Source organism: Vicugna pacos, chromosome 1 (genome assembly GCF_048564905.1).
Source record: "Vicugna pacos chromosome 1, VicPac4, whole genome shotgun sequence".
NCBI lineage: Eukaryota > Metazoa > Chordata > Mammalia > Artiodactyla > Camelidae > Vicugna > Vicugna pacos.
The window spans coordinates 112,787,911-112,932,089 of NC_132987.1; the positions used below are offsets into that span (position 1 = coordinate 112,787,911).

At 40.3% G+C, this 144,179-nt stretch overlaps 2 protein-coding genes and 1 long non-coding RNA gene across 4 annotated transcripts; 1 reads left to right on the forward strand and 2 right to left on the reverse strand.

Annotated features, from left to right (window-relative positions):
• Nucleotides 1-14,343: 14,343 nt before the first annotated feature.
• Nucleotides 14,344-54,986, reverse strand: LOC140698332 (uncharacterized). The gene is made up of 3 exons (XR_012076079.1): nt 54,642-54,986; nt 32,679-32,744; nt 14,344-14,442 (listed from the first exon to the last, which is right to left on the reverse strand). It is a non-coding gene; the product is annotated as an uncharacterized lncRNA (long non-coding RNA).
• Nucleotides 54,959-62,415, forward strand: SOD1 (superoxide dismutase 1). The gene is made up of 5 exons (XM_072968411.1): nt 54,959-55,116; nt 58,202-58,295; nt 59,732-59,801; nt 60,624-60,741; nt 61,984-62,415. Exons 1-5 carry the CDS (start codon nt 55,045-55,047, stop codon nt 62,089-62,091), a joined length of 462 nt encoding a protein of 153 aa, XP_072824512.1. The 5' UTR covers nt 54,959-55,044; the 3' UTR covers nt 62,092-62,415.
• A 2,276-nt stretch (nt 62,416-64,691) lies between these two features.
• SCAF4 (SR-related CTD associated factor 4) lies at nt 64,692-117,639 on the reverse strand. 2 transcript variants are annotated; one of them, XM_072968462.1, is made up of 20 exons: nt 117,179-117,639; nt 99,604-99,687; nt 98,676-98,720; nt 96,483-96,644; nt 95,195-95,330; nt 94,744-94,883; nt 93,951-94,127; nt 89,520-89,764; nt 89,040-89,148; nt 87,048-87,212; nt 86,434-86,519; nt 85,524-85,714; nt 84,510-84,610; nt 83,960-84,073; nt 82,957-83,113; nt 81,538-81,695; nt 80,118-80,283; nt 79,939-80,025; nt 79,590-79,715; nt 64,692-65,988 (listed from the first exon to the last, which is right to left on the reverse strand). In XM_072968462.1, exons 1-20 carry the CDS (start codon nt 117,206-117,208, stop codon nt 65,045-65,047), a joined length of 3,423 nt encoding a protein of 1,140 aa, XP_072824563.1. In that variant the 5' UTR covers nt 117,209-117,639; the 3' UTR covers nt 64,692-65,044. The 2 variants fall into 2 exon arrangements, with proteins under 2 accessions (XP_072824563.1, XP_072824556.1); XM_072968455.1 differs by having other exon boundaries at nt 79,590-79,781.
• Between the last annotated feature and the right edge of the window lie 26,540 nt (nt 117,640-144,179).

The window sequence follows — 144,179 nt, forward strand, 5'->3', positions numbered from 1 at the left end:
AATCGTAAGCGCATGGTTTTGAGAGATTGACCCAGCTGAGTGACTTCGGCTGTGACAGAAAACATTGTCCATCCATATGCAAACAGGTGACTCATGGGGCCAGAGTCCTGGCATCACTAACTCTGCTCTCAGGACTTCATCCCACTAACGAAAGCTTTGAGAAGGAGTCACAAGCCTCTCAGCGGGCGCATGGCCAACAGGCCATCACGTTGGCCAAAGCATTGTCCCCCTGCGGCCCTGCTGCCACTTCGCACGCTGTGGCCAACTGTTCCTTTCCACTTCTCAGTTCAGCCTGGTGGAAACTGAACGCAGCAGTCAGCTCCAGGAGCCTCACTGTTGCCATGGGTTACATGAATTCAAAACTAAGGATGGAACCAAGACAGGCCCTTAAATCTCAGCCCCCGAGTGGGATGCTAAAAGAAGTGCTCCAGCACCTTAGAGGAAGTCAGCTGATGTCATGGCAAGGGACGGGGCTGCGGCAGCAGCGAGCTGGACGGTCACTGCCTAGAGCCTCGATTTGTCAGCAGCAGCTAAAAATATCCTCTCTGCGTGGCGCTTGCAAGTCACTCAGACAAATACTCAGGGACATGAGAATAAAGGTCTGAAATATGAGACCTGTGCCATCCAGTTCGGTTGCTGGCCACACGTGGTCACAAGTACTTGGAAAGGGGTTCTGAATGGGGATGTGCTGCAAGGAAAACGGCTAGACCGGGTGGGGAGGGGTGTAAACGTTGATACCTCACCTCATGTATCAAAATTAATTCCTGAAAGATGGAGAAGTTCAAAGCAAAAGCAGACAGAGGAAACCTAGGTGACCTCTGGATGACTCCCGAGGGTCTAAGAATATGAACAACAGAAGGAATTGTAAGGAAAATGAGAGATTTGACGACACAAAAAGTTTTTTAAGCTTTAGCTTTTTTTTTTAAACAAATATTAATTTTAAAAAGGAAAAGAAATTATCTTCACACTTGGTACTCTGCTAGGTACTTTTACAAACATTCTTTTTTGGGGGAAAATCTTTTTTCTCTCTTTTTAAACTTTTTAATTCTTTTTTTTTTTTTTTTTTAACCAGAGGTACTGGGGATTGAACCCAGGCAGGACCTCGTGCATGCTAAGCATGCACTCTACCATTGAGCTACACCCTCCCCTAGAAAAATGAATTTTTATTTAGATATAATTGACATAATATTGTGCAGATTTAAGGCGTACAAAGTGTTGATCTGATACATTCATATACTGCAATATTGTTACCACCCTAGTGTTAGCTAACACTTCTATCACGTCACATAATTATTTCTTTTTCACAGGGAGAACAATTAAGATCTACTCTCTTAGCAACTTGGAAGCTTACATGTAATACAGTATTGTTGGCGCTGATCCCTATGCTGTGGGTTAGATCTCGAGGGCTGATTTATCTACTAGTTGCAGGTTTGTAAACAGCTTTAGCTTTTAAAAAATCATAGACACAAATAAAATTGAGAACCACATAAAATGGGAAAGTACACAAAAAAAACCATGATAATCTTCTAATACCCTAATAATAGAAGGAGCAATTCCCAGAAGAAATACAATGGCTAATAAACACTAAAGTGTTCATTTTCACTAGTAATCAAAGGGAAGCAAATTAAAACCACAATGAAAAGTTTTAAAAATTGAATTACATTAAGGCAAATCACAAAACTTGCTTATTACAATTCAAGTCAACAAAGTTCTATCTTTTGATGATAATCATTTGTGGCTGATGCAGATGTAAACAGGGAAAAACTTTCCGGAAAGCAGCTTGCAAAATACACTGAGTCTAAAAGATTCTAAAAATGTTCTACTCTTTGACCTGGGAATTCAACTTCTGTGGAAATTTGCAGGCCAATTTATGTGCAAGGATGTCCATATGTTCACTATCCATAAGGGCAAAATTACTGAAGCAGCCTAAAATTTGCAAATACGCTATGGTACAATCATAAAAAAAGAAAAAAAAATGTACCGTAAGCATAAAATGCACACTGGATTTCAAAGACTGTGTATGAATAAAGAATATAAACTATCCCAGTGGTATTTTTAGATTGATTTCATACAGCAGTCAATATATTGGGTTAAATATTGGATTGCATAAAGTATATTATCATATATTGGGTTAAATAAATGGGGTTTAATAAAATATACTAAAATTAATTTCACCAGTCTCTTTTTACTTTTTTAATGCAGCTACCAGAGAAGTTAAAATTACACGAGTGGCTTCATTTGCAGTCACATGTGTGGATTGCAGTGTATTTCTATTGGATAGCACTGCTTTAGGACAGTGAGTAAATCCTTCGGGAGACCTGTCCTAACCCCTCCTCCATCCCAATTTTCCCCTCCTCCTCCAATATTTCCCTTTCTCTTTCTTTTTCTGCATTTTACACTCTTTCAACAAGGGACTACATTTTACACTTTTTCAACAAGCTTACTTCTACTATTAGATGAGAAGAATAGTAGCCAACAGTTTTTAAAAGGCTCACTAAGTGCCAAGCACTTTACCGTCTTATGTCATATAATGACCCTAGTATCCTATAGTATAGGTAGGAATCATTATTGGCACAGAAAGGTTAAGCTACATGTCCAAGGTCACACAGCCAGTCAACAGAGAAAGTAGGATTCAAAACCCAGGATGCCTATCTTCCAAGCCCCTCTGCTCTACGCTGCGTAAGAGAAACAGGAAACTGGAAATCTGAATGGAAAGCTCTTTGAAACAGTGAGTGGCGTTTTCCCATCTGCACTGCCAGCTAGCCCTGGGGAGGATGTCATTGACGCTTAAAATCTTCTAAACTGCATTAATCAGTGCTACGGACTGCATTATGTCTACCCAGAATTTACATTTGAAGCCCTAACCCCCAGTGTGGCAGTATTTGGAGGTAGGGCCTTTGGGGATTGATTAGATTTAGATGAAAGGGTGGGGCCCCATGAGGGGATTCGTGTCCTTCTAAGAAGAAATAGCGGAGAGTGTGCCTCTCTGCCCCTGTGTGAGCACACAGCTGGACGGCAGCTGTCTGCAGGCCAGGAAGAGGGCCTCACCAAGAATTCGAACAGGCTCCCAGCCTCCAGAACTGTGGGAAAATCAGTTTCCGTTCCTTAAGCCTCTCCGAGTACGGTACTTTGCTATGGTGGCCCTAGAAGACTGAGACAACTGGACTCCCGAGTTGAGTCACCGCACCTGAGGCAGCACATCTTGAGCACTCTTCCCACGTTAGGCACCTACCGAAGAGGCTTTAGCCTTGGAGGATGTGAACGAGCTGGGAGGAATCAATAAACGAGGATGTAGAGATTTCAGGTGGAAGGGGACAAGGGAGTGGCCCAGCGGGGAGTACAGGAATGCTGGGCTGAAAACCGGTAACCAGAAGGAGGTTGGAGATCCTCAGGTTTTAAAGAGGAACATATGCAAAATGAATGAACAATAAAACAACCAATATAGGGATGGTTGCAAGTTGGATTTATGGAAAGAAGATTTACCTGTTGTCATGGTGGGTCCACCACGTCCAAGTGTCTGAAGCTGTGGACTCAAACCATAGTACCTCCACCAGGGGCAAAGCTGGCTGCTTGTTGATCATTAGGAAAAGCATTGGCGGGGGAGGGTATAGCTCAGTAGTAGAGCACTTGCCTACCATGCATGAGGTCCTGGGTTCAATCCCTCGTACTTCCATTTAAAAAATAAATAAAACCTAATTACCTCCCCCTCCAAGTAAACAAATAAAAAGAAAAAATATTTAAGTACCCCATGTGGCAAAGGACTCACTTTTTACACGTTTTATGGTGGATTGCAAAGCTATCCCAATGATGCGTCCCCTCTCCCCACTGGCATTCTCACATGCTTTAGAGAGTGAAGGACAAAGTGTGGGATTCACATTAGCTCCGGTGGTACTTCCCTGGAGCTCCCTCATCTGGGCCACAGCCTGTGATCTGGGGCTCCAAAGGGAGCGTGCTGTGCATGGAACACATCTGCCCTCTGTTTCTTGGCAGAAATAAAATTTGAGAATAAATGGTTTAAAGGAAAATAAAAGCAGATGGAAGAGTATCAAGGCTTCATGTCAGATGATGGTTAGCTGGCAGCTAGAGGAGAGAGGAAGACGGAGTGTAAAGGGAACCCAAGAGCTTTAGGGGTTTTGTTATCATGGTGCCATAATGTGGGGAGAGGGCCCTGAGCCCAGGGAGATTGGGTTCAGATCTCAGAGCTGAAACTTAGGAGCTTAGGGTCCAGGGGAGTCTGTGTGCAGCTTTTTCCACATCAACAACCAATTCATTGGCATCAGCTGGGTGTCCAGCAATTCAATTCAGTGCTGAGATTGTCTCCTTGGAGCTCAAGGGCTGACAGTATTCACCTGCAAGTTAAAATGCTCAGTCCCTAAAACTGCCCCTGCTTCAGATCCAGCTGCTAATGGGGAGCCCAGGCTACCCCTCTTTTGTCTGGATGACACCCCTCAAGTTTGGTAATTTGCTAGATTGACTCAGAGAACTCAAGAAAACACTTCACTTACGTTTACTGGTTTATTCTAAAGGAGACAAGTGAACAGCCAGATGAAGAGGAACACAGGGAGAATCCAGAAGGGCCCAAGTGCAGGAGCCTCTGTCCCCGTGGAGCTGGAGTGTGCCCCCCGCCTGGCCCAGGGGTGCATTCGGCAACCTGGAAACTGAATCTTTAATAGAGCTCTTCTCTCTCTGGACTGGGGCAGCTAAAGGTTTCACCCCTCTAACATCGCAACTGGTCTTTCTGGTGACCAGCCCCTATTCCAAAGCTACCTAGGGGCCACCGGAAGTCACCCAATTAGCATAACAATGACACTCCTGTCACTCAGGAAATTCCAAGGGTTTCTGAAGCTCTGTGCCAGGAATGGGGACAAAGACTATACAGAGTTCTTATTATAGGACAGCTGGGAAGACTCAAAGTACCAGGAAGATTCGATGGCAGGGGCCAGAATCATCTGGAGACTCATCACTCTCGTGCCCAGTGATTGATGCTGTCAAGGGACCTCGGCTGGGTTGTCAGCAGGACACCCCTGTGAGACCTCCTCACGCAGCCTGGGCTTCCCTACAGCATGGCGAGTTCCACCAGTGAGCATCCCAAGAGAGGGAGCTAGGTGGAAACTGTATTGCCTTTTTTCTCTTTTTCTTTTTAATTTTTAAGAGGCACTGCTGGGGATTAAACCTAGGACCTCGTGCATGCTAAGCTTGCGCTCTACCACCTGAGCAATACCCTCCCCCCTTCACTGCCTTTTATAGACCCGGAAGTCACATCGTGTCCCTTCTGCCCTTGCCAAGATTCAAGTTCACCTCGTGATGAGAAGAGGGTTAAATTCTCATTGTAAGAAGAGCTTGTGGACTGCGAGAAATTATTGAGGTCATCTTTGGAAAATTCTTCTGCCACAACACTTATTCAAATAGAAGGTGACCCAGACTCAGAGGTTCAAGAACTCTGTGGTGTACTTAGACATGCATTTGGTCTTTGTCCCCAGCTCTTGGCCCAGAGTTCCTAAATCCCTAGAGTGGCTGGTCACCAGAAAGACTGAGTGTTTAGAGGGTTGGAACTTTCAGGCCCACCCACCATCCTCCAGGGAGTGAGGGGGCTGGAGACTGAGCTCAGTTGCAGGGCCCATGACGTCATCAACCACGCCTACATAAGGAAACCCGGATCAAACTCTGGACATTGAGGCTGGGGAAAGCATCCGGGCTGGTGAACACATCCATCTAATGGGAGGGTGGTGCGCCCCAACTCCATGTGGACAGACGTTCCTTGTGCTCAGGGCCCTCCCGGACCTTGCCCTGGGTACCTCTTCTTTTGGCTATTTATCTGTATCTTTTATAATAAAGTGGTCATTGTAAATACAGCGCTTTCCTGAGTCCCATGAATCATTCTCATTAATTATCAAATTTGTGGGGTTTGTGGGAAGCATCAAATTTGTAGCTGGCTGAACAGACATGCAGGTGGCTTAGGGACGACTAAAACTTGGCGTTGGTGCCTGATGAAGTGGGGACAGTCTGGTAAAGGACTTGGCTCTTAACTTGTGGTGTCTGTGCTCACCCTAGGTAGGTAGTGCCAGAACTGAATTGTAGTTTAGGACATCAGTGAGTATCAGAGAGTCGGTGTTGGAACACATCGGCCGAGGCCCCAGACATCACAGAGCAGAGACAAGCAGTCCCTGGGGTGCTTTTTCCAAATCCTGACCCAGAGAATCTGCAAGCATAATAAAGTAGCTGTGGCTTTACGTCACTTACCTTGGGTTGGTTTATTTCACAGTCATAGATAAAGGACCTGTGTTGTCCACCTTGAGAGTCGAGAGGACCAGAGATAACATGAAAATCACCTAATTTGAAGCCTGACATACAACAAATGTCAGAGGTGGTAACTCTTATCATCATTATTTAAAAAGTGAGAGGACTGTAGCCAACCAGCTGTATTTTGCCCCATCAATCTTTACCCCTCTCTGCCTTGCCCCCCATACTACCAGGATATCTCAGCATCACCCCGTGAAGCAGAGATCTTCCTCCACAAGCTCCAACCACTTTCCTCCATCTGAAGTTGATGAAAACAGCACCCTTTTGCAAGGTAAGCCCTTTTGCCTGCCTCTTTTAACTTTTGCCTTTGGGAAGCCAAGCTCCACCTTGATCTAGGGTTGACCCTAAAATTCCTCTGCGAGCTCTCTGTCTACCCAGGCCCACCAGAGTCCTGCAAAGTGAGGAGGAAGGGGCGGGGCAGATGAGGAATCCGCTGGGCCTTTGTTGGGGCTGTAAATGGCTTACTCGTCATTAACTTCCTCTCCCCCTAGCTGGCTGCAGCCAGTGGAATCCTGCCACCAAAACACATCATTCCTCTGTGTTCCAACTTGCCAGGGATGCAGAACAAAGGTTCTCCACCCTCTCTTTGGGGCTGTTAGGTAAACCAGGCCCCACCCACTCTCTCCTGTGGGTCTCCTGCCAAGTGGCTCTCCCTCCCTCTGCTGTTTTTTCTCTTTAAACTGAATTGTGAAACGGATGCAGTAACAAAGACCTGGAGTCCCAGATCAAACAAACCAAAGCAAAGTTGGTAACCATGGGAATGAATTATTGCATCAGATGATCATTGCCTGCAGATGACCAAAAGCCAGCTTCCTCTGATGTTGCTGCTGACGGCCTTGGTCGTGGGAAAGTCATCCAGTGACCATTCTGGCTAGACAGGGATGTTAGGGCTGGACTCGGCAAAGGAAAAGCCAGACACTGCCCCACGTGCCGTGGTCCACACTGGGATGCTGAGAGGTGAACGCATTTCTAGACCTGGGTCTCATGTTGCCACACAGTTCAAGTCAACACACTTTCATGTGTGCCCCCCCAGAGGGTAGCCCCTATTCGGTACTTGCCACGAGCCAGGCCCAGTGCTGAACGTTCTATCTGCACTAAGGATTTTTTTCCTCAAAACAGCAATATAGGGTGAATATCCTTAGGGTTCCCATTCTACAGATGGGCAAATAGAGGCTTAGGGAATTAATACAGGGCCACAGAGCCAAAACAAGACCAAGCTGGGATCTGAAGCCAGTCTGCCCAACATGAAAGTCTAACCTCCTAGCTGCCAGCCTGCAGCACAGCCTCTCCTATAAACGGCAGGCACTGGCCCTGCTGCTGGGGGCACACAGGAAATAAAGCCCCTAAACTCCCTGGGCCTTTACTGAGACCCTATTCTATAGGATGTGCCGTGTCAGGCGCTATGGGGAACAAGCAATAACTAAGATACAAGAAGAAGAAATACCAGCCCTGCCATCACAGGGCCCTCAGGCAGGTGCCAACTACAGCCACCCAGGACGTCCCCGGAGCGGGAAAGAACACGCCAGGAGGCCGCCGAGGGCTGAGGCGTGCCCCACAAGAGGCTGTACCGAATCCTGACACGCAAGGACGGAAGATGATGTGGAGAGACAGATGGAGAAGACGGCCACCTACAAGCCAAGGAAGGGGCACAGGATGTCTCCCTCATAGCCCTCATGGGAACCAACCCTGCCAGCGTCTCAACCTTGGACTTCTAGCCTCCAGAGCTGTGAGACAATCAATTTCTGCCGTTGAAGCCACACAATAGATGGTGCTCTGTTAGGGAGACGCTAGCAAATCAGCATAGATTTTGGCACGGATGCTGAATGTGAACCTTTTGGAAGTACAGTCATTGCATATATAATTACTATGTAACCTAAGATGAGGTCACACTAGAGTAGGGCTGATCTTTAAAACAATATGACTAACGTCTTTGTGAGAAGAACAGAGAGAGAAAGAGAAAGAAACACACAGAAGGAAGACAGCATGTGACGGCGGAGAGAGATTGGAATTATGCAGCTAAACGCAAAGAAATGCTAAGGCTTTCTGGAAACCACCATAAGTGACGAGAGAGACATGGGACAGATTCTCCCTTGAGCCCCCAGAAGGAACCAACTCTGCCAACCGACACCTTGACTCTGGACTTCTGGCCTCCAGAACTGGGAGAAAATCAGTGCTGGTTGTTTTAATCCTCCCAGTTTGTGGTACTTTGCTATGGCAGCCCACGTCACCATGGCTCCTGGTTTTGTGAGAAGAAAGTAAACTTTCCTTAACCTTGTGATCCGCATCCTTCCTGTGTCCCTTTGAGCTCCTCCTAACCTCTCACCCAAGCTTTGGTCCTTCCCGCTCTGCTTTGAAAAGCTCCTCACTCTTGTCTCCTAAGGGCGTCTAGGGCTGCCTCTCCTCCAGGTCATCCCCATGTACCTCTGCCTCCCCAAGCCCCTGAAATACACATTCAGCCCCTGCTGTCTTGTTGGTTCTCCCTGTATCCCTGTGGATTAATTGTACGCAGCAAAAGGATTGACTCTGCCCAAGGGAGGGATGTAGAGTGAGTGGAACCCAGAGACGTGGGGCAAGACCAGACATTAAACAGGGAGAAAGTCTTATATGATCTGCTAAGGAGTTTCAGTCTCATAACAGAGGGGATGGGGAGTTACTGAAGGCTTTGAAGCAGGAGCGGTATTTTGTTTCCACATGTTTATCGAGTGCCTGCTGTATGCGAGGTACTGTGTTAGATGCAGGAGAAATGTATCACGTAGGAATACTTTCATTCAAGTGGCAGGTCACCTGACTGACAGTGACTTAAACCACAAGTATGTAATAGGGGAGCACAAGTCTGACTCCATGTTAGACCTGTTCCTTTAGCTCTAACCCTGTGCTCTGTCTCCTGTGCTCAGTCATGCTGCTTCTGCACCTTTTGCAAAAGAATGTTGCCTGTAGCCTGAAATATACAGGACAGCCCATTCTCAAGGCTCCGATCTTAAAGGATACAATACTTTCCCATTCACAAAGAGATAAAAAGTTGCAGAATAGAAAATAACATTTGTCTTGTTGGAGGTTTACAGGGACACCGTGACCTGATCTATGTGGAAATCTGCAAGAACAAAGGATTCCAACCCCAAGAAGTTTGCAACAACCACACTCCCTCCCCTTTTTAGTATAAACGGAGTCTGAATTCTGACCTGGGGAAGATGGCTCTCCAGGACATTAGTCTGCCATCTTCTCGGTCTGCCGGCTTTCCAGATAAAGTCATTATTCTTTGACCCAACACCTCGTCTTCCGATTTACTGGCCTGTCATGGGGCGAGCAGAACGAGTTTGGACTCGGTAACAGGTACAGGTATTGTTCATTTCACAAGGAGTCTGGAGGGAGATGGGACACTGGTGTCTTCAAGGATCCAGGTTTTTTCAACTTTTCTCATGTTTGTTGTTTCATGGTCTTGAATGGTGACACCACTGACCAAGATGAGTGTTACAGGCTGAATTGTGTCCCCTCAACACTCATATGTTGAAGTCCTAAACTCTAGGGCCTCAGAATGTGACTGTTTTGGGAGATAGGGTCTTTAAAGAGGCCATTAAAGTAAAATGAGTCATATGAGTGGCCCTAATCCAATCTGACTAGTGTCCTTATGAGAAGAGGAGGTTGGGCTGCAGGTGCACACAGAGACACACCGGGGACGCAGGCACACAGGAAAAAGACCAAGCGAGGACGCAGTGAGAAGGCTGCCGTATACAGGCAAGCCAAGGAGAGGCGTCTCAGAAGAAACCAAACCTGCCAACACCTTGATCTTGGACTTCCAGCCTCCAGAACAGTGAGAAAATAAATGCCTGTGTTGAAGTCATCCAGCCTGTGGCATTTTGTTATGCCAGCCCCCAGCAGATGAACATAAGGTGGAATACGGGGGAAGAAGAGGTGGGGGTGGGTGAGAGGGAGTGGGAGCCAGGCCTCTGCACGTTGACTCAAGCTGTTTGTTCACTCCCCAGCAGGGGTAGAGGGGGGAGCTCTTCCGTCCCCGACCCGCCAGGCTCAGCCAGGTACCCCCCAGTCCCCACCAAGCACACTGTACTCTCTAAGAGACCTCAGTCTCCCTGGGACTCCCATTTTCGGGCAGAAGGATTCCCCCACCCCCACTAGATCGTGAGCTGCTTGTTCGCCGCTGAACGTTTCACACGGTTGTTTGAAGGGAGCTTTGCTGCTCCTCCTCCTGCTACAGGATGAATTATCTTCCTGTGAACTTTAACAGAATTAAAGGAAGTGACCATGGGTGGGGGAAGACGCTGTAGGGTCTCCAACTGCTTTGCAATTAAGTAGAAGCTTGGTCTGGGAGGGAATCGGGCAGCCAGGGTGGCCCACGTCCTCACCCCGCGGTGCAGCGCATCTACCAGGAGAATGGGTGGGTGGGGGTGTGTGTGCGTGTGTATGTTTGTGCACGCCCTTGTGAGTCTAACAAGGCTGTGAGCGAAGAGGCGGGTGGACAGATGGCTGGCCTGGGGTGGGAAGCTAATTTCTCCCTCCCTCCTTCAGGGCGCTTATAGGTTTCCAGGTACGAGACTGGCTAAAATAGGCTGACAAACCCTAGGATTTTTTTTAAAAAGACACTGAATTTAATAAGCAGTGGGTCTTAAGGAGCCTAAAGAAGAAAACCTGGCATTTCAATGCTTGGCAGCATGAAAAGAAGGGAAGTAGAGCTCAGCCCACACCAGGTATGGTACCTGGATTTCAGAGCCTGAAAAAATTATTCTGATACTCGTTAAAACAGCAAGGAAGGCTTTATTCAAGACTATCGCCATAGGAACCATATTCAATTTCTTGTAGTAACCCATGGTGAGAAAGAATATGAAAATGAATATATGCATATTCCTGTATGACTGAAGTACTGTGCTTTACATCAGAAATTGACATGACATTGTCAACTGGCTATACTTCAATTAAAAAAAAAAGACTATTGCCATGGGGAGAGAGAGGGCTCAACTCTAAGTACAACAAAAACCAGCGGGGATTGACAGCCACGGAGCAGGGTGACCAGGCCCGTGCGTGGAAAATTACTAAGAGGAAACAGCGTTAAGGGGATTCTTGCTAAATTGACCCGACGGAATCCTAGCTACAGGCAAACCAAGGGCTTGTACATCAAGCTTTGGGGATGAGGGTTTGGGATTCTCCTTAATGTGACTTAGTAGGATTCTTGCTGAAACTGAGAGGCTGGGGTGCCCGAGGCTGACGCCTAGTTGAGAAGGGGGCTCAGAGGAACCCGATGAAAGTTTGGTCAAGGAGAGCATTTTATCAACACAGCTCCACCGATTAGCACTTTAAAACACAGGGCAGGAACTGGAGGGCTAAATATGGGCTGAATGCAAATATAAACAGTGTTGTGTAATATCTGTAACCCTGTATAATATTTTACACATTATTTATAAGGTTTTATATGTTCTAATATTTGTAACTACTATTTTTCTTTTCTCTAAGTAGATTTTATAGATGAATAAGAAACCCAAGATCCAGCTCAGCAGAAACCATATTTAAATTTTCAGTCTCTCATTTCCTGAGGAGTAAACATGTTGATGAATACTGATGAAATCTCATGACAGCACATCACTGACTTAGACGATTTGGACCTAAAATTTTCTCAAAGGTTTTACAATTATGATTGTGAAATCAGTCTCGTTAATCTTTGATAAATTGTGGAGAAAGATATAAACAAACAAACAAAAAACTAATTACCTCCTGCCTCCAAAACCAAAAAAAGAGAAACCCCTAAAGGTTAGAGTTGGGCAAAGTTTGTCCCAATTTTCTTTTTTTTAAAGATTATTTTATTTTATTTTTATTTCTTAAAGGGATTTTCTGACATTTTATTTTATTGTATTTATTTTTTAATGGAGGTACTGGGGATTGAACCCAGGGCCTCGTGAGTGCTAAGCATGTGCTCTACCACTGGGCTACTACCATCTCCACCCCCCAATTTTCCATACACTCTGGTTCCATTCATAGAATGCTCAATAGCTCAACTATGTGACTTAGAAATACAACAGAAAATTACTAGAACTATGAAGAATGCAGGGGGGTGAATTCCACTAAAGCCAGGACTGTGGTTCCCCACAGGGGACGGAGGGGATTCCTCTTGGGAGAGACACACGGTGGGTTTCTGGGATTCTCCCAACACTCAGCTTACTGATGGCGGGTAATTTCAGGAATGTTTGAAATCTAAATGGTCAAGAAGCCCAATCAGGATGATGACATTCATCAAGAGATAAATGAGAAGCCCTGTATTTAGAATTATTTTTTTAAATGCACAAGGTCAGCTGGACATCTGGAAGGAGCTCTGCTGTAGGGTCAGGGGATCGGGGCTTTGCCGCGGCTACTACTGTGTGTCTTCAGTAAATCACCACTTCTTCGGATCACAGTATCTTCATCTGCGTGGTAAGGGGTTTCGCTGGGCAATACTGGATTAATCTCATGATTGGGCTTGGTAATCTTTTGCCATATGGTGATTTTTGGTAATAACATTTCATCTGTACACAAATCCTTAAAGCCTAAAGTCGGCATGGCACCAGGTGAGCTGGGGAGGACTCGTACCACTGGCCTTGCCCACAGTGTACACCACACACGCACACAAGTATACATTTATATAGTAAACATAAATATTATACGTGTGTGTAATGATTATAAATGAAAATATCATATATAATATTTATGAATCATTTGCTTTTCATCCCATTTTACTGTAGTCACCCAGAATAGACCATATTATCCAATAAAAGTTTGTAAATAATCAACTTCCAAATATATTTGATATCTTGTAGTAGCTTATGGTGAAAAAGAATATGAAAATGAATATATGTATATTCATGTATGACTGAAACATTGTGCTGTACACCAGAAATTGACACAACATTGTAAACTGACTATACCTCAATTAAAAAAAAAAACTTCTAATGAGAAAAATTGATGTTGGAACATTTTATCAACATTACACAAAACACGTTGGTTAGTTATTAAAGAGTAAAACAATAAAACAGGATCCAGGTGCCCCAGGTCTGAACCACTGTTATCAAAATAGAACTGGCCTCCTTGTCGTACTGAAAGGATTAAATGAAGTGATCCAAGCCAAGTGCGAGTGAGTTCTTACAGTAGTGTATTTCTTCTTCATCCACTCATAGCCAAAACTACAAGCTAAAATCCTCTTTGCTATCAAAGAAGCAAAATTCAAGGAAACAAATCAGAGCCGGATACTGAGGCTGCCCATCTTTGAGGGGAAAACACTCATATGAAGACGACAGAGTGAGAGAGAAGGAAAGAGCCGCACACTTTGTTTCCATTTCAACTTAATCTTTAGCTGAGGAGGAAATGGAATTTCCCCCAAATCAATGAGTCAGCAATGACTAGGTCACCGAGACAACTGTGAGGTGGTGGTGCCACCTGCTGGTCACAAAGCAGCAATTCTGCGACAAGTGATGCTGGATTTCTGGGGTGGGGCTGTGGTAAGGAAAAAATTAATGATTAATGTTTTTCTTTGCATTTCCCTACAACAAGTCTTCTCCAGCACTTGTGTGCCCAGTGGAGTGTTAACAGTGTTCGCATAAGGCAATTTCTGACGCCCACCAATGTGATCTTTTGCACTTGCTCTTATGAAAATGTGGGGAAACACAAGGACCTTGTTTACACAGGACAGTGTGGTTGAAAGAAAATGGAGTTAATCACTAGAGTTTTAATTCCAGTTCATCAGCTGGCTGGGTGGTGCTGGGCGAATGACTTAAGTGCTCTTAGCTTCCTTTCCTCTGATATAAAAATGGAGCTATTAATAGGGTCTTTGACACACATTACTATATATAAAATAGATAAACAACAAGGACCTACTGTATAGCACAGGGAACTCTATTCAATTTCTTGTAATGGGCTGTAATGGAGAAGAATCTGAAAAATATATACACATGTATATGTATAACTGATTCACTTTGCTGTACACCTGAAACTAACATTGTAAATCGAATACAGTTCAGTAGAAATTAAAAACAACAATAAAAAGGCTCTTCGAATAGGGTCTGGCTTCACCTGGGGGTGATGGCATGTCTTGATAACTTTCAAAGGGAGAAACAGTTTCCAGATCCTCAGCTTCCATTTACTCTCCTTCTCAGGTTGCTCTGTCGACAGCTAGTGTGGATAAAGCGCTGGATAAAGCGTCAAGTCGGTTTTCAGCCTCCCTCCCTCTTTGTAATTGCTCTCCTCCCACTTTACAGAGGAAGGCATCCCTGTTACCTACCCTCGGTCTCACTAAAGTGCCCTGACCTGGGAGCAGGGGACCCTCCAGGCACCAAACAAAGGGGAAAGAGCAGTATCTGTGCGGCCCCAGAGAAATGACTGATGACGGAGTCCTGATAAGTGAGGGCATTTCCCACGCATTGTCTTAAACAGAATTAGAGGAGGACCTAACTGAATTGCCCATTAATAGAGCATTAAAATTAATTTTGATGAAAGACCATTCAATGATTCCTGGCATATTATGCTGAAGGAATTTAAAGAATTGAATGGCATGGCTGTCACAAAATTCCTTCTAGACCATCTTCTGATTTATATGAAGCCAGTTTCTCAGAGCATCCATCTTTTTTAAAAAAATTATTAACTAATTTTAGATTCACAGGAAGTTACAAAGATAATACAGAGAGGTCTGATGTACCCTTCGCCAGCTTCCCCCGATGGTTAACCTGCTGCTGCTGTAGTGCAACACCAAAACCAGGAAACTGACACCGGTGCGATGTGTGTGGGTAGCTCTGTGCCGTTTATCACGTGTGCAGATTCACATCACCACCACCACAGTCACGGCACAGAACCACGCCATCGCCATGAAGATCTTCCTTGTGCTGCTCCTTCATTGCCACGTACACCTCCCCGCCCGCCACCATTGCTAACCCCCACCAACCACTCATTTGTTCTCCATCTCTGCACAATGTCACTTCCAGAGAGACGGAATTATACAGTATCTGACTTTTTGAGATTGATTTATTTTAGTCATCATAATGCCCTTGAAATTCATCCAAGTTGTGGCATGAATCAATTTTTTTTTACTGCTGAGTAGTTTTCCATAGTACTTTTCTACATGAAAAGTGAGGATAGAATTGGTGCCAAAGTATGATTCATTCTAGCAGTAAGTAATTTTAATTACCAACTAGATAAACTCATTGTCATCAAAAAATCATCCATCTTTTTAAGATATGTATTTCTAATACAATTACTTTTTGCTTTCTAATTGTCAATATTTTTGTTGTTTTAATAGATTGTGCAGTACTAATTATTGTCATTATAAATTGATCCAAATTAAAGAAAGTGTAAATCTTATGACCTTGTGATTATAGGAGGTGGAAAATATTTAAATTTATACAAGTTCACTGCAGAGAAATAATGGGTGATCAACAAAAGATCTTCCAGCATGTATTCTATTAGGATAGAATTCTGTGGGGGATGTAGAACAGAAATACAAGTTGAAGGAGGAAAGGAATGATGCAAAATTTCTAACTCTTAAAAGAGTTCGTTAACTATTCTGTAAATGGTTCAAATAATGATGATTATTAAATCAATGTGATATTAAGGTTCCACTAGGCACATTTAAAAGTGATCTGAGAGATTTTGTTTGTGTGGGTAAGAACACTTAACATGAGATCTACTCTCTTAACAAATTTTTATGTGTACAATACAGAACAGCTAACTATAAGCACAGTGTCGTGCAGCAGGCAGACCTCTAGAACTTACCCATCTTGCATAAGTGGAAATTCATACCTGAAAAAGTGGTATGAATTTTATTTGAAAATGTCAACATCTACAGTATGGGAGAAATTACATCTTTTGCAATAACTTAAACTTAACATGAAAAATGATTTTTTAAATATTAAAACTTTAAAAAGCATATGGGGGAACACAATTTTTTTTCAAAATTCTTTTAGGATATATGTGACATTCGTTGTCACCACTATCAAATGGTTTTGGCAAAGTGATTTTGGACATCTATGAGGTAATGAAATGAATGTAACATAAATTGGGTGGCCCTGTTACCTAACAGTTTTCCCATAATTGTTCACTGGTATCCTGTTAAGAAATCAGTCTGTACTAGTTGGGATAATTTCAGTGGGAGTAACCAAAATCTGACTCACTGGATTAAGCAGAAAAGAGAATTTATTGGCCTAGAAACTAAAAGGCTGGTGTGGCTCGATCCATATGCTTGGTTGGTAACTTCAGGAATCCATTTCTCTTCAGCTGCTCCAGCTCTACTTTCTTCCCTGATGGTTGCACGTAGGGGCAGGGTGGCCTTGGACTCCCATCCTCCCAGTTAGGCAACCGCGGTGGGATGACAGCTTCCCTTCCCCAAAAGGTCCAATGAAATTACAGGAATTGAGTTTTATTGGCCTGGCTTTGGATCATGTGCCCATCCCTGAGCCAACGACCATGGCCCTAGAAATGGAGTGCCCTGATTGGCTCAGTCTGGGTCATGTGCCCACCCCTGAAGCTGGGGAATGGGTCAGACCCACTCAGACCCCAGGCACTGAGAGTGAAGGAGTGGAGGAAGATCAAGAATTCTACCAGAAGAGAGAATGGACAGTGGAGGAGCCAGAGTGACAGACGGAACTTCTGTACCATCTATCAGTAGTAACTCACTGCATTTTAGGGGTCACAGACATATAAAAGTCATGGATCTGGTTCGTTATTAAAGTATGTTTTGAATGAATCAATATAAAGTGCTGAGAATAGTGCCTAGGACAAAGCAAGTACTGGTTAACGAGTGTCCCGGGTCAGGTTGCCCAGGAGCAGAGCCTGAGATTCTTGCTCTAGGATTTATTGAGCGGAGGCTCTCAGGGGGAGGGGAGGGAGGCTGATCCCGCAGGAAGCTCTGGTATGAGTGGCACCGCAGAGCTGGTTCCACTTGGAGTGGGGGGCTGGCCTTTGGTCCACCTGTGTCAGGGGGCCACCAGCTGTGGGCTGGGGGAGCCCAACGTCCCATGCCCTGTGCTCCTGTGCCTGGGGGGCAATTCCTGAAGAAAGGGTAGCTGTGAACCGTAGCCGACACTCGTGGCACAACCGACCTAGCAGGGAATCTGGGCAAGCCATCAACAGCGTCTGCTGCAGCCCCTGTCTTTACTTCTGCTGAGGGCGCAGAAGCAAAGGTAAATGAGGACGAGGCCTTGTGTTCCATGTAGGAAGTCCATTTTCACTTGAGCAAAATGAAAGGAGAAAAAGTGTCCCTCTGGAGTGCTCCTGACCACCAGTGGAGAGGGATCTCAGAGGAGGAGAGCCCAGTAGGTCAGCTAGAGGGCTCGGAGAAGGGTCTAGAAAAAATGGAACTTCAGCTGTCACTCCAAGGGCTGAGAAAGCTCTGGATGATTGGGAGAAGAGAGGAAGCAAGATGACTGATGGAATCAGTGCTTTCTAGCAGCTTATACTCAACTGGTGGACCTCTGACAGGAGATGGATGGGGGCCAGGCAGGTCCATGCATACGCAAGATTTCAGTGAGTAGAAAGGAGGGTCTCCAGGTAGGCAGAGAGGATCACGTGACACAGTCACCCTCAACTTCCTGACAGTGATCCTTGGAGCGACACATTTGTCATCACTGAGTCACAGATGAGAATACTGAGGCACAGAGAGGTTAAGCTTTTGCCCAAAGTTGCACAGCTGGTAAGTAGTGACGCCCAGGCCATCTGGTTCTAAGTTGGCACTTGGATCCTCCATGCCGAACTGCCCACCTTGATGACGGCGGGGGCACTGGGAGAGCAGCGTGGCCCAGGCTGGGTGGCCACTGAGTCTGGGGCAGACAGCATCAGAGTGGGCAGGAAGGCAGCCCCACCTGGGCAGGGGAGAGGCATTGCCCAAACCTCAGCCTAAGCCTTCTGCAGCCCTGCTCCAGCCTGAGGGATGAACCGCCAGCTGGGGAACTGGGTTGGCAGGGTGGGAACCTGAGCGGAGGAGAGGGCGGAGGGAGAGCTGGGAAGACAGGGCTTGGGAAGAAGGAAAAGCCTGGGGCCAGGAATGCAAGAGGGAAAGGGCTTCAGGGGAGTGGTGATCAAATGATTTCCCAGTGTACTCAGCCTGGGCCCCTGACCAGTCTGGACCAGACTGGACCAGTTCAGTGCCCCTGACGCTGCCGGGGACCAGAGAGGGAAGCCAGGTTCAACGGTTAGGCCCAGAGGACCCAGGTAGAGGCCCCACGTCGAAGGGAGGGCGATGGAGCAGAGACAGGACTTGGCTGCACATCTACTTTGGAAGCAGCTGGGAGGTTTCTATTTTGTTTTCATTCTTTTTTATTGTGGTAAAATATCCACTTTACAAAATTTACCATTTTAGCTATTTTTTAATGTACAACTTAATGACTTTAGGTACATTCATCTGGTTGTACAACCACCACCACCATCCATCTCTAGAACTTTTCATCATCCCAGATGGAAACTCTATACCCATTAAACAGTAACTCCCAGTCTCCTGTCCCCTCAGCTCTAGGTCATCTCTGTTTTACTTTCTGTGTCTATGAACTTGCCCGTTCTAGGCACCACATATAAGGGGAATCACACAGTATTGGTCCTTTTGTGACCGGCTCATTTCACTCAGCACAATGCCTTCAAGGTTCGTCCATGTGGTAACATGTAGTGTAAACACGTGACATTAAGCTTTTGATCGTTGAGGCATCCGTTTTAAAAGACATTGTTTTGAAAAAGCACATTGCCCACTGCAACACAGCTACCGGGAAAACCACCAGATGAGGAAGTAGGTCTCCCCTGCCGATGCAGGTCCCCTTTTAGAAAGCCCTGGACAACCTAGGTAACCGACCACTTCAGTGACCTGCCTTCATGCTCCTGGGCCCTGATTCCCCCTCTGATGCTTCAGAGTAGCCAGCAGCCAGTGACGACCCTAGCCAACAGCCAAAACCCTAGACACCTCACCCTCAAACCCCAATAAAGGCAGAGCCCCAGATCTGCACTCACGTTCTCTCAACCCATGTGCTCACCGTGTGAGCCTCAGTGCGCCATGAACCTCCAGGGCCTGGGAGTGATGAACCTTGCTCTTGGCCCCGGTGGGGAAGCTCCTGCTTGTGTTCCTAGCCCAGAGCATGACCATCAATAGGCTGGGACTGACACAGCACAGCAGGTATCAAAAGTGTATTTTTTTTTAAGCTGAATAATATTCCATTGCATGGATCTATCACCATTTGTTTATCCATTCATCTGCAGATGGACATTTGGGTTGTTTCCAGCTTCAGGTATCGCTATGAACACAGGGGTACAATTATCTGTTTGAGACTCTGCTTTCAGTTTCTTCGGGAACACCCAGGAGTGGAACTGCTGGATCATACAGTAATTCTGTGTTAAACTGTCTCCCACAGTGGCTGCACCATTTTACCCTCCTACTGGCAACGCACAAGTTTTCCAGGTTCTCCACCTCCTCAACAGCGCTCGCGCGTTTCTGTGGGGAGAGTTTTGAGCTGCACGTGCCAGCCTGCACTTCAAGGGGGGCGGAACTGTTGCAGGAAAATAGGGCTTGAGAAGATGGTCATGTCCCAAGTCTCAGGCGAGTCCCTGGGACGCACCCCACCAAGTGAGGGTCCTTGTATTCTCGCAGGAAGGAATTCAAGAGCAAACCACAGTAAAGTGAAAGCAGGTTTGTTCAGGGAGTTAAACACTCCATAGACAGAGTGTGGGCATCTCAGAAGGCAAGAGGCCCCAGGGTAAAGGGTTGTTAGTTTCTGTGTGCTGGGTAATTTCATAGGCTAACAAGTGGAAGGATTATTCCAACAATCTGGGGGATGGGGCAGGGATTTCCTGGAACTGGGCCACCAGCTACTTTGAGGCCTTTTATGGGCAGCCTCAGAACTGTCATGGCACCCGTGGGGGTGCCGTTTAGCAGCCAATGTATTACAATGAGCACACGATGAAGCTCAAGGTCTACTGGAGCTCAAATCTCCTGCCATCTTGGGCCCAGTTGGCTCTAACCAGTTTATGTCTTATCCTCAATGGCTGTGTCATTCTTTTTATGGTTGTGTCCCTGTTACCTCCTGTCTCAGAATCAGAACTGACAGTGGTGAATTCCTTGCTTAGTTACTCTCTCTCTTTCCTCACCTTGCTTCCTCCCTCCCCTTCTCCTGAGAGCCCCCCTCATAGAGCCTACAGGAGTGATTTTGGTGTGTAGGTAGAACGAAGAAGCACCACCACAGCCCCTCTTAGTGGCCCCAAGGCACAACCTTACCCCCCACAAACCTGTCTCCTCAGGACACTGCCACTGGGAGGTTAACGCCTCCTTAGGTACCAGCATTTCTAGGTTCACAAGTGCAGGTGACAACTCACTTTAACCAGACTTGTTGGGGGGAGGCAATGCTTCCTAAGACACTAGTTGAAAGGGCTCTGAGCATCTGTGAAGCACCTGAAACACATTACAATGCTGTGTGGGTTATTCTCCATTTGCCCCTCCAAGCCCAACCCATTCCCTGCCCTTCTCAGCCCTGCTCTGTGCCCCAGGGGGGCTGAGCCCCGTAGATGAATTATCGGAGTTTCCCTCTCCTTTGGCTTCCTTTTGGGCTTGAAGAGAGAGAGGTACTAAGAAGAGATCAGAGAACAGGAGGAGAGAGGGGCCAGGGTATTTCTTCCCTGTACTTCCTGCTTTGTGTGGCAAGTCTGGCTCCTCTCTGGCTCCAGCTCTCACCAGGCTCAGTAAGTTTCTTTTCCTTGTCTCTACTATTGTTACTGGTCTCTAAGGGTTTCTCCATCTTCCTTTGTATCCGTTAACCCTACACCCTATTCTGAAAGTGAATGCTTTGCTAAGTTCTTTCTAGAATTCCATCTGAGTGCAACTTCAGTTTCCGGCTGAGACTCTTGACTATACAGACACCCAGACTTATAGCCACGTGAGAAAGCTCTGTCCCAGGGCAAGGGCAGGAAAGGGTCACAGAATTGTGGTCTGATTTCTCTGCCTTTTATTAGTCATTAATCTTGTGAAATAAAATTCATATTTTTATGGCAAGACAAGAAAAATTTAAACATAAAAACTTCTTCCCTGCCCTTTGCCCTCCTCTCTCCCTCACTGTGCGCTGTGTGTCTGCATTACGCATCGACTAGACCTCCCCATCAGCAGAAATACCCGCTCAACCATAAAGAGCAGCATTCCCCTGCAGCAACAAGACCTCTCCTTAAAGATAACATACCTGCTTGATCTTAAAAGGGGTCGCATGATCCACCAAGATGACACTTAGATCTGGATTATGTAAACTATCGATAACATGTCATTTGATGTACAGCTCTCTGTCTCAAAAAACTTATATAACTGTGCCTTGATTTCTAACCAGGAGAACAGTTCTCAGAGCTTTCCGAAGTCCAGAGACTTCAGTTCTGTAAACTGAAGGAAATGTCAGCAGAGATCATATCCTTTGGTTCTAGCTGTCTAGAATTCTCCTAGGGCCTTCCAGCTCCAGTTCTGGCCCCACTTCTAAAGGTACAGCTGTTGCCCATGCAATGTCCCATGGACTATGTCTTGATGACTCTAAGGGAAAGGAGTTGGCATTTTTCCTCCAATATTTGGATGTCAGTTTTGTATGTCAAATGGGAATTATTGCTTTTGATGACAAAGACATGGAATGAAGTCAGTGAAGGAATTAATTGGGCTTTTGTTCATTCAGTGGATTCCCACTGGAGCATTGTGATGGTTAATTTCATATGTCAACTTGGCTAGGCTATGGTACCAGTTGTTTGGTCAACCACCAGTCTAGATGTTGCTGTCAAGGTATTTTTTGTAGATGTGGTTAATATTTAAATGAGTAGACCTGAGTAAAGTAGATTACCCTGCGTAAGTGGGTGAGCCTCACCCAATCAGTTGAAGACCTTAAGAGAAAAGACTGAGGTCCCTAGAAGAAAAAGGAATTCTGTCACCAGCCTGCCTTCGAACTCAAGACTGCAAAATTAACTCTTCCCTGGGTCTCCTGCCTACCAGCCTGCCCTGCATGTTTAGGACTTGTCAGCCCCCATAATCAAATGAGCCAATTCCTTGAAGTCAATCTCCCTTATGCACAACACACACACACACACACACACACACACACCCACAGAAATACATACATACATATACATACATCCTATTGATATTGTTTCTTGGGAGATCCTTGACAGAGCCATTTTGCAGGATAAAAACAGTAGTGTGCTTTCGCAGGAACTTAGTTTTAAGAACTATATAAAAGGCTGGAATTTAGTATTGCCAAAATTACTCCCATGAACCTTAAGTTCTCAACGAGGGGCTGTCTTAACAGAGTATGTTGGTGAGTGATATGTCAGCTGTCCAAAACTGTCCTTTGCCTTGACCCCAGAGATGAGCAGATTGCTGATTCTGTGTGTTTTCAACTGAGCATCAGCTGAAGTAATTGCTTGGGTATTCAGGGCCTTGTTACAGAAGAAAGCAATATATACTTAAAATAGTAGAATCACACTCACAAGGTGAGATGCTCACACCATGAGAGTTACCTAGAAACTGAGAGCTTGTGAAGGAATATTTGATTCAAATCTCCAGTCTTCCCTTTCTCCAAGCTGTAAACTTATTGATGGGAATAACAGGCAAAATCCTCCTTCATTATGTAAATTCATATTCTCTCTGACTCTCAGTCTCTGTTTGCCCCTCCTCCTAATGTGCATATATAATTGATTTCCTGCGAGTTATATGTAAATGTATGTTGGATGTGACTCTACTATATATTAAAAGTAATGGTGTATACATTAAGACTGAGAGAGTGTGGAGAAAAGGGAACCCTCCTACACTGTTGGTGGGAATATAAAGTGGTATAGCTACCATGGAAAATAGAATGGAGGTTCCTTAAAAAAATAAAAAATAAATTACCATATGATCTAGCCATCCCACTCCCTGGCATGTAACCAGAAAAGATGAAAGCTCTACTTCAAAAAGATACCTGTACCCCAGTGTTCACAGCAGCACTATTTACAATAGCCAACACATGGAAGCAACCTAAGTGTCCATCAACAGATGACTGGATAAAGAAGATGCAGTGTGTGTGTGTGTGTGTGTATAAAATATATATATTATATATATCCATTGTACATACACACACACACACACACACACACACACACACACACACACACACACGGAATATTACTCAGCCATAAAAAAGAACGAAACAATGCCATTCACAGCAACAAGGATGGACCTAGAGGTTATCACACTAAGTGAAGTAAGTCAGACAGAGAAAGACAAATATCACATGATATCACTTGTATGTTTGTTTCAAAAAAATGAGACAAATGAACTTATTTATAAAACAGAAACAGATTCACAGACATAGAAAACAAACTTATGGTTACCAAAGGTGGGGAAAAGTGGGGGTGGTGGGTATAAATCAGGAGGGTATGTGGTTATTAGATACACACTACCATATATAAAAGATATTAAAAAAAAACAAAGATTGACTGTATAGTACAGAGAACTATATTCAATATCTTGTAATAAACTAAATGGAAAAGAACTGGAAAAAATAATATATATATATGTATATATATATCTCCAAATCACTTTGCTGTACACCTGAAACTAACACAATATTGTAAATCAACTATACTTCAACTAAAAACAAAGAGTGATGGCCTGGGCTGCTGTCAGATTTACTAAATAAATTTCCTGAGACTATAGTGTGCTATTAAAGTGGCCTGATTTTGCATTAAAACACCCCTTCATAAACGTCCCCAAAGGAGCCATCAATCATTTGAGCTGGGTAGAAATGTGAAAGAGACCTCGCTGATCTTGGCACAAAAATGCCAGCATAGGTAGACGCATGGGAAGTCTGTCCTACGAATAGCAGAGTGGACTCTGTAACCATCAGTCTAAGTCCAAATGCTTCCAAAGAATAAAGAAGTGAAACCATTGATTTCCCAGTGAACAGAAAGCCCTACAACTTCATAGACTACCGTAAAATCACAAATGTAATCTACTTTTAGCATATAAATGACATTTACAGAGATGGAAAAGCAATTATGCTTACACTAAAAAATAATACCCTACTGTTTCTTTTCATAATACTGGTAAAAGGTTTAGTTACGATTCCTAATAGCCAGCTAGTTTTTATGGCACGTACATCTCGTGAGACATAAAATATACATATAATACAACACCTGTATTCACTGGAAAAAGGCAGCTTCATTCTTCTCAGTGTCTCTGAAAAATTTCAAGTGTAGTTCTGTGCATATCAAAGGAGGCTGGAAAATTCTGATAAATGTCTTGTTATTTTTCTTCTCCGACGTCTTTGTATTAAGCTAATTTATCTTTTTTTTTTTTCTTTTCTCTCTCTGTCTCTTTTTTAAGTAGCTCCAGAGGTCTAATTTACCTCTGGAATGTTTTTATAGGCTATGAAAATGTGTAGCCAGCTTCTAAGATGGCCCCTATGATCCCTGCCTCCTTGTGTTTACACTTTCCTGTTCTCTCCTCCCACCTAGTCTGGGCCAACCTACATGATCAATGGAATACTTCATACAATGTAAACACTCTGTAAAGAGTTGTAAATACAGCGTAAATGCTATGGAAATAGGTGCTGCCTCACAGTAAATTCAAGGTTTGCTTTCTGGAATTTTTTTTCTGGAATATTTTCAATCCATGGTTGTTTGAATCCACAGATGCAGAACTTGAGGACACGGAAGACCGACTGTAATCCTATTTTATCTGAGACCCTAGAATGAGACCTAAAGTACCCACCCTCCCAAACCATGAACTCATTAGGGTACTCAGCCAGAAGAGAAAGTTCCTCCCCTGGGAACAATGTGTCTCTCACCACTGGAGGTAGCTATGGCTCCAACGCCTTACTCTGAAAATTGACCATTGATGGGAAATAACTGAACATTCTTCTTACCTTCCCTTTAGAAACTATATTTCAGGGTGACCAAAATAGGCCAGAATGATGTGAAAAGCCTCTTCTTTACAGGAGAATGCCAGCTCATAAACGTAGAAAAAATCATAGCATGAAATCACCATTTTGCAAACTGTAATAAAATCACTGAAACAGGCCACAGTGATAAATAGAAGAGAAAACCTTTGGGTGAAAGACTGGTAGGGAAGCAGAATGACAAGTGTCAGGCCAGAGATTACTTGCTGGTTAAAGAGGGAAATACAATTCTACCAGAAGGTATCAGGGTCTCATCACCGGAACTCGCCAAATCTTAGCATCACTAGTAACGGGGCAATCCGATATTTCAAGCACCTTGGTGTGTTCAAACACAAAGCATGAGACATCATCTTTGAAACAGCCTTACCAAAAATGTTTAATATTTTTGTTAAGTTTGTGCAGTATTTTAGATCTAAATTCCATGTGACAGGAAGACAGGTTTAAATGATTCCATGAGAGAGCAACCCACCAAATCTAGAATGTGGGACATTTTGCAGAAAAACTGATTTGGCTTTCTCAAGAAGACAATGGAATTAAACAAAGGAAAAGCAGAGGATTGTTCAACATGAACTCAAACCAACCAGCAATAATAAAGTGGTTTTTTCAAGGACAACTGGGAAAATTCGAATATGTGCTATGTGTAAAATGGTATTAGGGAATTAATTTCCTTATGCGTGACAAAGGAATTACGGTTCTGAAAGACACTGTCTTCTTTATTTAGGGTTGAGATGCTATGATGTTTGTAATTTACTTTAAGATGCTTCAGGAAATTATATAAAACAAAACAGGAAGCAAAAAAAGGGGGAAATGATCCCTGTTAAATCTAAGTGATGGGTTCATTAATTCATTCTCTATACTTTTCTGAATATTTGAAAATCTTTGTATACAAAAGTTAAAAAGGGTCTGAGAGGCCCCCTGGGAAGAAGAAATTCAGGGGTTTTAGGAATTGATTAACATCTTAAAAGTCACATCCAAACAGAAATTGATGGGTATAATTCTCATTGATGCATTTATCTTTGCATTAAGCCTGTCTCAAAAAGACTGGTTACAAAATTTTAAAAATAAATAAATAAAACAAAATGGGCGGGGGGTGGGGGTGGGGAGACTGTTTACTCAATCCAGGAAGACAATGTAACTAACAGTAGTTTGAAATTCTGCCTCAGGAAAGCAAACTGGCCAGGCCCTTGGTGTGCTGGAGTGGATCAGGCCAGGCACTGAGAGCCTTGGGTTCTAGCCCTGAGGTTCCAATTGTTACTTCTCACCTGAACCTGAGTGTTCTTACTCCAAAGCGGGGATCTGCATCTATTCAACTCTGCAAGCATTTCTCAACCAGGTACAGTGTTCCAGCACTGGGTCAGGTGCTGACAGGATGAAGGGGGGTCCTACAGAGCTAATCATTCAGTAGGAAAAACAGACAGAAAGGCAGCAGGACAGACAGTAGTAGCCAAGCCAGCCAGGCGCTGATCTGGGCTAGAAACATAGACAATCAAAGCACAGAAAAGATTACTCAGAACTGAAAGAGACACCGCTGGTATTTTGTAATTGCAGCCCAATCAGACTAAGACAGGTGCATAAAACAGAACACACAGGATTACGAAGGGAACATTGCTGAACGCCAAAATGCATTTAAAATCTGTGATATGCAATATATCTGCTTTTTGATTAACGCATTAAATAACAAGCTCGAGCGATGCATCTGATAACTTCTATGATTTCGAGGGAGTGATGAATGTAAATAGTACTGTGCACCAGATGTAATGTGATGTAAAACACCTGGAATTCCCATCGGTAGCATAGCCATCGGTGCTGCTGTGGTTTGTTCTCTGACTCGTAGTTGAAGAGGGTGTTCGGTTTCAGCTGGAGGTTGGTGAAAATAATCACCTAGCTGCCTTCCCAGCTACGTTTAAGAGCCCCTGAATTCCATCCAAGGACACCTTGAGGACACCAGTTAGGCACTTCTGAGCATGAAGCTGTCCAGCTTATTCTGAAAACAGGTCCAGCACTGATGGATGAATTTCAGAATCTTGCCGAGTTCAGGGGAGACTCATTTTCTTTGGGAAGTCCGAGTTTATTGATTCTTTGGGGTGAATGAGTTTGGGAGCAGGAGATTCACCTAGGCTCCTAGTATCTCCCTACAGCTGCGTTATTAATGGTACAGAGGAAAAAGCACCTTTGTAGTGGAGAACTACCCCAGACATCATAATGTGAACGACCGCCTCAAGTGTCCAACGTTCAAACACATCAGTAAGTAGGAGGGCACACCGAGATCACGTCACTCCAGGCCCAAAATGTATAACCGAACCAGAATAATCTCAAGTATACAATCAGATAAGCCCAGACTGAGGGGCCCCCTACCTGTTCTCTTCAAAAATGTCCATGTCATGACAAAGAAAGGCTGAGGAACTGTTCCAGATTAGAGGAGACTAATGAGGTTGACAATTAAATATCTTGCTTAACCCAGGATTGGAGCCCAACTTGAAAACAAAGGTTTATAAATGATACTACTGGGACAACTGGCAAAATATGTTATGCAATAATATTGTATTAATATTAATTTCTTGAAGTTGACGATTTCCCTGAGATTATGTAAGAGAATGCCTTTGTTCTTAGGAGCTATATTCTAGATTATTTAGGTTTAAAGGGGACATATTAGACTTAATGATTCAGCAAAAATCAGTCTCTATACATATTAGATACACAGGTATAGATATTGTGTGCATATATCCATATATTTCTATAGACACATATACACATATATACGTATGTGGAATGGAAAGAGAGAGAGAAGGGTCTGAGCAAATGAGACAAAAATGTTAACAACTGATGAATCTAGATGAAAGGTATAAAGAGGTTCGTTGTCCCGTTGTTCCAACTTTTTTGTGGGTTGGAATGTTTTCCAAATATAAAGCTAAAGGGATGGAAAAGCCCACCACCCGGAGTCAGCTATTACAAAGGCTTCAGCCACTTTCATTCCTATCAACAACAGAGGCTTCGTTAATTAGCTGATGGACGTTAGAAGTCAGTTTTCACTGTGGAAAAACAGTGCTCAGACAGGGGGGTTGGCTAGGGTTACCAGGAAGGCCCCCCAGGCATGAGCAGGGGATAAGAATCCGGCCAGTCCTGTGGCCTGAGCCCCTCTGAGCAGCACCTGGGGTTGAAGATTCTGGACCACGCACATGTGCAGACGTTCCCGGGAGGCGTCTGTTCCTGAGACCCGAGGCCTGAGCACTGCGTCCGCCCTGAGTGAACCTTTCAGGAAACAAAGCTTGGAGGCTAAGACCCTGAGCCAGACACCCTGGAGCTGCCAGGCGAGGTGCCAAGGGTTACTGGGTCAGCCTGCTCATGAGTATGTGTGGCAGATTTCAGTTTGAGATACGGTTTTTTTCCAGACTTTCTCCTCCTCCTCAATATTGTTATTTTATAGCTTTTGGGGGGTATACTTTACATAAAAATCCACCCATTTTTAGTGGAGAGTTCAATGCATTTGGTAAATATGCAGTCCTGCAACCACTGTATTTGTTTAGAGCTCTTCCATCCCCCAGAGAAGTTCCGACCTGCATCTTTGCTCTCATCGCCGCCCTCATCTGGACCACAAGGTACTACTGATCTGCTCTCTGCCCTATGGCTTTGCCTTTTCTAGCATTTCCTCTAAATGGAGTCATGTCCAGAGGTAAACTTTTGTGTCTGACTTCTTTCAGTGCAATGTTTCTGAGATTCACCTGTGTTGTGTGTTGTGGTTTTGATTCAAGTTTCCCTAACAATTAGTGATGCTGGGTATCTTTTCATGTGCTCATTGGCCATTTCTATAACTTCTTTGGAGAAATGTCTATTCAAGACCTTTGCTCATTTTTTAATGGTCTTGTTTTTGATGTTGTTGAGTTTAGGAGTTCTTTATATGTTCTGTATATCAACCCCTTATAAGATATATAAGCAGGTGGGTATAGCTCAGTGGTAAAGCACATGCTTAGCATGCACACGGTGCTGGGTTCAATCCCCAGTACCTCCATTAAAAAATAAAAGATAGATACATTGTAAATATGTTCTCCCATTCTATAGGCTGCCTTTTCACCCACTTTATAGTATCCTTTGGTGCACAAAAGCTTTAAATTTTGATGTAGTCGTAAGTCTTTTAAAATCTGAAACAGGTTCCCTGGCCTTTCTTTACCTTTCATGACATTGACATTTTTGGAGAGGACAGGCCACTATTTTGTAGAATGCCTTCAACTTGGGTTTATATAATTGTTCCTCATGATTTAGTTCAGGTTGCGTGTTTTTGGCAGGAACACTGTATCTGTGATCTTGTGGTCTTGTCAGTGCATCCATCAGGAGGCATGTCACCACTTTGTCCTATCATTGAGATGTTGATTTTAATCTCTTGACTAAGTAAGTATGGTAAGTCTGGTAAGTATGTAACTGAGAAGTAATCTGGGGGAACAGCTTTCAGGTTGTATACATATTATAAATATCCCCTTCCCCAACAAACTTTAACTCAGTAGGTTTAGCATCCATTATGATCGAGCCTGAGTCAGTGATGATATCAATGATTTGCTATGATGTGTGAAAAGTGGTGACTTGATTTTCTACTTGTATTAGTCCCTCTACATTTATTAGTTGGCATTTTACTTTCCCTTATGATGAAAGAAGAGCTTTCTTTACTCTTCCTGTTTATGTGTTCTTTGGTATCATTCCGATTCACAGATTCTTTTTGACTCAACGTGCTATGACATCTATAATCATTTTAGTGAACTCTGTTCTTGTTTTGTGTTGCTTTCTTCATGCAGCCATATAGCTGGCTTTCCCTCTGTATCAGTTCATGGAGTTCCTCCTTGTCAGTTTTTATAGCAATGCGGTATTTCATTGTGGGGACGTGCTATAATTTAGTCAAGCAATTTCTTATATACGGACATTTAGGTTGCTTTTAATATTCTGAATTACCAATCATGCTGTAATAAATAACCATGACGATTGTTTGTGTTGTTAGAGGTAATTCAGGATAGTACTGAGAAGTGGTATTTCTAGGTCAAAGAGTAAGTGCTGTGTCATTTTCTTAGTTATTGCTCACTTCCCCTCAACAGGGGATGAAGCATTTTGTACTCCCACCGGTCATGTTATGTGAGTGCCCACTTCCTCACAGCCTCACCACAGAGTGGTTTGTCAAGATTTTGAGTTTTTGCCATTCTGATGAATGACAGGTGCGTTGTAACTTGGGTTTGTCTCCTCATGTGTGTAGAGTTTGCATTCTTCCACCCAGTAAGTGGCTGTGAAGATCTTATTTTAGAGAAATGGCTTTGACTCAGCTTCAGGTACCTATTCTTTGGTCCCAGCACCGCTTACCTCCCTGTCTAGACAGATGAGGTTAGTCAGACTGTAGGCATGGGGTCCTCACTGTCACCATCACTGTCAAACGTGTCTCATGTTTACGTGAGGATGCACTCAGTCCACTGGTGCCAAGAGGGGGCATTTGCATGGAGCTGGACAACTTACACAGCCCTGTCCCATCCCAGTCCCCACAGCAACCTCCTCCGGAGGGCACACAGATAACACCCTCCTCTCTGAGCACTGAGGCAAAGGCACCTTCATCAAAGAGATGAAGTGGTTCACTCAGCCCAACAGGAGAGTCCAGGACCAGAGACCATGTGTTCAAAGTTAAGGCACAGTCCCTAAGACTACCTTCACTTCTGACACCATCGGCCGGTCCGGGGGTCCCCACAACCACTGTCAAATTCAGTAAGTCACTAGAAGGACTCTCCGAACTTGCTGAAAGCTATTACACTCACAATTATGGTTTATTACAGCGAAAAGATACCGATGAAAATCAGCCAAGAGAAGAGACGCACAGGGTAGAGTCAGGAGAGGTCCATCCTTGATGTCCAGGTAAACAAAGTCCCTGAACAGGACCCTTCCTGGGACAGACCCCCCCCCCCACGTGCCCTGCTTTAGTTCCTCCCTGAAGTACCCAGATAACAATATCTGGTGCACATTTTCTGAGCTGTTTCATAGATGCTAAAACCCCTGCCAAACAGAAGAAGTTAACTACTGGATAGCCACGAGCATGTACTCCCCAGCCCTACTGGGTCTGAGGATTGATCATGTAACCCCTGTGGCACTGCCCTGTGCCCTCACCATCAACCAATCAGGGAACTGCGTGCAAGCTGATCACATAACTGGGGCTCCACTCCCTCACTTGGCCTTTAAAAAGGCCTCCCTGAAACCCAAGCGGTTTGGAGCACTAGCTGCCCTGAACTCCTCAGCTCGTGCCTCGCAATAAACGCTGCACTTCCCGTCACCACAGCCCAGTGTCAGTAGATTGGCTTTACTGCGCATGGGTGAGCAGACCCAAGTTTTCAGTAACACAAAGGCACTTTGATCAGGCAGGAGAGTCTAAGGGCTTAGTGATCACCTCCCGGGAGACGGGGGCAAAGACCAGAGCTCTCTCTCGGCAAGGTTAGATTCTTTATCACACAGTGCCCTCTGAAATGACATTCACACTTTATGGCAAGACGGGAAAAACTTAAACATAAAAAATTCTTCTCTGCCCTTTGGCCTCCTCTCTCCCCCACTGTGCGCCATGTATCTGCATTACGCGTGGACCAGACCTCCCCCATCAGCAGATACCTGCTCAACCATAAAGAGCAGCATTCTCCTCACAGCAAGACAACTCTGCAAAGATAACATTCCTTCTTGAGCTTATAAGGGGTCACATACCCACCAGGATGACCCACTTAGATCTGGATTGTGTAAACTGCTAGGCCAGCTGAGGTCCTTCAGCGTCCAACAACCCCCATGTCCAGGCTCTCCGATGTCTGCCTGTGATCCCTCAACAGATTAAGTACATTACTTACTGGGCGTGTTTCCCTTAACAAACTAAGAGCCCCAGGTAATGCCTAATCTCACAATAGCTCAGGCTGGCTTGTTTCAGCCCAGTTTATCAGAGCCATAAACCCCACCCTAAACCTCTTACCTCATCTACAACCAATCAGAGATTTGAGCACAAGCCGATCCGGCACCTTGTGACCCTGCCTTATAAGAGATCCCAGTAACTGGCCCTCGGTGCTCACACAGGCAACCACTCATCTGAGTGGCCTGCTGTTGTCTATGGCAGGGTCACCTAATACATTCCTTTTCTATTCTCATACTTTATCTCTGGCAAATTCTTTTACCAACCCGTGTGTCACCATGACACCGACTGGCCACCACGCTGTGCCCACAGTATAAACTGTCAATAACATGTCATTTGATGTACCTCTGTACATCAAAAAACTTACAAACCTGTGCCTTGTTTTCTAACTGGTGGGACAGTTCTCTGAATATTTAGAGATGCTCTTCCTGGGTTATAATCCTCAAATTTGGCTTGAATAGAATTTTTCCATTTCTTTCTTAGATTGACTGATTAATTTTTTGTCGACAGCCCTTTCCTTGTAATACATTCATGGCAGTGCAAGTACCTGCTCATGACCTTGGAGGAAGAGCCCAGCTTGCACACCCACGTACCTGGAATGAAGAGGAATCCCACCTGGATTAAACAGCGGGGCTGGAGCACAGAAACCGACAGCCAGTCTGCAAAAAAAAAACAGTCCAGTAGAGTCTGGTTATTAAGAATTCTCATCCAAAAGAAGTTGTGGTGTGTATATATATGTGTACACATACAAACACACACACACCCCCACACACACAATGGAATACTACTCAGCCATAAAAGGAATAAAATAATACCATTTGCAGCAACATGAATGGAGCTGGAAATCATCATTCTAAGTGAAGTCAGAAAGAGAAAGAAAAATACCATATGATATCACTTACATGTGGAATCTAAAAAAAAAAAGGCACAAATCAACTTATATACAAAATAGAAACAGACTCATAGACATAGAAAATAAACCTATGGTTACTGGGGAGGAAGGGGGTGGGAAGGGATAAACTGGGAGTCTGAGATTTGCAGATACTAACTACTATAATAGAAAATAGATAAACAAGTTTCTACTGTATAGCACAGGGAACTATATTCAGTATCTTGTAGTAACCTGTAATGAAAAAGAATATGAAAAGGAATACATACATGCATGTATATGTATGACTGAAACATAATGCTGTACACCAGAAATTGACACAACATCATACACTGGCTATGCTTCAATTAAAAAGAATTCACATCCAGTGTTTTTCTCCACCCATCAGTTATGGAAGGAAAGCCCTCTAGTCTGTTGAGTCAGGCCCTGCTGGCCTCACTATCATTCTCTGATTTGATTGCATCCAGGACCCACAGGTGGCGCCGATTTTCAGTTTGGGCAACAAATAATTTTTAAAAGCCAAAAAAAAAAAAAAGGAATCTGAAAGATTAACAAATCTCTTTCTTCTATCAAATTACATTTCCCAGTAAGGTAATGTTACAATGAAAATTGCCTTGCAATTTGTACAAAAGATGTAAGTTCGTACACCTCCTTATTCACCGTGGGACTGTTAATGACAGTTGGAAAAATATCTGCCTCCTCCAAATGGGACTAAGTTCAACGGAGATGAGGCCGAGCCTTACTATTTAGGGATGGGGGAGGGGAGAGGAAAGGAAGACAAATTCTGGCCTGGGGGGGATGGGGGATGGGGAGAAAGGGCTGTCAGCGAGAGGAGCTGGGAGTGAGAAGAAAAGCTTTGCACTGTACCCCAGTCTTTCTCCACACATCCTGGACTGCCTCGAATGAGGAGGAGAGAGTTTCTTTCCTCTCGAGGTCCTATTCAGGATTTCCATCTCCTCCGGCCTTCCTCAGATAGGCAGCCGGGCCCACAGGCAGATGTTCTATTTCTTCATGACAAAAGGTAAAAAAGACCCAAACCCAACACTTGGGTTCCCAAAGCCTTGGTGGGCTCCTGTTTTGGGCATAAGAGTGAAATTTTGCTCCTGCCCCCTCTCCCCCCACCCGTTTCATTCCCACAGAGGAACCAGAAGGCTCCTCCCAGGGACATCTTAATTACTCATTAGAACATATTTGCTGAGCACCTGTTAGTGCCAAGCGTTGGTGGGAGTGACGATGGGGAGACACAGACAATAAAAATAAACAGACAAGGAATCCAAAGAGTTTGAATTGATGCAGGAAAACAGATGTGGGGCGTGAGGGGGCCGAGTCCCATGTCTTGGCTGAGCCCCTGGGACGTGCCCTGCCAAGTGTGGGTCCTTGGATTCGCGCAGGAAAGAATTCAAGTGCGAGCCACCGTTGAATTAAGGTAGATTTATTTATAGAGATACACACTGCATAGAGCGTAAGGCAAGAGAAAGGCAAGGGAAGAGGTGTGGGAATTGGGTGCTCAGGTTAAAGTAGGTACACGCTCCATAGACAGAGCACGGGCCATCTCCAAAGGGGAAAGAGCGAAAAAGGGCCTCTAAGCGAGGTGTTGTCACTTTTTATGGGCTCGGTAGCTTCACACGCCTACAGGTGGGATCAGTCCAACTGCCCTGGGGAAGGGGCTGGGATTCCCAGGGGCTGGGCCACCGCCCATTCTTTGGCCTTTTGCGGTTAGCCCTGGGGCTGTCATGGCGCCTGCGGGCATGTTATTTGATCCCGCTGTTACAATGAACATTTAAAGAAGCTCAAGGTCTACTAGAAGTTAAACCTCTTAGTCCTTAAGGTCCACTAGGAGGTGAATCTTCCCCCATTTTGGTGTTAAATTGTTGTCGTTCCTTGAGTGGCTGTGGCCTGCCCCCTTCCCTCCTGTCTCAGAAGGACTGGGTGGGTGATTTTTGTTTGGACAGTGTGAAATAAAATTCATATTTTATGGCAAGATAAGAAAAATTTAAACATAAAAAAATTCTTCTCTGCCCTTTTGAGACAGGAGGGAAGCAGGCAGGGCACAACTATTAAAAGAATGACACAGCAGTGAGGACGGATTAACTGGTTAGAACCAAGATGGCAGAAGATCCGACTTCCAGTAGATCTCCAGCCTCTTGGCACACCCACAGGCGCCAGGACAGTTCCCAGGCTGACCATAAAAGGACAAAAAGCAGGTGGGGGTCTCATTCCTGGAAATCCCTACCCCTTCCGCAACATAGTTGGAACAACCCTCCCACTGGTTAGCATATGAAATTGCCCAGTCCACAAAAACTAATCACCCCCACATCTCATGGCCGCTCTCCCTTCTGAGATGGACCACACTCTGTCTATGGAGTATGTGTCTCTCTAAGTAAATCTACTTTCACTCAACTATGGTGCACTCTTGACTTCTTTCCTGTGTGAAGCTAAGGACTTGGTGGGGCGCGCTCCAGGGACTCGCCTGAGAGCTGGGACATGACCATCTTCTCGTGCCCCATTTTTCCTGCTACAGTTTGGCTTCCTCCCCCGCCTGACTGTGCACTGTGTATCCAGACCTCCCTCACCAGCAGAATACCTGCTCAACCATAAAAAACAACATTCTTCTAGCATCAAGACAACTTCTTAGAAAATAACATTCCTTCTTGATCTTGTAAGGGGTCACATGACCCACTGGGATGAAGCTTAGATCTGGATTAGGCAAACTTTCAATATTATGTCATTTGATGTACAACCCTCTGTACATCAAAAACCTTATGTAATTGTGCCTTGCTTCTAACTAGTGGAACACTTCTCAAGAGTTTTCTGTGATGCTCTTCCTAGGTTATAATCCTCACATTTGGCTCAAATAAAATTTTCCATTTCTTTGTTAGATCGACTGATTAATTTTTCATTGACAGTAAGAATGATCTGTTTAGGAAAGTGACACTGAAATAAAGGTTTGAAAGACAAGGAGCCGGCAATGCTAAGAGCTTCTGTGGGCAAAGAAAAGGGAAAAAGAACCTTGACTTGACTATGGAAGCCCTGATTTGCCCCCAAAATGTGGCATTAACTAAGAAGAACTGAACTGGCTGAGATGTAGCTTCTTCACCTCACAGAATGAGTGTTTGAAGCAGGAATTTAGTTCAGGTATAGGAAAATTAAGAAAGCTACAATCATCAACACATGCAGCAAAGGCTGGGAAAAGGGCCAGGCTTGGGCTGTTCCAAGAAAACCCACCAAAACGATTCCAGGGGCTTCATCCAAGACTTGCCCCTGTGGTGACCTGCAACATTTTCAGCACAGTGGAGTGGTGACAAGTGGGAACTCTGGTATAAGAGGGACAGAACTTTGAGTTCCAAGTGTATGACTTCAGGCCAATAATGTGTTGGAGCCTCGGTTGCCTCATCTGTAAAAGGGGTCCACTGAACCTTCCCATTCAGGTCAGATGTGATGACTCACTGAGAGTTTTGTCACAGAGTCAGGCACAAAGGACCCCAAAGGATGGTGCACAGCCGCCCATCAAAGGTTCTTGATGGCCCAAGGGATAGCTCAGTGGGATAAGCAAGGTTCCCTCTGGTGGTCCCAGGTCTCAGAAAGGAGGAAGGCATGCTTTCACTATGTGAAGGGCTCTTTTCCAGCAAATTCCTTTTAGCAAAAGAAAAATGTCACTTTCTCATCTGCTGTTGCATAAGTGCTTATATAACTGCTTGAAGGGGAGCATAACTCTATTGAAGCCTGAGATTTAGCAGAATTATCCGTAATTGTTTTAAAATGCACCATTTTCCCACACCAACACAGAAAGAGCCAGCCTAATGGTCACTACCATCTCTGAGGTCCTGATTTCCAGTGGCGGTCAACATAAACTGGGGGGAAAAAAAAAGGCAAGAGTAAGGCCATCTTGCTTTGGAAGGCAGGAGATCAGAATTCTAGTCCTAGTTGGGTGGCCTTAGGCAAGTCACTTAACTCTTGCTACTCAAAGTGTGATCTGCACACTAGCAGTCTGGGCATCACCTGGGAGCTTGTTGGAAATGCAGAGTCTCAGGGTACACCCCAGATTTACTGAATCAGAGCCTGCACTGTTAACCAGATTTCCAGGGGATTTTATGCACATTAATGTTGGAGAAGCACTGATTTAATATTCTGAGCCTTTCTCTCCTAAATGAGAAGCCAAAGTGGCTTTTATGTAATTTGAACACAGGTATAGCTAGCTTTTTAGAAAATAAAAAATACATAAAGGAAAAAAAAAAAACTAAAGAGAACAGAGAGTGAAAATAAAAAGCAAAGTCCTCTTCCATCCCAGAACTCCTCTTCATCCCACAGTATCCCACAACTCTTGCCCTCCACTACCCACTGCCTGACCATCCTCAAGCTCGGCCCGGCATTTAGTCTTTCTCTCTTCCTGGTAGTCCACCCACACTTCTTTTGAAGCCCTGTCACTTGCCTTCAGTTTAGGGTGTAAGAGTGGAAAATCACCCCTTCTCCCCAAGCCAACCATGCTCTTCAAAGTAATCTCACTCTCATGTGGCTGACTGATTCGTCACACAAGGGGGATGGTTCCAGGTCAAAAGATTGGTCCAGCCACCTCTTAGCAAGGTAAGAGGGCATGTCCTTACATCCCTCTGGAATCTCAGGGACTTGTCACCTGTCATTTATATTCTTGGTTTGGGGCTTCAGCTGACATTCTCAGACGGTGTGATTTCTATGTAAAATGTTTCTAGTACCAATTCCAACATGTACGTGTGGAAGAAATGAAATACTTGATGGTCAATGATCATGAGCGCGTAGCCCCCAGACCTTCTGGCGCCTAAGGATTGATCACCATCAACCAGAGAACTGTGCAAAGCTGATCACATACCCTGGGGCACTCCACCTCCACAGTGGGGAGGGGAGGGGCTCCCCATATCCTCCAACAAATCTCCAGACACCAGCCCAGTGTCCTATAATTCAACTCAATTTGGACATCATCTACTCAGAGATAGTATCAGACCCCCAGGTTAAGGGCTCAGTCTCAGAAGGCTGCCCCCCTCCCCAACTTCAGAAGCTAGTCACCAGGCCAGTTTATCACCTATGCTTCTGACTGATCAGCTATAGATTGGTGGTTCTAACGACCCCTTCCTTGGTTTCAATTAATTGACTGAAGTGGCTCGCAGCACTCAGAGAAACATTTTATTTACTAGATTACCGGTTTATTATAAAAGGACATGGCTCAGGAACAGCCAGGTGGAGGAGATGTAAGGAAAGGTACGGGGGGAGGGGGGTAGAGCTTCCACGCCCTCCCTAGGCGCTCCACTCTCCCCACATCACCATGTGTTCACCAGCTCAGAAGTTCTCCAAACCCTATCCCCTTGGGGGTTCAATACATAGACATGATTGATTCAATCACTGGCCATTGGTGACTGACAAAATCTGCAGCTCCCTTCCCTCCCAGGAGGTCAGGGAATGGGAGAGAAAACTCCAACCCTCTAATTACATGGTTGGTTCTCCAGGCAACCTGTCCCCATTCTTAGATGGATCCAAAAGTCACTTCATTAACATAACAAAAGACATCCGTCTCCTCTCATCACTTAGGAAACTGCAAGGGTTTAGGGTGCTTAGTGCCAGAAATGGACAAAGACCAAATATATATTTAATTACATTATCATACTCTGACGCGTATATCCTTTCTTTAGGAAAATGTAGAATCGAGGAACATGAACGCAGCCTGCATTTTGTTTTGATACCAATTGATTTACTCGTCAAATACTTATTAACGGTTTACTCTGTGCCTGGCGCTATGCTGGCTGGGGAGGTTTAATGATGAACAGGACAGGCAAGGTCAAAGTTGAAGAAAGGCACCACTCTGAGACGGCTTTCAGTTATTTTAACTCTAGAGAAGAAAAAACTCTCTGAGGACTGAAAACTTTAGCTCAGTCGTGTCAAAAGATAAACTGAGGTATATTAAAAGTTTTAAGAATTTTTGAGCACAAACTGATTTGAATCAGGCAGCATCCAATCTAGGAGATGGAAATGAGCTCTGAGGAGCTGCACAAAATGAAAGACTTTAAGGGCAGAAGGGAGTGGAGAGAAGGAAGTTACACTAAGCTAAAAAAGCGGGTTGGTTAAAGTGGGTTACTTTCCTTTAGGGGAAAAGGCAGGGTTCTGTCTGGCAGATGACCTCACTAGTGCTAGGAATCAGGCAATTTCTGATTGACTGGTTAAAGATTCCATTTCTGGGAAAGCCGACACTGCCATTAAGTTTACTTGGTGTGGTGACATGGGGCTTAGCATAAGTGACTCCATTTGGGGCCGATTGTCTTGTTTTTAACCATCTCAACCAGAGATGAATCTTCTATCTTGTAAAATTTGACTTAGGCGTATTTTTAATAGCTAAGCATTTGTAAAATGTAGAATAAAATATTTTTGGAAAAGGTAACACAGGACATGAGGATGGTAAAGTCAAATGGCCCAAAAGGGTATACAGGTAAGTCAGGCCCTCCCTCCCTCCCTCCCTCCCAACCCCACCTCCGGCTCCCTCCCCCACAGCTGGTAGGGGAAGTTTAGCCTTAGGGCCTAGGGAGGCCTCCTAGCCAGCCCTCCCTCCTCCTCGGGCCTATTCTAGACCCTTGGACCAGGGGCTCTGAATTGCTGGACTGACGGGCGGGGGTGGGACAAGTCCCCAGTCCCCAAGAAACACCTTGGGTTCACATATCCAACCAGCTGTTGGGAGTAGGGACGAAACTCGTTCATTCTCAAATGCTTACGGCTGCTGGACACTGATCTAGACATCTGGGACACATCAGTGGGTTAAACAGACAAAAGTCTCTGTCCTCGTGAGAGTGCACATACCAACATGCGGAGCAAGGTGAAAAATAAATATGGTAAGTAAATTATAAGAATGAGCAACTTGACTGGTATATATAAAATAAATAAACAAGTTTATACTGTATGGCACAGGGAACTATCTTCAATATCCTGTAGTAGCTTATGCTGAAAAAATATGAAAAGGAATATATGTATATTCATGCATGACTGAAGCACTGTGCTGTACACCAGAAATTGACACAACATTGTAAATTAACTATGCTTCAATTTTTAAAAAAACCAACAAAAAAAAAAGGATGAGTAACTCTTAAGGGATAAATTGGGAGTTTGAGATTTGCAGACACACACTACTATATATAAAATAGATAAACAACAAGTTTCTTCTGTATAGCACAGGGAACTATATTTAGTATCTTGTCATAACCTACAATGAAAAACAATATGAAAATGAATATATGTATGTACATGTATGACTGAGACATTATGCTGTACACCAGAAATTGACACAACATTGTAAACGGACTACACTTCAATTAAAAAAAACCACAACTTTTTTTTTCTTGGAGGTGAAGAGCTGGGAAGGGGTGGGTGGATGAGTGCCCCGTGTAAGAACCAAGGCAAAAACATACCCTACCTCCCTATTCTTAACTACAATCTAAACAGCCTCATGTTGGGGTGCGAAAATCCCTCCTTCCTTAAATGACCTACAAGGCAAGGGCTTTGTGTCCACCACTGAGGCCTCTTCCATGGGCAAAGGATTCCCAAAGGCTGTTACACTATGCCTTTCTTCAACAAAGACAGGTTTCCTGACACAGGAATCCCTATGAATTACCTAATTTTCATACTTAAGCAGTGCTCCACACTGCCAGTTCTAAACAAGGAGCCATTTCTGATTTCTAGGATGACATCTTACAGCCAGCGGGTTGGAGGTGGAGCCTGGGGATAAAGGAACGCGAGCAGAAACCAGTGACAGGGCCCACTGTCCTGGGGCTGCCCCGTGTGTTAGGAGTTACCTGCTGCGAAACGAGGCATAAGCAGCCCCTCTTCATCCTCCCTTCCTTCCTTCTTTCCTTTATTTTAATTGTGGTAAAATATATCTAACATAAATGTTACATTTTTAAATTTTTAATTGTGGTAAAGTATGCATAGAATTTACCATCTTAACCATTTTTAAGCATCCAGTTCAGTGGCATTTGGTACATTCACGTTATTGGGCAACCATCACCACCATCCACCTCCAGAACTCTTCCCACCTTGTAAAACTGACACTCTGTCCCCATTAAACAACTTCCCTCTCCCTCCTCCTTCCAGTCCCTGGCACCCACCTTTCTGCTTTCAGTGTCTATGAATCTGACTGCTCTATGTACAAATATAAGTGGAATCAAGCAGTATTTGTCCTTTTGTGTCTAACTCAAAAGTACAGCATGATGTCTTCAAGGTTCATGTGTTGAAGTCCGGGTCAGAATTTCTTTCCTTTTCAAGGCTGAATAATATGCCATTTTATGGATAGACCACAATTCTTTTATCAGTTCATCTGTCTGTGGGTTGCATCCACCTTTTGGTTGTTGTGAATAATGCTGCTATGAATACGGGTGTACAAATACTTGACCCGATCATGTCTTGCTTTCAGTCCTTTTTGGAGTTGCCCTCCTCACTTTTCTTAATTACAAACTAAATGACTGTATGTCGGGAAGAGAAAGCCAGGATGGACATGCAGTCTGTTGGATGGTTACCACCAATTTGATAACCTAACTGAAGCCCCATCATTTAAAAAAAGAGAAAAAGGGATTTTACCTTCTCACAGATTTGTATAAAGTCCCACTCACTGACATACTTTCAGTCATACCTCATTTCTGATAAAACTACTCTCTCTCTGTACAGAAATTGCACCCACTGCAGATACCAGAGGCTTATTCAGTACTTTCCAAACTCACATCACAGCTGCCTCATAGAAATTCAACACTGAGAAGCTAATACTCCTCTGCTGTAGATATGTACTTTCACACAGTCTCTGGTCTTAGGTTTACGTAAAAGATCAAGTTCCATTCAAGTGAAAGAACAAAGAAAAAATGGTGACCTAAAAAAAATAAGGACTTAGAGTGTCTTACATGGATCAAATTTAAAAATAGACCAGGAGCTCAGGAGGGGCTGGGAGACAACCAACAATTCACATACTTACAAATTCAATAAAGACACGAAAGTGTGCTCATCTGATGAGTAATCGAAGAAGTGGAAATGAAAAATGAGGTTTATTTTTCACCTCTCAGACTGGCAGATAGACAGACTGGTATTATGGGGGTTTGGTGAAGCTGTAGGGAGATAAACATTGAGGATGGGAATGGAAGTAAGTGCAGCCTTTTGAAGCACAATTTGGCAGAAACCCATGACTCAGCATGTACACTTTGAGGAATTTGTATTTCAGAGGCATTTCACAAGTCCATGGGAGTATATGTACAGGTCTGTAAGAAAACATGCAGCATCTGTTCTAATAGCAAATAACTGAAAACAGCCACATGTCCATCCATAGTGTAATGGGTTGAATTATGTCCCCCAAAAGATAAGTTCAAGTCCTAACCATTAGCACCTATGAACGTGACCCTATTTGGAAATAGGATCTTTGTGGATATTATTAGTTAAGACGAGGTCATACTGGATTTGGGTGGACCCTAAATGCAATGACTAGTGTCCTTAGAAGAAGAGGAGAGGACACACAGACATGCACACAGGAAAGAAGGCCATGCCACCATGGAGGCAGAGATTGGAGTGATGGGGCCACAAGCCAAGGAATGCCTGTAGCTACCAGAAGCTACAAGAGGCAAGGAAGAATTCTTCCTTAGAGCCTTCAGAGGGATCAACACTCTGTTGACAAGTTGATTTTGGACCTCTGCCCTCCAGAACTGTGGGAGAATACATTTCTGTTATTTTAACCTATGCAGTTAATTATCATTTGTCATGGCAGCTCTAGGAAAGTAATACAGTGGAGGCTGATTCAATAAATAATGGTACATACACATGACTAGGGATGAGTGCAAGACCCTCAATCTATTTCTTACTATGTTTTGGTTTTTGAACTATGTGGATATAATTCCTTCTATAAAAATAAAATAAAATTTAAACCACAAATGAAAATATCATTCTATTTCTTTCCCTATAATTTAGTTGTTTGGGTTTTATATATTGCACTTTAAAACCAAAATAATAGAGGGCAATTATGTTGATTCTTTATCACAAAATTTTGAATTGGAAAGATCTCAGAGACTGCCTAATATCATAGGCAGAATAATGTCTCCCAAACATGTCCACATCCTAATTCCCAGAACCTGTATCGATGTTAGGTTACATGGCAAAGAAGAATTAAGGTCACAGATGGAATTTAGGTTGTTAATCAGCTGTCCTTAAAACAAAGAGATGATTCTGGATGTGCTGGATCAATGTAATCACAAAGATCCTTAAAAGAGGGAGAGGGAGGCAGAAAAGTCAGGGTCAAAGGGATGCAATGGGAGAAAAGACTCAACTGGCCATTGCTGGCTTTGGCTTTGAAAATGGAGGAAGTAATCTTCAGCCAAGGAATGCAGGCAGCCTCTAGGTACTGGAGAAGGCAAAGAAATGGATTCATCCCAAGAGACTCCAAAAAGGAACATGGATCTGCCTATACCATGATTTTAGCTCAGTGAGACCCCCATCAGACTCCTGATCTGACCTCCAGAAATGTAAGAGAATAAATCTGTATTGTTTTAAACCACTAAGTTTGTGGTAATACATCACAGTAGTAATAGGAACTCATACATCTTGTCAACCCCTCATTTTGCAGGCTAAGGAACTGCAATCCAAGAACACCAGACAGAAGAATCAACACTCCACACAAGAGCTCCTGGTTAATAAGGGTGTTTTCACTATTCATGTGCACACGAATAATTAGAGGAGAAGCCTCCTTTCAACCTCAAACACATTTTGTCATGATCAGACTTCCCTGAATATTTTAAAAAATGGTTTGCTCTTTGAAGACTTCAGTTTATTTATATTTCTGGAACATTTCTCATCTTAAAAACAAACAACAAGAAAACCCCACATTCTATATTCACTCTCAAACCAACTTATTTAGAACCACTTTTTCAGGATGGTTCTCCAGTTTGCTTGTTGTGAATTGTAATTCCTCTACTTTTCCCAAATAAACTCATTTTCCTGGTAAAATAACTGGCTTTTAATACAACAAAACAAAAGAAAACAACTTTTTCACCCAGCCAAACTGGTTTGACTTGTCTTCCTTAGTAAAACTGGACTAAATTTCTCACTTCAAACCAATTCAGAGTTTTTAATCCCATGCAAATGAAGAGCTTCACAAGAAGAAAAACATTCCATGCCATTTCACAAACAACAAATGCATACGCAACAGGACTGCTATACATTTAAAGACCTGTTCATTGTCAAGTGGAATAAAAAGATCACTTCTAGAATCAATGTGATTCTGAATCTTGTTGTATAGGCACTAAACGGTTAACTTGAAGCACATTTGTAAGAAAATTGTCAGGGGGAAAAATTTCTAATCAAGAGACATATGAAAGAAAATTATTGTTACTTTTAGAAACAGAAAACTAAACATACTCTGGAGACCTGAGGTAAATTAGCTTGCATTTTGTTTGAATCAGACACTTGGGAGTCTTATGATGTTTAGTTATATTAATCGTGCTTAATATGCCAAATTAGAATAACAGGTCAGAAGAAGGATAAGGTGTCATTTTAGACTTTAAAACAGATTCCATGGTATGGTTCAAAGAGTGCTGGCCTGGAATCCAGAGTATCTCAGTTCAATCTGGGGTTTTGCCGTTTCTAGAGTGTGATCACCTCCCTGAGTCTTAATTCTCATTTTGTAAAATGGGGATCATGATACCTGCCTGGCCTCCCAACAGGTGCTTGTGAATACAAAAGTAGAACAGGGAGTGTGGAAGTGAGACATGAAGGAAGGGGGCAGGGCGCAGCCGTTCAAGGAATGACACAGCAATTAACACCAAAATGGTGGAAGATTCATCTCCCAGGAGGCCTTAAGAGCCAAGATAGTGGGAGATTTGACTTCCAGTAGACCTCGAGCTTCATTATACTGTAATGTATTAGCATGCTAAATGGCACTCCCACAGGCGCCATGACAGTTCCGAGGCTGATCATAAAAGGTCAAAAAGTGGGCGGTGGCCCAATTCCTGGGAATCCCAGCCCCTTCCCCAAAGTAGTTGGAATAATCCTCCCACTTGTTAGCATATGAAGTTAATGGAAGTGACGACAGCCCTGCTTTTAAGAAATACTATAAAAAGTCCTTCAGACTGAAAGGAAGTGACATCAGATCACAACTGAGTGCACAGGAAGAAATAAAAAGCACTGGAAATGGTAAACATGTGAGTTAATATAAAAGGCTCTATAAGTGTATTTTCCTGATTTCTTCTCCTGATTTCTTTAAAAGACATAAGATTGTGTAAAACGATAATCATAACACTGTACTGTTGCATTTACACCACATATAAATGTAATACATGTAACTATAATAATACAAAGGTGAGGGGAGAGAATGGAGTTACACTGGAGCAAAGTTTCTATATATATATATATATATTTTTTTTTAATTTTGGGGAGGGAGTTAATTAGGCTTGTTTGTTTGTTTTTTAATGTAGGTACTGGAGAATTGAACACAAGACGTCGTACGTGATAGGCATGCACTCCGCCACTGAGCTATACCCTACCCCCAAGTTTCTGTATTTTATCAGAATTAAATTAGTATTAATCTCAACTGGATTTTGGTAAGTTGCAATCTATAGAGCAACCACTAATAAAATAAATTTTAAAATATTAAAGAACCTTCCTACACTGTTGGTGGGAATGTAAATTGGTGCAGCCACTATGGAGAACAGTATGGAGTACTGCTCCTTAAAAAAAGTAGAAACAGACTTACCATATGATCCAGCAATCCCACTCCTGGGCATATGTCCAGAGAAAACTCTAATTCAAAAAGATTTATGCACCCAACATTCACAGCAGCACTATACACACAGCTAAGACATGGAAACAACCTAAATGTCCATCGATAGATGACTGGATAAAGAAGCTGTAGACACACACACACACACACATATATACACACAATGGAATATTACTCAGCAAAAAACAAGAATGAAATTGTGCCATTTGCAGCAATATGTATGGACCTAGAGATTATCATATTAAGTGAAGTAAGTCAAAGAAAGACAAATACTGTATGATATCACTTAACACATGGAATCTAAAAAAATGATACAAATGAATTTCTTTACAAAATAGAAACAGACTCACAAACATAGAAAACAAACTTAAGGTTATCAAAGGGAAGGGGGAAGAGAGAAATTAGGAGTTTAGGATTAACAAATATACACTGCTATATATAAAATATTTAAACAACAAGGACATGATTTAACTATATGCTGTCGGCAGGAGAACACCTGAGATTCAGAGACATCAATAGGTTGAAAGTAAAAAGATGAGAAAAGATACGCCATGACAACAGTTACCATAAGAGAGCTGGAGTAGCTATATGGCTATCAGCTAAAATAAATGTTAAGATAAGAAATATTACTGGAAACAAAGAGGTGTGTTCCAAAATGATAAAAGGTCACTATATCAGGAATGATAACAGCTATAAATGTATATGCCTCTACTACCAGAGCCTCAAAAACATGAAACAAAATAGACAGAATTAAAAAGAAATATAGACAATGCAATAATAGTAGCTGGAGATTTCAATATCCCACTCTCAATAATTGATAGACAAACTAGACAGAAAATCAGCAAAGGTACAGAGGGCTTAAAAAACACTATCCATCTATACAGCCTAATAATATATGTAGAATGCTTCACCAAAACAACTGCAGAATATCCATTCATCTCAAGAGCAGAAGGAACATTCTCCAGAACAGGTCAAATGCTACGCCATAAAGTAAGTCTTAATACATTTAAAAGGAATCAAATCAGACAAAGTACATTTGAAAGAGTAGAAAACTAAGAAGATGGCTATTGAGTCATTAAGGCCCATACTTTCAGCTTAACTGATCTTATGACCAACAGGCTCCCCTCCCTGTGCACTCTTTTCTTAGAATAACTTAATCCTTTTTACCCTAAAGGTCTTGAGAGAAGGTCATGGACGAACCTCAACAAAATGGGCAGACTTTCCTAAGTTCCTCCATAACAACAGCAAGTTTTTGTCAAGATGAAGAGAATGCAACACCCTGTAAAACACCCTGATTGTCACCTTTTCTTTTCCATCCAGTTTTTCTATAAAATCTCAAGACCCCAACCCCAGGATGGATTCACCGTCACTAAGGCATTAGCCTGCTGTGACTCCCCTTTGCCCAGCAAAGCAGTAAAGCTGCTCTTTTCTTTGTTTCCAAAACTCTGCCTCTGAGTTTGAATTCGCTTTTCTTCGGAGTAAGGAGGCTGATTTTTCGGCAACACATTCTTTTAATTCACCATAGAATTAAATTAGAAATCAACAACAGAAGGAAATTTGGGGAATCCTTAAATATTGGTAAGTTAAGCACTACACTTTTAAGGAATGCATAGGAGAAAAAAGAAATCATGAGAGAAATTAAAGAATATTTCAAACTAAATTAAAATAAAAATGTAACATATCATGTTATGGATGTAGCTAATACAATGCTTAGAAGGAAATTTATAGTTTTAAATACCCACACTAAAAAAGAAGATCTCAAATCAGTAAACAACGCTTCCACCTTAAGAAACTAGACAAAAGAACAGCAAAATAAACCCAAGACAAGCAGAAGAAAAGACATGATAAAGATAAGATTGGGAATCAGTGAAACAGAAAACAGAAGAACAATAGAGAAAATCAATAAAGCCAAAAGTTGGTTCTTTGAAGAAGTTAACAAAACTGACAAGTTAACAAAATTGACAACTGCTGAGTTAGACTGACCAACAAAATAAGAGCAGCACAGAAATTAGCAAAATCAGGAACAAAACAGGGGGATGCTATTACCAATTCTAGAGACATTTGAAGTTTATAAGAAAATACTAGGAAAAACCCTATACCAAGAAACTAGACAATTTAGATGAAGCAGGCAGATTCCTTAGCAGACATAAATTATCAAAAATAACTCAAGAAGAAACAGAATATTTGACATGACTTCTAATAAGGAATTGAATTAGTAATTAATCTTCTTCTCACAAATAAAAAGCCTGAGCTTTGCTGGTGAATTCTATAAAAATCTTTAAAGACAGATAGCACTCATTCTTCACAAACATTTTCAGAAAATAGATGAGGAGGAAATGCTTCTCAACTTGTTCAGTGACAGCAGTACTATCCTGATATCAAATAAAGACATCACAAGAAAATAAAACTATAGAACAATATCCCCTAACAAATATTAACAAATCAAATTTAGCAACATATAGAAAGGATTATATACTCTGTTCAAATGGGATTTATTACAGGAATGCATGACTGGTTAAACATCCGAAACTAACAATGTAATACACTATATTAATAGAACAAAGGACAAAAACCACATGATCATCTTAATAGATGCAGAAACACCATTTGACAAAAGCGAATGCCCTTTCATGTCAAAAACTCAGCAAACTAGGAATAGCTGGGAACTTCCTCAAGCTGAATAAAGGGCATCTATGAAAAACCTCCAGCTAACATCATACTTAATGGTAAAAGACTGACTGCTTCCCTCAACTGCTGGAAACAGCCCAAAGATCTCAGCTCTTCCCACTTTTAGTTAGCATTGCACTGGAGATTCCAGCCAGTGTTATAAGACCAAAAATGGGGGAAGACTTGCATAGACACTTCATCAAAGAAGATATATAAATAGCCAATAAGCACATGAAAAGATACTCAACATCATTAGTCACTAGGGAAATGCAAATGAAAACTACAATGAAAATCCCAACACACACTCACTGAAATGGCTGTAATAAAAAAGAAAGAATAGCAAGTGTCGGCAAGGATGTGGAGAAAGTGGAACCTTTGTGTTGCTGATGGGAATGCAAAATGATGTAGCCACTTTGAAATATTGTTTGGCAGTTCTTTAAAAAAAACCCAAAAAACCAAAGGGGAGGATATCGCTCAAGTGGTAGAGCGCATGCCTGGCATGCACAAGGTCCTCGGTTCAATTCCCAGTACCTCCTCTAAATAAATAAATAAATAAACCTAATTACCTCCCCCTCAACAACAACAGAAAAAAAAAAAAAAAAGAAAGAAAGAAAAGAAAATTATGAGGAATACTAAAAAACCCCCAGATATTATAAAAAAAAAAAAAAAAAAAAAACAACCTAGCAAACCAAAGAGAAATGAAAGGGTATGTCCACACAGACATGAACACCAATATTCTTGGCAGCATTATTTGTAACAGTCAAAACCCAGACATAATCCTGTATTTGTCTGTGAGGGCTAATCTAACAAAGTGGCTTAAATTCAGAAACTGGCTCATAGTTCTGGTGGTTAGAAATCTGAGACCAAAGTGTCAGCAGGGTTGGTCCCTTCTGAGGCTTGGAGGGAGAATTTGTCCCTCGCCCCTCCCATCTTGGGCTCTGCTGGCAGTGTGTGGTGGTCCTTGGCTTGTAGAAGCATCGCCCCGATCTCTACCTGCATCTCCACGTGGCGTTCTCCCTATCTGCCTGCCTGTGTCCAAATTTCCTCTTTTTGTAAGAACACTAGTCATATTGGATAAGGGGTCTATTCTACTCCAGTGTCTCACCTTTGGAAATAGTATTTCCAAACAAGGTCCCTTTGTGAGGGGGATGGTTAGGACTTCAACATAAGAATTTTGGAGGGGACGCAATTCAACCCATAACAAATCCAAATGTCCACCAACTTGTGATTGGAAAAACAATTTATGGTATGGTCCATGCAACGGAATGCTTTTTAGACATAAAAAGGAAAAAACTGCCATTACCTACTACAAAAAAATTAAGCTCTGAAACATCATGCTAAGTGAAAGAAACCAGATGCAAGACTACGTACTGTATGATTCTGTTTACAAGAAATGTCCATAAAAAGCCAGTTCATAGAGAAAAAAAGCAGACCAATTGTCGCCTAGGGCTTGGAGTAGGAGAGAGATCAAGCAAAAACCAGCATGAAGAAACTTGCTGGGCTGGTTTGAATGTTTTAAAACTGCATTTTGGTAATGGTTGCCAACTACATAAATTCACTAAAAATATAACTGAAGTGTACACTTACAATGCGTGAAATTTCTATCATACATAAATTATATATTATTAAAGCTGTTTTTATTTTTTAAAGAAAAAAACCTCTGGAGGTGGGGACCAGCAATTTGTGTATTAACAAGTCTTCCAGCTGATTCTAAGGTATATTAACGTTTGAGAATCACTGCTTTAAAGAGACTGTTTGAACCAGGTGAACTTGAGATAATATCATTGGTGCCTAAATCTCACCAGTTTCCTGCCCACCCAGAGTGGTAGAGAATCACGAAGAGAATGATATCCCTGAAGGAAATGAGTAACCACTTTTTTGTTACAAATCTGAATAGCATGGGTGTTGAGTCTGAGGCAGGGTCTACACTTAGGGGGTGACCCTGAGGTTCACATCTGTGTCCAAATGGCTGCTTCCAGCTCGGCACTTCGAGGTTCCTCAGACACCCAGGTGCACAACCCCCCGCTTCTGTCACTCAAGCCCCCAAACGTTTGCCTTCTCCCTGCATCAACCTGCAGGTCTAGTTAGTGCCTGAGACCGGAGGTTCTTTTTTTATTACGGCTCCCTTTTTCTTGCAATGGCCTCAGGCCAAGACCTTATCACTTCTCCCAAATGGCCTCTCTGCCTCCAGTCTCACCCCACCCCTTTCAATCTACCCACTGAAGTCCTTATTGCACATGAGCATAATCATGTCACTTCCTGCTAAAACTCCTTTGGCGGCTTCTCGTCTCTGTCAGTTAGGAATTGCTTTCGACCACATGTAACAGAAAGCTGGTTATCCTTGTTTAGCCAAATAAAGGTTTATTTATTTCCATCCCTTGTGGGATGGAAAGCACAAGGTAAGTAGCCCCTTTCCAGTGAAAATCATTGTTGTTTCTTATGTATCTTACAGTAATATAATGTGCACTTACAGTTTCAATACATACAGTTTGAAGATGTGACTATACTTGGGCCCAAGCACTGTTTTCAAAAAGCTCCCAGGTGGGTTCTAAGGTGCAGTCAGGGTTGATAACCCCTGTACCAAACCCAGGTATCTGATTTACAGCTGAGCTCTACAGAGAATTATCAAAGATGAAAGAGTGGGCCAGAGCCCAGGCTGAAACTGCTAAACAGAGATCATATGAAATAGGCTACTGCCAAGATAATTAAATATACAGCTGTCAATTACAGTTCATAAATTTCTAATTGCAGGCTGTTCAGTCCTGCTTACTAACAATCTAAATTTATTTTTATACTTTTTCTCCTCTCCAACTTTTAAAAATGCCTCAGCTACTTCATGATTCTGTGATATAATCTTCTTACAGTGCTTACTGGTAATAGCTTTCTGTGTTAGGGATTTACTAACACTAAATGTCTGCTGGTAGGACTAGCTAAAACTGCCTTTAACAGTTTCTAATTTGCTCCCTAGTTATTAGTGCATTTATTTCTTAGCATTAGAATAAGCCTCTCTTTTTGTACTTTGCTTCTTTTGGATTTCCTCTAGTACTGACACTGTCCTACGATTTGCGTAATATATACTTTTTCATCAGCAAAGGCCTTGGTGATAATGCCTTTGTGATGCTGGACATGGAGGAGATTAATAGAAAATTGCTTATTTACTGAGAATGATGAAGATGTTGAGGGGGATTGCCTGGAATTACAGAAGGAAAAATGATTTATGGAAAGAGAGAGATGAGATAAAGGAGAGAAGAGAAGAATGGGTTCTAAGAAAAAGGAAGGAAGAAGATGAAAATGATGAAAATGCAAGACTGAACTTCTGGTCTACCTTCTTGTTACCCTCCTAACCACAGAGGTCCTCAAACACTGATTTTCATCCTCAGGAGTCAGAATGACACACTGACAATTGCTTAGTCATCTGCATGAGCTGCAGTCTAATCTGAAGCCGCCAGCCCTCATCATTCCCCACAAAATCAGAGACTCCCTGGAATACCTGTGCCCAATTCTGACTATCAGATTCCAGCCTCATTCCTGGGCTCAAGACAACTCAGGCTGCTTTCAGATTCCCTTGATCTCTTGGAGATAATGACTCTCAATGGGATTTGAACTTTTCAAAATTACCTGAGTTCTCTGGTCACATACGTGAACTCCATGACTAGATTATTGGGCAGGAGCACCCCAAAGCCATTGGATCATGGAATCTCAAGGTCAAAATGAACAGGGCTGCCCTAACATTAACAGGGCATGGGCAAGGGCACAAATGGAGGCCCTCCTATCATATGCTGTATGTTTAAATATTTTAAATCAAAATAACACAGCTAAATAAAATGTAATTTATCCTCCTGCCTTCACAAATATAGCTTTACGAAGACCTGGAAGGCAGGTTCAGATTTGGAATTCTTGGACGTCTCTGTAGGAAAGTGGCAGTAGAATGAGAGCCAGATGCCCCCACCCTGGTCTTTCTTCCTTCTTTCCCCATGGAGGGCTCCAGGTTGCACTGGAGCCCTCCATGGGGAAAGGGGCCTATGGTCAAGTTTAGGTGTGTACCCATGGTGGTACAGTCCATCCGTAGACTGTCCAGGTCCTAGAAACAGACTGAAGGCTATTAGGGCCAGGGTCCTGGATACTTAATGCTTGTTCTTGAACAGTGGTTCTCAACTGAGGGCAATTTTGCCTCCCAGGGAATATTTGGCAATGTCTGGAGAAATTTTGGTTGTCACAGCTCAGCGAGGGGGGTGATTAGAGCATCTAGAAGTAAGAAGCCTGGGATGATACTAAATATACTGCAACGCACAGGACAGCCCCCCGCAAAAAAGGTGTATCTGGCCCCAAATATTAGCAGTGCCGAGGTTGAGATACTCTGCTTTAATTTAGGAGGACAAAAATACTGTTCAGGATCACATATTTAAATTCCTTAACCCTGCTCTAGAAAGAGGGTTAAGATTCTGGGTGGGACCACCTTCTTGGCTCCACACTCTTTCCCCCATGGGAGAAGTGGACTGAGGAGGGACAGAAAAGGGCCCTCTAAAGTGTGGGACCCCCATGTGCAGGTGTGAGGGCAGTACTAGGAATGAACCTCACGGGTCCTCTAATCCTGCGCAACACAAACCTGGCACCGACCCAGGCTTTGTCTACCTATCTCAAAAGAGGAAGGACTCACGATCCCAGGGCCACTTTTTGTATTCGTGGGCTGCTTTGTTGGCAAGTGAACTGAAATCTGATTCCAACTTCCAAGAACCCAAAGAAACTTCAGCCTTGGGCAAAGGCCCTTTGGCTGATATTGGCACATTTATGCAACTGCCTAGCCTATGCCAATTATCTGGAAAATGCTAGTAAGTACAATAAGCAAAATTACAAATATATACTTTCTAGAGGATGATAAAGAAAAATGTAGATTGTGTACCTCTGACAGAAGATGACTTAGAGACCAAGAGCATAATTAAATAAATAAGTACTGTAAGCCAAGATGTGGGGCTGAAGCAAGACTCTGCTTTTTTCACTCTGGCCTTGAATTATGCCTCAGTGTTTTGACATCCTCCTCACAATAAAATCCTTCCTACGGAGATTACGTGGATTGTGTTGGAGTTCTAGGGGAGATGGGAAGGATTTCAATCCCACAAAACAAAGGCAAAAGAAATCCCCAGCAGCTGGAGCTCTTCTCCCTTAGGTCCCTGACTGGCCCCTGCCTGGGTCTCCTTGACTCCCCATTTCTTTTCAGGACGCTTTCCCCATCTCCTCTTTTGAGTCAAGTGGGTCCAGCTCTTGCCCCCAACTTGTATACTTCACTGCGCATGAAAAACACCTGCAAGTCAGAGGTCCTCGAAGTGTGATCCCAGACCAGAATTATGAGCACTACCTGGGAACACAGTTGGAACGTCAATTCCACGTTCCCACTCGAGACTCAGTGAGTCAGAAACACAGCAACCTGCAGTTTAATGAGCTCTCTGGGTGAGTCCAAGACATGCTTCCAGGTTAAGTTAACCTCGCCTGCTCCGAAAACAGTTCACTCATCTTTGTTATGCAGGCAGCACCGTGGGGAGGGAAGATGGTTTTTTTCTCTCCTCAATGCCCCCTCTGGAGCCCTCAGCTTACTAAACTATTCCCCCAACACTAGTATGTGTATCTGGTGCAAGAGGATTCTCATTCTAAGCCAAACTGTTGCAGACAAATCCATGTTCCCCGCAAAAAAGAAAAAAAAAGTTTTAAGAGAACATTAGTGAAAGTTTAATTCGCACTCCCCAAGGGTACCCACCTGCAGTCTCCTATACATCTTTCTCAAGGTTTCTGAGCATACAAGCAAAGACGTTTATACTTTTAAATAAAACCCCACAAAAGTAGTTTGTACTGTTTGCTCATTTCATATGTTTTTGTAATCTGTTGTGGCAGAGTCAGACAAAACACAGAGGTATGTAGAAATCAATCAGTTGACATTGTTGGTATTTTTAGGGTTGTGGCCTTGCCAAACAGGAAATATTTGAAAAGAATACACAATTCGGGTAACCAAACAAGTCACTCTATGTGCCAAGGACTAAGAAAACTACAGGGAAGAAAAGGTGAGGCCAAGGATTGAGATGTATCGGCTTTACATGCTCACAGAAACCCAAAACACAAGACAATAACAGAACTATCCAACGCAACCAGATTGATACATCCCTAAATAACAAACGCGACAACAGTATGACCAAAGTCAGTTATAACTAATGACATTTCCAGACAAAGCTGCTTCAGATCTTCAAGGAGTGCCATGTATACCTCATGTTCCCAATTTCGTGTACTGCAATCCACGAGTTATACCCTTTGGAGGAGAAAGGCTGGTTTTTCCACTGTTGCAGGTTTCTGGGCGTTTTACAGCCGCGGGGCGGAAAAAGCCGGCGACTGGGACCACTGGGCTCCCCACGCGGCCCCCAGGGCTCCCCACGCGGCCCTGTGGCCCCGCCCCGGTCATTCCAGGCCACTAGCGTCCCGAGGCCCCCCGTGGGGAGCGGGCGGAGCACGGGGGCGGTGATTGGTTCCGGGCCAGAGTGGGCGGGGCTCGGCGGCCGGCCTATAAAAATCTCGCGCGGGGGCGGTGGCTTCTTGCGTCGGCGTCTTCTGCGGCGTCTCCCGTTGCCTGAGTTGTCCTCGCAGCCCTGAGCGGCGCGCGCCCCCGATAGTCATGGCGTTGAAGGCTGTGTGCGTGCTGAAGGGCGACGGCCAGGTTCAGGGCATCATCCACTTCGAGCAGAAGGCAAGGGCAGGGGAGGGAGGCCGGCGGCGAGCTGTGCCCGCGCACCTGCGCCTTGGAGCGGCCGGCCGGCGGGGCCTCGGGCCGCCCTCGCCACGCCCCCGGCGCGCGTGTCGGCGGGTCGGTGCGGCCGGCCTGCCCTGCAGTCGCGCGGGCCCCCGGAGCCGCCACCCGCGCGCGGCCGCGAAGTGCTGAGTCACCGGGCGGGCGAGCCTGGCGGCGGCGGCGGCGGCGGCGCGTGGCGAGGCCTGTGCGAGGGTGCAGGGAGAGAACGCCCGGCCGACCCCGTGGGTGCCAGCAAGCGCGGGCCCCAGAGAAAGGCGAGGAAGCGAGGGAGGAAGGCCGGATGCCCCTCCCGGGGCCCCTTCGGCGGCCTAGGGCGGAGGCCTCCCTGGTGTTCTCCAGGGCTGTGGCCCTTTCTTGCGGGGTCGTTTTCTGGGTCCTGAGATCCTGCAGATTCTGAGTTGCGCAGTCCGAGGCGCCGGCCGCCCTTGAGATCCGGGGGTGGCGGGTGCGGTCGGGAGGCCTGGGAATTGTAGCATCCGTTATCCCTTTGGGGCTTCCTTTCCAGCTTGAGCTAATTCAGGGGTCAGAAAACTACGGCCTGCGGGCCTGATCTGTGCCGGGGGCGGTGTTTGTACAGCCCTTGAGCTAAGAGTGGTTTTAATATGTTTTTCTATGTTTATGTTTAAACATGTGGAAAAGAGTATGCGACAGAGACCCCTTACAGAAGTTTACTGATCCCTGCTCTAGGTGATCGTCAGGCTATAAGGGTAAAGGAAACGGCCTTGATCAAAGCTCCAAAAGCCAGAGATCTAGCAGACTCCCTTGGAGGGGATTTTCCAGAGGAGTGGTTTTTAACTCCGAGTGCACAGTAGACTCATTTGGGGAGCTTTTTAGCATGCACCTACCAGGACACAGCTCTGGACCAGTTACATCAGAGTCTGTTAGGTGCATTCTGAACTTTGCTATATTTAAGATTTCCAAAGTGGTTTTTAACAGTGCATGGAGGATTGAGAATTCCTGTTGGTAGAGGATGGTGGATGGGGTTTGGGATTCCAACTTTGGGAGACCTGGAGTATTTCCATTGCATGGAATTGTTACTTAACTCTGCTCTTGGAGCATTTGTTTAGCCAAATGCTTTGTAAAGTGGCTTTGAAAATTCTCTACCGGTAGGCCTGGTAATGAGATGGTAGAGGGTAAGCGTCCCAACAAACCTTGTAAAATAAAGCGTACAGAAACTCTCGTTAGTAATGTAGCAAAACACAGGTGTTGTAAGGGAGGTGCTTGTGTTAAGGTTGTCTCCCCAAATCGTAGGTGACCAGTGGAAGATTGTTTATGTTGTGCATGGCTTGTTAATCATGAGGGACTGTTTAACGTATGTATGAGATTTAGTCTCTAAAATGGTTTATTAGAATGTGAGAGGACAGGAAAAGCCATCTAGGTAACTTTCCCAACTATAAATTTATATGAGGGAAAACTTACGTTTGAGCTTAATTTTTTCCTTTAAGTGATTTTGAAATTTTCCTGGAAAAGGCTCTTTGGCATTTGACTAAATTTTGCTGTTTTTATTTGCTAGACTTTGTTTTGTCCACCTTCCTTCCTCCCACTAGAGAATCTTAGAAGCCTCTGAGGAGTCCCTTCCCTCTAAACGCTGAGAAACAGCTCTTGGCATTACATTCAGAAGCCAGGCTGTGAATCCATTCATAACTGAGGGTTCCCTTAGTTTTTCCACCTTCCCTGAGTGGCGTGTATGGCTCCCTCGTTCATGTTCTGAACTTCATTTTGATGGTGCTGTTTGTACCAGATAAAGACCCTCCTATAATGCAGATGTATTAAAATTGGCAATAAACTATTTCTCGGCCTATTGGGTGTTTTAACATTTTGGATTAGTTTCCAATTTTTACAAATCAGAAACTTTCACCCGTACGTCCAAATTCCTAGCTTCTCTTGAAAAACTTGGTGATCTGCCTATACTGAGGCTTCAGTAGTCCAGGGCAAAACTGTGCGGGACCGGTTTCCATTCCTCCTGCTTCCCTGAACTGTTCTACTCACTTGAGATAGTGGCTTGGCCCCTGTGGGCTTGCACCAGGGCAGCTTACTGGCGGACTACTTCCGTGTGCTCTGTGCATTACCTGTTAGATGGGGGGTTGGCAGAACCTGTCATGTTTCTCTCTCTGCTTTTGATAACATGGTGTGTTTGGGGGGATAACACTCACATTTGGGTTTTTCCAAAATTAAAGGTTGTACCTAGAAGAATAATATCTATTCTCAAAAAGAAACCACAAAAGGCAGTGGTCACCATGCTGCTTTGTTTGAGCAGTGGTATCCAACCAGTGAAAAGTCAGATCTTCAAGGTTAACACCTCCTGTAACTTTTGGTCCTGGCTTTTTAAAGGCAGAGACACCATCATGTATTACTGTATGGTGGGGATGATGTGTATGTTTCATTTCAGTTCCTAGAGTGGAAAGGTTATCTAGGTTTCAATGCCTAATAAGACTGGAGAAAACAGTACTTCTGGTTAGACTAGAATCAGTCCTTCAGGGGCAGTGGGGTAGGGTATTTTCTGGCTGTGAATCAAAAATATTCTATGCTGGAAACTGGTAAACACTCCTCTTGTGGAGAGTGGAGAACAGGGATCCTTGGGTAACAAGTTGGTCACTCCCAGGGTGCTTCTTTTCTTTTCTCTTCCTCCCTTCCTTCCTCCCTTCCAGGCAGATCTGTATGTTTGCTAGTATGGAAAAGTGTCTGCATAAAGAAAGCAAGGTGTTAAAAAAAGAAGTATGATGTGCTGACATTTGGATTAAAACATTTGATATGTACACACACACTCGCACCATGCCCAAGTACAATCTGTTTGTACTATTTACAGAATAAACAAGAACATACTTAAATGAATAGTTAGGCAGCTCCCTGGAGATTCAGTGCTAGAAAGTGGTGGGCCTGGAATTTGAACACAGATTTTTCAACTCCCAAGTCCGTGTTCGTTCTTTTCCATTTTCCTGTGAATGGTAAAGATAATTCAGCTGTTTTCTTTGTTCAGAAGCCCTTGCTCTCTCAAACTTCTCGCCCTTTTCTTTGATTGAAGGAAAATGGGCCAGTCGTGGTATCGGGGTCCATTTCAGGATTGGCTGAAGGCGATCATGGATTCCATGTCCATCAGTTTGGAGATAACACACAAGGTGGGTGTCGTGCTGGTCTGCTGACTTGCGCTGATTTAATCTAGTGAGGGAAACTGGGTAGAGTTACCCCCAGGCATTAAAAACTCAGCATGAAAAAAAAAAAAGTCAAGTTATGTGACTACCTCAGGGATGTATTAGTCACAGAAGTGGTTTTTGACTCTTAACGTGTGGAATGGAAGGGAAAGGAGTTGATTTTTCTTTATCTTGATTATGGTTTGATTATCAGTGATTGCACGTTTGTGAGTTGCAGGCCGAGGGCAGGTGTGGCGAGCGCAGGGTGCGTGTATTTGCGTTCCCCTGTAAGAATAGCTCCACACCTCCGTCGCAGGATCCTCAGTGGGGGAAGTAAGATGCAAACTGATGATAGGATGATTGTAAACTGTTGGTGCTTTGGACTGAGTTTCACTTTCTCAATTTAGGATTAGAAGCAAGTTAAAAGCTTACGGGTTACACAACACTGTAAAATGATTATGAATCAATAAAAAATGTAAAAAAAAAAACTTACGGGTTAAATTGCATTTAGTGACCTTTTGCCATATTTGAGTAATCTAAACAATGTTTAGACTTTTAATGATGAGAACTTTATTCATTTTGCTGGAAAACTTGTTTTTAATGTTCCATAATTGTTCCTATAGTGATTTAATGATCAGATTTGATCCATTTTAACAATTATAAAAGTTCCTCCAGTGGTTTCTTGGTTTTACTGCTTCTGCTTTGGGGGGTGATTGCTCTGTGGCTTTGACCAAGTGTGCCACACCCTGCAACCTGCATGCCTTCTCCCTGGGGTGGGAGGGCTTGAGGGGGCAGTGGAGTATGGATAAAAGCTGTAAACAGGGGAAACTTCCCATCAGCTTTTGGATGAAGAACCATGTCATAAAAGAACCTGCATTGTTGTGGTTGTGTTCTGTGTGAATGGTGTTCCCTGGTGCACAGGAGTGCCGTTTTTACAGAATATAACCTGAGTGCCATCCCCTAGAGCTGTGTGAGGCAACAGCCCTTGGGCGTAAGGTGCCATATTATATCCTGCATGCCCCCAAGTAAAGGCCACAAATGGGAGAGCTGCTTGGTAGTATGTTGCTAGGGAGATAAGTTTTTTGTAGTTAGGGTATGCTGTCATCTTATGAAGTAGAATCATCATCATGGGATTTTAATAGTAGAACCACCATTGAAGGTCAATTCTTGGCCTTCTTATTTTACAAAGCAGTGAAGAAACCAAAGCCCAGAGAAGGTTATTAACTTTACCAGTACCACACAGTGGTTAGAAATTGCCTCTACTCCCTGCTCATTTTAAGGTGTTCCTTTCTGTTTTTATTAGCCTACAAGTCACAATGTGGGTCAGTACTTTTTCCATTTGAGGTTTTAGCAATAATCAGTTTCTTTCTAGAATTTATTTTGGAATTTTGATTCATAATTTAGCTACTTTTTTTGGTAAATAGGCTGTACCAGTGCAGGTCCTCACTTTAATCCTCTATCCAAAAAACATGGTGGGCCAAAGGATCAAGAGAGGTGAGTGACCTTAACTCTTTTTGAAATTAACAGGGATGACTTTTGGGGGTCAGTATGGGTAGACTACTTGCAGAGTGCATGCTATGATAATTGCACCTCTGCTCTTGAACTTGTTGCCCCCATGTAACATTTTGCCCCCAGGTGCTAGAATGCCTTACTCCCTAGGCTAAGGAACTGACAAATGGGGACACTTAGAAACGATTTGGTTTTGTAGCGTTTATTGAACATAGAACTAATACAAGAGCCAAAGGGAACTAACACAGGAAATGTCATGAGTCACAGTATTGCCAGCCACTAGCAAAACAAACCATCATCGTGAGAAACACTGGAAGATTTGTAGATAAAAAATCGATACTGAAAATTCATTGAGACTTCATTTGTATGTGTTTGTTTTCTGAGAGCCTTTCAGGAAAATACTACACATAAGGACAAGGATTAATTTATTTTTCTGTCAGAGGCCTGGGGGCATAGCTGTCTTAGCCATGCCAACACTGAACAGGCATCAGTAACTTAAGGTTTACCCTTTGGTACTTTACCTCTGAAATTAGAAGTGCACCCCCATCCCATGACTTCCCAGAGCTTTGCTTTATAAACTTGAAGCCTTGTTTGAAGAGCCTTGTATCTAGAACATCTAGTTACTTGTTTTTAAACTTGTATGTTTTCAAACAAAATTTTGTCAGCCTGGAAAAGTGGATCCTGTTTGGTACATCCACCTCTTAGCCCACTCTTAACGTTCCTGACTCAGTCTGTTTTTAATTTAGCTCATGAACTGAAGTTAAATGTAAATCAGTCCTAATTCCTCTAATGCTTTTTCAATGTTAGGCATGTTGGAGACCTGGGCAATGTGACTGCTGGCAAAGATGGTGTGGCCATTGTGTCTATTGAAGATCCTCTGATCTCACTCTCAGGAGACCATTCCATCATTGGCCGCACAATGGTGGTAAGTTTTTATATAGTGAGGATATGCATAAAATTTCTTCTAACACATGGTCATGTATCCTTTCATGATTTCATGATTATTAATCCTGGTTTCTAAGGATCCACATAAATTGTACCTTTAGTTCTAGGACTAGGAAAAGCAATTATTTTATTGGATGGTTATAGTAAAGATGAGCTAATGATCTAGATTGGTTAGAACACTGTTCTGCTAAATAAGGAAGATGCAGTAATAAGGCAGATTATATCTGATCATATTAATCTGTGTTATAGAAACAGAAGTGGTCTTTATCTAGTCTTATTTGTATTTTTTTTGTGTGGGGGGAGGGGAGGGAATTAGGTTTATTTATTTATTTAATGGAGGTACTGGGGATTGAACCCTGGACCTCACGCGCGCTGAGCACGCACTCTGCCACTTGAGCTGTACCCTGCCCCGTCTAGTTTTAAAATGGCTGTTTTCTCGCCATTTGGTTTTCCCCTTGCAGTTAACCGGAACATTTTTAGTCTAAAACCTGGGATGGACCTCAGCACTGTATTCACTCCTGTCTGCAGGTTATCACCACCTGTTTCACACGTGGGAAGCAGCTGCCCAAGCCACGTAGGGAGCTGCAGCTGGTTCAGACAAAGCACGCCGTCTCGGCTCCCTTTGGCTTGCTCCAGAGGGCCGTTAATATTCAGTAGACACTTTCAGTTGATCCTTTATCCTTAGAATTTTCTTCAGCTATAGTTATGAAGCAGAAAAATCATTGATCAGTGTTTGATGAGCAAAAGTTTAAATATTATTGTGTGAATATTTGAGACATTTTTAGGATTACCTCTTATTTATGGACCTGTAGTTCATTAGGCACGATTTTGGTAAGTTTCTTTTTGGTTCACTTTTTTCCCCCACAGCAATTTATACTCAAAGAATGACTACTGTAACTGAGCTTACTGAAGTTTCCCATGGGGGATTCAGCATGTGGCGGCCTTTTAACCTAATTGTGTGCTTTCAGTACTTAATTTAGAGACAGCAGTGCTCACCTAGTGTTTATGTTTAGGGGTAACACATGCCTTTGCATCATCAAGAAGACCTTTGAGTAGTAGTTTCTGCTTACTACTAGATTAAATATGAATATATTTTCCTGCTAGTAGGATTATTTTACCATGCCACTTTATAATGTTGTTTCTTAAAAGTCTTCTGGGTATTGCAAGAAGAGATGGTAATTGCTTGATAACCCTAAATTAATGTTCTTAAAAATTTTTAAAGGTCCATGAAAAACCAGATGACTTGGGCAAAGGTGGAAATGAAGAAAGTACAAAGACGGGAAATGCTGGAAGTCGTCTGGCCTGCGGCGTGATTGGGATCGCCCAATAAGCATTCCCTAGGACGTGGTCTGAGTCCTAGTAACTCATCTGTTGTCTTGCTAGTTGTAGAAATTTTAACTTGAGAAACGTTAAACACTGTAACCTTAAATGTGTAATTTGTGTGACTTTTAAAAATTGCTTTACGTTCCTGTAATGAGAACTGATTTGTGATCATTTGGAAGATTTGTATCTTTGTAAAAGTCATATTCAGTTAAAATGTGTTTCATTGATCTCTGTATTTTGCCACACTTAATCACATGTGGATATTAAACTTAATTGTCTGTCTTCAGTTCTCACTCAAGCCTGCAATAAACATACTTTCTCTGACACTGTATTTTGAGCCTGTTAAAGTATTTAAATTGAAATGCTAAATTGGCTGATACTCAGAGCTTGAATGGAAGAGATTATTCGTTGATAGGTATTAACTATTTCATGGAGCCCTGTTTTTAAAGTGTTTTAACTGAGGTCACCAAAATGTTTACAGTTTTAGCAACTGGTAAATTTAGCTAAGACTAAGTTGAACTTTAATCTTGGACAAATAGGCTATCCTTTGTTAAATTTTAGGGAAGTTACTTTTCCTGCTTAAGCCACTTCGGTATTTTGATTCAAAAAGTATGTAAGTTTTTAAAAAGTAGATCTTATGGTTTAAGAGAGCCCTTTGATAGCTTGTGGTGAAATTGTGAACAGCAGGTTAGAGCCCCAGTTAGCTGGTAAGATTAATTTACCTACCTGCCAAAATGGCACGTTCCATTTTTGTAGACCTGCGAACATTTAGTTTATAATAAAAGTGGAGGTTGGCACAATCTGCTTTTAGATAAGTCTCCTTAAATGCGTTTTACTATTGTACGGTGGAAGCAAGGAAATGTGTTCTATTTAAATATAAGAATTTATACATCCAAGTAGTGAATTCCAGTCTATTTTCTCTTAACACATTGATTGCCATGTCACCCAAACTTGGGTGACATTTGTATTTCCTCAGGGGCACCTGATCCTCAAGTCAGTGATCAACGTGTTAATGTAAATACATACCTGTAAGAGAATGGTTTTAAATGAACTCTTAATCTCAGGTTTGACTGTGAGCTAGTTTATTAATTGAAAATTGTAGAATATTATTTCTGATAAAGAAGCCAGAAATAACTTTGACTGGTCACAAATGTATAATGGGCTTTATCAAATGTATCATCATTTGGGCTTTATCAAAGCTGGGAAAGCTAATTTAGATAAAAGACTAGTGTTTTCAAAGTTTTTAAATTGGTGATAATTTGCTCACAACAAATTGTTAAATGCATCATCAGGGAATTTAAAAGCAATCACTACCGGCCTTCACTAATGTAGTTTGTGGGACAAGGCTCAAGTATAGGACTTGCTTGTGTCCTTTAAAGCCTCAAGTGTAATTACCAGCACTTGGTAGTTTGGGGTTTTGCCACGTGCAAATAGAGTGCTGTAAATACTTTATATTGGCAATACAGGGCTGCAAGTCTTGGGAATCTGGACACTAATCAAATGTCTCTTTCTAGAAGCAGTTTCAGCTAGGACTTTGAAACTTCCCGGTGGGCCAACATAAAACTAAGGAAAAATTTTGTAACTCAAGTCTGCAAATATGAAATGAAATTTTCTCTTATTTTCCAAAATCAAGGACAAAAAAAATTGCTATAGATACATTGATACATTCTCCCCATCAAAACAAAGATCTTGCTGTATAAAACTAAAACCAAAGTAATAAAGCAGCTTCACCTGGGGATGAGGGCAAAGAAAAAGTTAATTGCTCAGCACCCTGAAACTAGGACAGTTAAGAAATGTGAGAAAAAACCTTCAACAAGGACATAAATATTTGGATTGTGTAACAGCAGCCTTTTCCTTGGCACTGGGTAAGCGGTTTTATGTAACTGCTTTTCTGTACTATTTCAGGTATGGGTTTGATTTGGCTTTGGATGTCTTCATGTAATAGTTCTTGGATACCTAACTATTTTTCCTAGTTAACCCAACAATTTTACAGAAAAGAGATAAAAGTATATGTGACAAAAGGTTCAGTTTACCTTTGCCCAGCAGGGGGTTTAAAAAATGATAAGGAAAGGCAACAGGCAAGGCTGTAGGAAACAATAGGTTGCATTCAAGCCCTTGAACAGATACAAGACAAAAAGCTTTTGCAAATGTTAACCTTGATTTCTTTCATCCTTTTGAAAAATTTAACGGGATGGCAGGAAAAACACCCAGCCTTCTAAATAAGTAATACCCAATCAGATAACGTATAGTACAACAGGTAGGGAAACGTTGGGATCCAATTTTTCCCCCAGCAAAATTTTTCTTTACAGAGTAATTAGGGCAACATTTACCACAAAACCAATGGCAAAAAAAGAAAACCTTGACTGAGTTGCAAAACAAGCTTTCGGTTAACATTAAAACCACTAACCTTTACCTTATGACTGAAATGCTAAAAATCAAAAATATTACAAATGAAAAGTGTTTGAGAGTGACTACATAAAGACGTGTATTTCCATCAAATGAACAAGTCTAACTTAGACTCCGATACAGTATTAACAGCTCAGACTCTGACAGTGAACAGTCCTTTCCCACCTCACTGCAGTGCAGGAAGAATAACACACGTTAACGTTTGTTACGAAAATAGAGTTTATTAAAAACGTCCCTATTGTTTCTGAGGAGCTTTCACCGTTACCTTGTCTTAAATTAAAAAAAAAAATAGCACTTCTAATTACGATTTGTAAACTTTTTAAAGTCAAAACTTTTAAAAAGTTACAGCAAAAAGGGTAATATTTATTCATATTTTCAGTATTTTTTGTTATTTTGTGGCTATTTTTAAATAGAAGGGAAGCAATCAAATTGCTTACAATTCCCCGCCAACTACTGCGGGGCTGATAAGCAGGAGCAAATATGATACAGCATCTGTACACCTCAAGCTCTACACTCCGGAAGCGTCACCGTCACATTTTGACAAATTCCAGTCTCTAACGAGGAGCCTCTGCTGCTGAGCCGGAATCCTTGTCAGGTTCAACGGATGAGGTAGCCTCAGCAGGCAACTCTTCAGAAGGTCTTACGACTGCAGACTCGGACTCCCCCTTGCCAAGTTCTGAAACAGTGTCTACGGTTCCCACTTGGCTAAGGGGAGGTTCAGCGGCTTTGTTCCCACTGGCCCTGTCTGCCACCTCAGGCTTTTCCTTCCCTCGGTTTTCTTCCTTCTCCCTACGAGACTCTCTATCTCTAGAATCTCTCTCTCTGTCTCGGTGCCCACTAGAGCGTCTATTCCTCTCTTCCAAGTCTCGGTGCCTGTCCCGGTCAGGGCTCCTTCTTCCCCACTCTCTCCTTTCACGATTACAATTATCTCTATCATCATTACGGTTCCCATACCGTTCCCGGTCATTCTCCACCCTACTTCCGAAAGATCTTCTTCCAAACCTTTCTTGGTCTCTACCTGCATTGAACTGCTGCCTGTTATCGTTTCTAAACGGCTGTGGCTGCTGCTGAGTCGGTGGCGGCTGCTGAGTCGGTGGCGGCTGCTGAGTCGGTGGCGGCTGCTGCGGCTGCGGCTGCGGCTGCGGCTGCGGCTGTGGCTGCGGCTGCCTTCCGTCTCTGTCTTCAGGAGCGCCTGGGCCTGGTCCTGGGGCCCCGAGCCCCGGCATTCCACCAGGCCGAACAAAGGGGCCATGGGGCGGAAAGGGGCCTTTCATTCCGTGAGGCGGAGGCATTCCAAAGCCCCCTGGGCCTGGTGGCGGACCTCTGTGCATCATGTGAGGTGGCATGGGACGAGGTGGCATCAGAGGAAATCGCTGTAAATGGGGTGGAGGCATTCCTGGCGGGCGCTGGAGTGGGATTAGGCCAGGTCGGGCACCAAGAAGACCAGTGGATGGGGCTTGGAGCCCAATTACAGGACCAGGTGCAACTCCTTGAGTACCTGAGAGGCAATAAAAATTAACATGTAAATAACATAGAAGACGTCACACTACTTTCAACTATTTCCTGTGGAGCTTGAAGTAAAATGAAATTCAGTCCAAAATCTTCAAACTTCATATTGTTTGCCAGTCTACCTGGGAGAAACTCAATGCGAGGGCCCAGTAACAACCCATGGCAAGCAGTTCTAAAGATATGTTACACACTTAAATTAGATAAAGCTATCTATTAATAGCATATATAAAAACATTAGTACCTAATATAAGTGGAAGTCAAAATAAGCTGCAAAAGGAAATTATATCAACTTTTGGAAAGAGTATGTGAAAATCTCCTTTCATAGCCTTGATTAGTAGCTGTTTTACCATTCAAAATACTCAAGAAACACGTGCTATGCCCTAAAGAAATAAAGAACCGAACTGAACCAATTGAAGGCTATTTCAGGTATACTCTTAGAAAATTTTATACTCCAAGTCTTAATTTATTACTAGAAAAAAATGTGGTCAATGACCCAGAAAATCCAGTAAAGAGAGAGGGCTCTTTGTCACTAAAATGCTTCATGTAGTTATTATGCAGTAAGCATTACTTAAACACTAATGCTTATCAAATGACCCGTGCACAAACAGGCTCCTTTCCAAAGCACAGCATAACACGTATGCTGCTGGGCTGAAATGACTGCTAAACCATGCTGAGTGTTCAGCCATTCACTTTTTGCCCAAAGGTGGCAAAACTGATAAAGTTAGTGCTACTGAAAGTGACGACTTACTGGTTTTATGTCCCATTTACAGGAGGGTTTGCTCATAAGTTTCGGTTTAAGACACTTCCTCCTACTCACTTTAGCAAACATTTAACAAGTCCTGGTTGCTCCTAGATTTTTTGTATAAACAGTTAATACTAATACGACAGGTAAGAATTTCTACTTTAGTTTTTACTCCTCAAAACAGATGCTCCAATACTATTCTGCCAGACTTAGGCACTAAATAGAGCAGACTGGAAAATATACATATATCAGTCTATAATTCTCTTAACACTTGAAGACTCATCACTTGGTATTTACTTTAACAGAGTTATCTTCTTTCAAATGCTTAAAGAGAACTATGCTGAAAAAAGTCTTAACACAGAGGTGACCTTGGACACATGCCTCAGAAATGCAGACAATTTACCTGCCTCATTTTGAGATTAAATGAGATGAACACCTAAGTGAGCTTAGAGCTTGGCACACAGTTGGGTGCTTGTTATTATTCACACATGTATTCTGACAGATGATAAATGTCCTAACACTAAGTATTTCACTTTGCAAAAACAGCATTTTTCATTTCTGACTGTTAAGATCTTCTTAGCCTCTCCTGGTCCCCCCAAATCCACCACAGTTTACAGTCAAGCACTCTGGTAGTTGGGAAAGATATGAATACACTGAGCTTCCATATGCCAGGCCCAAAGTTTAGAAATACTAATTACCATGGTGAAAAGGTGAAATGATGAAACAGATGGACAAGGCAAAGACCTCATCCGTCCACAGATTCTTCAGACTGTCCTTAGGAAAATTCCAATGAACATATATAGGACCACCACCTATACCATATCAGACTGACATGAAATCCACAGCAGACAAGCATTCTTCATATCATTTAGCGAACGTCTGAGCATATACCATACAGCAGGACAACAAGGCACCCAAGATAGGTCCTTTCTCCCACTTTTTTTTAAAACCTTTTTTTGGGGGGGTGGGGAGGGGAGGTTATTAGGTTTGTTTATTCATTCATTCATTCATTCATTCATTCATTCATTTTAATGGAGGCTGGGTGACTGAACCCAGGACCTTGTGCATGGTAAGCACGGCACTCTACCACTGAACTGTACTATACCCTCCCCCACTTTCTCCCACTTTCTAAAGGAATCGTGCAGTCCCAGTATTTGTGGACTTCAACTCAAAACAGGCAGCAAAAAAATATGTACCCAGGGACAACCTCTTTTAATAGAGGTATATATGGAAATACTTTAAAAAGTCAAACTTTACTTTCCCACTAGCTTTCTAAAAAACATTTTTTTGGGGGGGGGGATTAGGTTTATTTATTTATTTTAATGGCAGTACTGGGGATTGAACCCAGGACCTCATGCACGTTAATTTAAGCACACACTGTACGCATGAGGTATAATGCCCCCTACCAGCTTTTGTTCAAGGACTAAAACAATCAATGTTTACTATTAAAAAGTTACTGCAACACGTTCCAGTACCCAACTATAGGATCAAAGGGCCAAAAGCAAGTTCTAAAATAACACTAGAAAAACGGGGAAGAGGTTCAAAGCATCTTCTTATACCAAAAGTTTTAGGTTCAGATGAGTCTTTAACAGGAAACACTTGACTTACAGAATGATGGGAAGGTCCTATTCCTAATTTCTCCATGATGACTGGCTTCCTCAACTACCCATCTGACAGCTGCCAAAAGAAGCAAGGCCAACCTCAACCTTGTACAGAAGAGATCAAATGGGCAATGATTCTTTATAAAATATAACCCTGTCTCTAGGAACACATCTCTAAGTCCTTTATCATATGCATTTGAAGGTGTATACAGACTGATTAAACAGGGTTAACTTTTATGTTTAAACTGCCTAGAAAAACTAGTGCCTAATTCATCTAGTCCATAAAAGTGGATATTTGTATTTTGGATTTGCTTAAAATACTATATACTTAAATCCCTTCCCCTTTTCATAGGTAAGTCCATTTCCTTCTAACACTTTATAGACCATCAAAGTTTATAGATTTCCCTGTTAGAATATTCCCATTGTTCCAAATGTTGGCCTTCAGACCACAGAAGTGGTGAAATTATGGACTGTTTTTGCTTATCTGTTGTTTTGCATTCAAATAAAAAAGTACAGCTTTTATAATAGAAGTTATATTTAAAAATATATCAGGCGGCACAAGCTCTTGGTAGGCATAGTAGCTGAAATTCACTTTTATTTTTATTAGGAAAGCTGACACTATGCACATGCCAACAGAATATATAGTGGGTTACCCATGTCTAAATGGCATTCAAAGCAGTTATTCATTTTATTTGGAAGTATGACATGCAGTATCACTCACGAGTTACAAACTCAAAAAAATTCACTCATACATGTGTTGAACATCTGAGGTTTACATTAACTCATTTAATGTGCTAGGGATTAAAGATTAAAAAAAATTAGTCCTTCCCTTCAAACAGGAGAGCGCCTCACAGAAACAGACAAATGTCAGTTGCTGTAGGAGATGGCACATACTATAGTATGCTGACAAGGGTGGAACTGATAAAGCTGGTGTGTGTGAGTCTGAGTGGGAATCCCAGGGGATGTCTGAATTGGGTCTCAAAGGAAGGGGAAAACATACAAGGTCAATACGAGTAAGAAAGGTTATTACTGGTCAAGAGAACAGCAGCTTCTGAAAGGCTTATCAACAGGAAGGTGAAGCAGTAAAGTGTGCTGTTTTAAGACTTGCAATAGAAAATTTGAGGAAAATCAAGGCGAGAAGATGAGGTTTATTACTGAAGCAGCTAGAAAGAAATCTGTATGAATAAAAACGGCTATCAATTAAAAGAAAAAAGTTCAGTTTTGTGAGGCTGAACAGGTAGGCTGGGGCAATTCAATCTTGTATGCCATGACAAGGAACTTGGACCCTGATTTTAGAGTGATGGGAAAACTATGGAGGAATTTTTAGCAAGGATGACCCCATGTTCATTTTGAAAGATCCCTCTAGCAAGCTGTATACAGGAAAGCAAGGGGGAGGACACTGGAGAGCAGCTAGGCTCTTAATCTAAGAATCCAGGAGAAAGACTGAACTAAAGAGGTGCTGGAGCTGAGAAGCAGATTTAAGACCGTTAGCAGGCAGAACTGAGAATTTAAGAGAAGGAACATAGCTCTCTGCTTTGAATGAACAAGTGGATGGAGACATCAACGCAATGCAGAAATTTAGGAAGAGATGCAATTTTTGAAGACATGATAAATTTTACATGGTAATACTGAGAGCTGGAGGGGCCTGGGCAACATCCAGTGGAAATGCGCTGAAACTGATTAAATGCATATAGGTAGAGCACAGAAGAGTCATGGTGTTAACTTATCCAGAATATGGGCGGAACAAAAAAGGGAAGAGTTCAGACCTGGGGAAGTATCATTCTAGATAGAAATTTCCAAATTTTCTAATACAGTAGGATTTTAGGGCAGACCAAAAAAGTGACAGTCTCAAATGTCTGCATTCAAATTACAGAAGTATAAGAAATACACAGGCATTTAACTAGTTATTTCTTACAATAAGCCAAAAAAACCCTGACAGTTTCACAATTTAAAAATTTAAGTCAAGATTAAAGGGGAGGTGCCATTGCTATCTCTAGCAAAGATGTTGGTAATTATGGGGGAAAAAGAACAAGTATGTTAAAAGGCTAAAGGGGTGGCCAGGGATGAGTAGGTTGATATGGCTTGAGACTAGTGTGGACCTTGAAATCTAGAAAATATAAATAAGGGATACAAATGTACATAAACGAATAGGGCTCTTTACGCCAAGGATGGCCACAGAGTTGCGTAGGTAGGGAGACATACGGAAAGTTATAAGGCTTGAATTAAACACTATAGGAGTGATCAACTGAGCACATTAGTTGGACACTTTCATGGAGGATTTAATTTGGATCTTTCAAAAAAAGCAAGGATTTGCCATGTGAAAAAGGTAAGGAAGGGAGGAGGAGGAGGAGCAGAAGGAACATCTGAAAAGGCAAGTTAGTAGAAAAGGCAAGGTGCTCATTCTACCTATTCTGCACCATGCTTTCGGCTTCCATCCTATCACAGCCACTGCCTCTACAAAGTCCTGGACCTTTCATTACAAATAACTTTTTCACTGCCAAGTTCTGTTTTTCAAGTACCCGACTCTAACCCTCTTCCCAGAGCAACCGTCATTCCCACTAGGATCATGTCCCCAATGCCCTTCACATCTTTACTTTCCTCCTTACCTGCCTTGGAGTCCATGGTTCTCCCTCACCATGTTGCCCGGAAAAACCTCACCATTGGTTTTAAATGCAACTCTTCTACCTGATCTCCACATGAACACGGCTGTGCACCACCCCCAACATGCTGACTGGTCTTATTTAAAATTTATAACTACAAATAGAAATGTTCCCTTAAATCTGGCCAGCAATTCTAATTTTCTTAGTCGATTCACATTCTCATGTTTCTAGATATGTATTTCACTTATTACTGCTTCTCCTTAATTCCACTACTCTTAGCTGGTTTGCTGTGTACAGCTTCAGAGATAAAATTCAGAGCCTGTAATTCATCCACATAAAGGGTAAAATTCAATGGTTTTTAATATATCTGGAGTTGGGCAACCATCACAGTAAATATTAGAACATTTCCACAACCTCAAAAGGAAACCCTGTATCCATTAACCATCATTCTCCATTTCCCTCTAACTCCACCTCAATCCCCAGGCAACCACGTATTCTGTTTTTTTCATCTCTATGGACTTGCCTATTCTGGACATTTAATATAAGTGGAACCATACAATGTGTGATCCTTTGTGACAGGCTTCTTTCATTCAGCATATCTTCTCAAGGCCCATCCATGTTGTAGCTGGTGTAAGTCTTTCATTTCTTTGTATTACCAGTGAATATTCCATTATACGGAAATACCAGATTTTACTTATCCTAGTTGGTTTATCATTTTAAAAAGGCATTTATAAAGACTTTACCCACCTGTCTACCACCAAATCTACCAATTTACCCGCACCTGTTTCTGTGTCACTCCTCCCGTCTGTGAACTGCGTTCCAAAGGCTAAAGAAGCCTCTTATTCAAATCCTAAGTACGTGCCCTCTCACCTTCACAAGGATATCAACCTAGCAACTACCTCCTTTCTTGCATCAGAAATTACCCCTCTACTGGGCTTTCCAATAAAAATTTCTAGTCTTTGTCAGTCTTTTAGAAATAAAAACGAACAACAAAAAACCCCTCCCTCACCTTGCATCTCCCTTCAGCTATCACCATTTTACTGTTTACCTATATAGCACACCTCCTCAAAGAGATGTCCAAAATCACTGTATCCGTTTCTTCATTATCTCCTGACCCTGCATTTACTTATATAGGCTTTTGAACTTATCACGCCAATGAAACCACATTTCTCAAGGTCACCCAGAAGCCTTCATATTCCTACAATCCAGTTGGCAAGTCTCAGCGATCTTCTTTGCCCCAACAAAGGCATCTGATAGTTGATCTCTCCCTCATTCCTAGGAACTCTCTTTCCTGGGCTTAAAGGATTTTTGCTTCCTTGCCCACTGGCTGTGCCCTGTCAGTGTACTTTGCTGGATGCAACAATACAGGACAGTGGTTAAAAGTGTAGGTGTTGAATTCTAGACTCTGCCACTTGGTGCTGTGAACTTGGGCAAGTTACTTCACCTCTTGATGCTTCAGATTTCCCACCCACAAAATGGGAGTAACTGTGTCAACTTCCAAGGACTGTAAGGCTTAAATAACACTTAGAAGAGTTCCCAACATGTCTTAGTTCTCCATATCAGATTCTCTACTGCTAAATGCTGAAGTGTTCCTGGGCTCATCCCTCTCACTCCTTCCCTACATACATTTCTTCCTTAGGTAATCTTACAGGCTCTGGTGGCTGTAAATAGTATCTATATTTGCTGATGATACCAGAATTTACATCTTTAGACTTTATTTACCAGTTGTTTTGTTGACCTGAATATTTAGTTGCCCCTGAATATTAAAACATCCAACATTTTAACTCAACATCCTTCTCCTAAGCCTGCTCTTCTTTGAGATCTGCCCATCTCAGGAGTGGCAGTTACACTCTACCAACTGCTCAGGTCAAATAATCATTTTTGACTGCTTCCTTCACATATTTAAGTAATAAGGCCATTCTGAGGCTCTATCTTTAAAATACATTCTGAATCCGACTGCTTACTACTTTCACTATACCACCCCAGTGCACACTGCTAGCTCTCTAACCTCATCTATTCCAGTTGCATCCATACTGGTCTCCTCTTTCTACTCTTACCAACTCCTATAGTTTGGTTTCTACAGAATACCCATCCATATGTAATCGTTTAAGAAATGGGAACCAGATTACAACACTTTGCTCAAGTCTTACACCAACTCCTGCTGGACTCATGACCAGCTTGACAACCAGCTCTGAACTCATCACTTGCTGCTCTTCCCTTTGATCACCCCTGCTCCAGCCCTAACAGCCCACTGGAGTCCCTCCAACAAGCCAAGTTTGTTATCAGTCCAAGCTTCCCTTCTGTTATTCCTCCTGAAATGTTTCCCCTCTGCATTTACACAGCTCTTTCCTCTTTTATCTCCGTATTATCTCCTTAGCTGCTCTCCCTGGCCAACCCATTTATAATAGCACATCTCATGCAACATTCCTCCGATCCCAGTCTCTGCTTTACTCTCTTCATTGGAGCATCTCCATGCGAAATTATTGGCTTACTATCTAAGCCCCCACTAGAATTTAAGCCCCAGGAAAACAGCTCTTGTCATTCGGGTATCTTTAGTACCCAAAAGGGTGCCTGGCACACAGTAGGTATTGAGTAAATACATGTTGAATGTATGAATGAATAAATGATGGCACCATAAGTGACGACCAACTCATCAAAAGATACCTCTCATGGGGCAAGAGCAGTGGCTGGCTACAAGGTCCAGGTCTCTCCCCAGGGCAGTGAGTCCACTGTAAACCTATGAAGATCTGAAATTTATTTTAAGCAAAGCAGCAGTGTTCTCTCACAACCTTCTTTTCTGTTCCTAGTCGCAGTTCCACCTTACTTGATTCCAACAGAATGAATTTCTGTGGCATTCTTGCATGAACCTAACACAAAATTTGTTCACATAAGGAAAAAGATTTATCAACCACTGTTGTCTCTCCTACCAATACCCTGAGATTCGTATGTGTACATTATATAAAAAACATATATTTTTAATCATAAAAATGTTTGTTGTTTTTACTCCAGACCTTCAGAAAAATGAAGTAACAGTACAATCCATACATATATTTCCTTTGCCTAGATTCACCGATTAATAATATTTAGAGCTTAATTATTTTGAACAGATTCTCAGGCGACTCTTATAGTAGGCACTGTGTTGGGAGCTGGGGAGTTTGGAAAAATGAGGAGCTAGTTTTCAAAGAAAGAGAAAAAGCATATTTTAGATTACATTATAATTATACCAAAAAATCATTTAGAATGTTAGCAATAAATAAGAGAAATTTAAATTTTCAATAATATATAAGATGTGTATCTATTTTGAGCATAGAGTACATTGTGTTTTGATAAAATCTAATACATAAAACCATAATTTCAAATGAAGAATAAGAGACTATTATTATCTCTTTGAAATGACTCCTTGGGGTTTTGAAAAATAACGTACAATAAGGTTTGATCAATTTCCCTACAGTTATTTATGGTTGTCTTTAAGAATTTCAGTTTCTATATGAATTGCTATTTTACTATAACTGGCAAAGTGTAACAGTTGTGACTTCGAGTTAAGAGTTGTACTATTAAAAAGTCAAGATGTTTGGGATGTACAGTTAACCCATCACATAATGAGATTATCCACAGGGTATTTTATTTCCAATGTTAGCTGGAAAAAAATCTTACCTGAAATTCTTCACAGCATTATCTTTGTCTATCACAATTAATCTAGAGCCCAGAGTGTCTGCCCCTCCCACCTTCCTCAAGCCCAAAAATATGTGAGAGGGCTTTAAACTTAAAATAGACTCTTTAGGCTGGAGTTCTGCAGTCTAGGAAGTGCAGGAGGAGATGCAGACAGTGTGATAAGCAGCTTTCAAGTTTCTGTGCGAGACCTTCCCCATGTTTTGTTTGAAGTGCTTTACCTTCTGAGAAAATAGTGTATTCATGCATAAATTCATATCCAAGGTAAATATTTTTTGTGGATTAATCACTATTAGTCATTCACTGAACAATGTTATATACTAAGTTGCAGGCACTGTGATGAGTAATTGGGAACTTTTTCTAACTACCTAACTCTAGTGGAACAATATAATGCAGTATTTCGAGTATCGACTCAAATATCTTAAAAGCTTTGAAGAAGAACACTTTTATAGGGTAAACAAACACCTTGGTAGACCCTTCTGGCTTATAATATAACCAATATTATAGCAAAGTTCACAACAAGAAAAAATATTTTAAAAGTTTCTTCACCTTTGAGTGCTATTTATACCAGTATTTTGGTGCTCTAATGTTCTAATTCAAAATGTTAAAAATTGCTAATTATAAAAGTTATCAAAATTCTAGGCAGAAAAATCCAAAGCTTAAGTGAAATCACCACAATTCAATTACCAATTTTAAAGTACTGCTGACTCCTGAATAACATGGGTTTGAACTCCATCATCTACTCATATACAGACTGTGTCCAGTAAATATGTCCTACGCAGTCCACAGCTGGGTAACCTGCAGGTGTGGAACTGCGGGTATGAAGGGCCAATTATAAAGTTACACGTGGATTTTGGACTGTGTGGGAATCAGAGCCACTAATCTCCACACTGTTCAAGAGTCAACTGTAATTACAGAATTTGATGGTGAAATTATTCACCTTCATGGAAGTCTTAAGGATCATAGCTACTGCATAAAAGCAAACACACCTGTTTAATTCACAAGCCAATTCTGTCTACATAATTCCTGAAGTGTCTCAATTTTGGAACATCAACTCAAATGCCTACTGAGGCCAGGCAACGATGTGTGGAAATCAAGCATGAAGTACATCCCACTCTCTAGCAATTCAGCCTGGAGGCCACCAATTCATGACTTTTACTTTAAATCTTTGGTAACAAAAATTATCAGTAAGAAGCAATCTTACACATAGCCAATTCTTATTTATAAATTTCACCACCACCTTACAGCAGTGTGATAAAACTGGAGAGAATGTCTGTATTTTAATAATTATAATGAATAAATGTATCTGGCAAGAGAAGAGACTTCAATTTTCCACAAGAGGAATGAGTCCAACTTAGCTTAATTTTTCCTTGAAAAGATATCCTGGATATGCTGGTAACACAATAGAGATATGTAACACAAACAAACTTTTTTGTGTATTTTTTTATTGTTTGGAACACCAAAATAACCCAAATTTCACATTTACAATGAACTTTAAAAAAAATATGCTGTACATATTAATAAATACATGTTATACAAAAAGTTTGGAAAAGTAAACACATACACTTATACAGTAAGGAGAATGCACTGAATTGCTATCATCTTTAATATTCCTTTTCTCCTACATGATCAACAACTGTAACTGTGTCCTCTAGCTTTTATGAAACCACCAACGCTCTAACTAGCTATCTTGGAGTGTGAGGTACTAAGAACAGATTCCTTTAAAATCAAGTGATAATGAATCACTGCTGTGCATCAAATAATTTCATGTTTTCAGATTATCAGTTACTAAAACAATAAAAATCTATGAAAGACAGAGGCTTAAGTCTCTACAAACTTGGTACTGTGGGCTACCCTCAGCCCAACTCCAGAAATACATACTCATCCCTCCCAAACTAAGAGAAAATTATTTAAACCAAACCAATCTTAAAGCACCCCACTGCCTCCTTCATAACCAGGACTCACTACAGAACTTTCGAAGATCTGTTGAAACTTTGGCCCCTCTACTTTAAAAATATTATTGCCACATTTCAGAAATTAAGATCCAAACACTCAGTTAAGTCTCAAGGATACATTTACCTTCCACTGTAAGAAAATGATTTGAGTATCATTAATGGGAATAACACAGATATTAGAGTGTGCTATTTAAATGAAATATCACTGTGACTAACACACATTTTCTCAGCAAGCCAACTGATGGAACTTTAATATGTGTGGATTTATGATCTGGTCTAATAAACCATGAAAATATCTGAGGTGACTATGCCAAGATACATACTTTCCTGAAAAGACTGCACCCTTTGCCAATAATTAGAACAGTTTAAAATAAATCAGAGATAAAGTAATATTTCAAAGTTTCAAAGTATATTCTTCTCTAGGTATTCTAAATATCACCTAGGATATTCCTTACCTGTAATATCGCACCCACCATTAACTGAGCGCTTACCCCGTGGCAGGCCCCATGTTAGTTGTTTTATATGTTAGCTCACTGAATCATCACAACACCCCGGCGTGGCATTTTTATTTCTTTTCCCACAGTTGAAGAACTGAAGTTTAGTGTCACCTTCTAGGCTTAAAGTTTTTTGGCATAGTATAACATTGCTTTTTTATTATCATAAGAGGAAACATTAGAGCACCAAGACAAAACTTGAAAGCATCTTAGTTCTAATTTTCCATGACTTGGTTAACGTCAACAATGCCCAGCCCTGATTACTAGTTCTGCAGTGCTGCAACACTGCCTGTGATTACTGTACTCCTTGATCAGTATGATGGAATTGTGATTAATCTTTTGGATAAATATTCTTTATTTGGATACACATTTAAAAAGTCTCATTTCAATAAAAAGTCAAAATTCATGGGATATTCTTTTCAAGATTTCCAACTGAAAGAATAGGGAAAGCTTCTTTCTCATGATTGGAACTAAACTACTGCATTTTAGCTAAAAGTGTTTAATAAAACAGTTTCATTTTTATGTTATGTCATATTCTAACCATTTCATATTTGGAACATCCTCCAATTTCTAAATGTTGTTTAAAAAGTTACAGACCAAGATCATCACCAGAGGTAGAAGTAAAACAGCCCTACACTGAGAACCATCCACCTATCCACTTACTCACGTAACAGATGTTCCTCTCTCATGGAGCGTCCATTCTGGGGGGTGGGAGGAGCCGGACATCCAAACAGGTATGTTGGGTAATGATAAATGTCAAAAATTTTATTATTTTTCTAGCAGTGCTCAGCTTATTACTAAGCTGATTTTTTAAGCTTATCAACTTTTGATTTGTTTTGTTTCACATGTTGGCTGAGACTTTATATATATTTCACTCGTGGTAAGAAATAAAGGGCAGAGTCTCCAAGACTTAAATGTTAAATCAGAGGCAGTTTATTTATTCTTCAAAGTTGTCTGAAAGTAGTGGTTATTAGACTCCTGGTGATGATGAAATCTCTTCACTCACTCAATGAGCTGACTAAGCTCAGAAAAAAAGCCCAAAGCATGCAATTTTGTTAACAGTCTCAGGTGGCCTAGCATCTAAGGACACTAGACCAGGAAGTTTTATTTCAGAGAGAATTCATTATCAAGGGTGGGTGTTGGGTGGAGGAAAGGTGTGGATCAGAAAATTCTACCCAACTTAGATTCTATGATTCTTGTATAACCATCTTTCTACAAATATAGGAGGGGGGGGGAGCATAACAAAACTGATCTCCAAAGATGTTCAGGTTTCCTGGATCCTACTCCAATTTTCCTTCTACTATGATTTCCATTATGGCATAGACCTCTTGAGCAACTTCCTCATTAAACAAACCATTTTCCATCATTAAGACTACTGCTACATTACCTGCGAAAAATTTTAACCCTAAATCCTTTTACCATTACCCAGTCCACATACTAAAGGAAATAAAAATCAAATTTATTATTAGCCTAAACTCAGTCTTGGAGCGGGCAGAAGACAGCATGCCATTTAAAAACAAATTGATTTTTATTATAAATGTCGTACATGGAACAAAGTGAAAATTTCCAACAGTGCCGAATGCTGTAGGTGAAAAGTAAAAGTCCTACATCACAAACCAATGTCCCACAGTTCTATATCGCAAAGGTAACCAATGTGCTCTTTCCAAAAAAATCTAAGATTATGAAAGCAAACATTTGCACACACACACATATACCTCTGAAAAATACAGTGGGCACAGAGGACTAGAACATTAAAATACTAACGACGAATTAACTATTCATTAGGAGAATCAAGTGTTAATTACACTTGGCAATTCCACTTCAAATACAACAATTTATTATTGAAAGGTTGGTCACTATAACAACTATATGACATATTCATTTAGAATTCAAGCAAATAAGGGTAAGGCCTCTTAAAGATGTAAACAATCTAAATCATGCTTCCCTTGATCGCAGTAGTAAAGTTGCAGGTAAAGAATACAACAGATGAACTCTTGCAGGAGAAAACTGAGGGGCCAGTGGAAATGCACACCTTAGGCGGTGCAACTGTCACTCAGGTAACAAAGCCATTTTATTGCAATGTATCAAAGATGATTTCTTTACTAACCCAGAGAGAAAGCTACCAAAGTCCAGGGAATTTAAATATTATAAAAATTAATCCAGACAGGAAAAAAAATCTATGTTGTCAAAGAAATGCTATCTCTTATTAAGCTGGGATGTCTGGGGTTATGTCAATCATGAACTTTGTACCAATTCCTTTTTTACAGAGATTAGCTTCATCACTTTTCTATACCAAATCAAGATGTGCAAATCCAAACTTTAATTCAAGACAAATAAACATGATTTGATTTCTGAGGCAGTCTCTTGAGGGAGGGTATTCTTGGTAAAAACCAAGTGCATATATTTAAGAAGAAAATCTTCAAAGAAAAATATTAGCCTCAGAGAACATTTTACCAACATTAGCATTGTTTATTAAAAAAACGAACTTGGGCAGGGGAAAGAAAAGTAATGATAAAAAAGTTAACTTACCAAGAAGTGAAACAGGCTGGGTTACAGGAGGGGTGGGCAGATTCGTGGGTGCAGCAGGTGGCACAGCAGAGCCATACATTTTCACACTCTCACCAGACTCGGCATTTCCTCTAGCCCCAGACACCACTGTTGGAATGGGATTTCCAATAGATAAGTCTTTTGTAGTGTCTTCATTTATACCAGCGATAGTAGCTAAGGAATATAATTACATCAACATGTGAAGCTGAATAATTAATTATCTCCCCGGTCAACATTCTTTTGCCATACTACAGATCCTATTACTGGTCCATTCTCCCTCCTACTCCCAGCTCCAAGAGGACAAGTGAACACAAAGGAAAAACATGCTTACAGTTTGGGATGCTTATTGGTGGAGTGTGAGGAGGAGGAATGGATACTGGTGGAGTTATAGGAGGTGGGGGTCCAGGAGGAAGAAAACCTAGAGTAAGAAAAAAAAAAAAGTCAATTCAAGCTGTGTCATTTTATTTCAGGCTCTAAAAAAAGAATGTCTTCTCACATAATTCAGTGTACCTGGTGGTAAATGCATTGGGTTGAATCCTGGGCGCAAAAACGGTGGAGGAGGTGGAGGAGGAGGAACACCAGGACCAAAGCCGGGAGGCGGAATTCCCAAAGGAGGTGTGAAAGTAGGTGGCTGGAGAGTACCAACTACAGGAGGTCCTGGCTGATGTGGTGGGACCTAGAAAGAAAGAAAAATGGAGCCACATATCTAGCCACCCTCCCAGCCTTTTACCGTGTAGAGACAAAGAAAATACCTTGTTGAAAAAACAGTTCTCTCTAAATTGTTCCTGCTATGTGATAAACTTATTAGATAATAGGTGGAAACCTGTACCTACCCCAAGTGATAGAAATCATACATTTCATATGATATATGTTTACCTTATAGAAACATTTTTAGATAATAGAAATCATTTATTTATTTGCTCTCTACTTTATGACAGCAAATTCACACTATATTTCACTAGCACCTATACTGGTATTCTGCTAGAATATAATGTTTAAAAATGTCTTATGGTCAGGACAGTAATTTTGAGAAATTAACACTAAGAAAAGCTACCTGGTAATTTGCACAGGATTAAGATCACAGGTCCTAGGGTCAAAATGCCTGGTCCCCCTTTTAAGCAGTTTGTGACACTGAGCAAGCTACTTACATTACGATCTCAGTTTACTCATTTATAAAATGGAAAACTGCCAACCTGACATAATTAGGTAGATTAAAGAGTAAATAAATGTTAAGTGCTACTGCCTGGCACTTAATAAACACCCAACATATGTCAGGTATTATGTTTTAAAAAAAGTATGATCAACTTTTATAGATTAGTCAAGTTTCTTTAAATGAGTCATGACATAACACTGAATCTTATCTAGAAGGCATATCCTTCCGTATCTGGAACAGCATATCCAAAAGGTCAACTGAAGAGTGCCGATTTGGGGAATCCACTTATAAAATATCACAGCTAAATTAGGTATCAAAGCATGTAATTTTCTCCTTACACTGAGAAAATCAAGAAGCTAGGCCACTCACTCTGGTGACAACTCAGACTTATCTGATTCAATTTTACGGTGAGAAACTGAGGAAGGAAGGTATTGAAAGAAAAGAAAAATCTAGTGGATCACACGTAGAAGTATGGGTCAAGTATTCATAATTTTTACCAAAATGTTACTTACTTAGCTCTTGTTATGTAACAGAAAAGTCACACCTCAAGTCAAAAAGCTTATGTGGTAAAACATGGAATAATCCAGACAGATATAAGGCAATATGAACTTATTCTGGTTTTTAAGAGTTTATAAATAATATGCCAACACACAAAAAAGTAATATGCTCATTTACATACTTGTCTTTGACTATGAATGTAGACACATATCTACAGTACGATTAGAAAGGTATGTTCCACACATTTGAAAGTTTAAATAATGCCCCAAATATTCTTACCTGTGGAGGTGGTACTGTTATAGGTGCGGGAACAGGAATGGGAGGGACAGGCACAGGTAAAGGCTTAGGGATGGGTGACACTGGTTCTGTGTGTGAGGTTTCTGCCCCTCCATTTTGAGCAACTTCATTTTCATGCTTCTTGGGAATTCCCTTCCAATCTATGAGAGTTAGAGAAATGTAACAAAAGCTTACATTTTTAGTTTGTAACTTTAAACTCTTTTAACTTTCAGTACAAACTGTAAACTTTAAAGTAATTTTTAAAATGCTGATATTAAAATCAGACAGCAGTCTGATTATTAAATGCCTATGCTAATTTTATATAAATTATTTAAATTAATGAATAACAACAGCAAACATGCAAAAAGAATGCTTACTATGTGCCAGGCAAAGTTCTAAGCATTATATATATATTACATGTACCTTCATTTAATTCTCACAGGCATCCATCCATAAGTAGGTCCTATTATTATCCTCATTTTATAAATGAGGTAAACAAAGACAGTTTGTCCAAAGTCACATATCTAGTAAGCTGGCAGAGACGGGACTCAACCCCGACATATCTGGCTCTAACGTCTATGTTCTTAACCACAACAGTGTACTGTTTGGATTAAAGATCCTGGGAAGGAAGCAGGATTCTTCTTACCTTGGACCAGAACCCCTCAGAACACCTGGTACACAGTAGACCCTAGATACCTGTTTGCCTTAATTGAAAGGCAACCTTAAGTGAAGGCAACATGTACCATGTAGGGAAGGGGGATGGATATGAGAACAGTCCAGCACTGTTTCACCACCCTTTGGCTGTCAAACCGTCACTCCTGTCTGAAGCTTCCCTCGCACATTTACTCTATTTTGCCATGCCATCCAGTGCTCCTTTTTGTCCTGCTATGTATCAGTCTTCAGGTCATGCCCCTATAAGCTGCAAATTTTCCCAATGCCATTTTCCCCAGTCCCACTGTTCATCTAGCATTTAATATTCAGGCTACGAATAACTGTACCTCCTCGTCTTACACATTTACTTTTGATAGCCTCTCTGAACATTTAAACATTTTTCAAAGAAATTATTATGAAGTAGTAGATTTTTACTACAACAATGTTCAGTTTAAGACTCACTTGATCTGTTAGGTTTTCAGTGAAAAATCCTACTTAAGATCTACTTAATACCATAATTAATAATTAACCCCACAATCAGTAATTATTTCATTTGTTGTGTCTGCATCTCTCCCACTAAATATAAGTTGCATGAGGGCAAGGACCACAATTGTCTTATTCACTGTTGTTTCTTCAGTTTATAATGGAGAGACAGGCACCCACATAGTATTTGAAATTATCTCAAAAATCAACTCCTAATGCAAAGAACATTTGTCATAGCACTACCAAGAAAATAGATAAATTTTTAAAAAAAATTAAATACTGCTTTACCTGGATTAAGTGTATCACTGTCCAACATTCCTCCTTCACAAAAACTCTCCAGTTCTTCAGGCTTGACTTTGTCCCATGGAATATAAGTAACACCAAGTTCTACATCCCAATACTGCTTATAATCTGCCTTTATTCCTTTGTTTAAGGCCCAGGCAATCTATTTCACCATTAGTTAAAATATAAAAAGATAAGGGAGAAAAACATCAAAAATTTTGAGCGTTAACTGTTTCCCACCATCCTAATCACCAAGACTTGGTCAACAAGGCAGAAACCTGGCTTGGTTATCCCTGGATCTCACTCAAAGGTATATTTGGCACCAGGAAACTGGTTACCCCTTTATCCCACTTTGTCCTAGGATGTAAAGTTGACTGGTAATCATGTCTTTATGAACTCACCACCCCCTAACTCGGGCAGCATAAAACTTAAGAGAAAAGGAAAAAGTTACCAGTGACAGGGTGAAGTTCCCCATACAACTCAGAATAGAAAAGTGAGGAACACTTTTAAGTCTCAGGTACCTCAGGATTACTCAACATGAGATAATGTCCTTTGCAGTGCAATCTAAGGGTATAACAGGGTATTGTGACATTGAGGAAACACTGACTCTGGCCCCTCTGGGGGGGAATACTCATGTACCTACATCTTTTCCTCTATCTTCAGTAAGTATTTTTCATAGTAAATTCTAAGATGAGATGGCAAACTTCAAAATTAAAATGTAAAAAAATCACAATTTTTTGAATGACAAGATAAAATATTTTACAAAATTTGACATTATATTTGAAGCACCAATTAAATACCCTGATGAATCTATCCATCTTGAAAAAAAACTCACAAAATTCTACCATGCATGTAGGATTTAAAATTTTGTTAACTCTTAAGAGATAACCTCTTTAAAAGAAGATGAGTATGTAATAATACTCTGGTGTCTAAAACTGGTTTTTAAAAAGTTGCATAGTATTATGTATTAAACTTCTAAAGAAATGAATTATACAATATAAAACAGTACCTTTATGGATTTCTGGTTCACTTTATAGTTTCCTCGGCTCAGTTTCTGCAGGGCACGATAAGCATCTTGCCTATGAACCATAACAATATAGGCACAACCTCTGGGAGGAATCATCTGCTCCAAAAGATTTTAATATTATAAAATATGATAAAGAAATCAAAGAGCAACAAGATATAATAGTAACTGATCAGTTAACAACTCTAACTCCAACCCCCTGCACCCTCTAGCCAGCGTTCTATAATCTGAGATTAAATGAATTTGTAACTGGCAGTTCCAGTTCGGTCTCAACTGCCAGTTATCAACAAACCTACGGTCCCCCAAGCTTTGCTATATAAAGGTTTTTTTAGAAAAAGGTTCTAAATTAAACTTGGTTATCCAAGAAATGTGGTTAAATGCAGAGAATGCTAAACATGAAATCATAATACCTAAACTCTAGTTGTATCTTCTACAAATCTGGGCAAATTTTAACTTAGGTCTCAAGTCCTTGATTTCATAAAATAAGATTAATCACATCAGTCTACTGTCATTAAATAATTTAATAAACACTCACATTAATTGATTCAATTGGCCCAAACTCTTCTAAGAGACTGGCAACATCTTGCTGAGTAGTCCTTTTGTCCAGTTGTCCCACCCAGAGTGTAGTACTACAAACTTAAAATAAAATTACAATCATAAAAATATACATATTTGATAATGAGCAGCACTGTACTTTACAGAAAATATGCATGAGTCACATTATGATTCCACCAAGTTTAAGTAGAAAAGCCCACATACATTTTAAAAATTCTAGTAAACTGTGGTAGTACTTCCAGAAATGGAACCAGGATAGTGAAAGGTACACCTTTGAGATGGGAAAAAAATGGCTTTCATAGACATCTGAAGATTTCATCTATGTGAACCAGCACCAGGGAAGCAGTATCTTGCTCAGAATCACCCTTGGCAAGTGAAAGGAAGAGCTAAGATTTGATTCCAACTCTCTTGATCACCAACCAATTCGGTGTTTGGTTCACTGTATGTAGCTGTCCCTGTCTAACCATCAAATGTGTATGATTTTTCTCTTATGTTGTGTCCTAGCTGATAAGCCTTAGAGTCAGAAGTTTTATATATGCTTCAGTCATACTATAAATTAAAATTTCACTAATTTTGTTTAATAAGATGTGTCTGGCCCATCTTACTGAACATATTCTAAATACATGATGAAATTCAGGAGATAATGCAAGTTAATACATTCTCTAAACTGTGCATCTTTATAAAAATAAGAGGGCATTAGTTATTCTTGAGGAAAATGAAGACCAAACCACCTTTCTACTCTGTGTAGTACAGGAAAGCTAGTTAATGGCTTCCTATTTCATACATTCAATCAAAGACACCCTATTACTCATTACTGTTGGTTTGATTTACTCACTGCTTTACAACTGGCTTAACGTTCAGAAGCAAATCCAAGGGTATATGCCAAAGTACAAACAAAACATGATAAAGCAGTATTTTGCTAACAGTTATAAAACACTTTACACCCATCCCATGCAAAATAATGTAGGAAGGTTGAATGTAAGTGTTCATTTACCACTAGCAGTTTCTGATTTGATTTGAGGAAGGCCTTTTTGTCGGCGTTCTCTTTCTTTTTCTCGATCTCGTCTTTCTTGGGATCGAGATCGAGGAGAATGTCGGCGTCTATCTCTGGATCGAGATCGAGAACGTCGATGACGAGACCTTCGAGATCTAGAACCAGATCGAGATCGTCTCCTTTTTGGTGACCTAATATTTTCACAAGGAGAGAGAATGGATAACACGTGGAGAGAAAAAGAAATTGTAAGCATGTGTTTGTTAATGTGAAAAACAAAAAACACAACTAGGTAATTTAATGTTTGGATATGTAAGAAACTGACAGTAGGGAATTCATTTTAAAGATTTTTAATACGTTCAAAATTAGAAAGCATGCATATATTACAAACAAGATAAATAAGGCTGCTAACTTTGCATCTCTCATTTTTCAAAATTTGTACTATACTAAATGACATCTTTGTAGTGCAGAAGCTTAATGTTATTGAGATATATTGTGACTACTATTCTCTATCTGCTCAGTAAAACCTTTTCTGTAGTAATTTTAAAAACATAATCTGGTAATAGTATTACTTATTATCTTTCCATTTTTTGGTTGGTAAATGGTAACGAAACTTGGAATATATAAATATTATAATTCCATGTAACACTGTAAGCAGGCATTAGAGCAGTTCAAAAGGGAATAAATGTGGGTTAAAGATGACTGACTTAGTTTTTTTTATTAATACTTCTCTTGCCTCCACTTCACACATACATACCAAGTGTTAGTTTATTAATACCAAGTGTTTACTAATACCAAGTTTACAAATACCGAGTGTTAGTTTATTAACTTTGCACATCTAAAAATAATCCAACTTGATTTTAAATTCTACATCTCCTAAGACATACAGATTTGGAATAACATTTTAAATTACCTGGATGCTGATCTAGATCTTGATTTTCTGTTATCAGGTATGTGTCGCTTCACTTCTTGAATACAAGGCTGCTCTACTTCCATTTCCTTTAAAAACAAAACCAAAAGCCATCATTAAACTGGAAAGTAGAAATTATAAATAAAGGCAAGAGGACAACATCTAAAAAATGCTAAATTACAAATCCCTTGCTCTGAAGCAGTTTTCTTTGGGACTTACCTAAGATCATATTACTAGTTTAACAATGACCAGTCACAAGTGGGAAAAGTCTTTTTCTTATATGGTTTACAAGATTAGAAGAAATACTTGTCTACTGCTAGAAATTATTTCATGTCAGTTACATACTGTTACAATAAACCATCACCTAAATTAGTGAATTAGGCCCTGGTTAAGCTTTCCATACGCCATCTCAATTCTCAGAGAACCCAATGGAAACTGGTAGTATTAATTCATCCACTTTCCAAATGAAAATCTAGGTCACAGAGAGGGTTAATATGTACCCAAGGTAACAGTGTTTCTTCGTATTCAAAACTGAAGATAACAAGCCAACAAGCAGGTATCTGCTATAAGTCAAGGGAACCAAAAAGATAATCAACAATCTGAGAATGAAGTTTTACCTGATGTGTCTTTTGTGAAAGTGGTTCATTTTGTGTCTGAAAGGAACTTTGGAAAGGCTGCTGCACAGGTGGAGTTGGAGGAATCACGGACTGAGCCATGGGAGGAAATGGAGGTGTAGGAAGAAGGCCAAATCCTGGCATCTGTCCATTAGGAGGAAGTGGAACCTTTGTTTTTCAAAAAATTATACGAACAGATTTTAAGTAATAGCTACCAAAAATAATACGAAAAAATCTTAGTTACTTTATATAAAACTAAAATATCTTCAATAAATTTTGACCAAGGAAAAACCATGACATGCAACAACAATTAACATTTCTACAGGTACAATCTTTATCCAAAGAACTGTTACATATCTAACCACACAGGTTAAACATCCTGTAACTCAGTTTAAAATTATGAATACACAAATTTGGCTTTATAATTTAAAAACATAACTTCATTTATGCAAGGAAGCAATGCGACAGACTAAAGAAACTCAGAGGTACTCAACTGCAAACTCTCTACAACTTTAAAGGCAATCAAGCTTTTGAACGGGAAGAGTGGCTAGAAGCATTGACTTCTGGGATTTTTTAAAAAAATCTACTCCAAGGGGGAGTTTCAACCAACATGCCTACTTCTAAGGTTTCAAATATCACAATAACTAGAATAAGCCACAATCTAACATATTTCTACAGGTGTCATTTCAATACCAATAGAATTAAAAGCATAAATATGTAATTACAATATCACAAAAAAGCATTCTTTCTAAATTATTTATAAACTTTAAGTAACTGTTAAACATTTGGAAATAAATTCATAGGTTTTCTTCATATTTTAAACAGGCTCATAAAATATCTTTCAAAAGTCATTCATCAACAAGTCATTAAAACAGCATCAATTTCATATGACCAAATGCAGGCACACTCAGAGATATTGTGGGTTCAGTTCCAGACCACTGTAACAAAGTGAATATCACAATAATTTTTTGGTTTTCTAGTACATATAAAAGTTATGTTTACACTATACTGCAGTCTATTAAGTGTGCAATAACATTAAGTCTAAAAAAAGTATATAATTTAAAAATACTTTATTGCTAAAAAATGCTAACAATCATCTGACAATGCATGGTTGCCACAAACCTTCAATTTGTTTAAAAAAAAAAAAAAGAAAAAAGAAAACCCCAAAGAATCCGTGAAGCACATTAAAACAAGGAAAGTTTATAGTAGGGACAGAACATGATACAGAAAAGAAAATGAATATATTCTAAAGAGATTTCTTAGAACACTTTCTAAACTAAGTCTATAAAGTAGTATTTCCCAAGGCTGACTGTAAAACAGAATCACTACACAATTAGAAACAGATAAACAAACAAAAAAACCCCACAACAGATTCTTTAGACTGACTATAGCACTAGAGGCCCCAAATTTGTATTTTTTTAAAACATCCTTCCCCTGCCCCCATAATTTAGATGCAGTCAAGTTTAGAAAACTCTGAATTAGAGAATTTTAAAAAAATAAACCAAATGAACAAAGCTCTACTAACTTCCTGTAATCCTCTAAGCACACGTCATGCTCCTTTTACTGCAGATTTCAAACTATATTCCTGAATGCTTTGAGCTTGAAAGCCCTCTAAAGCACTGAATCACACAATATAATGAAAGAAGAGAGATAAGCAGAGAAGAAAAAGAAAGAAAGGAAGGAAGGAAGGGAGGAAATAAGAAAAGAGCTATATAACTAAACAAGCCAGTTCTCTGAAATAGAACCAAAATCTCTCTAAACTATTTTAATAAAAATACCTAGTATTGTTAGCATGCAGTACTTATTAGCATCCTTGTTTTAATTAAAGCAAAAGGCAACTCAAATCAGTTATGTGCTCAACAGCTTTTATTGCAGCTCTAGTACTATTTAGCCACTCACACCAGCTAGCAACAGTGACCTAAGAAGTCCAACCCATATGCTCTAATAAATAGATCTTCAGTTACTAAAACTCAGCTGTAAGAAAAATGTCCCTACCTGATGATGCACTGGATCCTGCTGTATTGGCATCATTCGAGGTTGAAACTGATCCATGTTTTGATGCTGGGTATATGCCGGTTGCTGCATGCCATCTCCAGGAAATCCACTAAAAAATGAGTAATCTTTTTACCCATTCAAAAACACATGCCTCTTAGCCACATGTATATTACAGAAACTTAAAAGAATGCTGCTCAGGAGTATTAATTATCAGCATTTGACTGAATCATACATTTGTCTATATTAATTTATACATTCAGCATTATTCCTAACATAAAAGCCATTTTTCTACTATAAATCTGATAGGACCCTCTCCATTTAGAAGAAAACCTGTAATATCACAATAAAAAAATTTTCTTTAAAAGACTATATGAAAAATGATTATTTTTGTTTTGAAAAATGATTATGTTATTGTTACTTGCATCATGCCTTACAATGATTACTAAATCCGTATATGCTGAGAAATCAAAAGAAACTCACAAGGGGGCCTGTGGAGGAGAAGCCGCAGCCGGGGCAGCAGAAGGCACGGCAGCAGCAGGAGCTGGGGGTGCGGCAGCAGCAGGAGGTGCCGTGGCGGCACTGGTGGCAGTGGCAGTGGCAGCGGCGGCGGCAGCAGCAGCAGCGGCGGCGGCGGCGGCGGCGGCGGCGGCGGCAGCAGCATCTTCTTTCTTTGATTCCTCCACAGCTTCTGGCTCATCATCGTAATCAAATCTGTCAAGTAGCTTCTGAAATAGGCATGTCAATATTCCATTTTAAAATTTAGACTATGCTTCACTGCACAAAAATCTTTACACAAACAACAGATATTCACCACCATGCATAACCCCACCATGCTGTCACATATAATCTCATTTTCCCTTATGTCTCTTAGGACCTTGGTTCATAGACAATTTTTATACAAATGTCATTTTGAATAGACGTAATTATTTAAATTCTGCTTTTCTTCCCCAATTCTAAGTAGTGTTCTCTTTTTGAGTATTTTCTACATGATTTTATAGCTAATTTAGTGACATATTTTTACTAGACTAAAAACTTTTGGAACTTTGCACATGTGAAAATGGGTATACATTTTCAGTCAGCTTTGTAAAATGTACAAAAAGAAAGACCATCTTATCTAATCATTTTAAATGCCTACAGAAAAATGTCCATATGCTGCTTGCTCAAGAATATACTAGTAATACGAAAAAGAAGAAACAGAATGGCATAGACAGGGCCACACAGTCTACCTGATTACCTGCTTCTTTCTTAAAACTTCGCAGCTCACCTTAGATTACCAGAAACAATTCATTTAAAAAAAAAATCAAGAAAGCCAATCAGGGCACTTCACAAAATCACATCAAGAGCCACTCAAAAATATTATCACATTTATTTAGAAAGGTAGGAAGGAAGGAAAGTAATACACCTAATTCCATAGGAAAACCCACTGCGTGTTTTGGTAGGTTACATACAATACTTCATCATCACAAGAAGCATACAATGTAGATATAATTTCTTCTTTTTACAGACAAGGAAACTAAGGCTCAGGAATTAAGAACCAAAACCAAGACCATACAGTTAATAAATGATAGAATCAGGATGTAGACAATGGTCTTTACTACTTCAAAGCCCCGTCTCTGGTGTCAAACAGCAGTCATCTCTCTCAAGCTGTACCCTTCCTGCTCAAGGATTTCCAGCCTCAGATTCCTGTATTTCTATTGTTCTGTGACAGTTCTGCCTAGAAATTCTGATTCTACTCTACTGAACAGATTTCTAAATTAGGATGAGAAGCCCCCTTCTTGGACAACATTTGTCTTCCTTTCTTTGTAATTCTAGGCCATGTGATTAAAAGTTCTTATAACTGAGCAATCTAATATGGCTGAGGCATCCTGCTGCTTTACGCACATTAGCTTACTTAACCCTCATTGCAATAAGAAAATATAGGTATTTTTTAAAATTTATTTTAAAATTTTTTACTGAAGTACAGTCAGTTATGACGTGTCAATTTCTGGTGTAAGGCACAATGTCCCAGTCACGCATATACATACATATATTCGTTTTCATTTTTTTTAATTAAAAGTTATTGTAAGATACTAAATATAGTTCCCTGTGCTACACAGAAGAAACTTGTTTTTTATTTTATTACACTGGTATACAGTGAGTATTTAAGTAACCCAACATTAAGAAAGAGTCAATAACAGGAGCCAAAATTAAAACTCGAGTCTAAACTGCCTACAGAAAACTCAAACCCTATGATCTTTGCAGTTTATCACATACAGGTATGTTAAAATTTGAGATTTATAACTATTGCTTTGGAAAAAGATTTGAAGCAATTAAAAAATTAAACTTTTATATCCAAAAAGGCATTTCTGTTGCTTTTTAGGAAACTGAAGATCTATGAAGCAGCTGAAACAGACAAAATGTTCCCAGTCAAGCTGTTTGACTAGCTTAAAATAGATCTTTTTTAGTCAAAAGCAAAGAATTCCTTCTTCTAAACTTTATATAACTAAAAAACACTGATTAACCCACTTAAGGTAAAACACTAGAGAATTACAATTAAAGTTAATAACAAAGTAAGAATGCCAGTAGCACTGCTATTACTCAACATCTTTTTCCTGGAAGTCCTAGCCACCAGTATAATAAGAAAAGAAAAAGAAATGCCTATGTTGATGTTGAGAGGAAAAGTCAAGTTTAGTAGCCTAGAAAATCTGAGAGAACCAACTAGAAAACAGCATTTAATACCATGATCATTTACAAGATAAAATAAAAATTAAGTTTTCATCTATGGCATCATTAACTAAATAGAAGTGTTATAAAAAATTAAACATGGAAAATGAATACCTAAGAATGGATAAATGGAACAAAAAATGTATACAACTTACATTAAAAACCTAATAAATGGAGATTCTGCAACAGAGACTATCAGCACTTCTTAAATTAACATATAAATCTGTAAATTCTAAAATTTGTTAAAGTTCATCTGCGAAAGTATATTATGATGGTTAATCGTATATAACTTGGCTACATTATGGTGCCCAGTGGTTTGGTTGAATATTAATCTAGATGTTGCTGTGAAAGGTTTTTAAAAATGTTATTAAACATTTAAATCAGTAGACTTTGAATAAATATTCTCCATAATATGGGTATGCCTCATCCAATCAGTCGAAGGCCTTAAGACCAAGAATTTAGGTTTCCTGGAGAAGGAATTCTCAAGATGGCAATAATGGAAACCTTGCCATGCAGAATTCAGACTGAAGACTGCAACATTAAGTCTAATCTGAATTTCCAGCCTGCCATTCTGACGTACAAATTTCAAATTTGCCAGCCTGGACAACTGCGTGAGTGTGTGCGTGTGCATGTGTGTGTGTAACTGCTTCCATTTCTCTGGAGAACCCTAATACATATGCTCAAGAATAGCCAAAGAAAGTCTAAAAGAGAATAAGGGCAGAAACACATCTGGAAATAAAATACAAGTTGCAAGTATTTAAATTGTTATGATGCAGAAATAAACAAATATATTAGTGGGACAGAATAGTGTCTAGAGATAGACATAGAAACAAATGAGAATTAAGTGTATGACAAAAATTGTGAGGGAGAATCAGCAGTTTCCAAAATATGAAGATATTCTAAAATATGGTTCTGGATGGATGGACTGAGAGACAAACATAAAAAACAAAAATATAAAACTACTAGGAGAAATACAGACTTTTTAATACCAGTGGGAAGAGTTTTCCTAATTATAACACAAAACAGAAGACTAATAAACAAAACCACAATACGTAACAATTTATGTTCACATATGCTTGAAAACAGGTCAGAAAAGAAGAAACAAATCTGTTCAAAGCAGAGTGGAACTGTTTCCTTTTTACTTTGGAACTTTCTGTATTACTTGTTTTTTTTTTTCCCTATAATAAACATGTATTCCTTTCTACTTAAAAATTTCATTCAACCTTTTTTTAACCAATATTCATTCATAAATCACTACAATATAACCAGTATTTGTTTATATATGGATTCTTAATATGGACTACCAGCAATAAAGTTATTGTTATCTTGTAATTATAAATATAAATATAAATGCTAGAAAGAATAAAAATTCTAGAGATTAAACTGAAAGATATATCATTCCAGGATCTTCAAACTTTTGTTTTTTGCAGTGAAATCTATAGAATGAAATGAAATTTTGTATGGCCATAAATCCAATACATAGACAAGATAAAAGTGGAGTTGTTTGGGTTAACATTTCAACAGGAAGCTCTGAGCTGTGTATATTCAGCACATCTATATCCTCAGTGGCAGCTCCTTCAACATATATAAGGCCCAAGAGAACAGCTGGAAGACACTGAACCAATCCAAACCCTCATATAGATATAATTAATGTTTTTAACAGCAAAAAAACAGAAAGCAACTTAAATGTCTATCAATAGGGGGAATGGCTAAATTGTGATGTGTCCATGGAATGAAATACTCCTAAATGATCACTCAGTAAAAATGTGTATCTCCATCTATTAACCTCAACAACAACAAAGAAACAAGATTAAGATCAAAACACACAAGTCAGAAACAGTGTTTATATATACTAAAGACATACATATATTTTAATATGTATATGTATGTACACACATATATAAAATGAAAGAAAGAGAAAAGTATATAACCCCAGGAAATTAATTCTGAAAAGATATACATCAAAATGTTATCTTCAAGTATGTTAATGGTGAATGTTCTCCTGTTTCCTTTACACTGTAAATTTTGCAACAAGTATATATTACATTTATAACCAGAAATAATAATCTATGTTTTGATATAAGGGGGAAAATCCCTCAAACCACAACGCAACGAAATGACAATCCAGAGAAGCTAGAGAAGGGAGAACTTCCACATTCCGACCTGAGTGATATAGACAATAGAGTGGGATATGTGAGAGAAGCGTACCTTGTCAAATGCAGTTTTTTGCTCAGGTGGGGGGAAAGCAGCTTTTTGCTCAGGTGGTTGTGTAGGAGCTGTCTTTAACTGAGCTGTGATAGCCTGAACCTGAGCCATCACAGCATTGTCAATGGCGGGAGACTGTGGTTTTGGAGGCTGTTGAAAAGTCTGAAGGATCTGCTGAAGCTTAAAGAATGGGAAAACTGATAAACCACATAACAAAGTATAACCATAGTATCAAAAGCTAATTTACTAAAAAAAATCTTACAGGTGACTCAAAATAGCATAGGCACAGAGTACACTGGGAAAAAGAATCCACTTTTTGGTAATGGTTACATTTGTTGTGAATGTCAGGGAAACAATGTGTGTCACTTAAGGTTAAAAATGTATGCCAACAACCCCAACAGTAGAAAATGATGGTCAAAGAGAAAAGAAAATACACCAAATTGTGAACAAGGTAAATATATATTCTAGAAAACTGTAAAAAAAACCATCTCCGATCCAAATAATTTTGAAATCAATTGGAAATTCTGTAACTGCGAGCAGCCATACCAGCCATTTGGCAGTTCTTAAGTTCTCTCCAAACGGGTACTGCTATTTCTCAGTGTGCTGTTCCCCTGTTTCTCACCCTTTCCCACAGTTTTCCTATTAGCCCTATGCATTTACCTTCCTGGTGAAGGCTTTTCTAGTTGAAAAGTAGAAATATTTCCTCCCTAAAATGTGCTTGATAATTAGGAATGAAAAATAAGAACTGACAACAGTATCTTAAATAAACAATTTAATCTTCGGATAAGTGGTTTACCTGTTGACCTTGAGTTGTCTGAAACAGCTGGGCCACAGCAGCAAAAGCATCAGAGCTGGGTAACTGTGGTACAGTTGGTACAGAGTTTGTAGTGGCCTGTGGAAGTTCAGAAGCAACCTTGACTGGAGGCGGAGGTGAACCTAAAAAAGAAGGTCATTAAGGCCTAAGAAAACTTTAACCTATAAATTTTTTTTAAACTCCATTAAGTTTCTATACAAAACACCCCATTCAGTTAAACACAGTAAAAATACAGATTATAGTATTACAGTTTATACTAGCATTGAAAACTTTTATTAGAAATAAGAACTATGGAAAGAAAACCATACATTCTAAGATGTAAACTCAAGTTTCCTTCTTATGGAAAAAGTATAATAGACTATAAATAGACTCCAAATATTTCATGCACAAAAAATTGTATCATTTCTAAGTTCACAGATACACTTGGCCATACCTTCATTATTAGTAACATTTTCTGCTATTGGGGCTGCATTACTGGTTCCTGCTGCCATGTCCAAAAGAGGCTGAATAATTTCAATTTTGAATACCCCATTTTTCTGCCAAAGGTTCAGCACACGAACTATTTTACTCTGTTATGTGTGAGAAAACATGAATATACAATAAATATTTGCTTAAATAATTTATTATACTTCTTACAAAGAGAAAAAAAAATACCCTAAGCTAGTATCTTCAAATTAGATCTGTTTCATAAAAAGAATTAAATCATCTGAATTACAACCTGATTAAACTCCTCTAATTGACCTTTCTTCAGTAGTATAATTTGGTCTAAGAAACAGGAGGAAAAAAAAAGGAATATAATCTAGATAAAAAGAAATTTACTATAATAATGCATTTGAAGTTTTCATTATATTTTATTCATAGTTACAAAGAAACAAAAATAGTTATCTGAGAGAACTGAAGTAAAAAAATTTTCAGGATGACTGTAACAGTTAAAATATTAAGAAACTGGCCAGCAAGTGTTAATGTAAGTTGTTTTGTGGACCAGTAAATATGAAGGCAATCCAGAGAAAATGTGCTATTCATGGGTATAATTCTTATCTCCTACTTAAGGAAATCATCTTTTTCTCTTGTGTACTTTCCCAAGAAGAGTATTCTTCCAAGAGTATAAATACAGAATTCATAATACTCATAATTTATGCGCCATTTATTGTAAGTCTCTAGCCTTCACTGAGTTTACCTTACCGGTATATTTCTTCCACATACTGGAGTCTAGTTTTCATGTCTGTAATTTTTTTTTAAATCTTTTTATAGTACATTGTAAAGCCAGCTATATATGAGAGGGATTAGATACTATAGCCTGATTGCTAATGAAAAAACCATTTACACTCTAGCATCTCTATACACTGGGGAAAGCCATCAATTCTTAGTCCCTTCCTTCTGGAATAAGCAACAATCTGAGGTGAGCACTGCCTTCCTCTACTGCAGAATTTCTTTACCACTCAACACAAGAAATCTTTCTAACAACGTCTTCTTTAAAGCAAGATGGTGCTCCTTTTAAATTTTAACAATACAACATTCCTGAAGGACTTCACAAAAAAAATGGATAAATACGAGATGACTACTACAGAAAAAACTGGGTTTTGTTTCAAGTTCACAGAGATCGCTACATAATTATCTTTCTAGTATCAAATATCTAATATACATTTAAACAGACTTAAATAAATATGAAAACAAAACCAAAACAAAAATACAAGTTTTAATTTTAAAATTATAAACTATACCTTATCTTCAGATGGACAAAGATATAAATATTGGAATGTGGCAGTTATGTTTTTAGAGAATCTTGGCCCAAAAACATCTTTATCAGTTCCAAACTGATGACGAGACTGTCGCACAATTGAGTCGATTACATACAATCCCGGAACCTTGTACTCTGGTTTACACTACAAAGATAAAGATGTAAAGTCAACACAAGAAAAGCAAATCACAATCTGATACCCATTAACCTCACTTTTATGAAACTCTATATATCCAACATTTATTTTTATTTAGAAACTACCCGAATGTTTAGTTCTCTTATTGGCTAGTTTGTCAAATTTCCCACAGGTCTGTAGAGAACTGCCATTCTATTAAAACTTCAGATCCCCAATATTTTACTTTTCCCTGATCCCTCTATCTCCGCACACACAATTCCCCAGAATCAACATTACTTTACCAATCCCTAGGCCACTTCCATACAAATCCACTTCTTATAAGTCTCTATTTCAATTCATCCTGCTCAAAAATATAATTTTTACCTTTTAAAATTATCAAAAAGATAATTTTAACAACATATTAATTTTAATTCTATTACAGTACCAGAGAAACAAAAAAGGAGAGGTCATTGTTGGCCTACCAAATTGGCAAGATAGAAAGAACAGAGAAAAAGACACCTACATACATCTCTGGTGGTACAATCTTTATGAAAGATGATTTAGCAATAAAAGCAATGTCTTATTTGATTCAACAAGTCTACATCTAGAAATTTATTCCAAGGAAAACAATTAAGATGTCTCTAATTTTCCCCATAAAGCTAGCCCCTGAAGTGAAATGCCCAGCAGTAAGGAACTGGTTGAGTAGATAATGAAAACATATCCATCAACATAAGTGTATAAAGATAGGGTGCGCGTGTATGTGTGTGTATATATATATATGCACAACAAAATTCTACTCAACCGTGAAACAGAATAGAATTTTGCCATTTGCAGAAACGTGGATGGACTTGGAAGGCATTATGCTAAGTGAAATAAGACAGAGAAAGACAAATACTCTATGATATCACTTACATGTGAAATCTAAAAAATACAACAAATGTGAATGAAACAAAAAAGTAGACTCAGATATAGAGAACAAACTAGTGGTTATCAGTGAGGAAAGGGAACGGAGATGGGCAATACAGGGATGAGGAAAAAGGTTATTATGGGATTACATGAATTCATGTGTATGAAACTTTTGAAAATTACAAAGCATTATAGATTTTTTTAAAGCACTACAGAATTTAAGAATCTCTCATTCAATAAAAAAAGGAGAAAAATTGTGAAAACAATCACGATGAAATACTTCATAGATGTTTATGATAAATTCAGTGGGAAAGCAGATTATCAATTAGTATGTCTTCATTTTTCCTTTTATAAATGTTCATGTACACACTAAAACCTGAGTAGATCCAAATGAAATAAAGACATTCATAGTATCTGGGGTGATGGCATATAGGTAATTTAAATTTTTTTTCTATTTTATTTATTTGTACTTGGATTTGCTACTATAAAAACCTCTACTGACTATCCTTTTTTGGTCTGGTGGAGCTCTAACTCCTATCTCTCAGCCAGTATTAAAAGGCCATGGGCCAGAGACATTTCCACACACAACTTTTTTTTTTTTTTTTTGGAGTCCATACACATTTATCAGTGTGTACTACATGACGCAATTCCAGGTTGGGGAAGCAGACAAAGATGTCCAAATCTCTGCTCTCGGTCCTCTACTGAGACAGACGTGCTAATCACACAGTTGTAAAGCAATATATAATTGTGGAAGTGAAAAATAGTTCAATTATGATGGGAGCAGGGAAAAGTTGGAAAACTTTACAGTGATTTCATTTCAAGTACTCCAAGATGAGTTAAATGTCAACAGAGTAGACAGGGCAAAGGGGAGAGGAGACCTATCAGGCTCAAGGAAGAGAGTCTTGTCAGCAGACAAGAAATTCTGTTGTTGAATGGCCATCTCACAGTAATTGTTTAATCAACAGTACTGCTATACATTTTTGTTCTGTTAAAAAAGAAAAAAAACCCCCAAAATCTCTAATGATTAAAATGAACTCCTAGTGACAACTTTTTTGTAGAGTGGCTTTAGAAGCAAGCATCCAAATTACAAATTACAAAGTAAATCACAATTACTGATCATAACTAAAATGAAGTAGTAATGAAATGGATAGTTACCTTTTTGATGAACTTTTCTACTATTTGAACTACATGCTTATAAAGCTGAAAAGAATTAAAAGAAGATCATTATCCAGTTTACATTATTTCTACATTTCCTGTAATCAGAAAATATTCAAAACCTTGAAATTTGCAGGATCTGATTAATTCCCCACTGAATGACAATGAGAAATAATTCATACTCAACACACAGTCAACAACTTAAGAAATCTTAACAAATCAGAAAAAAACTAACTGAAACAGAAAACTATAAAAAAAAAAAAATCCCCTGAAACAGCGGGCCCTTTTCTTAGACTTTTAATCAGTAAATCCTCATAAAGCAATTTATCAGAGAACTTTATGACAGGAATAAGATCAATGGAATTGGGACTAAATAATGCAGTTTTTAAAGTGACTCACTTATTTAGGAGTGATCTTGGGTAAGACATTTAATTTCATGAAGCCTGAGGGTTTTTTAAAATAAAAATGAAGCTAATATGCTGACGATTTGTAAGAATTGAATGGAAAAAAAACCTGCCATTCTACTTTCTACTTCAGTGAGTTCAACTTTTTTAGCACCCCACACACATAAAAGGTAATTATGTGAAGTGATGGATGTATTAATTAGCTTGATTGAGGTGATCATTCCACAATGTACACATGTATCAAATCATATTTTATTAAATTATATGACTAAATTTATTTGTCAATTATACTTCTTATAGCTAAAAAATATAAATGGGAAATACTAACAACAAAAAACTCAATCAGGTTTTAAAACAATATGTTACAATGCAAATGCACCATACTGTACTATTATGTATCTTCAGTAAAACCTGGCTCTTTGATTCAGGCCTGAACTAATTCACAAGATGAAGCCACATTTAACAAAAACATTTCAAAATTTCAAAAACACTTTTCAAATTAAATATATTTATTTTATTCTTACCTTAATAGCTTTAATAGCAGCTTTCGTGATGAGAATCATCTTGGCTCGAGAGATGGGAGGCTTCATATCCATAAGTGAAAAGAGCTTAAAAAGCAAAAAACAAAAACAAAAAAATTTAACTGAAAGTAAAATTAGAGGTTAATCCTTCAGTTCTACAAATATATTTATAATACATTAACTAAAAAAATGATAAATTTTTGGAAAGTTTAACAATTTGTGTAGTAAAGAAAAACCAAGAGTGTTCCTACATAGCAGCACCATCACTTTGAAAATATAATGGGAAAAGATTGTTAAAAGCAGCAAAATGGGGCGGGGGGGTGTGTGGAAGGTAAAAGGTAAGAAATCTTCAAAATCTGTAACAGAAAAAAATCACAAAACTTTACTGAAGAACTCAAAAATGCTCTGAATGGAAACAAACATACCATGTTCCTGGACTAAAAGTGGCAACAGTGTGACTCAGTATTTAATATTTCAATCCAAGCCTCACTGAGATTTTAGAGAACTTCAAATAATTCTAAGCTTCATTTGGATAAGCACAGGTATTAAATCAGGCAAGAAATTTAACATGCAATTATAAAGCTTGAATTCACAATTTCGTGATTTAGTCAGGAATAAAAATGACACCATATTTAACAAATCTCACCACAGTAAATCCAATAATCAGATGCTCCCATGAGACTTAACCACACATGCATAATAATCCTTCCCCCTAAATTTTAAATCCAACCAAAACATGAGAGCTCACAGCGTTAAAAAGATAAAATTCTGACATTACTAAGCTTGTATCTAATTTCTTAAAAATTCTTATTTTTGTTTTGTTTTAATCATAGGCATATATACACACACTTCTAAAAATATATTTTGAAATAAATTTCAAGGCTTCCTGAGCACTTTCAATCATACCAACATTCATATTACATGAATCATATTTTCATTTCTTTCCAATTAATACTGATATTTCAAATATGGAATCCCTAAGACATAGATCACCTTTACTAAGAGGTGAGCCTAAAGAATTAAAGTCTTTTTTTCCATGTAAATAGCCCTACCTGGGAACATATCTTAAATTCTCTAGCAACAGAGAATTTTCACAGCTTTTCAGAACTACAGACACAATGGGACTATAGGTAATGGTAACTGTAATTTTAGAAAAAGTATGCAATGCCAGATATAATCAACATATGAACTAGTTATGTACTCTGTTTAAGTGGATAAAGGTAGAATTTTCCTATAAATAATACCAAGATACAGAAAAAAAGAGAAACACAAAGATATTAGCATAGGAATTCATTTTTTAAAAAGGGATTATCTAGGGGGCAGGGTATATAGCTCAGTGGTAGAGTGCTTAGCATGCACAGGGTCCTGGGTTCAATCCCCAGTACCTCTATTAAAATAAATAAGTAATAGATAAACCTTATTATCTCCCCTTCTCAAAAAAAAATTAAACGGATTATATAAATAAATATGGTCATGAGTCTTTAGTTTTATTTACCAACATAATAGAAATTCTCCCTGAGAATAAATGCTCAGAAATTGAAAAACTATTAGGAGATAGTAATCTTTGAAATTATATAAACCAATGAGAAACTAAGAAAATTTAAAATATTTCAACTTCAATACAAATTAAAAAAAAATCAACACTGCATGAAATATACAGCACACATTTTATAAAAGGGTTTATTCTGCCCACTTCTCAGTTATAACAGTTATTAAGATGGCTGTGTATTACTGTTGTTCTATTTCCTTCTCTGGAACTAAAAGCAGAGAAAGGAGATGCAAAAAGGTTTATACATGATCTTAAGAATGAGCAACAGTAAGACTACTTCTCTGGCCATTAAAACATTAGAGAATCATGTTTTAATGAAGCCTAAGCCAGAGCTAATATTCACTTAATGTCCCAAATAGCACTTCTTGATTATCTCAGCAGTAAGGAACTTGCCGTATTAAACAACAACGACAACAACAACAACAACAAAAGTCAACTGAGCAACACCAGACAGACCAATGCAACTTCTGATGAAACACTCCAGTCTATATTTAAATCATAATCTACTTTAAAAAATTAAAATAAAGACTATACCATATAGCAGTATAACCATCATTCAAGCAATAGACCAGCAAGAAAGCCTTCAACTGACCACCTAAGAGACAGAGGAAGGGTGTTTATTCCATTAAAGAAGGTACAGCTTCGGAAAAGAGAAGAAAACCTACACTGAGCACTTATGAATAAGGAAGAATTAAGTTTGCTGGTGCATTACTTTAATCATATTAATAAATAACAGATTGTTATACCTCTTTTGAGATGATACTCAAAAGGGTTGTATCTGTTTTAGACGATGCTCAGGAATAGGTCTGGACTAGAATTTGTTGATTTTAAAGCTCACAATCCTTAACAGCATACTCATCTCCTTATACAATGCTGATTACTGACTAAACACATGCAGAGACCATTAACTATGACAGAGAATACAGACAAAATATCAAGCAGGCATCTGTGTCTGTCTGTATTTATATTGTACTGATTCAGGGATAATGATGAGACATACTGAATTTAATTTGGGATGCCTACTGAAAATCCAGGCAGAGATTTCAGCAGACACTGGACTATGGATCTGTGTCTGGGCTAGAAACTGAAAGGTCACAGGATCACAGCCATGAGGATGAGTAAGAAGAGAACCAAGAATATATAATTAACTAGGGCATACTAGAAACTTCAGCGTGGTACAGAGAAAGGGGATGGACAAATGAACACGAGGATAAATGCTGGAAATTAAAGGTATCTGAAAGGGTCAAATGCTACTGTTAGTTTTTGTATGTGGCATGATATACTAGTCATCTGCAACAGGACAAGCGCCCCATCAACGTCACTAGCTGCAGTACTCTGCGCTACTCCAACTCTGTATTCACAATTAATGTAATCTGTCAATGAAAACAAACGTGTCAAAGCAGCCGGAGAAACCATGCAATTCTCTTACTGAAAGTAATAGCAGCAGTAGGCCCCAAAAGGTACAAAACCTTCTTAGAAAGTCTTAGTAAGAAAAACATACTTGCCAGCAGCAGAGTTTGTCTTTTTGCTGTCACTTTAGAAAGTCTAAATATGAACACTATTCTGCTGGATGCCTCATACACAAAGTATTCTAAAAATTATGAAGAATTGCTCATCATGATCCCTTACATCAATAAAGAACAGCTTCAAGACAACATAAGGAATGAGCATATCTGGCCCATGACACCTGCAGAATTCATAGTGTTTGGTAGTCAAAGTAACATGATACTCTGTTATTTACTAACAGTATAAACTTAGATGTTTAGTTCACGTTTTCTAAATTTCAAGGAGTTTTGAAATCTGTAAAAGAGGATTAATCGTACTCACTTCGCCTCATAAGGTTGTTAGGAATGTATATAATCTCTTAGCCTAGTACGTGGTAACATATAAATGGCTCAGAGGTATATAATGCCCTAGGAATTGACACACACACCACCCCCGAGTTTTTAATTTTTTGTGCCAGCCTACCATAATTATCTTTTTTGTATTACATTTACTATTCAAGTGCTGCATGTAAAGAAATCTTCTCTGTATTGAAAATACAGTAGTATCGAAGAGTTTTAAAGCTATATAGCACCTTAGTACTGAAACCAGTATTCTACTAAATTCGGAACTGCTTTCACAATATATCTGCCAGATTCCATATGGTCACACAGGCTTAGTAACTCATAACTAATCAGCTCCAGTGGTTACCAGCAGTCTTCTTTGTACTGACCCCCAATCTCCCTTCTGATAACCTTCCCTCTCCTATTCCAGTTCTGCCTCTGGAGCACATAACAATAGTGATCTTTCTCATGTGATAAAATATTTATAATATTTAAAGATAACTAAGCATGTTTCCCTCTCTCTTCAATATCAGAATATTAGCCAAATGATACGGTTTCTATATCTGACTATCCTGGCTAAAACCTTTTAAGTATAATATCCCAAAATAAACAACAGGGTCCAGATGTGCTCCTGTGGAAATCTAGTGGATTGTCTTTTGCATCAGTTTCCTATTTCTGCACGAACACATTACCACAAACTCAGTAGCTTAAAACAACACTTTTGGAGGTTAGAATCTCACTAGTATGAAATCAAAGTGTTGGCAGGACTGCCTTCCTTCTGGGTGCTCTAAGTCAAAAATCTATTTCTTGCCTTTCCCAGCTTCTACAGGGTGCCGAAATTCCTTTGGCTCATGGCTGTCTCTTCCATCTTCAAAGCTGGCAGCACAGCATCTTTTTCCTAACCTCTGCTTACACTGTCATATCACTTCCTCTCCTGCCTCTCTCATATAAGGACCCTGCAGGTTATATTGCGTTCATCTGGATAATTCAGGAATAATTAACCCAAATCAAGACCCTTAACTTATAATAACACGTTCTAGGATTCAGAAGATGGACATGGGTGGGTGGGAGATCATTCATTATTTAAAAAAATAGTGCTCAATTCATTATTAACTCACATTTATAATCAACTGAGACCCTCACTGGAATCTCTATCAAAACTAGATCTTTATGTTGACTTTACATTTGTTTCTGACAGTCCTTTCAATCTGTGTAGGTAGTCTGGAAATCATTTTCTGCTATTTGAGGTAGTAGCTACTCCAGTCAGCTTGTAAATTTCATAAACCTACTTTATATGGCTTCCTCCAATACAATGGTTTTCTTAAAAATTAAAAAAAACAGGACCCACTTGTAGGATGACCTTATCTGGTATTTCTTGAGCCCCACCAGTCGGCTAACAATCACTTAACAATACTCTCATCCTGTCTACAGTTTTCTAATTTATTCATGATGAAATCATGGTAAATATCTTTCTGAAATATTTGGTTTAGAGTCCTCACTAGAGGAAGTACACTTTACAGAAGAAAATAGTTTAATCTGATCTGTTATTAATTATTAGTGAATCTGTTCTGGCTCCTAGTGACTAGAAATCTTTCGACAGAATCTCTTTCAATGGGATACTTATTATCCCCCACCTTTTCCCCTTAAACTTAAACTTTTAAGTATTTGCTTTCTTTAAATTTATTTCATAATGAATTAAATTGATCACATCCAGTATTCCTTCCTTTGCTATTATGATGTCCAAAATGACAAATTTTATCTTAAGTGCCTGTTAAAAATTATAAAGTTTAATGTAAAGAAAAAAATATGGGTGCTTCCAAAAGGAAATACACTCACAGTGACAGGCTGGTACTCAAATCTCTGTTCTGACAGACTCAGATACCAAATTGTTTAATTCTACAAGCTTTCCTCCTCTTTCATTCATTTGATTCAACAAATCTGATACACTGGCTTCAAACAAATCAAGAGTTAAAGCCGACGTAACTTAAATGTTTATTGGTAACATATACTTTATAAGAATACATGTTAAGTTTAATAATAACTAGAAAAAAACTTTTAAAATTATTTTCTCTGCAAAGATGCTTTGTCCATCTAATTATATAGCCTGAGGACAGCTCCATAAAATGCTTACTGCTAGAACAATTAGATAAGGGATAGTTTATAGTCCCTTTTTATCTGACATTCCATTTTACATCTCTACATATACTTTACATAAGGTTTGTTTCAACTAATTTCTTAATACTGGGCATTTAATATGTTATATTAATACGTTAATAAGTTATTGAAAAGATCTGGTAACCACATATAAAATTTTCAAACACAAGTGGAGGGGGAAAAAAGACAAACACTCTAAAATGTTAATGGTATTAGGTGGGATATTTTCTTTGTTTTTTAATTTAAATTTACCTAATTTGCATTGATTTTAAAATGAAAAAAATTAAAATTCATGGATTAAAAATGGAAAACTTTGTGTCTGAGACACAAAAATGCATTTCTCCAACTTGATTTTAAATATAATAAATAAATAGAATCGTTATTATCAGATACAATTTGTCCATGGAGTATATCTTGTCTTTGAAGTTAATAGTTATGTTTAAATCAATGGCTTGTAAATCTTTAATACACCTTTTCAAAATTACAACAAAATTTTAAAAATACAAAATTTTGCCCTTTAAAATCTTTATTACTGAAGCCTTTGTGCATATAAAATCCAAATCTTAGAAATTACAGTCTTAAATATATTTTTTGACATCTGTGCATTAAAGAAAGCATCCCTTTAACTACTGATATATAATTTACTCCCATGTTAATTCTGTTAACTTTCCAGAGAGTCAAATCCTTTGAAACCCAAATGTTTAACCAATTTTCCACTTGCTTAGAGGAATTTATAGACAAGACAGGCCTGGCATTAATACAAAATATCCCTAAGACAGGAGTTTTTAAAATTTTCATACCTACTTCTTCCTACATTTCTTTACCTTATTACATTTTCCCACAAATGCGCCAACTTTCCTCCTAGTTCTAGAAAATGCTTTACAAAATACATAAGTGCAAATATGAACTGTTACTATTATGGATGAAATCACTTTCTAATTAACTACTTATGTTTCTATGTGCATTAAGAAAATTAAGAAAACAGAATATAATAATACAGCAAACAGTAGTTTAAACGTCATCTGCATTATTTCACACTTTTTATTTATGTCACCAGCCCCTAGTTCTGTTACCATTTGCTGCCAGCAGAACTACTTTTCTAATTTCTGACGACTCACTCTATAAAGTATGCCCTAATTTATTCTTCACCTAAGACTAACTCCCTTAAAATTTCCAGAAGTCTATCCTTCACTCAAACTTTTCACTTTAGAAGCCAGGCTGCCTCTCTCATCAGGGCTTTTAAATCCTTCAGTTCCACTTATTACAACAGGTCATTTTCTATTCCTTACCTCCGTTTTGGTTAACAACTACAATCAACCTTCAATTCTTTCGTTTTCCCTTGCTCAAGAAACAGGGCAGGATGTGATTTTAGGAAATGCCAAATATTTTATCCATGCCATTGCTCTACTTTACAGCATAGGACACAGGTTTCAGAACTGCTTTTATTATGTCTCACTTAAGTAAACTTTGTGTCTGCCCAAAGTTGGCCACAAAATATTTTCATGAATTATATAGTTCCTCCTAGACTTGAACTGAAGAAATAAAAACTGGTTCCAGGATATAAAATCATTTGATTAGAAGAAAAAAAATTATCCCATACATTATGTATTTTATCTATATCTATTTTTCTCCCCACAAAGTTGTAATGACTAGATCTATACACAAGCATGGGGTTAAAATGGAAAATGTCAACATTTATAAAGTCCCTAATCAATTTTAAAAATTTTAAGTGTGAATATTAATTAGCAAATGAAATATAAACGCCTATAAAAGCATATCTTAAGTTTTAAACACTGATTGCATCTATTCTACTACTGGGGATGACTCACAAACTTACCAAACCTTATTATTCTTAAACTGTGGCAAATTCATCCCCAAGGACACATTATAGTGCACCTGCCACCATGCTTCAAATATACAAAAGTTGTTTAGGGAGCACTCTCCCTTCATAAGCAGTATAGTAGACAAAGATTGGCTGCTCACAAAACTTCATTACAGCCACATGGGGGTGTGGACTGGGCTCAGGCAGCCTCTGACAGTACTCAGCCAAATCTCAGAACTGCCATTTCTACACCGTGTGACCTTGGACAAATCACAACACCCCTCCAGTTTATGTAAAGACATATATAAAACACCTAACCCTTAACCTGGTATCTGGTTAGTATTTAATGAGCAAATGCAGGATTCCTTTCCTGTCCTTCCCTTGAACTGTCTCCCCTGAATTACTTCTTAAAATAGCATGTAAAAACTAAAGATATCCTTTGAACAAACTTAGGATTCAGGATCAACAAAATAATTTACAGAGCCACTCAGCAGCTAATAGATATTGTTTCCAAACTGACAGAAAAATCAGATCAAGCAATAAAACAATAAAAATGGTGTTAAAACCAGACTTTTTTGCCTTTAACAGCTTTGAGCTGTAATTCCTATACCATAAAACTCACTCTTTTAAAGTGTACAGTTTAGTGGTTTTCACTATATTCATATAGTTAGACAACCATAAACACTAATTTTAGAAAATTTTCATCACATCTCAAAGAAATTCCATATCCATTAGCAGTCACTTCCCATTCCTTCCCCATCCCTCAACTAATAATCTACTTTCTATCTCTATGGATGTGCCTATTTTGGGTATTTCATATATCCAAAACCCCCCTCTAACTTATAAAATATACTCTTAGATTTATTAAACAATGGTTAAGGTCTTTATGGATTTGAACGTATCTCCAATTGAACCCCAAACTTGGCTGTTCTTTCCAAAGTGATTTATCATTTAGCGTCTCTCTCTTAATTAAGGTGAACTAGGTAATATATGACCATAAAAATTTAAAGAGTATTTTACCATTTCCTAAAGGCTTAAAAGCCATATTACCAAAAACTTCCATATTACAGGTTTCCTTTAAGCAGGGCATTATAATTCGACATCAGCTAAAACTAAGCTCCGACAAAAGGAGAAAATAAAGTGGAATAGTCATGATAATGTACATAAAGATATAACGGAGACATTGCAGAGGGAGATTTACAGATTATGGGGTTGCTTAACCATTGCTCTTCAACGTAATAACACACCTAGAGTGGGGCAATGGAAGTCCACCCAGCGGAAAGCAAAAAGTGGGTCTCTAAAAACTCTACATACAATAATAAAACTGAGAATTCTTTTATCATCAAACACTAGCAATTCTAAATATCAGGGATAAAATATTCCTTCCCCTAAAATATTTTGTTGACCAAGATTCTTAAGTTTTAAACTACTGCTGTGGTTATTGATGAGTTTTAATATATAAGCATCAAATCTGTATATTTTTATCATGTATCTTTTAATAAGCAATCTATTCTAAGTGGAAATTCATTAGAAAACCCTCCAGTTATGTGGTCAATGTGCAAAACATGCAAATTCACTATACCTGTTCATTTGGAGAATCACTACAAAGAGGTTCAGGATAGCCTGCACCCTCCTCAGGCTCAGTTTATGTCTCCAATTCTGTGGTTCCTATATATACACACGCGCGCACACACACACACACATACACATATACATTTTTAAACAGCGCACTTAAAGTATGATAGCTGTGTGCAATTCTTCTTTCCTGACATATCTTTTTTCTGGTATAAATATTTACAAACAGCCAGAATCAGCCTTGAACAAAGGAACACGAAGCTTGAAGATCCATGAACAAAAATTATGGAGATTGCCATTACTGTTCAACAAAATATAAGGAAGTGAACATTTAAACATTATTTCAAAAATGTTTATCAAATATAATAGAAACCTATATTGAAATTTCGAGTGAAAACACTTTAGTGAAATTTTTTTTGTCCCAGAGGACATTTGAAAGTCACTAGAATCAATCCTGAAAAGACATGGATAGCATTGTGATTTCTAGAATTTACTGTGAAGTGAACTTTTTCTAAATTTCTGCTGAAGTAACCTTATGTTTAAGACTTCCCAACTATCTGTATATCTGCTGCTTTATGTACAACCTTTTGTAATTAGAATTAATGAGAAGTGTTTTTCAATCAATTATGGGGGAAGGTAAGATTGTTAAATCTGACCATAACTGTCTACTGAACTCAAATATGTGAAAATCAGCTGTGACAGTCATTGACAAATATGCAGAAGTTAAGGCTTAAAAAGAAACCAGAATATTACTATTCATTATTGTGACAGACCAGTATGTAGATAAGATTTTCTACTTTTATTTTTAAAAGTATTTATGAAATTTAAATATATTAACCAACTTCTACTCTCTGTTGTAATATTTATGTGTAAATGGTATAAAGTTCAAATTTCTTTCTTGGTCAATTTCATGATTATTTCTGAAAATAATTTTGTTGTAGAATAAGGAGTGTGTTTAAAAAAAGGAAAGAAACCGTTCTGTTCTGGGTGTCGAATATGCTAGGTACACTACTGCTCTATGGTCTCTTCCAACTGAGCCACATGGATTTATACCAAAAATCACAAATTATCCAAACAGAAATTATCACTTTCAAGAGGTACTCGGATGGCCTTTCACCTTTCACTGAGCTCTGCTACCTTTCTTCCTCTAAGCCTTGGCTTCTAATTCTTAACTCCACTCCAGAGTTACACTGAATTTCTTGCTGAATTCACTGCTAACCTGTACAATACTTCATTTGTATTCAAAGTTTCTAAGTATTTAATCTATGACTTCACAAGCACCAATAAAGAGCTCTAACTATAAAGCAATGAAATGTAATCATTAAACCATGCAAATATTGAAAAGAATGAAGGTGACAGGAGCATAATAAATTATAATATTGCTTGGAAAATCTAGTTCTCAAAAACAGATGACAATACATTGTTAATTATACTTAATATTAACACAGAAAGGTAGACGTGTCTCTTCTAGATTAAGCTCCTCAACAGATCTTGATAAAGCCTAATACATACAAATTTAACAATTACCAACTCCACCAAGACTTCAACTGTTAATAGGTAAGCTTATTCTATACACTACCTAACATAGTACGCGTGTTTTTAGCTTATCATTAAAGTTGTATGCTGTTGCTCTGAGGTATGCTTAAAAAAAAAAAAGATTCGACATATTATTTCAAAAAATGTTATCAATAACACTAGAGGTTCATCATTTATGTAACAACCTTTTCCCTATCATGTCATCAAGGGACCTTTTAAATGTTTTGAATATGTACAGACATGTATAGAAAAGTTACCTGATATATAACTCAATATTAAAAAAAAACAAACATCCCAATCAAAAAATGGCAGAAACCTAAATAGACATTTTTCCAAAGACATACAGATGTCTAACAGGCACATGAAAAGATGCTCAACAACACTAATTATTAGACAAATGCAAATCAAAACTACAGTGAGGTATTACCTCACACTGGTCAGAATGGCCATCATCAACAAGTCTACAAACAATAAATGCTGGAAAGAATATGGACAAATGGGACCCCTTGCACACTGCCTGGTGGGAATGTAAAGTGGTGGAGCCACTATGGAAAACAGTATAAAGGTTCCTTAAAAATCTAAAATAGAACCACCAAATGATCCAGCAACTCCACTCCTGCATATATATCCAGAAAAAATGAAAATTTTAATTTGAAAAGATACATGCACCCCAGTGTTCATAGCAGTACTGTTTACAATAGCCAAGACATGGAAACAACCCAAGTGCCTATCAACAGATAACTCACTTAAGAATGTGACACACACACACACACACACACACACACACAATGGAATGTTAATCAGCCATAACAAATGAAATATTGCCCTTTGCAGCAACACGGGTGAACCTAACGAATGTTTAGTGAAACAAATCAGAGAAAAGATATCATATGATATCACTTATGTGAAATCTACAATACAAATGAATCTATATACAAAACAGAAAGACTCAGATATAGAAAACAAACTTATAATTACCAAGGGGGTAGGGGGTGGTGAACAACTGAGGAATAAAGGATTAACAGATACAGACTACTATACATAAAACATAAGCAACAAGGATTCACTGTATAGCACAGGGAATTATATCCAGTATATTGTAATAACATAAAATGGAATATAATCTGCAAAAAAACCCTGAAATCACTATGCTGTACAACTGAACTAACACAATATTGTAAATCAACTATACTTAAAAAAAAATTTCCTGAAATGCTAGGTAAATTATATTCACTCGAGATCCATGGTACAGCAGAGCAACCTATAATTTGTACCTGGTGAAAACCACTGCCACCAACAAAACACTCCCACAAAAACACACATATACAAAAACCAACTACCATTTTGTCAACTTTTTTGGGTCAGCTGTTTATTAGGTACTTTTATCTCCTGAATTGTTTCACAAAAATTTACAAGCCAACTTTTCCATTATTCAAGTTTTTCTCTGAATCATTCCTTATTATATGTGTATGTAACTTTTTCTGAGAAAAAAAAAACTAAACAAAATGATAGACCAGGAAGAGGGATATTTTCAACAAGAACAAATCCTGCTAAAGAAACCCTTGAAAAGTCAGCTTTATTCCACTTACCATAAAGCCAGCTTTCTGCTGTTTTTGGAAATAAGCAATTCTCTGAGAGTCAAAAGCAAAGGAATAAAACTATAACTAACTTTTAATATTCTGAACTTCTGTGATTAATAGTGTAACATGGCCAATTTTACTTCAACTGTTGCTCTGGTCCTCTACATCTCTTCCACATAGTGAGAATCTTGTTTCAACTCTTTGTCCACTTATTTCGATAGACCTCTCAAAGGAAGGAATAATCAAAAATAACGAGATTAACATTACAGGCTAAAAAAAAAAATTACCCTCATCATATGATCTAAATTCTAGAAGACAATTACACCTAGTAATCAATAAGTGAAATATGCAATAGTCCATACAGAACAATTCCAGTGGGAATAGGAAGGGTGGCAAGCTCCCCAGTAAGATGTGGAACTCAATTCTTCCTTCAGGATAACAAGGTTCAAGGCTGACAGCCCAAGTGGGTAAGAGTAGCAACATCAATTCATACAAAGTACTCATAAAGTTTAATTTCTGCCTGATTTTAAAGATAAAGACAAATATAAAAGTACTTACATTTTCTTCCTTCCTTCCCCTCAAACTAGCATTATAAGCACACCACCTCAAAGCTGTGGCTCTCAAAAAATAATTCCAGGATCCCTGGGGGGCCTGAGTTCCTTTTAGTGGTCTGTGAGGTAAAAACTGTTTTCATAAAGACATTTCTTGCCCTTTTCATTCATTTTCTCACAAGTATACAGCAGACTTTCCTAGAGGCTACCTGATGTGTGTAAATACGAAAGACTGAATGAAGAAGGAAGTACAAGAATCCAGGTTTATTAAACCAAAGTTTAAATGAGATTTGCAAAAATATAAAATCATGTCACTCTTCTAATTTTTGTTTTGGAAATGCTGTTTTTCATTAAAAATCTTATTTATGTTAACATGTAATGGATTTATTACTTTTAATAAATACATTCCTCAGTTTAAATTTCTGGTATGCTAAGTATCAATAGATATAACCTATGGACACAAAAGCTCTCTGTGGTCTTTAAGAGTTCAAAGGAGTCAAAATTCAAAAAGTTTGAGAACAGCTGTCCTAGAGAAACTTACACAGAGACATGTTTGAGAAAGTCCACTGCAGTGTTTGTCAGCAACAAGTGAGAAACAAATGTTCATCAGCTAGGGAACCACATAAATAAGATTTATTCAAATGATAACATAACTACACAGCAGCCAGAAAGAACTAAAACATAATATATAGTATTAATAATGTTTAAGCAAAAAACCACATTGCAGAATATGTACAATATACACACATGTGTATCAAAACAGACTATTATATATAGTATATAGACCACAGAGATTGGTACTAAATTCATGATTTGATTGTTTCTGACTGGGGTAGGTGGAGGGGTGGGAAAAGAACTGGAGATAAGAGGAAAGGAGGACTTTATAATATTTTATTTTTTTAAATAAAAACACAAAATAATAACAACTGTCAATTCTTGTTATATTTTCTCTGCACTTTTCTTGTACTTTAATTAAATGTCTTAAAATCATAGATGTTGCAAAAAAAGGTGGGAGAGAGATTCTTCTGGATTTAGAGGACTGATTTAGAGGCTAACACTGCAATCACTGGATTAAAAAAAAAACCCAATCTATAACCTTTATCCATTTGACACATGAAATACTAAACTCTTCACATTAGGTTGTGTATAAACATGGAACACAATTAAGTAAGCACTGATTTTTTTCACTCATCTTTTCATCTTTTACAACACTTAACACACAGTGTCTTGCCATAAAAGTCCTATCAAAATGTCTTTAATAACCTCACCTATTTTAATCTTCCTTTCTGTATCAGGAATATACTGACCTTTTACAACTATGCTTCTGATCTGTCCCTTTCCTCTCATCCACAATTTTGCCTGTTACTGCTTTAAACTATGTTTTTCTGCACAACTCCTTCAACATGCTTAAACTTCTACACCTAATAGAGACTAGAGCTTGAACACTACTTACGTTAAGACCTTATATATACACTATATAAACATACGAAAGGCCTACCACCAGTGCTTAGTACACCATTAATTGGTCTTCCTTCCCTTTATCCTTGAAGCAACTTTTCCTTTCAATTCCTCACAAGCAAACTTCTTAAAAAAAGCAAACAAACAAATAAAAAAATCCCAAACCACACAACAACAAAAAACATCTATATTTGCTACTTATTTTCCTATCTCTCCCAGCACTATTCAATCTTAAACTACAGATCCCATTACCCTCAAAAAATTTAGTGGCCTTTTTCTTAAGTCTTAACCCATGATCACTCCCCTGGTATTATAAAGAATATTATCTTCAGGCAGTAATGAAGATGGAATCATCTGCATTAAAATCTCAGTTCTGCTAGTAGTATGCCCTTGGGCGAATTTTTATTTAACTTCTTTGAAAATCAGTTTCCTCATCTATAAATGGATGTCTCTGCAAGGCTGTGGGAGTATTATATTAGATATGTATATATAAAGTGCCTGTCATGCTATCGATGCTTATTAAATATTAATTCCTTTTCTTTCCCCCTCTCAATTTTCTCCACCACACATCTGAGAGTGACTCCCCATGTCTCCTCCATCTCTTGCTTGTGTCCAGGTTTGAGTCCTACATGACCAGCTGCTTGCCAAAAATTTCTGCATTACTGTTTCACTTCAATCAACCTGTTCAAAAACCAAACATTTTCCCCTTTACAAAATATACTTTTGACGACTGCTTGACATGTTAATGGCATCATCACTCTCCCAGCACTTAGAATGGAGGGGCAAAAGGGCAAAAAACCTAGCAGATGTCAGGACTATATATCCTTCCGGTCTACATCCTTCCCCTCCTCTCTATTCCCTCTATGGACATGCCAAATTCAGATTGTACTTTTCTCCTATCTCAGTCCCCAATCTGTCAAATTTCCCCAAATCTCTGCCTTCTATAAAACATACTACAAATCAAGCAGCATTTTGATTATATTACTCCACTACTTAAAACCTTATCCATAGCCTTCAAAAAAAAAAAAGATTTCAAACACATTGGACAGACATGAAACTTGTCAGGTCCCCAAACTACTTTAACCATCCTTACTTCCCAGCAGCCTCTGGAGCCAAACTAATGTTCCTTATTTCTCACCACTGTTGCCCTTGAATTACTTCTCCTACATCTTTGGAAATCCTGAAACTGACACTTCTCTCAAGTCTGACCCCTCCCAAAGGCCATCTTACAGTAGTTTGAGGGCCCCAAAGGAAGCTGTTCTATCACATATTAGTTACATGTCAAAGTTTTGTGTCCTCTATTAGTTTAGGTTCCTAGGACACAGAGATCCTCACTAGTAATGCCACTGTATTCAGAACAGAGGTTTGCAGCTGAGCAGGCACTCAACAGTTTGTAAAATGAAGGTAAGATTTGGGAGATTTGAGCTTACAGGGAACGAACTAATCAATAACATTTCCTGAATGGGGACAATTAACTGAGAATCAAATCACTACAATCAGGCAGGCACAAGGAGACGGCTTTTGAAGTCAGACTAAATTCTCCAGAAAGTTTTTTCAGAAGAAAGTTTGGCAGAAGAGAGATGAAATTGGTAACATAAACCTAACATAACGCAATTTGCACTTGATAAAGACTAGAAATGGAAATGAAAATTATTCGAGGAAAATAATCAATAAGAAAATTCTCGGTTTGTACATTTAAGAAGTTTAAAATACCATTTTCCTTTTTCCAGGAGTCAATATCATTCCTAATTTTGGCTTTTCAAAGTAAAAACTACTGATCATATTTTTCTGGAATTAACATAAGACATTTTGCTTAATAATGTGCTTAATGTCAACTTTCATAATGCCTAAATCAGAACTAAATACTTCTGATCTTAAGAATACACTAAAAATCCTTCTCTTCGTTTATTAAGTTGCCATTAAAAATATTTTAAAAGTCTTTATCTGGAGAAAGAAATATACTTATCTTTTACAAATTGTACCATTTGTATAAATTCTCATTCATTCAACAAGTATTTGGGAAGCATCTGCTATGCTGTCGGGAGGAAGCAAAGAACAGAAACTCCCTGCCCTCAAGGAGTCAACATTTCAGTGTATTCTGCCTTCAGGAAACAAAGTCAACTTTCAGCCCTGAAATCTTTGGGGCACTATTACAAATTCTCTAGCCATCAAAAATCAGGAAATATTATTTCACCATTCCGAAAATAATCACTACTGAACTTTGCAAGACACTGTCCAACTTCTGCAGTTAATACATTTTATGTATTAGTTGAAGACAAATCATTTCTAGGATAATTAATAAGGCAATAAACGGTCCTAACTGCAGTGTTAACTGGAGTACGATACTATGGCACTGTAAATTGGAAGTTATAGCACTCTAATTCTGATACAAGTAAAACTACGAAGTCTGACTGTGAAATGCAGCAAGTTTCTAACACTGTCCCGGGACATCTAGCACTACTACATCTGAGTTTGTCAATGTTGGATTTATCTTTAGTATTTGGAAAAACAATATAATCCAACTCAACCCATGACAAATGTTTCCACTCATTAACTACATTTTACTCATCAATGGTCAAGACCCCTCTCCCTAAATCGATTCTAAAAAACAGAATGTGTGGACTCTAGCCTCAAAAACAGCACCTGGAATGATTTGAGATAAAACCATAGAGCTTTAGGGAGGCAGGGAGCTTTGTTCCCGTTTTTGGGAGGTTTTCACATGTAAATGTTTCTAAAGAAGGGAGCTGAGGATTAACTACCGCGGGAAGGGTGCGAGGGTGGGGGACTGGAGGCCAAAGCCGGCTCTCTAGCGGACTAAGGCAGAGCAAATACTTCTCTCCCATTTAACTTTTTAGGTGTCACGTTGGGGCCACAGAGCCCGTAACGGGCTTGTGTTCACGACTGGGTATAAGGAGCCACCTCCACTCCGTTTATTAACCCTACTTCCCAAATGTAGGAATTCCGGGGGAAGGGGATGAACACCCTCTCCAACTCCTCTCCGACCTGGAATCAGAGTCCGGCCACCGTTGCGCGGCGCGGCCCGAGCAACAGGAGAGCCGAGGCCGCTGCTCCCGCAGCCCGGCGACCGGCAGATGCTCCCGCTCTCCCGCCCCCCACCCCCCACGCCCGCCCGCGCTTCTTTCTTAGCCTCCTGCGGGCTCCCGGCACTGGGAAGCCAGTAACGGGGCTGGAAGCAGAGAGCGAGAGCGCCCGGACCTGGAAGGGGGCGAACTTAGAGGCACCGGCGTCTACGCGGGCTGGAGGAGACCGGAAGGGGGCGAGAGGGGCAGACCGAGGTCGCCGCCCAGGGGTGGGCGGTGGGGGAGGGGTGTGGGGTGTGGGGTCCGCTCCCGCGGCGGCCGCGACCTCCCCAGGGCCACAGGCCGCTCCGCGCAGGCCCCGTCGCCCCGGAACCGGGGCAGGAAGCGTCCCCACCCCGACCTAAGCTTTAAACCTCCGGTGGCGGGAGAAACGACGCCCAGACTCCCGCGGCAGGCCCGGCGCCCCCTGCCCTAAGCACCCCTCACCTCTTGGTTGAAGGCGTTGACGGCGTCCATGTTCGCGCTGCGGCGGCGGCTGCTCCGGGCCCGCCGGTCACATAGACCTCGCGCCGCGGCGAAGCGGGGCCAGGGAACCGGCCGGGCCTGGGGGGGGGGGCCGGAGGCGGCGATAAGCTGCGGAGCTGAAGGCCGGGCAGGAAGAGGCTGCGGCCGAGGCAGCGGAGCGGGCGGGCGAGGCAGAGGCAGAGGCGGAGGGGTGGCGGGCCCCCTCTCAGTCCCGTCCGGAGGATGAGGAAAAAGAGGCGGCGGCGGCGCTGGGCTCCAACATGTCCGTTTAGTGGTGGCGGCTGCGCTCTGCGTCTCGCTGACACGGCCCCCCGCGCCCTCACGCACTGGCCCACACTGGCCCGACCGGCAAGCGGGCGGGCCTCTCTCTCCCTCTAGCCAGCGGGATGGCGGCAGCGGCCCGAGTCCACGCCGCGCGGGGCACCCTGGGATGGCTCGGGCCTCCGAGCGCTTCCTGTGCCCGGCTCCCGCCCCGCCCCGCCCGGCCCCGCCCCGGCCGTGGTGGCCCCGCCTCCGCCCGCCCCGGCCGCGCGCGCGCGCGCGCGCGCGCGCCACCCGCCCAACCACCGGCGCGTGACGCCGGGACGCCGAGCGCTTTCCCGCCCGCTGGGGCCTAGGGCCGGGGAGACTACCTGGCTCCGAGTCTAGGTTCCCGCGAGGGGCGCCGGAGAGCGCGGGATCCCAGGGTCGGGAGGTTGGCACTGAGAGGGCCCGCGCTACGCGCGCCCCTACCCGACGCTGTGCTTCCCAATGGCTTTTTGTGTGCCATTCCGCCCAGGCAGGCCGGGGCTGGCGGGCTCGGAGCCACTTGCTCTCCGCTGCCTGGAACAAAAGGTTTAGAATTTGACCTCAGCCCGCTGGGCGTGCATTTGCAAGCCCTTGTGCTGCGTGTGCCGATGCAGCCCTGTGTCTGCCCCAATTGTGCGAGTTAATTCTGCGTGAGCTGAAGCCACAAGAAGGACGTGCAGACACTGGATATCCACGCAGGCCTAAAGAACGCCTGTGCAGCCCTGTGCTGCAGGAGGAGTGGATTCGCTAAACCCTGATTTCGATTTCCCAGACCACGCTGTTTCCTTTTTAGTGGTAACACTTTGCCCTGATTCACTTCCCCTGAGTACCTACTGTCTGCCCGGCACTGTGCTGAGTTCTGGGAATATGGAAATTAGAAGATAATTTTTTAGTTTTTCTTCCTGCAGACAGCTCGGTTTAGTAGGGAAGGACAGGCAGATGAGCACATAATAACTAAAGCGTGGCAAGTGTTAGGGCAGAGACCCTGGAGAACAAAGAAGAAAGATAATCATCTGACTGGAAGTCCAGGAAGGCTTCTCAGAGGAACTGGCACCCGACCTACATCTGGAAGAAGCAAGAGTGGTTAGAGAAGACACTCGGACTTGAGCTTGTTGAGTACTGTGGCATTACCCAAGGAGGACCAGCTGGAGCTTAGGGAGTGGTGTGGACTGAGACTAGGCTCTGAAGAGTCTGTGCCCTTACAAGAAGTTTGGATTTTGTCCCCAAGGCGGTGGGGAGCCATTGAAAGATTATAAGAGGAGGTTGCTGTCATGCAATGTGCTCTTTACCCAGAAAGGCGTAGAGTAACATGAATGGAGTCAGGAAAAGAATAGCCTTAGTCCCTGGGGATGCTGAGGGATTAAGGCAGTGGAATAGAGGAGAGACAAGGACCAATACTTAAGTGGAATGGATGGGCTGGGACACAACTGAGGTTAAGGAAGAGGGAGGTGTCAAGGAGGATGCTCTAGGAGGTTCTAGCTTGGATGAAGGGCATGGGTGGTGGGTTTCTAAGTTCAGAAGTATGTGGGTAGGAAGGAATAGGTTTGAATGAAGGCAGAATAATGGTTCACACTTGTAGATTGTTTACCATGTGCCGGAGTCTAGCTGACATGCTATTCTGTGTTATTTCAGTTAAGCTTCATAATGGGCTTCTGTATGAGGTGGCTATTGGTAATGGCCCTGTTTTATAGTTCAGGGAGTGGGCCCAGTTCGGTTAACTGACATGCCCAAGGCCAGAGGACTTCCTTCTGGGGCCTGTGGAGTTTGAGCTTCCCCTGGGGCAAATAAGTGAAGATGTCTAGGAGGCAGTTGGATAAACACATGTGGAGTCAGGAGAGATGGCTGAGAGGAGGTGGAGATCTGCGAGTCATTAGTGCACAGCATGGTGGGAGGAGCTGAAACAGACAGGGGAAACAAGCCTGGGAACGCAGGTGTGTGAGGAGTAAAGAAGCTGGAGTGAGAAGGAGCCAAGAAAGAGCATGGGAGAAGCGGTCAGCCTCATCCAGGTGCTGAAGCCAGAACTTAGCAAGGTAAAGATTGGAAAGTACCCGGTAGCAACCAGGCCTTCAGCAGGGACTTTGGCAGGAGTGGAGAGGGCAGAAGCCAAACTGATGTGCATTCGAGTAGGGAAGGCAGCAGAAGATTCTTCACAGACTTGATTGTGAAGGCAAGTTTGTGAGTGCTCCAGGCAGAAGCTGTATAATGAAGGAAGAGTGTGCTTGTTTCTTTCAGGATATGTGAAGTACACTCTTAATTATTTGTTGAAGGAACAAAACAAAATAGATCCCAAATATTCTTTTGGGCCCATCCCTCATCTATTTCATATCTCTACCTTTTAATCTCAGCTCAACTACCATTATGTTTGGGTTTTTTGGGGGAGGGGTGGGTAATTAGGTGTTTTATTTTTTTGGAGGAGGTGCTGGGAATTGAACCCAGGACCTCATGCATGCTAAGCATACATTCTATCGGTTGAGCTATACCCTCTACATCAACTACCATTATGTTTTTTAAACCCATTTTGCTTCTGTAAGAGCAAATCCATCCATAGGACCACCAGCACTGCATTGGAAAGTACAATTCTTAGTAGATGTACCCCTTGGCTTTTCTGGATATCTGTTGTCTACCAAATACTGTCCAAGATCCCCACACCATGTTTCCAGCCTACTGCCAGGGCAAAAAAAGTTTTGTCATTCCCTGGGCACGTCGGAGAATTGTCACAGCTTGGCCTTTGCTCTCATGTAAAATCCCTTCTTGTTCCTCCACGTAGGCAGGCCCATTGAACATCTGGTTGATGTTCAGATATTACCTCCTTTCAATCATTAATCACTTATCAGTCACCTACTTTGTGTTAAGCATTATGCTGAAAAGCTTTCTAACTCTCCTCCCAGCCAGACTCAACATCTCCCAGCATATGCTTCCATGATCCTGCTAATAGCAGATCTGACCTTGTATTGCTATTAGAAGGGGGAAAAATCTGCTGTGCCTTTCCTCTCTCTTTCAATGAACAGTGGCAGAACTTAAAAATGGGCCTACAAAACCTGATGGAATTCCTTGTCCCCCAGTTCATACTTGCAGTCTTCTTTCCTCCTGTGAGTCAGGGAAATGGATTTGACTTAGGAAATTTGAAGTCTTGAGTAGGGATAGGAGAGAAGGGCTTGGGGGACAGGTGGAGAGTTCAGGTTTAATCGTTTTGCATTTGGGACTCGATGCTTTATGGCTGTTGAACTGAGGGGATGATGGCTTGGAGGAGAACATTTTCTGTGCACCATCCTGTTAAGATTTGAATGTACGAGGAACAAGATTTGATGTCTAATATCCTTGTGTTTGAGATAGATAATTTAGATTATCTAAATTAGATTAATTTAGTTCTTTCCTGGATAGGGTTGTTTGGTTTATATGTTGGTAGTTGGTTGGGGCATATGTGTTGTCAGCTAGGCTTTGGGTGCCTTGGCTGCATTTTCTACCATGTTTCTGTTCAGAAGATGGCAGCACCTCTGTCTGCTTTGGGACATTTGGCAGCCATTTGCATAGCTGCTACCAGATTTCCATCTCTATCTTGCCCGGCAGACAAGTCAAATCCTCCAATAGGACATTTTGGTCAGATAACAAAAACTCACGAGGACTGTCCTTCATGAGCAGACCTTGAAGCAGTAGGAATGCAGCCTATTAAAAGGATGGCTGGAGGATCATAAATACATGCAACTGAGAAAAATCAGCAAGACATTTTATTCACTTGCAAACTAGCCTTCTCTCAAAGAACAAAGATTTAAATGGGTTCATGTGTTCGTAATGTGGGTGTGGAAGTAGACAGTTCTGAGCCATTCCAAACAGACTTGTGTTTTTAAAGAGAGGAAAGGAAAAAAATGGCATTCAAAAAGTATTATCCTGGTTAATTCGTGTCAACTCATTCACTGGAGAGGAATGCTGGCTGTGGTCCACAGGTGTGGAGAATACAGAAAAAGAGCATTTCCTGAAGAGCACAGGAAAATATTCATAGATAAGAATTCTAGAGAAAGCAAGTTCTTTCTAATGCTTTATCCCTTATACTTTCTGGAGCAAGTATAAACTAATTACACTCTACAAGACTCCTCCTTTCTTCTTGGTCTGTTTTCCTTCTCTGGCCAGCTTCCTCACCTTCCTGAAATTTCAGCTGACACCTCTGGGATCCCTCTCCCTCCCCACTTACAGATCTGAAATCTCTCCTGGTTTACAACTGCATTTCCTACTCCCTGCTGGAAATTTCCACATGGTTGTCCCCTTCTGTCCCCGAGCGAGCGACCCACCTGATTTCTTTTGTGTCGGTCTCTATCTCTATGCCCTTTATGTTGTTGATGCTGAAATAGTACAGCAGACAATGAGGAAAACAGGAAGCAGAAGAAGGAAGAGCTCAGTGGCAGTTGAGGTGATGGGACTTTAGGGAATTTTCACTTTCTTCTTAATTTTTCAGCACTTTCTAGACTCCCTACAGAAGGCAATTATTACTTTTGTAATCGGAAAGAGGAAGCTCCTTAAAAAAAGAAATCATGCAGATTAAGTGTACAGCAAACCTGAAATGCTTTGGATAGATAATCTTAGCTATGACAGTGAGCATGTGAGCATATAAGTAATGTATTAGTGTTCTCTAGAGAAATAGAACCTTTAGAATATATATATATATATATACACACACACACATACATACACACATATATATACACACACACATACATACACACACACACATATATACTCTTTCTCTATATAAATATGTGTTCTCATAGATATACCATTATATATAGTATATATAGTATTTTCTCCATGTGTATATCTTCTATACAGTTGATCCTTGAAAAACACAGGTTTGAGACAGATATGCAGATTTTTTTCGATAAATATGCAGTTGGCCCTCCATATCTTTGGGTTCTGCATCCACAGATTCAACCAACTGTGGATAGCAAACTTAATACATGATCCACAGTTGGTTGAATCCTTGGATGCAGAACCAGCAGATACAGAGGATGGACTATGAGACTTGAGCCTCCCCAGATATTGGTATCTGTGTGGCAGGTCCTGCAACTAATCCCCATCAGATACCAAAGGATGACTATATAGAGATATATATATATATTTTTATGCATACAATATATATATATTTATATATGCATACAATCTGCCATCTGCAGGCTAGAGAATCAAGAAAACTGGTGGTCAGTCCCAGGCTAAGTTCTAAAACCAGGGAAATGGATGATGTAAATTTCCATCCAAGGGCAGGAGAAGATAAGATGAGCTGTCCCAGCACTTGCAGTGAGGCAGGAAATAAAAAGAGCTAATTCCTCTTTTTTCCACCTCTGTTCTGTTCAGGCCCTCAGTGGACTGGATGATGCTCACCTGCACTGGAGAGGGCAGTCGATTTTGCTGATCCTGTCAATTCAGATGCTAATCTCATCCAAAACACCTTCACACACATACCTAAGAACAGCTAATCTCAGCATTTCATTCGGTGGCCCTGGTAAGATGACACATAAAATTAACTATCACAAGTAACTATTAAAGGAAAACAGTTTCTCCTAGCCATTTTCCAAAATTGAATTTTTAAAATCAAGTCTTGACTGAAGTGAAATGTCACCTTTTAGGACTGAACCACCCCAGTCTAACATTTGCCCATTCATTCATTCATTCACAAAATACACACAAATGTCTACTGTGCAGGGCACTGTGCTAGGCGTTAGAATTTCTTGGTGAGCAAAAATAGATACATTCCTTCCTCGTGGAACTACTTCTCCAGAGTCCAACACCTGGCCCTGATGTTGAGCATTTTTTCATATGCATATTGGCCCTTTATACGTGATCATGTCTTGTGAGAAGGAAGTTGGACATCTTTATCCTGTGTCCTATCCCAGGGGTAAACATTCTTTCACCATGACTTACATCGTTAGCTGTAGATTTTTCATAGACGCCCTGTAACATGTTGAAGTTCCTTTATTAATTTCGTGAGAGTTTAAAAAAAATTCTTTTAAATCATGGGTAGGTGTTGTATTTTGTCAGATGCTGTGTCTGTGTCTATTGAGAGGCTCATATGGTTTTTCTATTTTATTCTGTTTTAGTGGATAAATTAAATTACATTGATTGGTTTTTGAATGTTAAACCAATCTGGCATTCCTGAATACACCCCACAGGACATGGGGTGTCACCCTTCTTATGCATTGCTGGATTCAATTTGCAAATATTCTGTCAAGACCACTTCCTTCTATGTTGATGAGTGATATTGGTTTGTAGTTTTTTTTTTTTCTTGTAATGGTTTTGGTGTCTGAGTACTCTTTCCTCATCAAATGATCTGAGAAGTGTTTCCTTCCTTCTCTGTTTTCTGAGTTTGTATAGAATTGATATTATTTCTTCCTTAAGATTTTGTTAGAATTCACCCGTGCAACCATCTGGGTCTAAAGTTTTCTTTTGGGGAGGTTTTTTTAAGTTACTAATTCAATTAAAAATTGATATAGGGCACTTTGGGTATTCTGTTTCTTGAGACAGTTTTCATAATTTGTATTTTTTGAGAAATTTGTCTATTTAAAGGTTGATGATTTATTGGCATAAAGTTTTTCGTGATTTTCTCTCATTATCCTTTTACTATCTGATATCTCTTCTTTCAATCCTGATGTTGGTAATTTGAATGTTCTTAGAATTTTCTTGTTCAGTGTAGTTAGAGATTTATCTATTTTGTTGATCTTTTCAAAGAAACAGGTTTTGGTTTCATTGATTAGCTTTATTGTTTGTGTACTTTCTAGTTCATTGATTTTTCACTCCTATCTTTATTAATCTCTTTATTCTGCTTGCTTTGTATTTAGTTTGCACTTCCTTTTCTAATTTTTTAAAGTAGGAGCTTAGATCATTGATTTGAGACGTTTTCTTTTGTAGTGTAAATACTTAAAATTTTAAATTTCTCTCTCAAAATTAAAAAAAAATTTTTAACTCAATTTTAATTTTTTTTGAGGTGGAGGTAATTTGATTTATCTATTTGTTTATTACTTCTGCTGGAGGTACCAGGGATTGAACCCACGACCTCATGCATGCTGGGCATGCCCTCTGCCACTGAGCTATACCCTCCCCTTGTCCCTCTCAAAATTTTGTTGTGTTGTGTCTCCATTTCCACTTAGTTCAAAGTATTTTGTAATTTCTCTTGTGGTTTCTTTTTTATCCATGAGTTATTTAGAAATGCACTGTTTAAATTCCAAATATTTGGGAATTTCTCAAGTATCTTTCTGGTATTGATTTAGAATTTAATTACACTGTAGGCAGAGATTATACTTTGTTTGATTTCAATCCTTTTAAATTTGTTGAGACTGAAATCTATTTTGTCAGTTACTGATACAGCCACTCTAGCTTTCTTATGATTAGTATTTTCATGATATATTTTTTCATCCTTTTACTTTTAACTTGCGTCCTCTCCAATCCTCGTGCTTATTGCTGTCCCATATTTTACGTCCACGTATGTCCACAATACATTAGTATTGTTTTTGCTTTAGGCAGTCATTTTTCTTTCAAAGACTTTAAAAACCAAGATAATGCTTTTTATATTTCCCACATATTTAACATTTCCAGTGCTCTTCATTCCTTTGTATAGATCCAAGTTTCCATCTGGTGTCAATTTCTTTCTCCCTGCAGAAGTTCCTTTAATATTTTTTTTAGTGCATGTCTGCTGTCACTGAAATCTCTCTGCTTTTGTTTATCTGAAAAAATTCTATACTTCATCTTTATTTTTGAAAGATATTTTTCAGTAGGTATAAAATACTACATTTCAGGGTTCCCCAACCCCCAGTGCTTTATATGTGTTATCCCAGTGTTTTTTGGTGTGCATAGTTCCTCATAAGAAGTCTTCGATAATTCTTGTATTTGTTCCTCTGTCAGTAATTTGCCTTTTGTCCATTGTCTGAAAATTGTTGTTTCCTATATATTTTCCAGTTTTCAAAATTTATGTTATGGTAGAAGGGTAACTCTGAACCTTTGTTACTACTTCATCACTAGAAGCAGAAGTTTCTAGAAGCTTTTAATTCTTATGGAGTAAAATTTATTAATTTTTCCTTTCATATTTAAATCCTTTTTGTACTCTGGCTAAGAAATCTTTGCATGTCCCAAGGTCATGAAGATATCTGCTATGATTTCTTCTACAAGCTTTATGGTTTTAATGTTCATATTAGGTCTCTGGTCCATCTCATGTTAATTTTTGTGTATATGTGAGATAGGGTTCAAGTTTCATTTTTTAAAATGTTGTTCCATCCTCATTTATTGAATAGCCTTCTTCCCCTCACTGAATTGCATTGACATCTTTGTGACTAAATGGCTGCATATGTATTTATGAGCTAACTTATTATTTTGTTCCTTTGGTTGCTAATACCATAGTATCTTGATTACTATAGTTTATGGTTGAAATACATGTAAGTCCTTTAACTTTGTTGTTCTTCAGGGTTATCTTGGTACTCTAGTTCTTTTGCATTTCCATATATATTTTAGCTAAAGCTCATCAATTTGGAGAAGGAGTAAGCTCTACTGGTATTTTGATTGAAATGTTTGATTCTCAGTTAATATTCATGACCACAAATCTGAAGTGAACCCACTGTGAAATCCAGCACACACTACATTTCCTTTGTGAAGAAAGGAACTTATCCACACAGTTCTTGTTAGCTCTTATTTACCAGAACTGAGCCATATGTTCATCCCTAAACAAATGAAAAGAAGAATGAGATTCCCTATTTAAAACCAATCGAGCTTCATTCACTAGGGCTAGAATGTGGGTGACTTTCTTCGTATTAAGAGATGTTTGCCTACTATTTAAACAAATAAATTCTATTAGCAAGATAGAAGGGGGAGGAGGGAGCTAAACTGTGGCTGCTGAGTGGACAACAAAGATTAACTGTTGTCCAAACAAAAGACACCCCCTGTGTGAGTGTATGTTGTATGATTGTATACACATTCAGAAAATATGGAAGAATATATACCCAGTTGCTGGCACACACTACATCACAGTAGGGTAAGGGGCCCTAATGTGGATGAAGGCAGGAGAGGAGGCAAGAAAAAAAAGTGCCCTAAAAATACGTGGATCACATGTATGCATTTACATCAAATTCTGTACATTTGTGAATACATAAATCAATTAGAAGATTTTTAAAAAGTCATCTTTTGAGGCAAAATAGCAGCAGCATGGCTGAGTATCTGTATTCAAGCAAAAGACAAATAAGTGAAGGATGAGCGAATGATTAAATAAATGTCTGTAAGCAACCACAGTAGATGTTCCCTCTAAACGAACAAATAAAAACAAATCAGTAAACAGCCAAAATAGACGACTTATTGTCCACCTATTAAAAAGGTACATGCCACCAACCAGACAGTTACTCAGCCCTCACTCCTAGTACAGTTATCCACCAAATCTAACAGCTTGAATCTTTGATTTTTAAGTCCAAACACATTAAAGGTAGCAAAATAGGGAAGGAGGCTGCTGGAGCTAGGCTAACTGGGGCAACAAGAAGTGGCTGCTGAGAGGCTGGCAGTTAGGAAAGAGAAAAATCTGTAGAAAGCAGACACAAGAACTCATCAAGGCAAAGGGGAGGTGTGTCAGGGCCATTCATTTCATTTTAATTTTTTTAATGGAGATACTGGAGATTGAACCGAGGACTTCATGCATGCTAATCATGCCTCCACCACTGAGCTATACCCCCCATCCTCACTTCCACCCCAGCCCGTTCATTCTAAAGGAAACTAGTTCTGGGCCCCTCCAGTGGCATCTGTTTTACGGCAAGTCACAACAAGGCTGCTGTGTGGTCAGAGCCCAGGTGACAAGGAAATTGAAGGCGTGAGCCACATTCTTTGCTTAAGAAAGCAAGACAGCCTCTGATAAAATGGAGGGTGATGGCTATGCCTTTTTTTGAGAAAGGAACTATAGCCAGTTCATCCTGTGACTTTAAAGGCACAGCCTTCAGGTCTCTACTGGATGGGCCAGCTGGAGCCCGCAGCTATCTCTAGCTCAACGCATTTGAAACATTTCCTGCCTCATTTTCAGTGAAGGTGCCAGTTTGTCGTCAGCTACAAAAGTGATTGTGAGGCCAATTCACATTTTCAAGGGAAATGTCTGAGAAAGTGTTGCACAACTCATCCCCACTTTGAGATAATAAAAGTGGTAAGGATAACTCTCCTACACTGCTGGTGGGAATGTATTTTAGTGCAGCTATTATGGAAAAACAGTATGGAGATTCCTCAAAAAACTAAAAATAGACTTACCCTGTGATCCAGCAATCCCGCTCCTGGGCATATATCCAGAGGGAACTTTAATTTGAAAAGATACATGCACCCCAATGTTCATAGCAGCACTATTTACAATAACCAAGACATGGAAACAACCTAAATGTCCACTGACAGATGACTGGGTAAAGAAATTGTGGTATATTTATACAATGGAATACTACTCAGGCATAAAAGAGAATAAAATAATACCATTTGCAGCAACATGGATGAAACTGGAGATTGTCATTCTAAGTGAAGTAAGCCAGAAAGAGACAGGAAAATACCACATGATGTCACTTATATGTGGAATCTTTAAAACAAACAAACAAAAAAGACAAATGTACTTATTTACTAAACAGAAACAGACTCACAGACCTAGAAAACAAACTTATGGTTACCAGGAGGGGAAAGGGGATGGGAGGGGATAAATTGGGAGTTTGAGATTTGCAGATACTGACTGCTATATATAAAATAGATAAACAACTAGTTGCTTCAGTATAGCATGGGGAACTATATTCAATATCTTGTAGTAACATATAATGGGAAAGAATATGGAAATGAATACATGTATATATATGTATGACTGAAACATTATGCTGTACGCCAGAAATTGACACAACATAGTAAATTGACTATACTTAAATTAAAAAAAAAAAGTGGTCAGGGTACAAAGAGATGGGAATCGGTGTAAGGAGATTGGTAATAAGAAAGCGTCTGTCTTTCTTCAGCTTCCACCCCACCTATTTGGGACATGAAATGAGAGGTGGAGGAAATGTTACCTCTGACCCCGGGGTTGGCAGACTTTCTGCCTGCAGGCCAAATCTGGTCACCACCTCTTCATAAATAAAGTTTTATTGAGACACAGCCATGCTGATTGGTTTACATATTGTCTATATTGTCTATATATTGTGTTTCAAGCTATAATGCAGAGTTGAATGGTTACCACAGAGACCTAGAACCCACAAACCCTAAAATATACTACCTGGCTCTCTTCAGAAAAAGTTGGCTGACCCTTATCCTAACCTCATGCCTCATGAATAAGACTTCAGGGATCACTGGAAGAGTTTTGAAATGTGTTCTGTGGAGGCAGGAGACAGATACAAACTATGTCTAAGGCAACTAAGGTAGCCCAAAGGCTGAGGTCTGACTCCTACAAAATCCCAAGGGTGAGCAAAGGACTGAATACCTTTTCTAGTGGGAGAATGAGTGCCATGACACCTGGATCCAGGGTGGGTAGGGGAAGTGACTGAGGATTGAGTGGGAGACAGAAAGCAGTGATGCAGTTCGTTTTGGGTCTTATTGGATAAGACACCTGGAGACCTCAGCAGAAAGAGGCTGGGGTTGACCAGGAATTGCATGCCCAGGGATGAAAGAGGGAATTGCAAGAGACCAGACAGAATAGTTACATCTTTGTGGTCAAAGGAAGAGAGGGTGAAAAGGATCCTGGAAGGAACCTCTGAAGAGCCCACCAGAGCACCCATGAGCGAGAGCCAGCACTCACCATCTGTCGGCTCTGACACTCAGCATGAAGCCATCAGCCAAATTAGAACTGGTCTAGACCCTTCTTCTCCTCTGTCCCCACTCCTGCTTCAGCCTGGTAGCCCCACACCAACACCTGGCAAGCTAGAGAGGACGTGGACGAAGGAGAGGAGGAGCAGAAGCTTCTAGTAAAAAGTTGGGGAAGGGTGAGGATTTAACACTGTCAGGTTGAGTTTTCTGACACTCTAATAAATTGAAACTGTGACTTAGTGTGACTCATTTATGACCTGGAAACTAGTAGAAAAGCTGTGGGATCTGCTAGAGTTTCATCCAGGCTCATGAGGAGATTACTTCCACTGAACAGAGCTTGAAGGTGGTGAGGGGAAATAGAATGAAGATTTTGTTTGTGGCGTGACCCATGCTTGTTCAGTGTAGTGAATACAGTAACTAATATTTATGGAGCTGTCATGTGTGCCAGACACCATGCCAGGTACTTCTCATGCGTGAGCACATTTCATCCTTCCATCAGGTCTTGACTGTTAAGCCAGCTTCATGGGTGCGGGACTGAGACAAAAGGAAAAGAAGCTATGATCCACAGCCTCATAGCTAGTAAGTGGCAGAGATGAGATTCAAATGCAGGCAGCCAGAGCTCCCAATCAGTCCGTGATGCTGCCTTGTGGCATAGCAACCCAAGAGCTGGTTCTCTAAAGGTTTGTTATTTGCTGAGAGGTCTTGACTTTTCCTGGAACCCCAGGGTCGTCCATTTGGTTCTCCTATCAGGGCCCACCACAGACTCTGTTGCATCCCAATTGGCCAGAGACATGCTAGGCCTCATTGGATCAGCTGGATCCCAGTTGCTAAGGGGCAGTTGCTGGCACTACAGCCTGGACCTGCTCTGGACCTTTTCATTCTAAAGCTGAGAGCCAGTTGTGTCACCCATGGAGTCAGATGGCACAGCCAGTGTATTAATCAAGTCTGAAGCCCTATATAGGCCCACTATATGACTATATGATTCCTAGTCATAGAGCTTGCAAGGTATAACAACTTACTTGTCATTTTGGAAAGAGAGCCCAACATGCTCTCCATTATCGGAGCCCTTTCCCCCACCTCTGCCCCAAACCCACTGTGCCAAATCTGATGTAGTTTTGTGAGACTTGTCTTCCATCCTTCGATGCGAGTTGTTTAACCTAGTCATCCTGGGTGTCTGCTCCTTCAGCTCCCTGGATTCTGTCAACTTGGTTTCCTTTGGACGATTGGGGTTCCTGCACACCAAACTGTGGCACAGAATCAGAGAAGTAACATAATACTAAGAGGTAAGACGGTAAAGGTGTACTGTTGTCCTTGCCAGGTAAAACAGACAAACAAACACTTGCTTCTGGTGTTCTCTGCTGGGATAGAGAAAACATGCTTTTGGCAAGTCCACAGATGCATACCAAATGCCTGGGTGTTTGTATATTTGCTTTTGTAAAATAAAGGCTGTAGGAACAGCAGATGTAACTGATTAAGATTATAATAATCTATTGTCATTCCCCAAGACCCATCTGGTTTTCTTTACTGGCCAAACCAGAGAGTTAAATGGGAATGTGGTAGCAATCATCACCTGTGGGTCTCTGAGGCCTTTTAATCTCCGAAATTCTCCTAGGGGTGTGTTATCAGTTGTGGTGTGCTATTTTATATATAAACGCCATGAGTTTGCACTTGACCATTCCTATCATAATGGCCCTTACTTCATGGACTAGAGAGCCAACGTTGAGATTTGCTGTTTGTTGTGTTGATTCATTTCATACCTTTGTAAGCTAAGGAAATAAACACAGATTTGGGGGGCTCTTTGAGCCTAGTGAAGACAAACTTAAGTCAAAATTCAATTTATTACCTTACTCCCCATAAATCTCTCTGACTGGTAGACAACGGTGGCATTCTGATTCCAGAGGAATTAGCATTAGTAATGGACCCAGTTTCCAATAATCCTCTGAAGATCTAGGTATGTCCCCTTCTCTAGTACACACTTATCCTGATTAATGATGGTAACTGTTTTAGAGGAAGATAAGGATGAGGATTTTCAATACATATTTGTGATCTTATTGTGTTTGTTCTTTATCAGGAGTTCCTGGCCTTTCCTTCATTCAAGAGGCTCTGGGTCTGTGAACAAATTCAAGTCTAGGGTTTGAGACTCTCTGTTGAAACGTTTCATACTGTGACTCTGGTTATCAGACGCTTTAGTGGGCTTTTTATGATTTTGGTCCTGGAAATTTCATGGTCAGTTAGCCGCGGTGAGAGATCCCTGCCAGGCAGACCATTCTGATTCTATTCTGACTCTGCTTCCTTGGGTCACTTGCTCCTGGTTCACTCCCTGGGGGTGACTTAAGGCGGGGGAGGTGTCCAGTTGACCAAGTTTTGGCCACTTGCCCACACCTAGCTACAAAAGCACCTGGGGAGGGGCAAATCTGTCTTTCAGTTTCAATCATGGGGATTAGAGTCTGCCTTCTATCAGGACTTAAGATCTGGGGAAATAAATCCAGATTCTTATCCTAAGCATATGAAGGTAGGTTCCGAGGCTACTCAGCCAAAAAAAATGACAGATGCTTTTCCTGATCTACTTCACCCCTCTACTGTCAAACAACTATGAAGTTTAGATTAATCTCAACTCCAAGGCTAGCCCATGCTTTATCCAGGACAAGTTTAATAATGTAATCGCCCTTGTTAGTGATTTGTTCGGAAATGCAGACCCAAGCCAGCTCCACAGGATGTTCCTCTGACCTCAAAGGTTGGTTCAGGAATAGGTACCTGACACATTTTTGTCTAATGAGATGGAAGATGATGTGTCGGGGAGATTCTGGGGGAAATTTCTCATGTTCCAGAGAATGACAGAAAGAAAGAAAGTAGCATCTTCTGTATGTGATGCCTGCAACCATCTTGATACCAGCTTGAGAATGAAGTTGCCATTAGATGGTGAGCAGAACCAGGAGACTCCTAGAAAAGCTGAGCTGGATCTGCTGGATTAAACCAACCCTGAAGCCTGCTCTACTTCTGGGCTTGGAATTAGGAAAGCCAATACATTTCCTTATTGTTGAAGCCAATTTAAATGGGGTTTTCTGTTACTGGTGATTGAAAATATCCTAACTGACTCAATATAGAATCTTCTGTGTTTATAGCTCCTAATGGCATCCCCCAGAACTGTTATTCCTTTATAATGATCACTACTGTCCTGCAGGATGGGAGTGACTGGAATCTGGACTAAGACGGCGCTATAACAAATGTGAGTGTTGTCGTGAAAGGAAATAAATATTGATTAAGTTAAAGAATGATTGAAATGTATAGTTTTATAATAAGAGATACACTTAAGTTGCCAAACATTTTAAGTATATTGATAATTCAATTCTAAGTAATAGAAATAAATGAGACACTATTAAGCATTTAGGAAAGACTTATACAAGTAAAATAATAAACCTACTTAGGCCTCACTGCACCATTTCCCTCACGTTGAGCTTCTTTATTATTGTAAAGCCTTGGAAAGAGTCCAGGGAACTGGTTTTTAATATAACCTTAGGCAGATGAATTTGATTCTCTGAATCTTAGATTTCTAGCCTGCAAAACAATTGTTGTTAGTATCAAATTAATTCATATATGTGAAAATCATTATGGAGCTGAGGGCAGTGTAGCGGCAGGTTTTGTTTATCTGAATTCCACAAGGACAAGGTAGTCACGCTGATCATGAATTTTAGTTCTAGTTTCAATCCTGCATTTCTTATTTTGATTGTTGTTTTTCATATTTGAAAAAATAACAAATCTATTGGGGTGTATCTCCCAGTGCTTCATAATTGGTATTCTATATATATATATGTTAGATAACTGAGTACTGATATTAACTAACATTTTGTGGGAGCAGACAGAAGTAATGAACTGCTTTCAAATGTATAATCACATTTGAGAGATGCAGGGATTCTGCGCAGTCAAGAGGGAGGGCAGTACTGTGATGAGAACCTTCCAAGGTTCTTAGAAAGGAGTGCATGCCAGCTAGTTGTGCTGTCTATATAGTTAGTTGTGGAAGGAGAATTGTAATTTGGTCTTCTGATAACATTTCTATGAGAGCCTCTCCTAATTTGATTTTCTTGTCTTCCGTGATTACTACATTTTTGATGTTGGGCAGGTGACCGCCTTTTCGTGTCTTAGTTTTCTTATCTGTAAGATGGGGATAATAATGGTGGTCTGTGATAGGGTTGTTTTGGGAATTAAATGAGCTAAAATTTATGAAGTGTTTGGACCAGAGCCTGGAACTTTAGTAAGCATTATGTAGGCATTTGTTAAATAATCAATAAACATGCTTTTCTTCTTCCCTCATTACTCCCGTCATCCCCACCATTAATTCTCACTTTCAAGTATTTCTCCCTCAAATACCAGTGTCATTTTGATCTGGCTTGTCTTTGCCTACTATGCGTGAAAGAATGTTTTAAGTGAAAGAGCATTCTTTGTTACTTTTTGTGCAGTGTTCTAGATTGGGGTGGGCATACTGCGGGCCAAATGTGGCCCACCGTCTGTTTTTAGAAATGAAGTTTTATTGGAACACAGCCATGCCCCTTCATTTGCATATCACCTATGACTGCTTTCATGCTACAATGGCAGAGTTGTGCCATTATAGCGGAGAATATATGGCCTGCAAAACCTGACCCTTTACACAAAATGCTTGCTGACTTATTTTAGATACATCTTTTTAAGTTTTAAGGTCTTTAAGAGAGAGGAAATCTCAAATTTTTAAGTTCAAAAAAATTCAAAAAAGTTAAATATTTCCATCTTATTTCTATTGGATTATAAATACAAATGATTCCCATAAGACTGTTCTTCTACCTTTCCTATATCACAGATAAGGGGCAATTATTATTGTTATTCTTACTCTGTTATTATTACATCAAGTGCAGATTGTCATTGCCTAGCCTACGCCTGCCAAGAAGTTGTGGATTTGGCTCTTCTGTGTTTGAGGAGGCTCATTTCCCTCCTCAAACATGTCTTATGATCTAAGGCTCTCCTTTGAGATCAAAGGAGTGATTCATCTCTCCCTGAGATCAGATCAAAGCAGAGTAGGGGCCTATGTCTTATGCTGTCCCCACCCTCCCATCTCACTGACACTTCCTGGACCAGAGCAGTTCCCAAGTTTGATCAGTTATAACAGCTAGCTTTCCGCTCTTTCATGATTGCCTGTCACCCTCTTACTCTTGGATATTCGTCTTCTACATCTGTGCTTGTAAGAGATTCAAGGAGAAGAATTTGGATACAGTCTGCTTTCCGCGAGGATTTCTAATCTGGGGAAATAAATCCAGATTCTTACCCCAACCATAAGAGGGAGATTCAGAGGATACTCAGCCAAAAACGATGACAAATGCTTTCCTTGATCCATTTCACCCCTGGAAAAATAGTTCAGGGTACATGACACGTGTCTCCTGCATAAACAGACCAAGCTTAAGTGCCTGACGTGTGGCTATATCATTTTTTAATGTCCTGATGTTTTCTGTTTTAAAATGATCTATGATTTAGTGGCTGCGTGAGAGTTATCTCACATCTAGTCCTTCAGTGGAATTGCTTTTCACAGATCATTTTCGTCAATTTGTCTTTAAATCGTCTTAAAATTATCCCAGTATTCTTCTGTAATACCTGCCACTCTAACAATCTGTCTCCGCTAGACATAATTCCTGTCACTCTATAATGCAATGACGTTGCTTCATTAATCTTTAATGTATGTTACTGTTCAGATTGACAGATTTTGTACTTATTATCTATGACATTTCCATTGACTTCTTTTTGCAAAGTGACATTATTGCCATCCCAGCCTAGGTAAAATTTAATACCCGATCTTCCCTCCATTCATTTATCAGAATCATAACTCCCTCTTTCTTTTCCCTCCCCCTACACAGAGTATAAATTCAAAGATTTTTCTTTTTCTTTTACTTCCTTGGATATTTTTCTCTATTACTTTGATAAGGAAATATTATTATCTAAAGGGCAGTAGCGTTCCCAATCCCTGTCTACGTTCTGATTTATTAAGATAGTTCATGGGCTTTTTATATGAAATTCCTAAGGAAGTCTCCAAATATATTGCCAATGGCAAAGGACCATTGTTTTATTATTTCCTTATAAACATTATTTATAATATTCTCACTAGAAATAAATTGTTTCTTAGATGTCTCTATGTGATGCTTAATATTTATGAAAATTTAAAATTTAAAGTCTTTATTAAAAATACTATAACATATATTTAATATTCTTGAAAACATTGATCTTCAATTTTCATGACAAATTGATAAACTTGAAATATTAATTTATTCCTTAACCCAAAGGCAGTGGAGACACAGATCTGAATAGGGCAGAGTCCCTGCCTTCATGGAGTTCACAATTTCAAGTGAGAGTTTGAGAAGTTTAGGAAAAAAACTGCAACGTGGGACTTGCTAAGGGAGCTACTGTTATGGGTGAGTTGTATGGGTTTCCTGGAGCCCATGTGATGGTGTCATCAGGGAGGACTTCCTGGAAGAGGTGAACTGGGTCTTAAAGGGTTTGAGGAAATTCTTCCAGGGTGAAGGCACAGGTTGTGCAAAAAAAAAGTAATTCTGTTTGGATAATCTCCAGCAGGTCCATGTGAATACAAAGTTGAGATTATCTAAATCTACGCTTAGAAATGTAAGTGGTAAGGGAACAAAACCTAAGTGTTATCAGGCTCTCTCTGGGAGATGCAGCAAGGTCTAGAAGCAGATTAGGGGTATGGGAAAGAAGTCAAGGACCTCTGACATAAGAAACGAATATAGTTGCAGATAAAATAAGTTTTGAGCAATGAATTATAATTACATGGATCATTCTTTAAAATAACACTTTATATTCCCTATCTAGGGTGCTAACAGAGCAATCATAACTTTTTTTCTTATTTTCTTTCATGGCTCTTACTGAGTAAGACTCAGTGTACAGGTCTATAGATTGAAGGGAACAAGCTGAGGGGAACAGCTTCCTTTCTGTGTGCTAAGTCTAATTTTAGGAGGCAGCAAAGCAGATAATAAAAACGGATGTTTCTAAGTAGATTGTGTGTGCGTTAGAACTTTCCCCCTCTTTCTGGCCTCAGTAATATCAGAAAAATTGAACAGATTGGTTCTTTGATGATACTGTTTTTATATCTAAAACATGCACATGACAGGCTGGGGGATGGTGGGTATAGCTCAGTGGTGGAGTGCATGCTTGGTGTGCACAAGGTCTGGGGTTATCGCCAGTGCCTCCATTAAGGTGATACGTACACACGCACGCGCACACACACACACACAGCATGTTGGTTTCTGGTCTCACCCCCGGAACCAGGGTTTTGCCTTCAAGATAATATAATGTAGTGACTTTGAGCAAAGACTCTGCAGCCAGGCTTCCTGGATTCAAATCCTGACACTACCTTTTCTAAATCTATAAGTGGGGGGTGCGTTACTCAGCTTTGTCATCTGTAAAATGGGACTAATATTCATAGTGCCAACCTCATGAGAATTGTTCTGAGGATGAAATAAGCTGACATAGACAGGTGCTTGGAGGAGCACCTGGTGCACACTTGAGCACAGCCTCCTCTGTCAAACAGCATCTCAGGTTACTTAACACAGCACCAAGAACGTCTATCCTCAGGGTTCTCTGTCTTCCTTCTGTCTTATTCACCATGCAGTGTCCCCCGTCGTCACCCCAGTTTGCTCCTGAGGCTCCAACTTAACTTGTTCAGAGGGACAGTGGCCTGGCCAGTGTCAGTGATTGGTAGCAATGAGGTATGTTGTGTTTTAATTGAGGCTACGTGGCATCCATTAAGATTAAGATTAAGAAAAACCTGGGGTCTATTCCCCCATCACTGCTTACCAGCTGTTTTTCTTTAGGGAAATCTAAAAATGCCATGACTCTCAGATTCCTCATCCTTAAAGCTGGGAACAAAGATGACATCTCTATCCGCATCTCACCTGGACATTGTGAGGGTCGCAGGTGACAGTGCTTAGAGAACTCTTTTGTACACTGTAAAGTACAAAGAGATATAGAGGACTGTTTCCATTTTTTGACCTGAAGGAAAGACTTGTCAATGAATGGTAATAGCTATTCTGTTCTTAGTGTATTTCCTAGTACCTGCAGTACAATACTGAATAGGAATCTTGCCTTATCTCTGATTTTTATGGGAGGGATTTATGATATTTGACCCATAAAGTGGCTCTTGCTTAAGTTACTAACATTCGATATCAGTCTTTAGGCATTTCTTCTCTTGATTTGCTGTCATGAGTTGGTGCTGAATTTTAGCAAATGCCTGTAAAAAGTCTGTAATACAATCATATGGTTTTCCTACTTTCATCTCTTTGATAGATTCTTAATATTGAAACATCTTTACATTCCTAGAATGGCAGTTTTTTAATTATTCCTTTAATATACTCCTGGATATGGAATTTTGTATCTTTATTAGTGATATATATATGTCATATATATACATATATGTGGAGAGAGAGAGAAAGAGATCAGTGTTACATGAAACCTGTGAAAGGATTAGGTAGGCTTCTTGTCTTTTCCAGGTTCTGAAAACACTGTATATAGAATTCTCTCTCCTCTAAAGGTCTGGTAGAATCTACCTGAAATGCCCTCTGACTTAATGCCTATTTTAGGTAGATCTTTGAATAGCTCTTCAATTTCTCTAATGGTTGAGATTCTATTCAAGTTTCCTACCTTTCCTTGGATTAATCGTTATACTTAATATTTCCTAGGAAGTTAGTTATTTCATCTAGAGATTTTCAAAATGCTTGCCATGAAGGTCAACATTCTTACAATTTCTGCCTTGATATTTTACCTTTTTTGTTCTTTTTATAGGCATGCCAAAGATTTGTCTTTCCATTAATTCCTTCAAAGAACTAGTTACTCAATTCTATTGTCTTCTGTTTTTTTATTTTTATTAACTTCTACTTTTATCTTCCCCCGTTGTTCCTTCCTTCAACTTTCTTCAGATTTCTTTTTTCTCTCTCTTCTCCCCATCTCCCTCCAGCTTCTTGAGTTGAAAACTTGGTTGATTCATTTATTTTCAGCCTTTCTGTTTTTCTACTATATGTGTTTAAAGCTCTATCTTTTTCCTTTGAATGCTGCTTTATTGAAGCCCATGGGTTTTGATATGTATGTAGTGCTCTTGTGATTCTAAATAGCTTGTTATTTCCAGTTTTATTTCCCTTCAAAACTGTGACTTAGTTAGCAGAGGACTGTAAAATATCTAAGAGGATTGATTTTTTGGTTATCTTTCTGCTATTATTTTCTAATTTATTCCATTATGGTTCATGAATATGTACTGTCAGAGTTTCCCTTTTGGGGTTTTGGTGTGATTTCTTTTGTAACCTAAGACACTTGGAGAATGTCTCATGAAATTTTGAAAAGATTGTATAATCTCTGTTATGTTAAAAGTATTTCTTTCCATATATCTATTAAATTGTAATTGCTAATTTTATTAGTCAGGATTTCTCAAGCCTTATTCATTTTTGTAATAATTGATCAGCCAACTTCTGAGACATGTGTTTAAAGTCACACATTATGAGAACTTGTCAACATCTCCTCGCTTTCTATCAGGGTTTGCTTTCTATATTTTGAGGCTAAGATTTTTAGGTTCATAAAGGTTTATGGCAATAACCTTATGGTAGGTGGTAATTTTATAACTATGCTACATTCCTTTTAGTGTTTTTCATTCTGAATTTTATTTTGTGTGAATTGAATATTAATATGTACCTGGCATGTGCCTTTTTCTCTTTCCACAGCCTTATATTTGATTTTTATGTTACTTTCATTAGGTGTTATAATTAATTACTGATGTTTGGCCTTCTTTCTAGTAGCAACAGAGGTGGTCAGTTGACTACCACAAATTCATGCTCCCCCTCCCTAGTGTGGAAAGTCACTGCTCAGACCAATACAGTCATGTGATTAGTTCTCAGCAGTGGAATGCAAGCAGCAGTGATGGGAGTCACTAAAGACTGAATTATTTTCTCTGCTTAGATTTGATGCTCATTAACTGGAGATGATTTTGCATATAAGTGGAGGAAGCAGAGGGGAGGAAAGAGCTCCATTTGTGTGTTATTTCTGAACCCTCAAATTGCCAAGGGACCAGAGGTATCTAAGTCATTTCTGTGGTCTGAATGGTGGTGTCCCTCTACCATTTGTATGTTGAAATTCTAACCCTCAAGGTAATGGCATTAAATGTAGGGCCTTTGGGAGGTGATTAAGTCATGGAATTGTATCCTTATAAAAGAGACCCTAGAGAGCTCCCTCTCCCCTTCCACAGTGTGAGGACACAGTAAGAAAGCTGCCGTCTATGAACAAGGGAGCTGGTTCTCACCAGACGCAGAATCTGCCAACACCTTGATCTTAGACCTTCCAGCCTGTAGAAGTATGAGAAATAAATTTCTGTTGTTTCTAACCCTCAGTCTATGGTATTTTGTTATAGCAGCTTGAGACAAAGACAATGATGTCGGTGATTCAAATGACTTGCTTGATGTTTGTCTTCCCTGTAGCTGTAATTCCCTGAGCACAGGGCTGTCCCTACCTGGTTCACCATGGTCCCCCTAAAACTCAGCTTGTCATAGACACTTCATTAATATTTATTGTATAAATGAATGACGTGCTGGTCCTCTTCTCCTTCACACTTACCTTCTGGTGACCCCGTTGACTGATTTTTTTTTTTTTTTGAGCGGTGAGGGAGATGATTAGGTTTGTTTGTTTGTTTGTTTATATTAATGGAGGGACTGAGGATTGAACCCAGGACCTTGTGGATGCTCAGCACACGCTCTGCCACTGAGCTATGCCCTCCCCTTCGATTGATTCTTTTGATAGGTGAATCTTTGCTTACACCACGCCGATATTTTTCTCTATAAGGAAACAGGCCAACGAATGAAGGCGTGAGATCATTAAAAAAGACATCTCCCTTCTGTATCTTTCAGTCATGTGTCTTGCAAAGAATAGCTGGAAAGGCTATACATTGAGATGAATAAAAAGAAACTGTAAATATTAATAACAGAGACCTACACCTGAGCAGGGTGCTTTTTATACATTTCTTCATTTAATTCACACGATGTAGGGGTTATTCTCCCTGTTTTGTGGATGCATCAACCAAGGCCTCGGTGTGGTGAGTAACAAAGTCAGGATTCAAATCCACATCTTGTTAACTTCAAGCTTGTGTTTCCTCCTTCTGTACCTAATGAAAAGAATTCAGCAGCCTGAGGTTCAAGGCTCAGCTGCCTGATTTTAGGAAGTCATTTACTTCTCTGAGCCTCAGTCTCCTCAGCTATGGAATGCAGATAACAATACTGATTTTCAGGCCCTCTCAGGATTATTGTGACGACTAAATGAGTGGATGTTTACTCTGACTTTGTTTTGTAAACTAGTAAACTCCGCAAATAGTGGCTATTTTTTGGTATATTGGAGAAGCTTACAACAGACTTCAACATTTCTAGGTTTGAGTGTAAGATTTTTCTCAGGCAACCTCCCCAGTATTCAGAGCAGAAATAATGCTCCCAGTCACACAAGAGACCATTTTCTTCTTTTATTTTCTTCTATTTTAAGTATTGAACTTTCTCTGCTGTGCTGTTTGTAGGTAGGCAAGCCATAACAAAGTTTCTGTTCCTGAAATCAGTTTCTTAATTTGCATCCGGGGGAAGTGTTGCATAAGCTCATTTTATTGTTGTTCAGTCTTTCATCAATCTTTGCTGAGAGACAATGTAGGGTTGTCGAAAAAGGCCCTGGTTGTTGTCACGAGCCTAGGTGGAGCTGAGCCCTGGCGCTCAGCAGCCGTGTGTGACCGTAGGTGAGCTACTTCACCCCCCTGCTTCTCAAGCTCCCCATCTGTGAGGTGATTGGTCGGGATCTTTCCCTCAGGGCCCCTTGCTGTACAGCTTAAGAATGATTGCAAAGGGTCTTAACCAAAACCGAACACCTGCTGTAAATGTCTGCACCTCAGCAAGATGGCCCACAGCAGAATCTATATTTAGTTGTGTCGGTATAATTTTCCCTTCTCTTTTTGCTTTAGAGCTTCCTACCTCCAATTATTTGTTTAATTACAGCTGTGCCCCGTTTTTGCTCTCCTGTTGTGGGGGAGATGCAAATAGGCCTTTTGCGACTTTTGCTGGGTCTCCTGGGCCTGACATTGACAGATAGGAGACAGAGGTGTTGTAGGAGTACATCTTGGAGCTGGCAGGCTTGGGGGCTGGAAGTGTGAATCGATGCACAAGAAAAATGGGGCAAACAGCTGGGAAGGGAAGAAAGAAGATTTGAATCTAGGAAGAGGGCTGAGAAATCGATTAGTTTCAGAGATCTCTGGCTCTGGGACTCAAAAGAGGGCCCAGCCGACTTGAGCGTGGCCAGGGTAGCACTACCTTTTAAAAGAAAAATGAAATCATGATACTTTGCTGCTTAGAACTTCAGTGGATTACCAACTCACTTAAAAACAAAAGAATCTGTCCTTATATTGGCTGACAAAGGCCCCATGGTCTAAGCTTTGCTGTTTCCCTTTTCTCATTTTCTGACACTCTTTTCCTTGCTCCCTGTGGGTCAGCAACACTGGTTTCTCAGAGTTCCTTAGCAAAGTCCTGCCTCAGGGCCTTCGCATTTGCTAGTCCCTCTGCCTGGAACACCCTCTCTTTTTATCCAAGCGGCCACATCACCTTCTCAGAGAACTTTCCTGACCACTCAAACCGAAGGAGCCAGCCTCACTCCAGGCGTCTTTGTCCCCTCGCTCAAACTCGTTTTGCTTTGTAGCACTTACCACTGTTTGACCTTATGTTATAAATGGGGCTGTTTGATGTCTGACCTCCACTGCTGTGTGAGCACTTCAAGGACTAGGAGCACGGTGAACTTTTCTACAGTGCTCCCGGCACATGGTTTAGTGCCTGACTCATTTGTAGAGTGAATGAATGAGTGAGTGAAAGAATGAATGAAGAGACGGATGGGTGACGGGCTGCCAGGCTTACCAGAATGGCACGCTTTGGGCCTGCTTCTGGTTCCTCAGATTCCCCTTTGGTCATCTTGGTCCCTGGCCTCTTATTTCTCCGTATTTCTAAGTTCTACTCTCTTCTCTGGCTTTTTGCTTACCCACAGTCTCAGTGAGAAGCCTCCTCGTCCCATCCTGTTTCCATGGCCCCTCACTGGTCAGGTGGTGGCCTTGAGGAGGAAGTAGTGTGGTGCAGGGGCAGGCAGAGGCTCAGGACCCGGGGTGGATTTTCTCCAGCAGAGAGGATGCTGTAGCTAAGGCCCACTGCACCCCTGCAGGAGAGCCCCCAGCCCCCAGTGGGTGCTGCACGGGCCTCACTGCACACCAGAGGCTGAGCATTAACTGATGGGCTCTTCAAGAGCTCACTCACCCCAGGTCTGGGTCCGGGCTGTGAGAACAGTGGAACAGGCACCTTGGGCCAGTGGAAAGGACAGGGTGCCAGAGCCCAGGGGTCTCAGGCCAGATCCTGGCCCTTACTCACTACTATGAAGCTTATAAAATAAGAATCTCATGGATCAGCTATAGTATGTTGTTGCCTTCAAAACAAGAAAGGCTAAATAACCAAACATCATTTCAAGATAACCCAGATTTGTTTCATCTATTTCTTGAACTCCAGGGAACTCATAATCACCCAACAGCAGCTCTGAAAATCCCCCTTCCTCGCTCCCATTCACGGCAAATGTACAACACAGGTGCTGTTTTCAGCACCACCACCACCACCTCCAGTGCCTAAAATACTCCCCTGACCCTTGCTGTCTCCCCTGCATACCTCTTGTGTTCCTTCTCTCCTTCCCAGTTCTCTGTTTCAAAAGACTTGGAGGGAGAAGGAAGGAAAGAGATGGAACTTTTCCTTAGTGATTACAGGCATGGGGTCGACTCTAAGCCCTAGTTTCCTCACCTGCCAAATAGGAATGATAGCAAAATCCACTTCCCAAGAGTGTGGAAGGATCAACCCAGCTAACTGGCAGGGAGCCGTGTCTCTGTCAGAGCAGAGAAACACTTGGTTTTCTGGGTATTTTCCTTCCTGCCTGCTAAGGTTGCCCCCAGGACTCATAGCAGAAAGGGATACCACTGACCTGGATGAAAGAAAGATCTGGATGCTGAAGCCCAGAGACAAACTCTCTGATCCCAAACAAGAAGGATGGCTGGAGGCTGGGAAGGGGCAGGGAGCAGAGGAAGGGGTGTAGGAAGATCTTGTGGGCTACGAGGGGACAGGGACAAGGGCACAGTGTGGAGGGAGCAGAGTCCTTAGCCCCAAGCGGAGGAGGCAGAGGCATGAAGGGTCCAGCGGTCCAAACATGCTGAACAGACGCTTGGGACTCAGGCTCCTTTGGGTGAAAAGAGATGGGCAGAGTGGGAAGGGACAAGTCTCCCCTGACCAAGGTCAGGTTGAACTGAGGGAACTTTGTTCTAAGCTGGGTAACTGGACACAGCAACAGTGACCCTCACAGGTACCACAAGGGCTGTGATTTGCCCTTGGCCTGATAATTAATGTTTGTTGCTTTTCTCTTCTGTTGGTAAATTTCAGCTTTATCGGTAAACATGCTACCAGGAAGGGGTGTGGCATTGGCCTATAAGACACTTCTGTGACTTTCCTGGGCTGACATCACAGGGGTCCCTGCTGCACGGTTGTTGTCTGTGGCCTTGAGGAGGGAGATGGGAGAAGCAAAGCTTTCAGCTGGAGGGGGAATGGAGTGGGAGCTACAGTAAGCATCCTGTTTGGGCGTGATACTGGGAGCCTGCGCAGTGGAGGGAACAGACTCCTCCCCATTCACAATGTGGTGGGGAGGGCGGGAAGACGCTCCTTGTGGATTGGATGTCCAGAGCCCTGTTTGCCAAATGAAAGTGGTTGGCTCCTTCTTCCTGTCTCTCCTCTCATCATCAAGATGAACAATGGTTGACCGTAACATATGTGCTTTGTCTTCTTGTTTTAATATAACAAATAAAACATTTCAGATTGGG

Coding starts and splice junctions, on each gene's coding strand:
- SOD1 (XM_072968411.1), top strand. CDS start 55,045: ATGGCGTTGAAGGCTGTGTGCGTGCTGAAGGGCGACGGCCAGGTTCAG. Junction 55,117..58,201: donor TCATCCACTTCGAGCAGAAG/GCAAGGGCAGGG, acceptor CTTTGATTGAAG/GAAAATGGGCCAGTCGTGGT. Junction 58,296..59,731: donor GTTTGGAGATAACACACAAG/GTGGGTGTCGTG, acceptor TTTGGTAAATAG/GCTGTACCAGTGCAGGTCCT.
- SCAF4 (XM_072968455.1), bottom strand. CDS start 117,208: ATGGACGCCGTCAACGCCTTCAACCAAGAG. Junction 87,213..89,039: donor AGGATCCAGTGCATCATCAG/GTAGGGACATTT, acceptor TGAAAAACAAAG/GTTCCACTTCCTCCTAATGG. Junction 65,989..79,589: donor CCAGCCTGTTTCACTTCTTG/GTAAGTTAACTT, acceptor ATTGCCTCTCAG/GTACTCAAGGAGTTGCACCT.